Source organism: Mobula hypostoma, chromosome 13 (genome assembly GCF_963921235.1).
Source record: "Mobula hypostoma chromosome 13, sMobHyp1.1, whole genome shotgun sequence".
Taxonomy (NCBI): Eukaryota; Metazoa; Chordata; class Chondrichthyes; order Myliobatiformes; family Myliobatidae; genus Mobula; species Mobula hypostoma.
In genome coordinates this window covers 14,268,714-14,382,301 of record NC_086109.1, presented here as the reverse complement: position 1 = coordinate 14,382,301, position 113,588 = coordinate 14,268,714, and the positions used below count along the sequence as shown (strand labels likewise).

Below are 113,588 nucleotides of genomic sequence, written 5' to 3'. Positions count from 1 at the left end.
TAAGGCCATCATATCCCTCTAGTCCCAGAGCATTACTTGAGAAAGAATAAGGGGATTATCCCAAGTCCTGCTTAGTATTTATCCATAAATCGATCATTCTAAAGTGATGTCTTCTGATTATTGTTATCTGTCAGAGCTTGTTGGGCATAATTGCCATTACAACATTGCCTTTGTCAAATTTCTTAATTGATGGTAAAGCACTTTGTAATCTTGGAAGGATATGAAAGTTTCAAATCCGTTGCTCTTTTTGGAATAATACAGTCCTAAATGTTTACTCTCCTCCCATCCGGTAGGTGTTACAGGAGCCTCCGCTCCCGCACCAGCAGGCACAGTAAGAGCTTCTTCCCTGAGGCTGTGACCCTGCTAACCTCACATCACAGCGCTAAGCAGTATTGCACCCATATTGTACTGTCTCAGTACTTTTATATTTGTGTGCTGTAGCACTTGCTTTTTATTCGCAGTTATTTTGTAAATAACACTATTCTTTGCATTTCTGGTCAGATGCTAACTGCATTTCATTGGCTTTGTATCTGTGCTCGACACAATGACAATAAAGTTGAATCTAATCTAATCAAAATGAAAACAAATCCTGCATGCATTTGTTACTTTCCCCAAATGTACAATGACTTCCATGTGATATTTGTTATTTTAGGACATCCCCTTTAATGTACCAATCTCTGTCTCCTACATCGACAATTCTAGCCAATCTGCGCTTGGTATTTCTGCGTCAGATGCAATCTTCACTGAAGGAAGTTTCTGAGGAACTTCTGAATTAGCTTGGTAGGTTCTGTCCATTTCCTTCACAAGGTAGAAGACTGTATTGGCCAGGACTTGAAGATCCCGAGTAAAAGTTAGTAAGTCACAAGGATGGAAGTACCTGACAATGAACATCTAAAACCAAACCTTCTAATTTAATGCGACAAGCTTCCTGATGTTTGTATGACCAAGTGTACCTAAAGCATTGGACCTGCGGGATTAAAGTATTATTTCCTCTCACCGTGTTGTACTATCAACAGTGACAAAACACAGTGTGTGCTTAGTCAGATTAATTCTCCAGGCTATTCCCATAGTGATTTCAAAACTAGTCCTAAATCTTGAAAAATTTATATCTACTCTTCGAATATTTATACTTAATCTTCTAGTACTCCAACTCATCTTTTAGCGATTGACAACATCTTTAATATACCACATGATTATAGGGATTACTAAGAGAGTTCAAAAGATCCTCCTGTTCTAGGTCTGTAAAACAGGAAACTTGAAAGCCAAATGCTGAATCTCTGAATGAAAATGATCATCTCTTTTGAAGCACTGAGCAATTGTAACTCTTTCATATCTTTGTAGCTTATCAGGTCTCTGCAATGAGGACCTTCCATCTGCTTCTGCTGATTCTCTTCTTTGATGGACAACTTGGGATTCCCTTGGACAGAGTGCAGGATGAGGACATGAGAATCCGTGGCCTACTGTCTGCAGGTACATCAGTTTTGGACGTGACTTTTGAGGTCGAGTACACTGTGCAGAAGTGAGGTGGACAGATTAACTTGATAGGCACAATTTTCACTGTAACAAGCACAAAATGTAGCCACCCAGCTCTGAGGAGGCATCGGTTTTGTATTAGGTGTCTGATGTTGGCCCCAAAGCAGTGGGCAGTTTGGAGTGGCAGATCACATCAACCAGGCAGATTGAGGTATTGATATTGGTTTATTATTGTCAAATGCACAAACGTACGTTGAAAAGTTTGTCTTGCATACTGTTCATACAGTCAAAAGATTACACAGTGCAATGGGGAAGAACAAGGCAAAACAATAATAATGCAGAGCAACACTTTCAGTACGCTGGATGAACTCAGTAAGTCAGGCAGCATCAGTTAGAAACAATGATTCAACGTTTCGGGCTGGAACCCTTCGTCAGGACTCTTTCATTTTTCAGTCCTGACGAAGAGGTCCGGCCCAAAACGTCGAATCATCGCTTCTAACTGATGCTGCCCAACCTACTGAGTTCATCCAGCGTACTGAAAGTGTTGCTTTGATCACAGCATCTGCAGATTATCTTGTGTTAATAATAGAGCAGAATTAAGTGCAAAAGCTACCGGAAAAGTGAAGTGCAGGAAAATAGTGAAGTGCAAAGTCATAATGAGGTAGATTGTGAGGTCAAGACTCTGTTGTTAGGACCTGGATGAACATTTCAGGCTGTGAACGTGAACCAAACCATGTGCATTAGATCTATGGAAACCAAGTCACTGCAAGCTTGATATTTGATGCTATAAATCAAGAATTCTCCTCTAGGCATCCAGCTGTAATCAGGAACACAATTACCACACCTTATCCCTGCAATCCTGATCTTCTTTAATTGGCTCTGACAACTGAGGGGGCCATATGTTGGTCACTATTCAACTCATTGGACTCAACAGTGTGCTCTGAGTAGTGCCCTGCAGTTGGATACCTCCTCATCAGTGGGCTCCTCAAAATCATGGCCACCTCTATATTGGAATGGGTCACCTGCCTTCTCTGGAAAGGATTGTGTACGTGTATAACACAACTGATGTGACAAGGGACTATGGCTTAAGTCACACCTCTGTACTGTTTGCCTATGACAGTGTAGTGATTATGTGTCAAACCTGTGCTGTCCTACCTCTGGTACTATGTGTTGGGGACACATTAAAAGAACATGCCTACATATATGAACTTAACATGTATACTTTCTCATTATTGTACACTGCAATAATGGTGAAAATCCAAATACCTTCGTAAAAGTATGCTGTGTTACGTGCTATTCTCTTTTCCAGAAATCTCCTTCACGCTCTCTTCATCAGTCTTTTCTCCCTTCTATACGTGTGTATCAGAGTTTAGAGAAGGTGGATGGTGTCTAAATGTTAACAGGTTTATGGGCACAGGGGAAGTGACTGCACAAATTTGGTAACAGACAGATAGCTGTGGTGTTAGCTCAGCCTCAACCCCAGGCCATGAATTAGATGGAACAGTATAGCAGAGTGCAGGCCCTTTGGCCCACAATGTTGTGCCAACATTTTAACCTACTCCAAGATCAATCTAACCCTTTCCTCCCGCATAACCCCTCCATTTTCTTTCACCCATGTGTCTTAGAGTCTCTTAAATGTCCCTACTTTATCTGACTCTGCCACCACACCCAGCAGTGCATTCCACGCACTTACCAGTCTCTGTAAAAAATACCTACAGTACCTGTGACATCCACCCTATTCTTTTCTCCAATCACCTTAAAATTATGCCCTCTCCTATTAGCCATTGCCATCCTGGGAAAAATGCGCTGGCTGTCCACTTGTTCTATGCCTCTTATCATCTTAAACACCTCTCATCCTCCTTTGCCCTAGTTTGTTCAGTCTTTCTTCATAAGACATATTCTCTAATCCAAGCAGTATCCTGATAAAGCAACACACATCAAAGTTGCTGGTGAACGCAGCAGGCCAGGCAGCATCTCTAGGAAGAGGTACAGTCGATGTACAGTTCACCAGCAACTTTGATGTGTGTTGCTTGAATTTCCAGCATCTGCAGAATTCCTCCTGTTTAAGTATCCTGATAAATCTCCTTTGCACCTTTCCTGAAACTTCTACATCCTTCCTATACTGAGGCAACCAGAACTGAACACAAGTTGTCCTTATGGTGGCTGACATGTATTGTCCTACCCAGCTGCTGTTGAGATAGGTCTTTCCCTTTCTAGATTGACTAGCCATTCCAGATGATTTAATATCATTTCCAGTATACAAGTATAAAGGAGAACAAAATAATCGTTAGTCCAGACATTTAAAGCAGGCTGTTGCAAACTGACCAGAACTGTTCTTTTATTAAAGATTGCATCCCACTGCAGATCTCAAAGGCAAGAGACAGGTAAAGAATGAATCTACTTGAAAAATTGAATTTTAATAACATGGTGGGAGGCGAGGGAGGAGATTGCTGTGCCTCCGACAATGAACTTTGCATCATCAATGGGGACAGGAGAGGTTCCGGAGGACTGGAGGGTTGCAGATGTTGTTCCCTTATTGAAGAAAGGGAGTAGAGATAGCCCAGGAAATTATAGACCAGTGAGTCTTACTTCAGTGATTGGTAAGTTGATGGAAAAGATCCTGAGAGGCAGGATTTATGAACATTTGGAGAGGCATAATATGATTAGGAATAGTCAGCATGGCTTTGTCAAAGGCAGGTCCTGCCTTACGAGCCTGATTGAATTTTTTGAGGATGTGACTAAACACACTGATGAAGGTAGAGCAGTAGATGTAGTGTATATGGATTTCAGCAAGGCATTTGATAAGGTACCCCATGTAAGGCTTATTGAGAAAATTAGGAGGCATGGGATCCAAGGGGACCTTGCTTTGTGGATCCAGAATTGACTTGCACACAGAAGGCAAAGAGTGGCTGTAGACGGGTCATATTCTGCATGGAGGTTGGTGATCAGTGGTGTGCCTCAGGGATCTGTCTGTTTGTGATTTTTATAAATGACCTGGATGAGGAAGTGGAGGGATGGGTTAGTAAATTTACTGATGACAAAAAGGTTGTGGATGTTGTGGATAGTGTGGAGGGCTGTCAGAGGTTACAGTGGGGCATCAATAGGATGCAAAACTGGGCTGAGAAGTGGCTGTTCAATCGAAATAAGTGTGAGGTGGTTCATTTTGGTAGGTCAAGTATGATGGCAGAATATAGTATTAATGGTAAGACTCTTGGCAGTGTGGAGGATCAGAGGGATCTTGGGGTCCGAGTCCATAGGACACTCAATGCTGCTGCGCAGGTTGACTCTGTGGTTAAGAAGGCATACGGTGCATTGGCCTTCATCAACTGTGGAATTGAGTTTAAGAGCTGAGAGGTAATGTTACAGCTATATAGGACCCTGGTCAGACCCCACTTAGAGTACTACGCTCATTTCTGATCACCTCACTACAGGAAGGATGTGGAAACTATAGAAAAGGTGCAGAGGAGACTTACAAGGATGTTGCCTAGATTGGGGAGCATGCCTTATGAGAATACGTTGAGTGAACTTGGCCTTTTCTCCTTGGAGCGACAGAGGATGACGGGTGACCTGTTAAGGTGTGTAAGATGATGACAGACATTGATCGTGTGGATAGTCAGAGGCTCTTTCACAGGGTTGAAATGGCTAACATGAGAGGACACAGTTTTAAGGTGCGTGGAAGAGAGTACAGAGAAGATGTCAAGGGTAAGTTTTTTATGCAGAGAGTGGAGAGTGTGTGAAATAAGCTGCCGGTGACGGTGGTGGAGGCAGATACAACAGGGTCTTCTAAGGGACTCCTGGATAGGTACATGGAGCTTAGAAAAATTGAGAGCTATGAGTGACCCTAGGTAATCTCTAAAGTAAGTACATGTTCAGCACAGCATTATGGGCCGGACAGCCTGTATTGTGTTGTAGGTTTTCTATGTTTCTATGTTTACTAATGGATGTTTGTAGGATTTAGTTTTGAATTTAGCTCACCAATGATCCTGAATTTTTGTTTATTATTAATTGCAGAAGAATCTGGATAGGCTGGGATTATTTCCCTGGAGTGAAGGAGGCTGATATATGACCAAATCAATTTATAAAATCATGAGGGGCATAGGTAAGGTGGATAGTCACAGACTCCTTCCAAAAACAGAGAAGTCTAAAACCAGAAGCTATGGGTTTAAGGTGAGTGGGAAAGGTTTAAAGGGGACCTGAGGGGCAACATTTTCTCACAGGTCATGAGTATATGGAATGAGCTGCCGGGGAGTGGTAGAGGCATGGTATAATGGGGTTGAGAGGGATAATAAATCAGCCATGATGGAATGGTGGAGCAGACTTAATGGGCTGAATGGCCTAATTTCCCCTATGCCTATGGTCTTATAATTAAAACATTAAGGGGACATTTAGACAGGTGCATGGATAGGAAAGGTTTTGAGGGATATGGGCCAAACACAGACAAATGGGACTAACTTGGAAAGGTGGCCTTGTCTCCATTGGCAAGTTCAGCTGAAGGGCCTAATTCTGTACTGTGTAACTCTAGAAACCTGTGGCTCTATTTTAACAGGGCTTTGTGAAGTAAGTACACACTTATAATTTCACACAGTAGGAACCCACAGTGAGATAAGACCCAGATAACTATGTGGCCGAGGCAGTGGTGTAGGTAGACCTTCCTAGCAGACATCTCCCTCCAGCCCATCCACGCTCACTGACCCTCTTCCTTATGAGTTAATGGATATAGATTGGCCAAGACACAGGTGAGAACGCCCTGGTTTGCTCAGCAAGTAGATGGATTGTGTTTAACCATCAAAGCGGCAGGGTTTGACTAGATTTAGAGACGCATTTAAACTAGCATCGAGGACATCTTCAAAGGGCGACGTTTTAAAAGGTGACATCTATCATTAAAGACCCACATCATCCAGGATGTGCTCTTTTCTTATTACTACTATCTGAGGGGAGGTACAGAGCCAAAAGACACACACTTAATGTTATAGGAACAGATTTCCCTCTGCCATCACACTTCCGAACAGGCAATAAACCAACCCAAGAATACTACCTCGTTACTTTTGCTCTACTTAATTAATTTAATTATATATATATTTCATATGGTAATTTAGAGTAGTTTTGTTTATGGCACTGTACTGCTGCTGCAAATCAACAAATTTCATGGACCTACTGTGGTAAACCATGTATATAGGTTGTAACTGGGTTACCTGCCTGGACAGGCCCCTCTGCTGACTGCCCCTGTGGCTCCTCCCACAGACCCCCGAATAAAGGTGATTGTGCCACTGCTCCTCTCTCAGTCTGGGACAGATACTCAGCATGGACGAGGACCCATTTTACTGTTAATAAAAGCCTTTCAGTATTTACTCTACTTCCAGTCTTTTGGAGTAATTGATAGTGCATCTCCTATAGTCCTAGCCACCTAAGACTTTTGCACAGTACTGTAGAAATGTTATGCATTACACTGCACTATTGTCACAAAAAAAATCTAATTTCGTGACATATGTGAGTGATGATATATCTGATTCTGATATGAGTCTCTATTGTGGACTGAGAGTGAGAAGGGGGGAGGGAGAGAGGAGGGAGCGGGAAACACCAGAGAGACATTCTGTAATGATCAATAAACTTGTTTGGAATCAAGTGACCTTGCCTGGTGTCCCAGGGCTGAGTGTGTCTCCCAGCCCTGGCGCTCCTTCTCTGTTATCTGTCCCACACCCCTCCCACGGCGCTCTGTCTTTGCTATTCTCAGCATCCTTTGCTCCTGCCGGATTTATAAACTTGCTGTCCGCTTATGCACTGGGACTGTGCTTGGAGTGGGTCTAAACCCAGAACCACCAGACTGGAAACCATTCAAATTGACCAGTGGCTTATATCTGGAGGAAGTGACTTTAAGATCCTCTCTGAATATTAAAACAACCTTCACAAGATCTACTCCATGTGTAAAAAGAGCATGAGTGTGTTATATAGGAGCACATTAAACTCTATTCCACTTAAGCAGAGGGCGGAAGAAGTTTGAGACATCTGAGTTAAGCTATGAACATCTCACACATACACACATCTGAGTTTAACTGTCTGATTGAAACTGATTTTAAGTTGTGGCTCCTTTCTTATATATTCACAGCTGGCATCTTCAAAGACTTGAACTCTGAGCCGTTTGTCGAGGAGCCCGGGTCTCCATGTCATAGTCAGTCTAGGAGTTTCAAATGGATGCAGATTCTCAAGAAACCTCTTTACCATCTCTTCAGAAAACACTCGGAGCTCAGTAGAGAGCCGTGTAAAATGTGGTTCGTTCCACATAAGCTGCCATTGCAGCTAGCGATGCTGGAGAAGAGAGAGAAGGATGTCTCCACGTACAACTGGAATTCCTTCGGATTAAGATATGGCAAGAGGGAAGTGGAGGGTGGGAAGAAATGAGGAGCCACCTGTCCAACATCTCTCCATTAATAGATCTCATTTTCACCTCCCTTGCTTAACAGATTCCAGCACTGGTAGCCCTTTGTGTTCTTGCTTATCACCCAACTAACCATCTTCACCCTCCCCTCCCCTCCTCCGAATTGAATCCGTCTGCATCCATCTATCGTCCACCTGTTTCCCAAATCCACTCCTCCCCTTCTCCCTTCCAGCTCAATCTGCCCATCACCCTCGATTTTTCCTCTGTCCTCCCATAACGTCTGGCTCTTGTCTCCCAACTCCTCTTTGTGTCTTCTCTCACCACTCTCAGTCCTGATGTAAGGATTAGTTGTTCCCATCCTCCCTCTTTCCCCCCACGGAGGCTGCTCGGCCTGTTGAGTCCCTCCAACACATTGTTTGTTGTAGCGGGAATTATTACCGTGGGGCAGTAATCTTTCTTATTAGATGTAGTTTAAATGGATCTTACCTGCATTGTTAACATTAGAAAGCACGCTCATTATTTCCTCTGTCTCTTACTAAATTTAACTTGAAATAAAATATTAAACAAAGCTTGGATCCTGAGCAATTTTGTCAAGGTCTCTTAACTTCTGCGCAACAGCGAAAAGGTACCCAAATTACTGTCCTCCATCAAAGAGCCAATAAAGTGAAAAAAATCGATTAAAGTAATAATCAAGCAAATTATTATACAGCATTACAGCACAGTATGGGCTGTTCAGCCCACAATGTTGTGCCAACCTTTTAACCTACTCTAAGATCAATCTAACCCTTCCCACCTGCACAGCCCTCCAGTTTTCTGTCATCTATGTGCCTACTTAACAGATTCTTAAATGTCACTAATGTATCTGCCTCTACCAGCATCCCTGGCAGTGCGTTCCGTGCACTCATCACTCTGTGTAAAGAACTTGCTTTCTTCCAATCATCCTAAAATTATACCCTCTTTTCTCATTTAATAAATTCAGCAGCTTTCATGATCTTTGGAAGTCCTCAGACTCTTTAATAGTCCAGTGGCTGCTTTAGTAGCCACTGCAACAGTTAATAATCTGGAGGTCAGTGTAATTCCCATTTATTGAGATTCAGATTCAGTTACTTGTCTTATGTACTTTGAAACATACATTGAAATGAGTTGTTTGCGTTAACAACCAACATGATCTAATGATGCAAACACGAGGCAATCTGCAGATGCTGGAATTTCAAGCAACACACATAAAAGTTGCTGGTGAACGCAGCAGGCCAGGCAGCATCTCTAGGAAGAGGTGCAGTCGACGTTTCAGGCCGAGACCCTTCGTCAGGACTAACTGAAGGAAGAGTTAGTAAGAGATTTGAAAGTGGGAGGGGGAGGGGGAGATCCAAAATGATAGGAGAAGACAGGAGGGGGAGGATGGAGCCAAGAGCTGGACAGGTGATTGGCAAAAGGGATATGAGAGGATCATGGGACAGGAGGCATAGGGAGAACGAAAAGGGAAGGGGTGAGGCCCAGAGGGTGGGCAAGGAGTATAGTGAGAGGGACAGAAGGAGAAAAAGGAGAGAGAGAAAAAGAAGATATGTACAGTATATATATATATATAAAAAAATATAAAATAAATAAATAAATAAATAACGGATGGGGTACGAGGGGGAGGAGGGGCATTAGTAGATCTAATGACACACTGGGGATATCCAGCAAATTTCATCACACATTCCGGTGCCAACACAGCATGTCCACGATGTTCAGCAGAACAACATGAGCAACAAAATGAAACAATAACACTGAAGCAAGCTTCCTTTTCTTCCTCCCACACACCCACCCCAGGATAGACCTCCTCCTGGCCTCCAACCTCTAGCCCTGGCCTGGACTCGCAGGCATTGACTTCACTACGGTACGAGGGGATTTAAATTAAAGCAGTGTAGTGGTTAGCACAACGCCTTACAGTGCTGGCAACCTGGGACTGCCTTTAAGGAATTTGTACGTTCTCCCCGTGACCATATGGGTTTCCTCCGGGTGCTCTGATTTCCTCCCACAGTCCAAAGACGTACTGGTTGGTGGGTTAATTGGTCATTGTAAATTGGTCCCATGAATGGCCAAGGATTAAATCCAGGTGTTGCTGGGTGGCACAGCTCGAAGGGCCGGAAGGTCCTCGATAACATTTACATCACAGAACAAAGATGCTTGGCCGATTATGCCCATTCCATCAAAATGGATCTTATTTGTATATGATTTTGCTTTTGATTTTTTTGTTGTTTTAAAATACCGATCAATACAAGATCATTTCTTTGTCAGAAACTGGACTAATTTCTTATTTCATGTGCGTTTATGCATATTAAATATCCCCAGGTCAGCTTCAGCTTTAATTAGTTGGAGAGTGAAAGCTGCCAGGACAAAGTTATGGCTTAATGCGGATAAGATTCCAGTGGGTGCAAAATCACATTGACTGTTGTTGGTACGAGGGTGTATTCATAACTTTCTGAGTTAATAGCCTCATTAAATGAACACATAGAATAATTCAGCAAAGAGCAATTGACATGTCCATGCTCTGATAGGGGAAAATGGCCTTTATTGATCTGCTATTATCTCACTTTGTTTGAAAAGCCCTCATAATAACAATAAATGAGAGAAAATATTATAACCAGAGTCTTAGGCAGAAAAGTGTACAAAAATAGGCATTTCTTAATCAGTCTCCAGTTGAACTCAATGCAAGGGAGCCCCAAGGGATAAGATTGGAGATACTGATGGCATTAAGACAGAAATAATTCAAGATTTTTTCTGGAGACACTTTACAACTCCAGCTTTTCCCTCATCTCTGCCCCTAAATAATTAATTTCTTGTTCATCTTCAGTCCTTCAGTTTCCTGTAGCTATTACTGGAAGCCCACTGGGCTTAATTGAAGTGCAGGGTGTAAATAGGCAATTTGATAAACAGCTGAGCAAACAGAAAACTCTTCTGTCTGAGGTGACCCACAGTTGTTCCCGAATAGCAGCTGCATGTTTTAAATTAACACTGCACACGCCATCAAGTGAAAAAAAGACCATGGAAGGAGACCGAATGGTTCGCGAGCTGCAGGTAACAGAAAAAGAAGCTGTACTGCTAATTCAGTGGGAACTCCAAGGTAGAGTACAAAGTAAATAGTAGGATACTTGGTAGTGTGCAGGAGCAGAAGGATCACGGGGTACATGTCCACAGATCCCTGAAAGTTGCCTCACAGGTAGATAGGGTAGTTAAGAAAGCTTATGGGGTGTTAGCCTTCATAAGTCGAAGGACAGAGTTTAAGAGTTGCGAGGTAATGATGCAGCTCTATAAAACTGTGGTTAGGCCACACTTGGAGTACTGCGTCCAGTTCTAGTTGCCTCACAATAGGAAGGATGTGGAAACATTGGAAAGGATACAGAGGAGATTTACCAGGATGTTGCTTGGTTTAGAGAGTATGCATTATGATCAGAGATTAAGGGAGCTAGGGCTTTACTCTTTGGAGAGAAGGAGGATGAGAGGAGACATGATAGAGGTATACAAGATATTAAGAGGAATAAATAGAGTGGACGGCCAGCACCTCTTCCCCAGGGCACCACTGCTCAGTGCAAGAGGACATGACTTAAAGGTAAGGGGTGGGAAGTTCAAGGGGGATATTAGAGGAAGGTTTTTTACTCAGAGAGTGGTTGGTGCATGGAATACACTGCCTGAGTCAGTGGTGGAGGCAGGTACACCAGAGAAATTTAAGAGACGACTAGACAGGTATATGGAGGAATTTAAGGTGGAGGGGTATATGGGAGGCAGGGTTTAAGGGTCGGCACAACATTGTGGGCCGAAGGGCCTGTACTGTGCTGTACTATTCTATGTTCTATGTTCTATTGGTGGTAGGTGGGAGGCCTGGCGTGTTCACTGGTTAAAAAATAACTTGAAATCAAGAATAAAAGGGAGATTGGAGCCGGCGAAAAGGAAGTAAAGTTCAAAGTAAATTTATTATCAAAGTACATATATGTCACTCTGAGATTCATTTTTTTGCAGGCATACTCAGTAAATCCAAAAACCAATGAAAGACCACACCCACGGGGGCAGACAACCAGTGTGCAAAAGACAGCAAACTGTGCAAATACAGGAGAAAAAATAATAATAAATAAATAAGCAAGAAGCATTGAGAACATGAGATGAAGAGGCCTTGATCCCCAGCGTGGTGTTAGTGAGTTCATAGGTTGTGGGAACAGTTCAGTGATGGAGTGAGTGAAGTTATCCCCTCTGGTTCAGCAGCCGGATGGTTGAGGGGCATCGACTGTTTCCGAACCTGGTGAAGTGAGTCCTGGGGCTCCTGCTCCTTCTTCCTGAAGGCAGCAGCGAGAAGAGAGCATGGCCTGGGTGGTCATTCACTTAAATTAACCATTGACAATATCTAAGTTCATGTCATTTAAGCCAGTGATAATCTGATTCTGATTCTAACCGATTAAGTTTGGGAGGGATTTCTTTACAACATAGGAAGCTCGCTTGGAATTTTCAGGATATGACTTGGCTCCTTGGATCTTGTGTCAAAGTCATGGTCACCTGACCCTCTACCACCTTTGCCAGACTAAATGTTCCTCCTTAGTTTGGCAAACTTGACATCAGGAACTGTGCACACCTGCACGTGTATTGATAATGACCTTGAACTAAAATATCATAGTACTAACTCAGGTGGCTCACTACCATGGGGAGAGGTTAAAGCAGAGTGTATTAATGGAGAATGTTGGAGGAACTCAGCAGGCCATGTAGAATCTACAGCAAGGAATAAAGAGTTGGCGTTTCAGGCTGAGACGCCTCATCGAGATTTCTAGCATCTGCAGAATCTCTTGTGAGAATTCATACATTAAAGGAAATCCTGCAGAGAAATAGGAGGATGAGACGGCAGAGTGAAGAACAGCTCAAGTGGCCTGGAAACACTTACACAGACCTCTTGGGTTCATGGTCTGTGTCTGTAATCACTACTCTCTGTGTGGGCTGGGGAGGTGGGAGTGGGTACATAGTGGAAGATAACCTTATGAAGGCCCTGGCCCAATACCCAATTTATACTCTGTAGCCACGTTATTAGGTCTCTAGAGTTTACAGAGAATGGTGCGAAGTAAGAAACATCCAGTGATCAGCAGTTCTGTGGGTGAAAACATCTTGTTAATGAGAGAGGACAGAGGAGAATAGCCAGATTGGTTTAAGCTCTCAGTAGCCACTTTATTAGCTACCTCTTACCTAATAAGTTGGCCACTGAATGTACATTTATCGTCTTCTGTTGGTTTAGCCCATCCGCTTCAAGGTTCCATGTGATCTGCAATTCAGAAATACTCTTCTGCATGCCACTGTTGTAATGCGTGGTTATCTGAGTCACTGTCACTTTCCTGTCAGCTGGATCCATTCTCCTCTGTCCTCTGTGCAAAAACCGAGGCCGTGTGTGGTAAACCATATATATATCTTGTAACTGGGTTACCTGTCTGGACACGCCCCTCTGCTGACTGCTCCTGTGGCTCCTCCCACAGAACCCTGAATAAAGGCGATTGCGCCATTGCTCCTCCCTCAGTCCACGGGCAGATACTCAGCATGGAGGTCACATTTTACTGCGAATAAAAGCCTTTCAGTATTTACCCTACTTCAGTCTTTTGGAGTAACTGAAGGTGTATCACCATGCAGCTACCCATCGTCAGTCTCACCAATGAACCAGTGAACCAGACTTGCAGTACTCTACATTACCAATGTCCAACAGGGTCTTGCGATCACACGAAGAACATCTAAGACAATCCTTTGCGCCGTTGGTCGGTTTGCACGTTGCCTCCGCACACAGCCTCTGATATTTTCCTCCTTGGATAGCTGTAGCAGGCTGCAACGTGGCACACAACAAGTCCAGCTCCAACGTTATCAAGCAGCTCACCAGCGGGGTAGAACTGCAGTACTCAATGCTCTTAATATCCAGAAGTGCCTGGCGATCATAAAAAAAGACAGAAAGGACGAAAAATTACAACTTTGTTTGAGACCAGAGAAGCCACTGTGACTGATAGTACCACCATCTTACCAGAATTTTTAATTGAAAAATCTATTCAATTAAACGGCGGGAGGAGAGAGAACAGCGCGTCGCGCACGCGCAGCCCTCCCATGAAAAATGATATCGTATCTGTTAAATAGGGGCCGTGGACAACTCTGATTTGATGGAGATGGACATGAAAGCACAGAGGAACATCTGGAAAAATTCCTGAAACGCTCATTCGCTGCTGTCGTTACTGTGTTGTCGGGAATCTTTCGGAGGGAAGGCCTCAAAATCCCCAGCTTTGCCTGCTTTTGGCGACTGAGAAGGAGGTCGAATTGTTTGGATAGAGATGGCACTCAGTACTCGGTGTCGGAGAGCTGATCAGAGCTCGAAGTTTTCGGGTGACTCAGAGTCGGACCGTGGTTGGGTATGGCAGGGAGAGTTTTTCTTCCTTCTCTCGTCTGCGTGAGATGTGGGACATTTGAGAGACTGAACTTTTACTGTGCTCGGACTTCTTCAGCAAGTTATTGTATTGTTGCACTGTTGTAACTATATGTTATAATTATGTGGTTTTGTTAGTTTTTTCAGTTTTGGTCTGTCCTGTGTTTTGTGATATCACACCGGAGAAAATATTGTATCACTTCTTAATGCATGCATTACTAAATGACAATAAAAGAGGACTGCGTGTCTTCATAATCTAAATCTAATTTGGTTGTGAATAAATCAATGCCAACTTCCTCTTGTGTCACCATAGTGATGTTATTCCTTAGACTGGCTATCATTCTCTAAATCTTTTCCCCATTTTGATTCTGACTTTTTGCATTCCTGACTTTCAAGTAGTGTTTTCCTACGTTTCCTCCAGTAATGGCCTTCCATACATGAAACCAAATGTCCCCACTTGAGTTAAGTTTTTGAGCCAAGTCTCCTGCATTCAATTAGTCCTTCTATTTTAAAGGGAAAAAAAACAACAAACTGCATGAGGAACCCAGTGGGTCAAGCAGCATTTGTGGAGGGAAATGAACCGTCAATGTGACCGTTTCCTTCCATTCTAAAGCCATTGATTTGAAGCCCCTCCATAGATTATTTTCTCCCCTCCCCAGCCTCACCCTATTCCTTTGACCTTCTCAAGCCTACGAGCCTTCAACATCTCTTTGCTATAACAGTACTAGCCTAGTGGGCTCTGCTGACTATAATCACTATCGCAATCATGTCTTCTACCGGTTATTCACTGAGTTCTGATATTCCATCCCTAAACCCCTCCAATATTCTTTCCTCCATTGAGATGCTCCCTAACAGCTACCTCTTTAATCAAGTCTTTGTCCATGTCCCATAACGTCTCTCTACAGCTTGGTGTCAGACTTCAGTTTGAGAATAGAATCATAGAGGCATACAACACTGAAATAGCAACACACATAAAAGTTGCTGGTGAAGGCAGCAGGCCAGGCAGCATCTCTAGGAAGAGGTACAGTCGATGTTTCGGGCCGAGACCCTTCGTCAGGAGTAACTGAAAGAAGAGCTAGTAAGAGATTTGAAAGTGGGAGGGGGAGGGGGAGATCCAAAATGATAGGAGAAGACAGGAGGGAGAGGGATAGAGCCAAGAGCTGGACAGTTGATTGGCAAAAGGGATATGCTATTCAACTGTCCCTCTCATATCCCTTTGTTGCCAATTTCACCCTTTCCTCCTCAATCTGCCTATCACCTTCTTTACCTGGATCCACCAATCTCTTGCTCTATCCCTTCCCCTCACCTTTTTATACTAGTATCTTCCTTCTACCTTTCAGTCCAGAGCCCAAAACATCAACTATCCATTTCCCTTCAAGAAAAGCTGCCTGGCCACTGAGTTTCTCCAGCAATTTAGAACATAGAAGATAGAATATAGAACTGTACAGTACAGAAACAGGCCCTTTGGCCCACAATATTCTGCTGAACCAATTTGTTTATTTCTTTGGCTCCAGATTCCAGTATCTGTTGTCTCTTGTGTCTCCCTCTGTTTCCTATTCTGGCTTTCCCTTAGTCACATCATTGATAGAAAGTTCCCTATTCTTAACTCTGACAAATTAAAGAAATTTCTCCCCAACTTGCAGAGTCATTAAAGTGGATGACATTGAAACCTGCCCATTGGCCTATTTCATCTGTACCAAACTTTAACCGCTCACTCCCACACACCCTAGCCCCAGATTCTACGTTACCCCACAGACGATGGTCAAGTTACAGTAGCCATTGATCTACCGACCTGCACATCTTTGGGACGCAGGAGGAAATCTGAGCATCCAGAGGAAAGCTGTATCGTCACGGGAAGACCATGCAAACTCCACACAGACAGAGGTTTGGATTGAACCTGAGTCTGTGGTGCAGTGAGCAGCAGTTCGACTAAATATGCCCTGTCTACAACCCTGGTAAGATGACTATTTATTGCCCTTTGATGCAATTGTCTAGCCAAGCAGTTAGATTATCAATTCCTCCCTCATCCCCCCACAGATGCTGCATGATCCCTACAGTTGCAGTCTCTTGTGTCAACCGCATTGCATCCAAAGTCACAGATGGGCCTGACTAGGTGAGGAGAGCTGATTTCCTCTCCTGAATAGCATCAGTGAACCCAATGGAAGCTCCTCTGCTCCATCCGCCAAAAGCAGGACCTCCCAGTGGCCAAATGTTTTCATTCCAATTCCCATTCTCCTTCCGACATTTGGGTCCATTGTCTCCTCTTGTGGTAAGATGAGGCCACTCTCAGGATGGAGGAGCAACGCCTTGTATTCCAGCTGGGTAGCCTCCAACCTCATGGCATGAATATAGATTTCTCCTTCCGGTTAAAAAAAAATCCCTCCCCCCTTCCCTCTTCTTCTATTCCACACTCCGGCCTCTTATCTCTTCTCACCTGCCTATCACCTCCCCCGGATCCCGTTCTCCTTTGGTCCTCTCTCCTCTCCTATCAGATTCCTTCCTCTCCAGTCTTTCACCTTTCCCACTCACCTGGCTTCAACTATCATCTTCTAGCCATCCTCCTTCCCCTCCCCCCCCCCACCTTTTTACACTAGCATCTTCCCCCTTCCTTTTCAGTCCTGAAGAAGGGTCTCGGCCTGAAACGTCGACTCTTAGTTCATCTCCATGGGCTCTGCCTGAGCTGCTGAGTTCCTCCAGCATTTTGTGTGTGTTGCAATAAACATGTCCTGATAACATTTGGGATGTGATTTTTTTTTTCTTCAACTTTCAGAGTATTCCATTTACTAAGTGTAAATACTTCATTTGCCATGGCGATATTGGAACTTAGTCAATTCCGCCCCCCCCCCCGCACCCCGTCTCATATTGGCTAGGTACTGATAAGGTACGTTACAGTCTCAGGAGCTACCAGCTGTCCCTGATAATGTTTTGATAAGTGGTTATAATGAAAGAAAGTCCTTTTTTCCCTGAATGTTATTGGGCATGAAAGCCTGCATAGCTGGCTCTTTGGTCAAGTCTCAAGTCTCTTTGGTTTATCATCAGGATCGCAAGAACTAAGACCAACATTCAAAATACCTCTGTGGGAAACAAAACTACAGTATCCAAATATGATAAGTTATTACAGTAAAATGATATTATGTCTTGGCAGAGAAATGTAGGGTAAAAATTCTCAAACTCTTGGACTCAGTTTTTAAACATTATAGGATTATGGAATTTTTCAACTTCACAAAAAATCTCCTGCCAAATCTACTTGCTGTACTTGGTCTAATGTAAAGAGACCTTTCTTTTCCTTCCACTCCTTGCTCAGTACCATAGCTTCTCATCATTGCTGTTATCTAGTGATGATCTAAAGCAGCCTTTGGCGCTAAGGTTTGTATTGGGCTCACGTTTCTTCCCTCTCTTCAGTTTAATGAGGGCATTAGACCAAATGGTTCAAATAACAGAGGGGTGAAATTGCCAGCATGTTAATTATTGCATGAAATGTTATTTCAACTTCAACATAAAGTCATCTAATCAAATTATAAAGCTGATTTTTTTAAACTTCTTCTATGTCACAAATGTTTAATATTGAACCAACAATTAATGTCATCTTCACCAATCTGACAAGCATTTAGTGTTAAATAAAATGGCCTGTATGGTCTCTGCTCACAGTATCGAAATACTCCGAGCCTTTTTTTTTGCTATTAAATTGTTTCTGCAAGTGTTTTCTTTTTATTTAAAAAGTCTATCTAAATTTTTACATAACAATTTTTTAACGATTTTCAATTTTGAAGCATTACAATTGCTCATTTGGATAATTGAGCAGATGGAGCTATTTATTTGAAGTGTCATTCACTGTTTGCCAGGATATTCATTTATTTATTCATTTCTAATAGATTTACTGAAGAGGCTACTGTGATTTTAGGTTAGCGTGGTGATAATTATTCAATAATACATTCACAGGACATGTATTTACTTACTATCTGTTACACCGCCGGCATTTAGGGCAGCAATGAAGATCCTCCATCTCCAGCAGTATTCAGGGCTTGCCTCATTGTATAAAACCATAAGACCATAGGGTATAGGAGCAGAATTAGGCCATTTGGCCCATCGAGTCTGCTCCACTATTCAATCATGGCTGATCCTTTCTTTTACCCTCCTCAACCCCACTCTCCAGCCTTCTCCCTGTAACCACTGATGCCATGGCCGATCAAGGGCCTATCAATCTCTGCCCTAAATACATCCAACGACCTGGCCTCCACAGCTGCCTGTGGTAACAAATTCCACAAATTCACCACCCTCTGGCTGAAGAAGTTTCTCTGCATCTCTGATTTAAATGGATGCCCCTCTATCCTGAGGCTGTGCCCTCTGGTCCTAGACTGGCCCATCAGGGGAAACATCCTTTCCACATCTACTCTGTCTAGGCCTTTCAACATTCGAAAGGTTTCAATGAGATTCCCCCTCATCCTTCTAAATTCCAGTGAGCACAGGGCCAGAGCCATCAAATGTTCCTTATATGATAACACTTTCATTCCCGGAGTCATCCTTGTGAACCCTCTCCAAGCCAGCACATCTTTTCTGAGATAAGGAGCCCAAAACTGCTCACAATAGTCAAGGTGATGCCTCTCCAGTGGCTTATAAAGCCTCTGCATCACATGACTGTTCATATATTCTGGATCTTTTGAAATGAATGCTAACATTGCCTTTGCCTTCCTCACAACTGACTCAAACTGCAAATTGACCTTCAGGGTGTTCTGCACAAAGATTCTCAAGTTCCTTTGTATCTCAGATTTTTGGATTTTCTCCCTGTGTAGAAAATAGCCTTCACATTTATTTCCTTTATCCAATGGAGCTCCAGTGATTCAGAGTCAGAATCAGGTTTATTGCCAATGACATGACTTTATGTTGTGAAATTTATTGTTTTGTGGCAGCAGTACAGCTCAACACATAAATGTTAAAATAAGAAATAGAGATATAAAAATTAAGTAACTGACCCTGACTCTGGCTGAGCACCCAGCCCATAGTCATTGCCCAGACCTCAGCTTTGATCACATACACTCTTCCTGGGACATTTACAAGAGAGGATATCTCATAGCTTCGTGATCTATTGTTTGACCTTCAAACCACTGATGTTATAAGCAAAGTTGTGTTGACATAGGCCAGATAAAATTCAATCTGGTTACCTCTGTGGTTGGACGAAAGAGGAGAAACAAGATGTGGAATTATAAGAGGCTTACAGCCATTCAGCCCACTATGTTTCATGCTGAATTGTGGCTCATCTACCCTTATTCCACATTGTTGTTATTTTACCCTGTTTGGTTAGCGTAACGCTATTACAGGGCCAGCAATTGGAATTCAGTCCCACCACTCTCTGTAAGGAATTTATACATTCTCCCCTTGACTGTGTGGGTTTCCCCAGTTTCCTTCCAGATTCCAAAGACATACAGTATGGGTTAAGGTTGGCAAATTGTGGGCACGGGAAGTGTGGCGACACCTGCTGGCTGCCCCCAGTACATCCTCAGAATGTGTCGGTTGTTAACGCAAACAACACATTTCACTGTATGCTTAGATGTTTCAACATACACGCGAGAAATAAACCTAATCTTTAACCTTAACCTCAGTGCACTGTGGCAATGATCTGTTCTATACGAGCAGTATGCAAGATAATCTTTGATTGTACCCATGACAATAATAAACCAATTCCAACAGAGTTATTGGGTACAAATGTGAGCACAATGTTTTAGGGAAGAAAACATGAAGCCTTTGTGCACTGACAGATAACACAGTATCTATAAAAAGTATTCACCTTCTCCCCCCCGCCCCCCCCCAACACCCGGAAGATTTCATGTGTTATTGTTTTACCACATTGAATCACAGTGGATTTTATTTGTTTCATTTTGATACTGTGACAGAAAAATACGCTTTTGTGTCAAAGTGAAAACAGATCTCTACAAAGTGATCTAAATTAATTACAAATATAAAACACAAAGTAACAGATTGCATAAGTATTTACCGCCTTCAAGTCAGTATTTAACAGATGCACCTTTGGCAGCAATTACAGCCTTGAGTCTGTGTTGATAGGTCTATCAGCTTTGCACAGTTGAACACTGCAGTTTTCCCAATTCTTCTTTTCAAAACTGCTCAAACACTGTCAGATTGCACGAGGATCGTGAGTGAACAGCCCTTTTCAAGTCCAGCTACACCAATTCTCAATTTCATTGCGGTCTGGACTCTGACTTGGCCACTCCAGGACATTAACTTTGTTGTTAAGCCATTCTTATGTAATTTTGGCTTTATGCTTTGGGTCATTGTCTTGCTGGAAAACAAATCTTATCCCAAGTTCCAGTTCCCTTGCAGAATGCATCAGGTTTTTCTCCAGGATTTTATTATATTTTGCTGCATTCATTTTACCTTCTACCTTCACAAGCCTTTCAGGTCCTGCTGTAGTGACACAGCATGATGTAGCCCCCACCATGCTTCACAGTAGGGATGGTGTGTTCTTGATGACATGCGGTGTTTGGCTTACACCAAATGTAATGTTTAGTCTAGTAGCCAATTTTGGCTTCATCAGACCATAGAACCTTCTTCCAACTGACTTCAAAGTCTCCCAGATACCTTCTGGCCAACCGCAGCTGAGATTTCATGTGAGTTTTTTGCAACGGTGTCTTTCTCTTTGCCACTATCCTATAAGGCTGCGACTGGTGAAGCACCCAGGCAACAGCAGGTGTATGCGCAGTCACTCCCATCTCAGTCACTGAAGCTCGTAACTCCTCTAGGGTTGTCATAGGTCTCTTGGTGGCCTCTCTCACTAGTCCTCTTCTTGCATGGACATACAGTTTTTGGGAACAGCCAGCTTTCGGCAGATTTGCAGCTGTGCCATATTCTTTCCATTTCTTGATGATTGACCTAACTGTACTTCAATGGCTATCCAGTCACTTGAACATTTTTGTGGATCCATCTCCTGACTTATAATTTTTGATAACCTTTTTGTGGAGTTGCTTGGAATGTTCTTTTGTCTTCATGGTGTAGCTTTTACCAGGATACTGACTCACCAGCAGTTGGACCTTCCAGACACAGTCAATTGAAACACCTTGACTGTCTGCAGGTCTCCAAAAACAGATCTCCATTTAACTAATTACGTGCCTTCTAAAACCAATTGGCTGCACCAGTAATAATTTTGCGTCATATGAAAGGATGTGAATTCTTATGCAATCATTTATTTTCTGTTTTATATTTGTAATTAATTTAGGCCATTTTGTATAGATCTGTTTTCACTTTGACACGAAAGAGTTTTTTTCCCGTTGATCAGTGTCAAAAAAAGCCAAATTAAATCCACTGTGATCCAATGTTGTAAAATGATAAAACATGAAAACTTCCAAGGGGGAGTGAATACTTTTTATAGGCACTGTATTTTCCAGGAAAGAGGGATTACGTTTATGCATTTAGTTTGGGGAGGGCTAATGGAGAATTTAACAGAAATGTTCAAAGTCATGCAGGAAAGTATTTGACATCAACTAAAGGAAAATAGGTTTAAGGTAACTGAAAACAGCAAGAGAGGTAATCTTGAGAAAAGCATTTTGAAGCTTCAAATCAGGGTTCAGAACACCTTGCTTGACAAGACAGTGAATATATAGTACACTCAGTGGCCACTTTATTAGATGCACCTTGACACCTACTTGTTAATGCACATATCTAATCAGCCAATCATGTGGCAGCAACTCAATATATAAAAGCATGCAGACATGGTCAAGAGGTTCAGCTATTGCTCAAACCAAACATCAGAATGGGGAAGAAATATGATCTAAGTGACTTTGAGAGTGGAATATTATTGGTGCCAGATGGGGTAGTTTGAGTATCTCAGACATTGCTGATCTCCTGGGGTTTTTACACATAACGTTCTCTAGGGCAAGGGTTCCCAATCTTTTTTATGCCATGGAACTCCTGTTCTGGAGTTTACAGAGAATGATGAAAATAAAATCCAGTGAGCAGTGATCGAGGTAAGATGAGAATGGCCAGACTGGTTTGAGCTGACAGGAAGGTGACAGTGGAGTGCAGAGAGCAAGAGGTACCTAATAAAGTGGCACTGAGTCTAAATTTTAACAGCAGCTTTCAGAATGACTTGAGAGAAAATGTAGGTAAATGAGACAAGAGCTAAGAAAATAGAGCCAAGTACATTGCTGTTCAACATCTGGCGTACAGAATCAAGGGACTGAGGAGCCTTCTGTTTGTGAGGATCTGTTGCAGATTTATCACGAGAATGAATTATGCTTTTCCTTTCTTTCACATGCATCCATTGTGCATCCACAACCAGTTTCCTTCAGAATGACTGCACCAGCCTATCTGCCTTTGTTCCCAGCTACCGTAAGTACATGCTTGGAAAATTAGTCAAAATGCATGAACTATTACAGGGCTTCTGTGCCAAAATCTTCCTTTCCTTTTAAGGAAACCAGTTCTTCATCTGGTTCGGTATCCATGGGCTTTCATCATGTTTGTTGTGTAATGGTTCACGCATTTCATCACTGTAACTTTAAACTCCCTGTGCCCTGGTCATCTGAAAACGTGGGAAAATAAACGTTCCAGTGGGTATGAACATACCACTGTTGTGTTGGCAAAGAACGCAAATCTATTAAACCTTCTTCACTCTAGTCTCTGCCAAAATCCACTCTCTGGTCTCAGTGCAGTTCATGGGTCAATGAAAACAAATTCTGAGATGTTTCTCCAGACAGACACTGATGGGAGAAATGATGGGACGCAGGCAGATTGATGAGTGGGTTGTTCACAAGGAATTGGAATCAGAGTCATACACCCAGTGACAATTTTATCAGCTACATCCTGTACCTAATAAAGTGGCCAGTAAGTGTATGTTCGTGATCTTCTGCTGCTGCAGCCCATCCACTTCAAGGTTCGACATGTTCTGTAATCAGAGATGTTCTTCTGAACATCACTGTGGTAACGTGTAGTTCTTTGAGTTACTGTTGCCTTCCTGTCAGTTTGAACCAGTCTGGCCATTCTCCTCTGACCTCTCCCATTAACAAGGTGCTTTCCCCCACAGAACTGCCACTCACTGGATTTTTTCCATACCACTATCTGTAAGTCTTAGAGACTGCTGTGCATGAAAATCCCAGGAGATCAGCAGTTTCTGAGATACTCAAACCACCCCATCTGGCACCAACAATCATTCCACGGTCAAAGTCACTCAGGTCACATTTTTTCCCATTCTGATGTTTGGTCTGATCAGCAACTGAACCTCCTGACCATGTCTACATGCTTTCATGCATTGAGTTGCTGCCACATGATTGGCTGATTAGATATTTACATTAACGAGCAAGTCCATAAGTGTACCTAATAAAGTGGCCACTGAGTGTAGCATTATATGGCACAGAAACAGATCCTTCAGCCCAGCTTACCCACACCAATCAGACTCCTTACTTGAGCTAGTTCCATATGCATGTGTCTGACTCTTATACTGTAAACCTTTCCTATCCACGTACCTGTCTAAATAAATTTTAAATGTTGTCATTATACCTCCTCTACCACTCCCTCTGGCATTTCCATGTGCCTACCATTCTTGATCTGAGAAAGCTGTCCCTCAGGACCCCATTAGATATTTCCCCCCTCACATTAAGTTGAGTTTGAGACTCCCCTCATTCATTCATTATGCGCTGTGTCGTATGATGTGGGCTTCACCATGATTGTTTTTGGAAAATTTTTCTACAGAATTGCCTTCTTCAGGAAGGTGGCAGGGCGGACTCCACCACCCTGGGAAAAAGTGACCATTCATATTGTCTATGTCCTTTATCATTTTATGTAAGTTCACCTCTCATTCTCCCAGACTCCTGGGAAAACATCCCCAGCCTATCCATTCTCCCATTATAACCCAAGCCTTCCAGCCTCAGTAACATCCACCTTAATGTTGCCTATCCTATAACTAAGTGAACAGAAGTGTACACAATACGCCACGTGTGGGCTGCTTAACGTCTCGAACTCCTGGAGCAGATGCCCCAACTTCTGTGTTTGATGTCCTAACTGATGAAGGTAGGTATGCCAGATATTTTCTTCACCACGTTGTCTGTCTGTGTCACCAACTTCAGGGAACTACATGTCTGTTCCCCTGCGTCGCTCTCTGTTCAACAACACTCTCAAGGTCCCTGCCATTTGCCGTGGGATTCTTGGCAAGTTCAAGATTTTTTGTGATTCAACAGTACACATGTATACAGCTGAATGAAGCAACATTCCCTAGGACTAAGGTGCAAAACACAGCACATATATCATGTACAGCACAAAAAATAATTTAACAGAATAGTATTAACAGATTGAAAAAATCTGTAGATGTACAAGTTGACATGTACTGCATATACAACGTATAGTTAAATGTACAATGACAAACGTTATGGGTGCTGTCATAAATAATGTGTAGTAGCAGAGTGTTCAGAAGTCTCACAGCCTGAGGGGAACAATCCTTGTTCTTATACTGTGGTACCTTCTGTCTGACGTTAGGAGGTCAGAGAGATTGTGGGACAGAAGTCCTCGTTTAACTTCCAAAAGCACAACACCTTGCACACATCTGTGTTAGGTTCCATCTGCTATTTCTTGGTCCACTATCCCAAATGATCTTGAAACCACAGTAACTTTGGACAATCTTCTTCATCAATTTTTGCGTCAGCCGCCAAGTTACTAACCATATCAACTGAGTTCACATTATAAATTATCAATATAAGTGACAAACAACAGCATCTCTGTGGCACACCACTGGCCATAGGCTTCCAACCTGAAAAACTATTGTCCACTGTAACCCTCTAGCTTCACCCACTAAGAAAATTTTGTATTCAAACAGTGAACTCATGGTGGGTATGATATAACCTGCCTACCATTTGGGGCCTCACCAAAAGCCTTGCTGAAGTCCATTTAGACAATGTCTCCTACGCTGTCCTTGTCTGTCCTCTTGGTCACCTCTTCAATTATTTAAAAAACAATTGCAGATTTACCATTTAAAAGTGCACATGTTTGTGAAGGTGTTGCATTTAAGGATAGATTGCATAGACAAAGAGTAGGTTCACTTCAGTATAAAGGCTGAGGGGGCGATGTACTAAATATGTTGGAGGTGGAGGAGGAATTATGTGGGCACGTAGCCAAGTGTGTTAAGGCATTCGACTAGCGACCTGAAGGTCGTGAGTTCGAGCCCCAGCTGAGGCAGCATGTTATGTCCTTGAGCAAGGCACTTAACCACACTCTGCAACGACACTGGTGCCAAGCTGTATTGGCCCTTGCCCTTCCCTTGGACAACATCGGTGTCGTTGAGAGGGGAGACATGCAGCATGGGCAACTGCGGGTCTTCCATACAACCTTGCCCAGGCCTGCGCCCTGGAGAGTGAAGACTTTCTAGGTGCAGATCCGTGGTCTTGCAAGACTAACAGAGGAGGAATTTCTACTCGACAATCCCAGCAATCAAGTTCCATGTCCAATCTCTGGACAAGAATCACTTCCCATACCTGGGAGGGGTCTCTGGTGAGGGCAGACATTGATAGCATATGAGCTGTAAATAGAACTAACCTCCTGAGCCTTCTCTGCCTTTCAATAAGTGAGTGGCTGATCTGATTATCAATTCAACTCCACATCACCGTCTACTCTCAGTAACCTTTCATCCTTTGCTTATCAAGAGTGTATCGCTACCTTTAAAATGTTCAAAGACTCTTTTCCACCATCATTGAGGAAGAGAGTTCCAAAGGTTTATGGCCTAGATGTATTATGGCTGTGCGGCTAAGCACAGCTCCAGTCCTATTTTCAAGTCTGATGTCACCACAGTCGCAGGCTAAATCAAAGGTGGTGATGAATCAGCATGTAGGAGGGAGATTGAAAATCTGTCTGAGTGGTGCCACAACAACCTCTTACTCAATGTCAGCAAGACCAAGGAGCTGATTATTGACTTCAGGAGGAAGAAACTGGAGGTCCAGGAGCCAGTTCTCATTGGGTGACCAGATCTAAGAGGATCAACAACCTTAAATTCCGCAGTGTTATCATTTCAGAGGATCTGTCTTAGGCCCAACACATAAATGGTGCCGGTGATCACATGACTAATGGTGACTTCCCGCAGACACTTCACGAAACTACTCCTTATAGACAATAGACAATAGGTGCAGGAGTAGGCCATTCGGCCCTTCAAGCCAGCACCACCATTCACTGTGATCATCCACAATCAGTACCCAGTTCCTGCCTTATCCCCATAACCTTTGATTCCGCTATCTTTACGAGCTCTATCCATCTCTTTCTTGAAAGCATCCAGAGACTTGGGCTCCGCAGTCTTCTGGGGCAGAACATTCCATATATCCACCTCTCTCTGGGTTTCTTCTTTTAAATGTACTTCTGCTACTAATCTGTGCGCGCTTGGAACCTGCAATTTACATTTTGATAATGTGTTTTTCGGTGACTGAGCTATCAGGTGCTTTTGTTACCTTCAGGGGAATTCGGAGTGGTTGAGATTGAGGTTGAGAACGGAGTGCCTAATGATGGAGTGTGAACCCATGATTGACTCCATTTCTCGACTAACTCATTGACTAAAGCATCAAGTAAGGTTGAAATCAACGTGGATGAGAGCTCAAGGTGAGCAGGCATCAGAGCCATCTGAACCTTTGAAACTCTGTCTGCCTGTGTTTGACAGGTCTCCCTCTCCCTCTCGCTCACTGCTGCCGGAGGAAGGTGCAAGAGTCTTGGGGCTTGGGCAAGGTTTGATCGGCAATGTTTGTGGATGGGACTCATTTTTAAAGGACTCTGCAGTTCAAGCTATATGTGCTTCTAGTTTCTGGTTACTCATTTTCTGATTGCTATTTTACGCGATTTTAATCGGGCGAACTGACCCCGCAGCCTGCAGTCAACTAACAACACAGCACTAAGTTGAGCTGAACTGAACTAAACTGAGCATTCCTAGACTGTTTCAAGGACTCTGTGGTTTGATGTTTAATGTTCTGTGTGCTATTCGCTTGTTTCTTTGCCGTTGTGTGATTTGTTCTTTTTTTGCACATTGGGTGTTTGATATTTTCTTCGAATGGGTTCCATGGTGTGCTTTGTTTTGTGGCTGACAAATCTTAGGGTTGTGGGACATGTACACTTTGATAATAAATGTACCATGAATCTTTGAATCTTTTAAGTGCAAATATAGAGAAAGCACAGCAGCACCTTTACTTCCTTAACGAAGATTTAGCATGACATCTCCAAGTTTGCGGATGACACGAAGCTGGGCGGCAGTGTTAGCTGTGAGGAGGATGCTAAGAGGATGCAGGGTGACTTGGATAGGTTGGGTGAGTGGGCAAACTCATGGCAGATGCAATTTAATGATAAATGTGAAGTTATCCACTTTGGTGGCAAAAATAGGAAAACAGATTATTATCTGAATGGTGGCCGATTAGGAAAAGGGGAGGTGCAACGAGACCTGGGTGTCATTATACACCAGTCATTGAAAGTGGGCATGCAGGTACAGCAGGCGGTGAAAAAGGCGAATGGTATGCTGGCATTTATAGCGAGAGGATTCAAGTACAGGTGCAGAGAGGTACTACTGCAGTTGTACAAGGCCTTGGTGAGACCACACCTGGAGTATTGTGTGCAGTTTTGGTCCCCTAATCTGAGGAAAGACATCTTTGCCATAGAGGGAGTACAAAGAAGGTTCACCAGATTGATTCCTGGGATGGCAGGACTTTCATATGAAGAAAGACTGGATGAACTGGGCTTGTACTCATTGGAATTTAGAAGATTGAGGGGGGATCTGATTGAAACGTATAAGATCCTAAAGGGATTGGACAGGCTAGATGCAGGAAGATTGTTCCCGATGTTGGGGAAGTCCAGAACGAGGGGTCACAGTTTGAGGATAGAGGGGAAGCCTTTTAGGACCGAGATTAGGAAAAACTTCTTCATACAGGGAGTGGTGAATCTGTGGAATTCTCTGCCACAGGAAACTGTTGAGGCCAGTTCATTGGCTATGTTTAAGAGGGAGTTAGATATGGCCCTTGTGGCTACAGGGGTCAGGGGGTATGGAGGGAAGGCTGGGGCGGGGTTCTGAGTTGGATGATCAGCCATGATCATAATAAATGGCGGTGCAGGCTCGAAGGGCCGAATGGCCTACTCCTGCACCTATTTTCTATGTTTCTATGTTTCTATCTAAAACCTTGACAAGCTTCTGTAGATGGGTGGTGGGGAGAATATTGACTGGTTGCATCATAGCCTGGCATGGAAACACCAATACCCTTGAATGAAAAATCCTACACAAAGTACTGGATATGGCCCAGTCCATCATGGGTAAAGTCCTCCCCACTACTGAGCACATCCACACAGAGCACTGTCACAGGAAAGCAGCATCCGTTATCAGGGACCCCCGCCATCCAGGTCATGCTCTCTTCTCACTGGTGTCATCACGAAGGAGATAGAGGAGCCTCAAGAATCACATGACCAGGTTCAGGGACAGTTATTACCCTTCATCCATTAGGCTCTTGAACTAAAGAGGTTAACTTCACTTGCTCCATCATTGAAATGTTCCCACAACCTATGGGCTTACTTTCAATGACTTTTCACTTCGTGTTCTCGATAGTTATTTCTTACTTATTTATTACCATTTATTATCATTTCTTTCTCATAGAAATATTTCGAATGTTGAAAGGCATAGACAGAGTGAATGTGGCAAAGTTGTTTCCCATGATGGGGGAGTCTAGTACGAGAGGGCATGACTTAAGGATTGAAGGACGCCCATTCAGAACAGAGATGCAAAGAAATTTTTTTAGTCAGAGGGTGGTGAATCTATGGAATTTGTTGCCACGGGCGGCAGTGGAGGCCAAGTCATTGGGTGTACTTAAGGCAGAGATTGATAGGTATCTGAGTAGCCAGGGCATCAAAGGTTCTGGTGAGAAGGCGGGGGCGTGGGACTAAATGGGAGAATGGATCAGCTCATGATAAAATAGCAGAGCTGACTCGATGGGCCAAATGGCCATCTTCTCCTCCTTTGTCTTATGGTCTTATGGTCTTTCTTTTTGGATTAGCACAGTTTGTTGTCTTTTGCACCCTGTTTGAATGCTCAAGTTGGTGCAGACTTTCATTTGTTCTATCATGGATTTATTGAGCATGCTTGCAGGAAAACTAACCTCAGGGTTGTACATAGTCAAAGACATGCACTTTTATAATAAATTGACTTTGAGCTTTGAATCTGGATATGGAAGTGAGATGGATTGCAATCAGGGATGCCTTCTTGGGAATTGTCTTTACTAGCTGTAATAACGGCACCTAAAGCTCAACAATTTATCAACTTGGTGGTGTGACGTTGTTCAGTCCCTGTGGATATAAACAGTGATTGAATGTGGGTTTGTGGGAAATAGGTCAGATGGCATGAAAAGGAATGTACTCCATACCCTCTGTATCACTGAAAGCCAGCTCTCTGCGTAATAGGAGCTGATCCGGTCTCCAGATGTTTATAGATCACCTGGAGGAATTCCAACTTTCCTTTTTATTGGGATTTCACAGGACCCTGCGCACAGATGAACTGATGTAAAGACTGCATCGTGTTCCAGGAGTTGAGGGATTCGAGAGAAGAGTCTAGACCCTCCCAAACCTATCATGGAAAACCTTCTCATCCAGATATAAAATGAAGGCTGTAGATTCTGGAGATCACAGAATGTTGAAAATACCCAGAACATCAGACATGGAAACACGTCCACGTCCTCGTCAGAACTGGGAAAGTGTGAAAATAGTGTTAGTTAGTTAGTTAGTTTTTAATTATAGAGAGGATTGGCGGGGATTGATAGCTGTGACGAAGCATAAACACAAGAGATTCTGCAGATACAGGAAATCCAGAGCAACACACACAAAATGCTGGGAAAACTCAGCAGGTCAGGCAGCATCTATGGAGGGGAATAAACAATAAATGACATGGGTTGAGTACCTTCATCAGGACTGGAAAGAAAGGGTGCAGAAGCTGGAATAAAAAGGTGAGGGAGGGGAACGAGTACAATCTGGTAGGTGATGGGTGAGTGGCTGGGGGAGTGTGGGGAGTGCAGTCAGAAGTTGGGAGGTGGGAGGTTGAATAAATAGCAATCTAATCAGAGAGGACAGTGGACTATAGAAGAAAGAGAAGCAGAAGGGGCACCAGAGGGAGGTGATGGGGAGGTGAGGAGAAGCGGTGATAGGGGAACCAGAGTGGGAAACATAGAACATAGAATAGTACAGCACAGTACAGGCCCTTCGGCCCACAATGTTGTGCCGACCCTCAAACCCTGCCTCCCATATAACCCCCCCACCTTAAATTCCTCCATATACCTGTCTAGTAGTCTCTTAAACTTCACAAGTGTATCTACCTCCACCACGGACTCAGGCAGTGCATTCCACGCACCAACCACTCTCTGAGTAAAAAACCTTCCTCTAATATCCCCCTTGAACTTCCCACCCTTTACCTTAAAGCCATGTCCTCTTGTATTGAGCAGTGGTGCCCTGGGGAAGAGGCGCTGGCTATCCACTCTATCTATTCCTCTTATTATCTTGTACATCTCTATCATGTCTTCTCTCATCCTCCTTCTCTCCAAAGAGTAAAGCCCTAGCTCCCTTAATCTCTGATCATAATGCATACTTTCTAAACCAGGCAGCATCCTGGTAAATCTCCTCTGTACCCTTTCCAATGCTTCCACATCCTTCCTATAGTGAGGTGACCAGAATTGGACACAGTACTCCAAGTGTGGCCTAATCAGAGTTTTACAGAGCTGCATCATTACATCGCGACTCTTAAACTCTATCCCTCGACTTATGAAAGCTAACACCCCATAAGCTTTCTTAACTACGCTATCTACCTGTGAGGCAACTTTCAGGGATCTGTGGACATGCACCCCCAGATCCCTCTGCTCCTCCACACTATCAAGTATCCTGCCATTTACTTTGTACTCTACCTTGGAGTTTGTCCTTCCAAAGTGTACCACCACACATATCTCCGGGTTGAACTCCATCTGCCACTTCTCAGCCCACTTCTGCATCCTATCAATGTCTCTCTGCAATCTTTGACAATCCTCTACACTATCTACAACACCACCAACCTTTGTGTTGTCTGCAAACTTACCAACCCACCCTTCTACCCCCACATCCAGGTTGTTAATAAAAATCACAAAAAGTAGAGGTCCCAGAACCGATCCTTGTGGGACACCACTAGTCACAATCCTCCAATCTGAATGTACTCCCTCCACCACCGCCCTCTGCCTTCTGCAGGCAAGCCAATTCTGAATCCACCTGGCCAAACTTCCCTGGATCCCATGCCTTCTAACTTTCTGAATAAGCCTAATGTGTGGAACCTTGTCAAGTGCCTTACTAAAATCAATATAGATCACATCCACTGCACTACCCTCATCTATATGCCTGGTCACCTCCTCAAAGAACTCTATCAGGCTTGTTAGACACGATCTGTCCTTCACAAAGCCATGCTGACTGTCCCTGATCAGACCATGATTCTCTAAATACCTAGAGATCCTATCTCTAAGAATCTTTTCCAACAGCTTTCCCACCACAGACGTAAGGCTCACTGGTCTATAATTACCCGGACTATCCCTACTACCTTTTTTGAACAAGGGGACAACATTCGCCTCCCTCCAATCCTCCGGTACCATTCCTGTGGACAACGAGGACATAAAGATCCTAGCCAGAGGCTCAGCAATCTCTTCCCTCGCCTCGTGGAGCAGCCTGGGGAATATTCTGTCAGGCCCTGGGGACTTATCTGTCCTAATGTATTTTAACAACTTCAAAACCTCCTCTCCCTTAATATCAACATGCTCCAGAACATCAACCTCACTCATATTGTCCTCACCATCATCGTTCCCTCTTATTGGTGAATACCGAAGAGAAGTATTCATTGAGGACCTCACTCACTTCCACAGCCTCCAGGCACATCTTCCCACCTTTATCTCTAATCGGTCCTACCTTCACTCCTGTCATCCTATTTTTCTTCATATAATTGAAGAATTCCTTGGGGTTTTCCTTTACCCTACTTGCCAAGGCCTTCTCATGCCCCATTCTTGCTCTTCTCAGCCCCTTCTTAAGCTCCTTTCTTGCTTCCCTATATTCCTCAATAGACCCATCTGATCCTTGCTTCCTAAACCTCATGTATGCTGCCTTCTTCCACCTGACTAGATTTTCCACCTCACTTGTCACCCATGGTTCCTTCACCCTACCATTCTTTATCTTCCTCACCGGGACAAATTTATCCCTAACATCCTGCAAAAGATCTCTAAACATCGACCACATGTCCATAGTACATTTCTCTGCAAAAACATCATCCCAATTCACACCCGCAAGTTCTAGCCTTATAGCCTCATAATTTGCAGTTCCCCAATTAAAAATTTTCCTGTCCTCTCTGATTCTATCCTTTTCCATGATAATTATAAAGGCCAGGGAGCGGTGGTCACTGTCTCCCAGATGCTCACCCACTGTGAGATCTGTGACCTGACCCAGTTCATTACCTAGTACTAGATCTAGTATGGCATTCCCCCTGGTCGGCCTGTCCACATACTGTGACAGGAATCCGTCCTGGACACACTTAACAAACTCTGCCCCATCTAAACCCTTGGAACTAATCAGGTGCCAATCAATATTAGGGAAGTTAAAGTCACCCATGATAACAACCCTGTTATTTTTGCACCTTTCCAAAATCTGCCTCCCAATCTGCTCCTCTGTATCTCTGCTGCTACCAGGGGGCCTATAGAATACCCCCAGTAGAGTAACTGCTCCCTTCCTGTTCCTGACTTCCACCCATATTAACTCAAAAGAGGATCCTGCTACATTACCCACCCTTTCTGTAGCTGTAATAGTATCCGTGACCAGTAATGCCACCCCTCCTCCCCTTTTTCCTCCCTCTCTATCCCTTCTAAAGCACTGAAATACAGGAATATTGAGAATCCATTCCTGCCCTGGTGCCAGCCAAGTCTCTGTAATGGCCACTACATCATAATTCCATGTATGTATCCAAGCTCTCAGTTCATCACCTTTGTTCCTGATGCGTCTTGCATTGAGGTACACACACTTCAGCTCTTCTACCTTACTGTCTTTACACTGTTTATTCTGCTTCTCTTTCCTCAAAGCCTCTCTGTATGTTAGATCTGGCTTTACTCCATGCACTTCTTTCACTGCTCTATTGCTCTGGGTCACATCCCCCTCACAAATTAGTTTAAACCCTCCCGAACCATGCTAGCAAACCTACCTGCAAGGATATTGCTCCCCCTTGAGTTCAGGTGCAACCCATCCAATCTGTATAGGTCCCACCTTCCCCAGAAGAGATCCCAATGATCTAAAAATCTAAAACCCTGCTCCCTGCACCAACTCCTCAGCCACGCATTCAACTGCCATCTCCTCCAATTCTTACCGTCTCTGTCACGTAGCACTGGCAGCAATCCTGAGAACGCCACCCTTGAGGTCCTGTTCTTCAGCCTTCTGCCTAGTTCCCGAAACTCACACTTCAGGACCTCATCCCCCTTTCTGCCTATGTCGTTGGTCCCAACATGTCTCACGACTTCTGGTTGCTTTCCCTCTCGTACCAGGATGTCGTGCACCCAGTCAGAGACATCCCGGACCCTGGCACCCGGGAGGCAACAAACCATACGGGTGTCCTTCTCACGTCCACAAAATCTCCTGTCTGCTCCCCTGACTATAGAGTCTCCAATGACGACAGCTCTCCTCTTCTCCGTCCCACCCTTCTGCACCACAGGGTCAGACTCAGTGCCGGAGGCCCTGCCACCGTGGCTCACACCTGGTCGGTCGTCCCCGCCAACAGTATCCAGGACGGTAAACTTATTATTCAGGGGAATGGCTACAGGGGTGCCTGCACTACCTGTCTGTTCACCTTCGCTTTCCCCCCTCTGACTGTCACCCAACGACCTGCTCCGACAGTCTAGGTGTGACTACCTCCCTGTTGCTCTCATCTATGAGTACAGGATTTTCAATGCTTCCCACTGTTTCACTGTAGTTTTAAGATGATGCAGAAAATAACTCTTTGTATTGCAGAACTGTTAGTCCCAGGCCATACCAATGCTGAAGTGGGGTTCAGTTTCATCAGGTGATTCAAGAATTTTGTTCACGTCTGTCAAACTGAAACTTTGTATAGAGACTTAAGATTCATATTTCTTATTGGTGACAATGGTTTATGGGGAATACCCTGCTTAAATTCAGTTTTATAACTGTACATTTTTTTTGAAAGAAATGGAAAAAGGTAGAGGGGGAGGGGTAGAAATTACCAGAAGTTAGCGAAATCAATGTTCACGCCAGGACATAGATAGGACAAAGGGATCATTTCTGAAAAGGTGAAGCCAGGGTTGCCATGGTGAGAAGCTGCTGATAAAAGCTCTGTATTGATAGTTTTGAACATACCCAGCCAAATCTTTCTTACCCATGCACCCATCTAAATGTCTTTTTGGTGTTTTTGCGGTACCTGCCTCAGCCGGGAAGGTGACATCCATCATTAAGGGCACCCCCTGCCCCCAGCTGGCCCATGCCTTCTTCTCATTGCTGCCATTAACAGGAGACACAGGATAAACACAAGAAAATCTGCAGATGCTGGAAATCCAAACCAACACACACAACATGCTGGAGGAACTCAGCTGGTCAGGCAGGACCTATGGAGATGAATGAACAGCCAACACTTCAGGCTGGAAAGGAAAGGGGAAGATGCCAGAATAAGAAGGTGGGGGAGGGGAAAGAGGCTAGCTGAAAAGTGACAGGTAAAGCCAGGTGGGTAGGCCAGATAGAGGGCTGGAGAGGAAGGAATCTGTTAGGAGGGAAGAGTGGACTACAGGAGAAAAGGGAAGAGGAGGGAACCCGGGGCAAGTGATAGGCAGGTGAGAAGAGGTAAAAGGTCAGAGTGGGGAATAGATGAGGAGGGGAGTGGGGGGGAAATTTTTTGACTGGAAGGAGAAATCGATATTCATGCCATCAGGCTGGAGGCTACCCAGACGGATAGAAGGCACAGGAGCATGAAGACTCACACCTCAAGGTCCAACAACAGACACTGCCATCAGAACCCTGAATTGATCTGTAAAGTTCTAATTCAACGGCAGACTATATTTCCCTCACCTTACACTGATGTTATATTTGTTTTTGCATATTCGATTGTTTAGGTCATATATGATTTACATTAATACAAGTTTATATCATGATTGTGGTGTACTGTGCTGTTGCTGCAAAAAGCCAAATTTCATGTCATTGATAACCCTGGGTATGGATGACTATGGCAAGTAACTTAAGCCTGAATAATTATGTTTAAAGTGAAATATTAGGGTTATCACAAAACTCGGTAACTTATAAAAATTACTCAGTACTACTGTCGCATAACAACACATTTCATGACATATGCCAGTGACATTAAACCTGATTCTGATTCTGAAATGCATTTTCCTGCTTTTCCCAAGCTTAAGATCAGTAGAAGTATTTCAGAACAGATTTGTAATTCTGCCGATGCTTGTGTTATTTTAGTGAGACTTCATACCATTTGAGTTAAAAACCTAGACAGTATTTAACCTTAACATTGCAAAGATGATTTTAATTATCTGGGTGTACAACACATTCATCTTTGTGGCGGCCTGCAATATTTCTAATGTTCTACTAGTAACTGCAGTTCAGAAAACTACTTTGACTGTTGATGACTTTGGAACCTCTCAAGTCCCTCTTTCCCTGGCTCTCTCCTGCTTCCACTATTTTTTGAGAAGTGGGCTCCTGGCCAGTAACTCGCAAGGCATTCTTTGGCAAGGTAATAAGCGTGGAGCAGTAAAATTGGAAATAAGTCTGATCCTTGTATATTCACGTCCATCATTTTTGTTTTCCATACTGACAGTGAGAAGGGTCAGGAGAGCCAGCTGTGAGCTCATCTGGTTCTGGGGCTGACGTAAGGGGAACTATTCCCCCATCTGCTGGTTGTTGAAAGGCCTGCATCGTACGGCATCACCACCCTTTTTTCAATCCTGGCAAGATTCAGACTGAGATTCATTTATTTATTACATTCACACTGAAACGTTGCGAAATGCTTGTGTTAACAACCAACACAACCTAAGGATGCGCTGGGGGCAGCCCGCAAATGTTCTCATACATTCTGGCGCCAACTTATCATGCCTACCATGTTCAACAGAACAATGCAAGCAACAACAACAACAACAACAGAACAACAGCAACAAAACAACAGCAAAACAAGCCCCTTCCTCCCGCTCACCCACGCACACATACAAACAGTCACCTAGCACCAGGGCAGGCCGCCTCTGGGCCTTCAACCTTCAGTGGACTCGCAGACTATCAGACATGGGGCCTTTGGCTTCCCCAGTAGAATTACGACCCAGGGCTTTGGCCATTGGGCCTTGACTTCCAGGATTTGGATTGACCTTTGAGCTTCGATCTTTGGTAACGATCCCTGGACTCACTAATAACAGGACTCTGAACCCTAGGCCTCGAACTCTGGATCTGCTGACTCGGAAGAACTCACTGCCCTGTGCGGGGGTGGGGCGGGGGGAGTCCACCAACTCCTGATATTTACCTGTTTAAATAAAGTAGATCTGAGGCTTAGAAACATGGTTTTACCAAACATGGAAGTCCCAAATTAATGACAAGCTTAGAAGCCCAACAGTGAGGCTGCATCATTTAGTGGGCAATCTTCTCTCAGGTCCTCTAACAGTTCTAATTCTGCCTCAAAATCATTTTTTACTTCAATAATTTCCATGGCTCCAGTATGGAGATGAAGCAATTAGAGAGGCAAGCCTTATTAGTAATAAGACCATAAGATATTGGAGTAGAATTAGGTTATTTGGTCCATTGAGTCTAATCTGCCGTTCAATCATGCTTGATCAGTTTTTTAACCCCTTTCTCCCAGTTTCTCTCATAAACATTAACCCCCTTACCAAGCAAGAATCTTTCAATCTCTGAACCCATTGATTGGCCTCCACAAATGTCTGTGGCAATGAACTCCACACACTCACCACCCTTTAGTTAAAGAAGTTCCTCCTCATCTTAGTTTTAGAAGGATGTCCCTTTAATCTGAGGCTGTGCTGCCAGACCTTTATTTAACCTATTGCTGTTTCAATTTTTTAATGATGTTTAAGCCATGGAGTGATACCGCACAGAAACAGGTCCTTTGGCCCATCTCCTCCATGCTGACCAAGGCACCCACAAATGCTAGTTCCATTTGTCAGTGTGTCATATTATTTAATCTATCCTGGACCTAACATATCGATGCAGATACAAAGAAAGCACAACAGCAGCTATATTTCATTAGGAGTTTAAGGAGATTTGGCATGTCACCAAGACCTACAGATGTACAGTGGAGGGCATTCTAACTGGCTGCATCACCATCCTTATTTATTGGGCAGTAGGAATTTTTAGCAAGTGAACATTTATTGTCTGCCCCTTAATTTTCTAGAGAAGGTGCAGGTGAGGTGCCTCCCTGAACCACTGCAGTCCATCTGATGAAGTTGCTGTTGGGAAGAGAGTTCCAGACAGAGATCTGGTTGTGGATGACAATTGAAATCGGAGAGGAAGTTAAAGTTGAGTTTGCTGGCATATGTACAGGTGCAACGAAAAACTTACTTGCAGCAGCACCATATGCACATAGTATCATATAGGCAGCGTTCACAAAAAAAAATCTTTAATTAAATGCATACACAACTATGACAAGGAAGAACATAATTAGAACGAAGCTGAACAAGGTCCAATTGAGAACAAGTGACTAAAGTGGTCGTAGTCTTGCTAAACTGTGGTGGTTCAGATTTTGCGGATTGATTCACGAGCAGAATGGTTGAAGGGAAGCAACAGTTCTTGAACCTGGTGACATGGGACTTCTGGCTGCTATACCTCCTGCCCAATGGTAGCTGAAAAAAGATGGCATGGTCCAGATGGTAAGGATCATAAATGATGCCCCCAATGTCCAGGAACTTGTGATACATTAGAAAAATTTCAGAGGCTGTTAGATAGGCACATACATGAAAGAAAAATGGAAAATTATGGGCTATGTAAGAGGGAAGGGTTAGATTGATTGTGAAGGAGGTTAAAAGTTGGCACAACATTGTGAAGGGCCCGTACTGTGCTGTATTGTTCTAAGTTCTGAATATGTTCCTTTGACAGCTGTCCAGCAAGCACGGGCAGGAAGAAAGATGGATGTTGCCTTCTTAAACAACATCCATCTAGTGGTGGTATTCTATGTAGCTGCTAACCTCATCCTCCCTCACTCCTCCTTGTGCTTTTGCAAGGTGTTGCTGGAGAAGCCTCAGTGAGCAGTTACTATGTGTTTTATAGATCTTACATACTGCGACCACGATATCCTGGTGGAAACAGTTTGAAATTTTAAGGCATTGTTAGGTAGCTAGTTGATAAGCAAGGGGGTGTAATGTTACCACGGAGGGAAGAGAATGAGAAGTTGAGGTAACAAAACAGATCAGATTAAGTAGTAGAGCCAAGTGGAAGGCTTGAGTAAGACCTACCTCTTTCTTCAACTTGTATGTTCCTCTGAAAGAATTAATATTTTGGATGTCAGATGGGATGCTAAGCATGGAGTCACCTTTTCCTGGATGGGAATGTGTTTCCTGAGTGTTGTTGGAGCTACACACATGCAGAGAAGTGAAAAATATTCAACCACACTTCTGTGTTGTGTAGATAGTGGAACAAAAAGAGGTGGATACCCTACTTCTGTGTCCATGATTTAATATGGCTGGGCAAGCACAATTTCTAGAGAATGGCAATACTTTATACTTTATTGTCGCCAAACAATTGGTACTAGAACGTACAATCATCACAGCGATATTTGATTCTGCGCTTCACACTCCCTGGATTACAAATATTAAATATTAAAAATAGTTAAAATTAGTAAATATTAAAATTTAAATTATAAATCATAAATAGAAAATAGAAAAATGGGAAGTAAGGTAGTGCAAAAAAACCGAGAGGCAGGTCTGGCTATTTGGAGGGTGCGGCCCAGATCCAGGTCAGGATCCGTTCAGCAGTCTTATCACAGTTGGAAAGAAGCTGTTCCCAAATCTGGCCGTACGAGTCTTCAAGCTCCTGAACCTTTTCCCGGAGGGAAGAGGGATGAAAAGTCTGTTGGCTGGGTGGGTCGTGTCCTTGATTATCCTGGCAGCACTGCTCCGACAGCGTGCGGTGTAAAGTGAGTCCACGGACGGAAGATTGGTTTGTGTGATGTGCTGCGCCATGTTCACGATCTTCTGCAGCTTCTTTCGGTCTTGGACAGGACAACTTCCATACCAGGTTGTGATGCACCCTAGAAGAATGCTTTCTACGGTGCATCTATAAAAATTAGTGAGGGTTTTAGGGGACAGGCCAAATTTCTTTAGTTTTCTCAGGAAGTAAAGGCGCTGGTGGGCCTTCTTGGCAGTGAACTCTGCTTGGTTGGACCAAGTCAGGTCATTTGTGATATTGACCCCGAGGAACTTAAAGCTTTTGACCTTGGGTTGTTGAGAGAGGGGCACTCAATTATAGCAAAGCTATTATATAATCAAAGGTAGATGATCCGTCTCTCTCTTGTTGGAAGAAATCATTATTTGGCATACTCATAGTGGGAATGTTACATGCCTGAATGATGTCAAGCCTTTCTATGTACTTGGTCTACTGAAGAATTGCAAAAGGATTTGAAAATTATGTAGTCATCCATGAACTTCATAACCTTAAGATAGAAGAAGGAACTGAAGATAGTTGGACTTGAGAAGCTTCTACAGTACCATTCTTGGTTGTCATGATTAACCTACAACCATAAGACCATAAGACATAGGAGCAGATTTAGGCATTTGACCCATCACATCTGCTCCACCATTCGATCATAGCTGATTTATTTTCCCTCTTAACCTCATTCTCATGCCTTCTTCTCATAATCTTTGACACCCTTACTTATCAAGAACCTATCAACCTCTGCGTTAAATATACCCAAATGCTTGGCATCCATAGCTGTCCGTGGCAATGAATTCCACATATTCACAGCCCTTGGGCTAAAGAAATTCCTCCTCATATCTATTCTAAAATGACGTCCTTCTTTAGTGTAAGGCCCCATCGTTTGAGTGTTTTTCCCATTCACTTCAGTCTTACCAAGCTCCTTGATCTGAGGTTCGAGGTTCAACTTTTAAGCCATGCTTATTATCAAAGTATGTATGCATGCTTTGTAAGTATGACTCTGAGATTCGTCTTCTCCAGATAGACATGAAACAAATAAAACATCTAACACCCCCGCAGAGAAAAAAATCAAATCTTGCAAACGACAGTAAGAACATCCACACCTACTCACGCAAAAAATACAACAACTTGCACAAAAAGGCAACAAGTACGTCCAACTCCACCCATGCAAAAAAAAACAAAAAGACATGCAAACAGCAACAAGAACTAACAGGCAAAAACATAGAACATAAAAACATAAAACCAAAAGACTCCAACTTGAACTAAAGCCACAGCTTCAGTCAAATTCTGCCTTAAAGTTAAACACCTTTAGGTTTGGATCAAGGTTATTAAGACATCTGGAGTTGGGTGTTTCAGGGGAAAATGGGCAACAGTGAGCATCTTATTGAAGTGTAAATACTTCATAATTTTGCTGTCCACCCAACTTCCATCACTTGACTGAGAGTGGACATTTTGGTGTTAATTAGCAGATTGGATTTGTCCAACTTTATTTAGAACAGAAATTCTCAGGCAGTTTTCCACGATGTTGGGAAGAAACCAGATCTGTACTATCCTGGAACTGCTTGTTTAAAGGTATTTAGTTCTGCAGCATAAGTCTTCTCTGACCCTATTGCCTTTGCTGTGTTCGGTTTTGCCAGTATTACTTCAAGTTTAATAGTTTAAAATGCTTTTGAATTACAATGATAGTTCTGCTAAATGTCAGAGACACAGGAAACTGCAGGTGCTGTCATTTGGAGCAAAAAACAAATGCTGGAGGAACTTCATGGGTCAAGCACCATCTTGTGGAAGAAAATGGACACTCAACGTTTACGGTCAAGAACCTTCATCTGGACTGAAAGACAGAGGGGAGATGTTGTTGATCTGAAATGTCAGCTGTCCATTTCACTCCACAGATGCTGCCTGACCTGCTGAGTTCTCCCACACTCTGTTTTAGCTCTGTTAATGCCTCCCTCTCTATTATTTGTCCCTCAGACAGAATAACAACGGAATTGTTTGTCGATTACTACTTCACTCTTGTGACGGCTTGCTATGTGTAGTGTGAACTGTGCAAAGTGCTGCTGTGTTTCCTGAGATGATACCCACACTCCAAAGTATTTTGTTAATGAGGTGTTGTACCATGCCCTGCTGTGATGAGAGATGCATTCGGAGATCAACTCAACCCTTTCTTTACTCCCTTCCTGTTACCAGTTCCTGCTCTGTTACTGCTCCTTCACTGTGAATCCCTGATCCTAGTCACCAAGTGCAGCCCTCCCTTCTCCATTCTTGGCCCCTGATCCTCATCCTTCAACCTTTGACCCTGGAGCCTCTGCCCCCTCTCTGTAACTCCCTGTGTCGACGATTCCCCAGCCTCTTAGTAAAAACCTCCAAACCTGCCCTTCCAATTGTATTAATTTTCTAAATTTCAGTCCCTCATTGTAAACTCCACCTGTTTCTCACTCTGCTTTTCTTCTTCCCACCCATACGAGGGGTGATTGATAAGTTCATGGCCTAAGGTAGAAGGAGTCAATTTTAGAAAACCGAGCACATTTATTTTTCAACACAGTCCTCTCCTACATTTACACACTTCGTCCAGTGGTCGTGGAGCATACGGATCTTGGACCTCCAGACAGTGCCCACAGCAGGGGTGATTGATAAGTTCGTGGCCTAAGGTAGAAGATGAATTCTACAGCTCTCATTACATGCACGTTATGAATTATACAACTCTCGTTACATGCACATGCAGATCAACTCTTTGATTGATTATGCAGAAGGTTTCAGGTTAATAGCTCATCAGTTAATAACTCATCAGGGGTGATTGATAAGTTCGTGGCCTAAGGTAGAAGGAGATGAGTTATTTACTTCAAACTTTCTGCATAATCACTCAAAGAGTTGAACTGCATGTGCATGTAACGAGAGCTGTACATCTCCCAGTGGCCACACATTTTAATTCCATGTCCCATTCTCATTCTGATATGTCTATTCACGGCCTCCTCTACTGTAAAGATGAAGCCACACTCAAGTTGGAGGAACAACACTTTATATTCCGTCTGGGTAGCCTCCAACCTGATGGCATGAACATTGACTTCTCAAACTTACACTAATGCCCCACCTCCCTCTTGTACCCCATCTGTTATTTATTTATATACACACACATTCTTTTTCTCTCTCTCCTTTTTCTCCATCTGCCTCTCTCACTACACCCCTTGCCCATCCTCTGGGTTTTCCTCCCCTCTCCCTTTTCTTTCTCCCTAGGCCTCCTGTACCATGATCCTCTCATATCCCTTTTGCCAATTAACTGTCCAGCTCTTGGCTCCATCCCTCCCCCTCTTGTCTTCTCCTATCATTTTGGATCTCCCCCTCCCCCTCCCACTTTCAAATCTCTTACTAGCTCTTCTTTCAGTTAGTCCTGACGAAGGGTCTCGGCCCGAAACATCGACTGTACCTCTTCCTAGTGATGCTGCCTGGCCTGCTGTGTTCACCAGCAACTTTGATGTGTGTTGTTTGAACTTCCAGCATCTGCAGATTTCCTCGTGTTTGCTGTATAACTCAACTCCTTTTACCTTAGGCCACAAACTTATCAATCACCCTTGCTGTGGGCACTTTCTAGAGGTCCAAGATCCGTATGCTCCATGGCCGCTGGACTAAGTGTGTAAATGTAGGAGGGGACTGTGTTGAAAAATAAATGTGCTAGGTTTTCTAAAATTGACTCCTTCTACCTTAGGCCACGAACTTATCAATCGCCCCTCATAGAACATACAAGAGTACCGCACAGTTCAGGCGCTCCAGCCCAAATGTTATGTCAACCAAATAAGCCCTTCCCTCCCACAAAGCTCTCCTTTTTTTCTCATCCATGGGCCTATCTAAGTTCTACTGTATCTGCCTTCACCACCATCCCTGGCAGGGCATTCCCCACACTCACCACTCTCTGTGTAAAAGAAAATCTAACCCTGACATTCCTCCTCTACTTTCCTCCAATCACCTTAACATTATGACCCCTGATAGTAGCTATTTCCACCTTGGGGATAAAGTCTTTGGCTGTCCACATGATCTGTCCCTCTTATAATCTTTTACATCTTTATCCAATCATCCCTCGTTCTCCTTCACTCCAAAGAGAAAAGGCCTAGCTTGCTCAACCTGTCCTCAAAAGATTTGCTCTCTCATGCTGGCAGCATCCTGGTGAATCTCTTCTGCGCCCTCTCTAAAGCTTCCACATCCTTCCAGTAATGAGGTGATCAGGACTGAACGCAATACTCCAAAGTGTGGTGAACTTGCATGAAGTAAGCTGGTAAACCTAGTTTGGAAGTCCTGATGCAGGGTTTTGACCCAAAACACCGACTATTCCTTCCACCCTGCAGATGCTGCTCGACCCACTGAATTCCTCCAGGAGGCTGTTCTTGCTCCAGAATCCAGCACCCGCAGTCCGTTGTGTCTCTAATCTGGTAAGCTTTCTGTTTTTAACAATTCTCTTTAATGCGAGTCTATATCATTTTACAGCCCTACTGGATTTGTTGGAGAGTGTTTAAATTAGATGCAGTTTGAGTGGAATAAACAGGGAAAGGCTTTTGGGATCAGTCTCAGTAATATGGAACAGATATAATCAATCTCACATGACCACTTGGCCCTTTCCTTGTTCCCAGAAGGGCCCTAATCAACCTCGGTACATTAATTTTAAATAGATTCCCTCGTTAAAAAATTGTGACCCGATATTTAAAGGTAGCTTAAACTTCAGCAGATAACTTGCAATATTTAATGTCCTTTGCCATTCAGTTCAGTTGCTTTACACACAGTATTCATGACTGTCCTCTGAAGTCCAAATTGACAGGGGCAGGGCAGCAAGCAGCAGGGATGAGCGAGAGCCAATTGGAAGATGGATGGTGAAACTACAGGCATAGGCGAGGGATTATAAAAGTAGCCGGATACAGAAATTTTACCCAGAGGGAAGTTTGCAAAGTGGAACAAGGAGACGGCAGCTTGCAGTGTGAACTTTGCAATGAAGTCACTGTTGGTTCTCTGTGGCCTTTACATGTCGGTAACATTTGCGTTGATAAGGTAGGAGGCTGTGCCAATGACCATGACTGACAGTTCTAGCTTATCGGTGACATTAAATAAGACAGTCGAACACAGCAGTTAATATTGTTCCAGCTATTTAATAAGTCAGTATTTTGTTTATCACTGTGAATGTACTGAACAGATTCTGTGTGTATACAGAATCAGAAAACTTAAAGAAGGGATGTTTAGTGAAAACTTTCAAAAAGTTAATGAAGTTTCTGGGAACTGGTTGAAGGGTGAATAAGTCAGGGGAGTTAGGAATCCAAGTTCTCCTGCATCTCCTTCAGTCCAGGATTGGAGTTGATCCCTGGACATAGCCTGCTGCCTCTGTATATTCCACAATGGGCAGCCCATGCATCTATTGAGCTGATGTGTGCTGGGTTGGTGAGGATGCCAATTTCTGTCTTTGATGAGGGATTGATACTTTAATTAGTAACACCTCCTCACTAACTGGATGAGTGACCTCTCTCAGAACCACCGGACTCTTGTTTCCCACTCCCACCAACCTGTGGCTGAAAAAAATCATGAGACAGTCAAGACCTACACACACTCATTCGGATGCGTGGGAGAACTTGAAGTGGTTTTCTTTGCTGTTGGTTATTTTTGGAAGACTATGTAAAGCTGGGAGCTGTAAGCATTATTTTTGTTTATAACGGTTCTCTTCGCCATCCAGCTGATGATACTGCTCTTTATTGATCCATGCCATCCCTGGAGTCCTCTGTCAGACAAGGAGTGCATCAAGGCTAACGTTAATGATGTGTGAAGCCTCAGTGCCCTATCTTCAAGCATAAATGCTGTTTGACTGTACAGTCCTTCACAGTCAAAGCAATTCACAGCACTAGATCAATTTCTGAAAACGTAATCTGACAATTGCATCCTCAAACAGCAACGATAGTATGCAGCGATTTGTGTTTACGTATATACTTGGTGGCCAGTTTATTAGGTGCCTCTTCGACCTAATAAAGTGGCCACTGAGTGCATGTTCATCGTCTTCTGCTGCTGTAGCCCATCAATGTCAAGGTTCAGAGTGCTGTGCATTCAGAAATACTCTTCTGCACACGTAGTTATTTGAGTTCCTGTCAGCTTGAACCAGTCTGGCCACTCTCCTCTGACCCCTCTCATTAACAAGGCATTATTGCCCACAGAGCTGCCACTCACTGGATGTTTTCGTTTTGCACCATTCTCTGAAAACTCTGAGACACTCAAATCACCCCATCTGGCACCATCAATCATTCCATGGTCAAGGTCACTTAGATCACTATTCTTCCCCATTCTGATGTTTGTTCAGAACAACAACTGAACCTCCTGACCACCTCTGCATGCCTTTGTGCATTGAGTTGACTGGCTGATTAGATATTTGCAATAACAAGCCGGTGTACAGGTGTACCTAATAAAGTGGCCACTCAGGTTCATTGTCATAGGCCTACATACACCAGGTAATAATGCCATGAAGATTAGCTCTTGGAAGCTGCAGCACAATATACTACACACATGAAACATTAAAATAACGTAGATTGTACATAACTTACACGTGTGTAACAAAAACTATGAAATAAACATAACAACTCTAGGGGAGGCTGAGAGAGAGGGACAAAGAATTATTGCCCAAGGTAGTGTTACGGTTTCTCAAGTCATTTCAAGAACCTGATGGCAGCTGTGTTGAACCTTGAGGTGAGGATCTTCAGGCTCCTGTACCCCATGCCTGGCGGCAGCACTGAATAGACTGATAGGGTCCCTGATGATGAATGTCACCTTCCTGAGATACTGCATCTAGACAATGTCTTCGATGGTGGGGAGGGCGGTACCAATTTTGGATCTGTCTGAATCCACCAGTCTCTGTAGCCTCTTGCGGGGCTGTGCATTTCCATATGTGCCTTAGGGTGCCTTATAAGGGTGTGCCCAAAAATAAATATTTGCCAGCGGTCCCAGGAGATGTTGGGAACTGCACATTACCTTCCATCTGGGCACGTTTCATTTTTTCAGACTACTGAATGACCCAACTTTAAGGTAACCTGCTCTTTCTTTCTGAAAGCTGGTAGCCAATTATCAGCTTATAGAATGGGATTGAGAGGGAACTGGATCAGCCATGAGGAAATGCCGGGGCAGACACAATAGGCCGAATGGCCTAATTTTGCTCCTATCTCTATTTGAACACACAGGACCAAAGAGCAGTATGACTTTCTTGGTGCTGGTCTGTTCTAATGAAATTGACTGCCCTACAGCTGGTACCTTATGAGTGACAACCTCTAGAATAATCCGACTCTTTTTAATCCACAGATATTCATTAACCAGCTCATCATATTAGCATTTAAATTGATCTTGGTGTCTTTACAATCTGAATCGCATAGCTTAACGTATAACCCTTAGATGTTCATTAACTGCCAAAGCACATTTGCATTTAAATTGGCTTTGAATTAATGTAACTAACTTATAAATATATCCCTCAGGGTAATAGTATTTTGAAAATAATAAATGACTTTGCATTTTGCATTCGTTGTGGACAAGTAATATTGCTGACTAGTTATTACTCTCATCTAACTGGGCAATCCAACCCCTGATGCACTAATCTGTACCTCCCTGATGTACTGTACCTCCCTGATGTACTAACACACCCCATGTTATTCCTGGGCATTTCTGATCTTTGAACAATTCCTGTGAATGTTTTAAACCTTTTCAAATGCATTGCATGTTTTCTTCATGTTTATTTGGATACTCGGTCTGTAATTGGCGTCGTTGCTGTAATGCTATTCCATCTTCAGATCAATGAGCAACATTTGGGGATCAACCAAGTACAGCGTCCACACCAGGGTGAATCTGTTCCCCCAGAGCTGTGTTCCGTCCACTCTCTTGTACGGGTCAGAATGCTGGCACAAGACAGAGATCGACTTGGTCAAGCTGTCATCATTCCACACCATGAGCTTCTTGGCCGTATTTTCTGGCCAAGAAAGATCTCCAACCACACCCTACTCCTTCAGCGTCACCAAGCGGACACAGTCACAATTATCGTGAGGAAACATTGGAGATGGATTGGTTACGTGATGAGTAGAGAGCCCAACTCCATCATCGTTGGACCCCTGAAGGGCGGAGGAAACACGGGAGACTAAAGACAACTTGGCGCCGTGCGTAGAGGCAGAAATGAGGACCCTGAACCACACCTGGGGCACTATAGAGAAGATGGCTAAGGAGAGACAGAGATGGAGGACTTCCATTGTTGCCCTAAATACCAACAGTGTAACAGGCATTTGATGATGATGATATTTTAGTTCAGGGCATTTAGAGTTCCGGGTTCAATTCCTGTGCCAGCTGTAAGGAATTTGTATGTTCTCCCCATGACTTCTTGTGTTTCCTCCGGGCGCTCCAGTTTCCTCCCACAGTCCAAAGACGTACCGGTTAATAGGTTAATTGGTCATTGTTAATTGTCCTGTGATTAGGCTGGGTTAAATAGGTGGGGCGCTGCAGCTTGGTGGGCTGGTAGGGCCTGTTCTGTGCTGTATCTCTAAGTAAATAAAGTTAAGAACTAGTCTTAATAATAAAAGTAAGAAGAATCTCTGCTAATGTTTTAAAACACTTGCTGTGTTTAAAACACTTGCTAAATATTTTACATGCTTTCTTCATGTTTATTTGAGTAATTGTTCTATGAATCAGTTAAAAATGGAAGGATCACTTATCATTTTATCTATCTTGTTTCTTCGCTCCCAGTATCATTATTTTACAGTCAAGCCTCTGTGTAAATTGGAGTTACTTTCATATCCAGAGCAACACACAAAAAATGCTGGAGGAACTCAGCAGGTCAGGCAGCCTCTGTGGAGGGGAATGGACAGTCGACATTTTGGAGGGATTTTCTTAATCAGGACTGGAAAGGAAGTGGGGAGAAGCCAGAATAAGAAGGTGGGGGAGGGGAAGGCGTACAAGCTGGCAGGTGAGGTGAAGTCAGGTGAGAGGAAGGTAGGTGGGTACGGCTGGGGTTGGGGTTGACGTTCAAAGCTGGGAGGTAATAGGTGGAAAATAGCAGAAGAAGAAGGAATCTGATAGGAGAGTGGGCTATGGGGGAAACAGATTTAGGAGGGGCACAAGGGGAGGTGACAGGCAAGTGAGGAAAGGGGAGCTGGATGGGGAATGAAAAATGAGAGAAGGGAGCTGGAGGGAGAGGAATTACCAAAAGTTAGAGAAATCAGTGTTCATGCCACCAGGTCAAAGGCTACCCAGACGGAATAGGAGGTTTTGCTCCTCCACTCTGAGAGTGGTCTCAGCACGACAATTGGAAAGGCAATGGGGAGTGGAATTAAAATGGATGATCTCTGGGAAATTCTGCCTGTTGTGGACAGAGCAGTATGCTTTTGTGTTGTCTATCACAGGGCCTGGGTATGGAAATAAAGTGGTTATAGTACTGCAGTTATTGATCAGAGACATGAGATCAAATCCCACCAGGAAAGCTGAGAATTTAAATACAATTTTCAGGGGGAAAAAAGTCTAAAAATTAAGCAAGCTATATTGAATGTGAAAACTGCCGAATGTTATAAGAACTCTTAAGGTTAACTTTAATTGATGGTGTCCAATCCTGCCTATTTGTGACTCTGGACCCAGCAATGGAGAGAGGGGGAAGACAATCTCATGATGGGTTTAAGCATTGTTGGCAGTCCTGCCAGGATTGTGGATTAGTGAGGAATTTGGCAGCTGGGTAACATGGAGGACAGTGTCCAGGATTTCAGCAAAGACACCTTTCCACCTGGTGAATGTACAACTGGAGAGAGTGGTGGATACAGGGTCACTGACAGCATTTAAGAGGTGTGTAGACAATTACTTGAATCACCCAGGCAGAGAAGGCTGTGGGCCAAGTGCTGTGAAATGGGATTAAAGTGGATGGGTACCCACCGGTCAGCACGGGGGTAATGGGACAAATCCCCCGTTCCTATACTGCATGGCTCCATAACACCTGGCACCTGAGTGTAAGAAAAGGTCAAACAGTCCTGTGCAAAAGTCTTAGGCACCTATATATAGCAAGTGTGCCCGAGACGTTTGCACAGTACTGTATTAGTCAACGGGAGCGGAGAGCGAGTTTGTAAATCTGGCAGGAGCAAAGGATGTTGGGAATGGCGAGGGTGGAGCGCCGTGGGAGGGGTGTGGGACAGGTGGCAGGGAAGAAATGCCAGGAATGGGGGTGGCACGGGTGCAGACACACCCAGCCCTGAGACACCAGACAGGGTCATTTAATTCTAAACAATTGGCTTATTAATCATTACAGAATGTCTCTGTGGTGCTTCCTGCTCCCTCCCCTCTCCCTTCCCCTTTCCCCAACCATGATTCCCCTCTCCCTGCCCCCTTCCCACTCTCAGTCCACAATGGAGACCCATATCAGAATCAGATTTATCATCACTCACATATGTAATGAAATTTGTTTTTTTTTGTGGCAGCAGTAGAGAAAAATAAATAAAACTAATCCAGTACTGTGCAAAAGTCTTAGGCGTTTAGGGCAGCGATGAAGGTATGCCATCTCTGGCCGTGTTCAAGGCTTCCATCGTTGTGCCAATTGCTTCCTCTTTGTTTTCGCTACTGTCAGTCATGCAAAGTCCCAAGTGAAGACTCAGAAATACCGTCACACTCAGAGGTAGAAGGATTCTTCATTGCTGTTTGGGTAAAAGTTTTGTTTTACTAGTCAGGGTTGTTAGCCCTGAGCTGAACCCCCAAACCTGGAGGACCGGTGACCACTCAGTCTGGCCTCCATGACCTGTCTGGCATGGGTGACCCTACCAAGAGCCAAAGCATAAAACCCTGACTCCAGTCAACATAGCTGTCCAGGTCACTGAGGTACACAAGCCTCCAAGCCCTACAACAAGGGTGGGGCCCTCTTGGAGGATATATCAAATATATTATTTATATATTTCCATATGATATGAAAGTAGGCCATTTGACCCTTCAAGTCATGTTGGCTCACGTCACAATCAATTCTCACATCCATGTAGTCAGTTTCCCCCATATTCCCATTTACTCTACCCCTACCCACACTGAGAGGTGATTTACAGATGCCAATTAACCTGCCAGCTTACCCATTTTGGCATGTATAAGGAAATGCGAGCCCATTGGTCGCAGGGAGAACATGCGAACTCCACATGGACAGTGCTGGAGGTCATACTGTGTGTAGTCGCTGGAGATGGGAGGCAAGCACTTTAATTTTTAGAGGTGACAACGTTTCACCCATCAGATTGTCCATGGAGGACATCCATCTAGAGCAGGGGTTCCCAACCTTTTTATGCCACGGACCAATATCATTAAGCTGTGGGAACCCCTGATCTATGGGAAATTGGAACTGCCAGCGTAAGGTGCAGACTTTGTTGGTCGAGCCATTTGGAGTAGGTTGTGGAACTGTTAACCTTGCTGTAAATGGGGCTCTTTGAACTCTGTATTCCACAGGAATTACAAAAGGGATGAGAAGAACATGCCATATTGTGGATTCCTCATAAAACTTGTGCGTGTCCATTAATCTACTGCCTGTACCCTTGCACACAACAAGACCCCTTCACCTTCCGCAGTGGTGAATCAGAATCCGGTTTATTATCACTGACAGAAATCAAGAAATTTGCTGTTTTGTGGCAGCAACACAGTGCACGACATTAAATTATTACATGTTACAATGATAAATAAAGAGTGTGGAAGACAAATAATGAGGTCATGTTCACAGACCATTCAGAAATCTGATGGCAGAGGGGAGGAAGCTGTTCTTAAAATGTTGAGTGTGGGTCTTCAGGCTCCTGTCCCTCCTCCCTGATGGAGGTAAGGCAAATGAGGCTTGTCCCAGATGGCGAGAGTCTTTAATGATGGAGGTAAGGCAAACGGGACTTGGCCCAGATGGTGAGGGTCTTTAATGGATGCCAGTTTCTTGAGGCTCTGCCCTTTGAAGATATCCTCATACTCACTGAACTCAGCTGGTTCGTGGACCAAAGTTTCATATTGTTAAAATCATCAATTTCACTTTGAACTCCCTCCATTACTGCACAAAACAAATAAACTTAAATCTTCACCTATAAACTTCTCCCATCACCTTCTACATTGTACTCCTTCCTCTGCCCCATCTTCTTATTCTGTCTTCTTCCCCTTTCCTTTCCAGTCCTGATGAAGGCTCTTGGCCCGAAATGTCAACTCTTTATTCCTTTCCGTAGACCCTGCCTGACCTGCTGAGCTCCTCCACCATTTTGTGCCTGTTAGACTTGAACCTTGAAATTGGGTTGCTGCATCCACCAGCTCTGAGATCTCCCTGCTCCTCTAATTGTGTCTTTGTCAGCATCCCTGTTTCCTTTCATTCATCCTGCACCGGGATCTTCAGCTGTCAGCGTCCTTAAAGTGTGAAAATCCCTCCTTAAACCCTGAAGCCTCTCCAACACTAAGACCTTTTTTGAGTCACTCCCTAACAACCCTGTTGACCAAGCATTTTGCTGGTCCTGTCACACAGTTTCCGTTATACTCTGATAACAAAATATTAAAGCGATCAGCTTAACTTGTCACCTGTGCATCGAAACATATGATGAAAAGTGCCACTTGCGCCAATGACCTGCACAGTCCGAGGATGCGCTGGCGGCAGCCCGCAAGTGTCACAGTGCTTCTGACAACAACATAGAATGCCCACAACCTACTAACCCGAAACTTAACTTGTACCTCTTTAGAATACGGGAGGAAACCAGGGCTCCCAGTGGAAACTAGCAGTGGAGAACGTAGAAACTCCATAAAGACATCAGCAGCAACTGAATCCCGATTTCTGGCACTGTAAAGCATTGCGATAACCGTAACATTACTGAGTCGCCTGGTATAAAGAGCCCTGTAGTGGTTCGCTACATTAAAAATGTGACATAAATACAAGGTGCTGCAGCAGTCAGACTGTTTCCCTTGACTGCAGGTTTATCTTGCTGTTCATTCCTCTGAAGCCTACTTCTTCCCACAGGATTCCTCTCCATAAAATGCCATCTATCCGCCAATCACTGCGCCAGCTGGGACTGAAACCATCTGCCATCTTGAGGGAAGCCAATAAGACCTTTGAACGTATTCAGAATGGCACAGCGCCAACGATCCTCACCAACTATATGGATGTAAGTACAGTCCTGCTTAAACCCTGTCCCTAAGATCTTGTTGATTTACCTGCTCCATCACTGTCAAGGCCATCATTTCATAATGGTGAAGGTCCTGATGAAGAGTCTCAGCCCAAAATGTCGACGGTTTATTCCTCTCCACAGATAATGCCTGACCTACTGAGTTCCTCCAGCATTTTGTGTGTGTTCCTCAGCATTTATTGCCCACCGTCAACTGCCCATGAACCTTAGATTGTCTGTGATTGTCTGTGCATGTGTATGTGTGTGTATACTGAAGATCCAATTGTGGAGTTATTATTGACAATAACTGAGGTCTTTTGGTCCCTTGCTAGCTCCTAGTAGAGTATTTTCATCAGTACCATCTCATGCTCCTTCTCCATAATCTTCTAAACTAGGGGTTCCTTGGTTAATAAGAGCATATGAACATAGGAAATGGGAGCAGGAGTAGGACATCTGGCCCGTTGAACCTACTCCACCATTCAACAAAATCATGGCTGATCTAACCATGGACTCATCTCCACCTACCTGCCGTTTCCCCATAACCCTTAATTTCCGTACAATGCAAAAAATCCATCTAACCTTGTCTTAGATATATTTACTGAGGTATCCTCCACTACTACATTGGGCAGAGAATTCCACAGATTCACCACTCTCTGGGAAAAGCAATTCCTCCTCATCTCCACCCTAAATCTAGCCACCTCCCCCCACTGAATCTTGAGGCAATGTCCCCTCGTTCTAGTCTCAGCTACATGGAAACATCTTTCCAGCCTCTATCTTATCTATCTTTTCATATTTTTATATGTTTCTATGAGGTCTCCATAATGGTAGGGGTTCATGCCATTAAAAAGAGGTTGAAAAGCCCTGCTCTAAAGTATTGTCTCTCAAGGGTTCATCCAATTCCCATTTATTGACCACTGATTGCAAATTACAATTATTCTCTGATTAAACACTGCTTCTTCTTCATCCCCTCCGACCTTCAACTGTTGGAGGCAGAACGCTCTGTTCTCAGTAAGGGCCTCACCTTTGTCCCCCTTCGCCCACACCTCAGTGAGTTCCGTGTTCGCCATGATGCGGAACTTTTCTTCCGCCGTCTCCGTCTCCGAGCCTACTTCTTCGGCAAGGACTCTTCCACCCCCACCGATGACCCCTTATCCTGTCTTCAACCCTCCTCTTCTTCATGGACACCCCGCTCTGGTCTTCTGCCTGCTCTGGATCTCTTTATTGCCAACTGCCGACGGGACATCAACCGTCTCGACTTCACCGCACCTTGTTCCCATTCCAACCTCACTCCTTCGGAACGCTCTGCTCTCCACTCCCTCCGCACTAATCCTAACCTTATTATTAAACCCGCTGATAAAGGGAGTGCTGTTGTAGTCTGGCGTACTGACCTCTACCTTGCCGAGGCACAGCGACAACTCGCGGATACCTCCTCTTATTTACCCCTCGATCGTGACCCCACTAAGGAGCACCAGGCCATTGTCTCCCACACTTTCACCGACTTTATCCGCTCAGGGGATCTCCCATCCACTGCTACCAACCTTATAGTTCCCACACCCCGCACTTCCCGTTTCTACCTCCTACCCAAGATCCACAAACCTGCCTGTCCTGGCCAACCTATTGTCTCAGCTTGCTCCTGCCCCACCGAACTTGTTTCTGCATACCTCGACACTGTTTTATCACCCTTGTTCAATCCCTTCCGACCTATGTTCGTGACACTTCTCACGCTCTTAAACTTTTCGATGATTTTAAGTTCCCTGGCCCCCACCGCTTTATTTTCACCGTGGATGTCCAGTCCCTATATACTTCCATCCCCCATCAGGAAGGTCTCAAAGCTCTACGCTTCTTTTTGGATTCCAGACCTAATCAGTTCCCCTCTACCACCACTCCGCTCCGTCTAGCGGAATTAGTCCTTACTCTTAATAATTTCTCCTTTTGCTCCTCCCATTTCCTCCAAACTAAAGGTGTAGCTATGGGCACCTGTACGGGTCCTAGCTATGCCTGCCTTTTTGTTGGGTTTGTGGAACAATCTATGTTCCGTGCCTATTCTGGTATCTGTCCCCCACTTTTCCTTCGCTACATCGACGACTGCATTGGCACTGCTTCCTGCACGCATGCAGAACTCGTTGACTTTATTAGCTTTGCCTCCAACTTTCACCCTGCCCTCAAGTTTACCTGGTCCATTTCCGACACCTCCCTCCCCTTTCTAGATCTTTCTGTCTCTGTCTCTGGAGACAGCTTATCCACTGATGTCTACTATAAGCCTACTGACTCTCACAGCTATCTGGACTATTCCTCTTCTCACCCTGTCTCTTGCAAAAACGCCATCCCCTTCTCGCAATTCCTCCGTCTCCGCCGCATCTGCTCTCAGGATGAGACTTTTCATTCTAGGACGAGGGAGATGTCTTCATTTTTTAAAGAAAGGGGCTTCCCTTCCTCCACTATCAACTCTGCTCTTAAACGCATCTCCCCCATTTCACGTACATCTGCTCTCACTCCATCCTCCCACCACCCCACTAGGAATAGGGTTCCCCTGGTCCTCACCTACCACCCCACCAGCCTCCGGGTCCAACATATTATTCTCCGTAACTTCCGCCACCTCCAACGGGATCCCACCACTAAGCACATCTTTCCCTCCCCCCCTCTCTCTGCATTCCACAGGGATCGCTCCCTACACAACTCCCTTATCCATTCGTCCCCCCCATCCCTCCCCACTGATCTCCCTCCTGGCACTTATCCGTGCAAGCGGAACAAGTGCTACACATGCCCTTACACTTCCTCCCTTACCACCATTCAGGGCCCCAAACAGTCCTTCCAGGTGAGGCATCACTTCACCTGTGAGTCGACTGGGGTGATATACTGCGTCCGGTGCTCCCGATGTGGCCTTTTATATATTGGCGAGACCCGACGCAGACTGGGAGACCGCTTTGCTGAACATCTACGCTCTGTCCGCCAGAGAAAGCAGGATCTCCCAGTGGCCACACATTTTAATTCCACATCCCATTCCCATTCTGACATGTCTATCCACGGCCTCCTCTGCTGTAAAGATGAAGCCACACTCAGGTTGGAGGAACAACACCTTATATTCCGTCTGGGTAGCCTCCAACCTGATGGCATGAACATTGACTTCTCTAACTTCCGCTAGGCCCCACCTCCCCCTCGTACCCCATCTGTTACTCATTTTTATACACACATTCTTTCTCTCACTCTCCTTTTTCTCCCTCTGTCCCTCTGAATATACCTCTTGCCCATCCTCTGGGTCACACCCCCCCCCCTTGTCCTTCTTCCCGGACCTCCTGTCCCATGATCCTCTCGTATCCCTTTTGCCTATCACCTGTCCAGCTCTCGGCTCTATCCCTCCCCCTCCTGTCTTCTCCTATCATTTTGCATCTCCCCCTCCCCCTCCAGCTTTCAAATCCCTTACTCACTCTTCCTTCAGTTAGTCCTGACGAAGGGTCTCGGCCTGAAACGTCGACTGCGCCTCTTCCTATAGATGCTGCTTGGCCTGCTGCGTTCACCAGCAACTTTGATGTATGTTGTTTCTTCTTCACCACTACCCCAACCCCATAAAGAGCCCATTATTTTATAAGATCCTTTAACTGACAGGGCTCCTGATCACTCAATCTACCTCATCATAGTCCTTGGACTTTATTGTCTACCTGCACTTCACTTTCCCTGCAACTGTAACATGATATGCTACAATTTTGTTGTTGGTTTTCCTTTCATACTACCTTGATGTATTTGTGTGTGGAATGATCTCTCTGGATGACATGCAGGCTTTTCACTATGTCTCTCTACGTGGGCGACATGGTAGTGTAATATTATTACAGCACCAGAGAGTAGGGTTCAATTCCACCTGTCAGTAAGATTAGATTAGATTAGATTAGATTCAACTTTATTGTCATTGTGCCAAGTACAGATACAAAGCCAATGAAATGCTGTTAGCATCTGACCAGAAAGGCAAAGAATAGTGTTATTTACAAAATAGCCGTGAATAAAAAGTGCTACAGCATACAAATATAAAAGCACCGAGACAGTACAATATGGGTGCAATACTGCTTAGCGCTGTGATGTGAGGTTCAGCAGGGTCACAGCCTCAGGGAAGAAGCTCTTCCTGTGCCTGCTGGTGTGGGAGCGGAGGCTCCTGTAGTGCCTACCGGATGGGAGGAGAGTAAAAAGCCCATGGTTAGGGTGAGATGCATCCTTGATAATGCTTTTCGCCCTGCCCAGGCAGCGTTTGTGGTGGATGTTCTCAATGGTGGGAAATTGGGTGCTGATAATCCGCTGGGCAGTTTTCACCACATGCTGGAGTGCTTTGCGATCCGATACGGGACAATTACCATACCACACTGAGATGCAGTTGGTGAGTATGCTCTCAATGGTACAGCAGTAAAAGTCCGTCAGTATCCTGGGACAGAGGTAAGCTTTCTTGATGCTCCACAGGAAATAAAGGTGCTGTTGTGCCCTTTCGATCAGGATGGAGGAGTTCAGGGACCAGGTGAGATCCTCGGAAATAGGGACACCAAGGAATTTGAAGCTTGATACACGCTCCACTACAGCTCCGTTGATGTAGATGGGCACGTGAGTGTGGCTCCTAGCATGCCTGAAGTCTACAATGATCTCCTTGGTCTTCTGGGTATTAAGGGCCAGATTGCTGTCAACACACCACGCGACTAGGTGCTGGACCTTGTCCCTGTAGGCCGTCTCGTCATCCCTGATCAGGCCATAAACCATGGTGTCGTCTGTGAACTTAATTATGGAGTTAGAACCATGTACAGGAACGCAGTCATAGGTGAAAAGGGAGTACAGAAGAGGGCTCAGCACACAGCCTTGAGGCACGCCGGTGTTCAGGGTGAGAGTGGAGGAGGAGAGGTTGTCTAACTTAACTGATTGGGGTCTGTTAGTCAGAAAGTCCAAAGTCCAATTGCAGAGGGATGAGCTGATACCAGGCTGGCGAAGTTTGGCGATCAGTTTGGAGGGGATCACAGTATTGAATGCTGAACTAAAGTCATCGAACAGCATTTTGACGTGAGAGTTGGGGCTGTCCAGGTGGGTCAGGGCAGAGTGAAGTGCTGTGGAGATGGCATCCTCTGTTGACCTGTTGGTGCGGTAGGCAAATTGATGGGGGTCCAGGGTAGAGGGCAGACAGGATTTCAGATGTGATAGAACCAGTCTCTCAAAGCACTTTGCAATGATGGGAGTGAGTGCAACTGGACGGAAGTCATTCAGGCCCGTGGCAGTGCAACGCTTCGGCACTGGCATAGTGGTAGCGATCTTGAAGCTTGTGGGGACAACTGCCTGGGCCAGGGACAGATTAAAAATGTCAGTGAAGACCCCAGCCAACTGCCCTGCCCAGACTCTGACGAAGGTGGTTGTATATTCTGCCTGTGAGGGCAGTGTTTCCTCAAGGTGCTCCAGTCTCCTCCCATGTCCCAAATACCTACTGGTTAGTAGGTTAATTGGTGACATGGGTGTAATTGAGTACCATGGGCTCATTGGGCTGAAGAGCCTGTTACTGTGCTGTATCTCTGTGAAAATGTAACTGAACCCTGGTTCTTAAGTGATCTGGTAACGGGAAAAGCCCCTTTCACATGTTGGAATCGGTTGTTTTTTATGCTTTTAATAAAGCATTGGTTGAACTAATGATTTTTAGCAATTGTTTTATTACATATTCTTTGCCTACATTTTTCACAGTACATGGTGTTTGTCTCCACCTACTGGTGGCAAAGCAGTATAACCGCTACAGAATGGTTTACAATATCACCTTTTCATTTTTCAGTGGCTAAGTGTTAGCACATTGCACACTTGCTGTGACTGTGCGTCTTTTAACTGGCTCTTTGCTTATCTCAGGAATGCGGCCCTATCTCAGTATAGAAGTGTCAATCTCTGCAAAAACTGCCATCTAGTCTTTGTCTTTGCCTTAGATCTTTTCTTTTGTTTCATATCCTCTGTATCTGTTCTTTGTTTAAGCATTAAAATAAGCCATCGTGACGCAAGAATTTTTCTCTCATTCTTGGACTCCTAAAAGAACCTGTGGATCGGAAAATCAATAGATCCCACTCGCATTTACACGAGATGGAGTGTGACTTGGAGGGGTAGTTATATCTAGTGCTATTTCGTTGTACGATATTTTTCATTGTTGGGAGATGCTGTCAGAGTAGCCTGAGAGAGTAATTACGAAGTATTTTGTAGATGCTACGCACTGCCAGCAGTGGAGAGAATGATTTCTTTAGGCTGGTGGGTGGGGTTGGCTATTTTGTCCCGGCTTGCATCAAGCTTCATGAGTGTTGTTGGAGCTGGCTGCGTCCGGGCAAGGAGAGAGTACTTCATCTCACTCTGGAGTTGAGACAGAAATGGTTACTCTTTGGGGATGGATTGTTACAGAATGCCAACCTCCTTGGTTTTAGGCCGGGGTGTTTACGTTCTGTGGTGTGGTGAGGGGCAGTTTTTATTTGTTTACAGTGTGAAGGTTGTTGAGGTTGCATGTCAAGGAAGGAAGCGCTCCTTCCTGCCTTACGGAAAAAGCAGAATAAACATGTTAGCTACACACTCTCGTAGACCGGTGGCCAATGGGTGTTGATGGGAGAGAGAATGTAGATAGTGGTTCATAAACATGAGTAAGTCCAGAGGTGCTGTAAATCCAAAGCACACACACAAAATGCTGGAGAACTCATTGTCTGGTATCTACTTCCACGTCTCATCCCAAATGATTCTTGGCTCTTCATAGTCATACAATCATAGAAAAATAACATGGAGAAAGATCGTGCTATGCAGCCCAAGGACCAAAAGGCCTCTTTCAGTGCCAATAATAACTCCACAGTTGGATCGTCACTACATACCGAGAGACAATTCAAGGTTAATGGGCAGTTAATGCTGTGGAACATAGACACAAAGTGCTGGAGAAACTCAGCAAGTCAGGCAGTATTTATAGAGAGGAATAGATTTTTCATCCCCTCCACATTGTCATCTTGCACTACCACTCGTCTACATTCTGGGCGGTTTACAGTAACCAAATAATCCAGCATACACTGTCTTTGGAATGTGGGAGGAAACCAGGGCACCCAGAGAAAACCCACGAGGTCACAGGTCAATGTGCAAACATATCTCTGACCACGCCTAAGGTCAGAGTCAAACCCAAGTCTCAGGCACCGTGAGGTAACTGCACCGCGATATCATCTGGCTTATGCTTGAATCATAGGTCACTCTGCACCACCCTCTACCCCCTGGCTTTGGTCTTGCCTTGCCTCCTCTCCTTGTTACTGTTTGCTCTGTCTTCAAAGTAAGGGCCCTCCCACAGCCTGAACACTTAGCATCTGTTAGTGGCCTGAAACTACACCATCCTCCCTCAAAACTTCGCCAAAATCTGAACCCCCTCCCAAAATAACAGCAGCAGTAAACACAAAAGCTGAAAATTCTGACACAAGAGACTGCAGGTGCTGGAACCTAGAACAACAAACCATTCTGATGCAAGGTTTACACCGCAGCTTCTCAACGTCCTAAAGAGGCTAAAGAAATTTGACACGTGCCCTTTGGCTGTCACCAATTTTTATCCATGCATCATGGAAAGCATCCTATCCAGATGCATCATGAGTCGGTATGGCAACTGCTCTGCCCCAGCCCTCAAGAAACTACAGAGATTTGCGGACATAACTCATCATGGACTCTGTCTATACTTCTCGCTACCTCAACAAAGCTTTCGACCTAATCAAAGACTCCTCCCACCCCGAACATTCCCGTTTCTCTCCAGATCGTCTTCTTTTGCACATTGGTTGTTTGTCAGTCTTTGTTTAGGGGTATTTTTGCCATTGATCCAAATCGTCTTTGATCTCCTGTGAATGCCCGAAAGACAATGGATCTCAGGGTAGTATTTGGTGACACATACGTACTTTGATAATAAATTTACTTCAAGGTAGTTTCTTCCTGTTTAATCTTCTCTATAGATTCTGCCTAAACTGCTGAGTTCCTCCAGCATTTTATATCTGTTACTCTGAATTTCCAGCATCTGCAGAATCTCTTCTGTTTAGACTTTAATTTGAACTTTGGCTTTGACAGATTATACATAAATGGCAGACTTTTGTTATTGTGTCTCGTGTTTCTCAGACCCAGTACTTTGGGGAGATCAGCATCGGGACCCCACCACAGACTTTCAAAGTCATCTTCGACACAGGATCGGCCAACCTCTGGATACCTTCCTCAAACTGCTCACCCCTCTTCGCGGCCTGTTGTAAGTGCATTGCAAAGGGCAAACGCCATGACATCACTGCGGTTCAGTAAAAGGGACCAAAGTCAGCCAAGTCAAGGGAAGGGTAAAGAGGATGACTAAAGAGATTTAAAAATTAACTTTATTTGTTACATGTATATTGAAACATCAAAACATGCAGGAAAATCAGTAGGGATTGTGCCCACAAGTGTTGCCACACTTCCAACACCAGCAAAGCATAACCACAACTCAGTAACCCTAACCCATAAGATCATAAGATTATCGGAGCAGAATTAGGCCATTCGGCCCATTGAGTCTCCTCTGCCATTTTGTCATGACTGATCCAATTTTCCTCTCAGCCCCAATCTCCTGCCTTCTCCCTGTATCCCTTCATGCCCCGACCAATCAAGAATCTATCAACCTCAGCCTTAAATATACTTAAAGACCTGGCCTCCGCAGCTGCCTGTGGCAAAGAATTCCACAGATTCACCACTCTCTGGCTAAAGAAATTCCTCCTCATCTCTGCTCTAAAAGAATGCTGCTTTATTCTGAGGCTGTGTCCTCCGGTCTTAGACTCTCCCACCATGGGAAACATCCTCTCAACATTCCCTCTATCAAGGGCTTTCTCCATTACACATTGGAATCCAGCACCAGCCTGATTTTCCCAATGTACCTGCATATTGAAGTCCCCCAGGACTATCATTACATTGCTGTTTTGGTATGCATTTTCATTCTCCCGTTGTAATTTGTAGACCACATCCTTATGTTGGGGGTCTGTTTACATGCCCATCAGGGTCTTTTTATCCTTTCAGTTCCTTTGTTTTATCCACAATGGTTCAACACCTTCTGACCCTCTGTCTCCTCTTTCTAATGATCTGATTTCATTTTTTACCAATAGAGCAATGATGCTCCCTCTGCCTTCCTGCCCATCCTTTCAATACGATGTGTATCCTTGGACATTAAGCTCCCAGCTATAATCTTTCAGCCTGATTCAGTGATGCCTACAACATCATTCCTGCCAATCTGCAACTGTGCTGCAAATTCATCTACCTTATTCGATATACTGTTCACATTCAGATACAACACATTCAGTCTTGTATTCACCCTTTTCATTATTGTCCTCCTTTTACTTTGTAACTCATCCTTTTGACTGCAATTTTGCCCTATCAGCAGCCTCTCCTCACTACGCACTGCCTCTGTAAGTAAACTAGTTACATTATCTTTCGCCCTATTATCCAACTTTCCTAAGATATTTATTCCATTGAAATGTAGGCAGCTCAGGACAATAGCTGCACCATGCTCAACCTTTTGATTCCTAACTTTGTCTGAGGTCCTACCAGCATCTGCCCCCACAACCTCTCCACGAACTGTTCTAGCACTCTGGTTCCCATCCTCCTGCAATTCCAGTTTAAACCCCACAACGCAGCATTAACAAACCTTCCCGCTGGGATATTAGACTCCCTCCAGTTTAGGCGCAAAACGTACCTTCTGTACAGGTCCCAATTTCCCTGGAAAAGAGCCCGATGATCCAAAAATCTTATGCCCTTCCTCCTACACCAACTCCTTAGCCACATATTAAACTGTATAATCTTCCTAGTTCTGGCCTCAGTAGCACATGGCAAGGCTGGCAATCCTGAGATCACAACCCTGGAGGTCCTGCCCTTTAACTTAGCACCTAACTCCCTGAACTTGCAATGCAGAACCTAGTCACTCATCCTACCCAGATCATTGATACCTACGTGGACCACGACTTCTGGCTCTTCACCTCCCACTTAAGAATGCTGAGAACTCGATCTGAGATATCCCGGACTCCTGCACCCAAGAGGCAACAGACCATCCAGGAGTCTCGTTCTTGCCCACAGAACCTCCTGTCTATTCTCCTAACTAAAGAATCCCCTATTATCACAGCGTGCCTCTTTTCCCCTCTTCTCTTCTGAGTCACAGAGGAAGACTCAGTGCCAGAGACCCGACCACTGTGACTCTTCTCTGTTAGGTCATACCCCCCCCAAACGGTTTCCAAACTGATATACCTGTTGTCGAGGGGGATGGCCACAGGGGTACTCTGCACAGGTGTGTAATCCCTTTGCCCTTCCTATCACCCAGTTTCCTGTGTCCTGCACCTTGGGTGTAACTACATACCTCTCTATATATCCTCCCAAATGACCCGGAGTTCATCCAGTTCCAGCTCCAGCTCCTTAATGCAGAGTGTTAGAAGCTGGATGCACTACTCACAGTTGTAGTCGTCAGGGACACTGGAGGTCTCCCTGCCTTCCCACATCCTACAAGAGAAGCATTCCACTATCCTGCCTGGCATCTCCACTGTCCTGGCTAAGTAGATATAAAGATGAGAAGAAGACAAACGAGCTTGTCTTTTCTTTGCTTTCTGTGACTGAAGCCTCGAAGAGCTAAAGCCTCAAGATCACCTCTCTGACTCTATCCAATCAGACAACAGCCACTGTGCTTTTCCTCCCCTTCCTTTAATTTTCTCTTACTAATCAGTCAATCCCAGATGCCGATGGGTCACTGGTCAAAGCTCTGTTACGCTGCCATGATCTGCTGTCGCCTTTTATCCTCGGTCAGCGGACCTGATTGAAGTCCCCTCCTCTCCAAACTTCCAAAGTCTGGATTGGCCACTGGTCAAAGCTCAAACCTGTACATCTTTGCAACGTGGGAGGAAACCAGAGCACCCAGAGGAAATCTACGCGTTCACAGGGAGAACGTACAAACTCTCAACAGACAACGGTGGGAATTCAACTCCAATCGGTGATAGCTGGCAGCTTAAAGCTAATGTGCTGCTATATTACCATACACCCCCACAATTAGCTTACAATTAATTGTCTTTTAATTTCCTTAGCTCTGTTATGTCTTGTGAAACACCTGAATCTGACTGAACCAATCCACCCCAGCAATAACGGAGCAGGAAAGAAATCAGTCTTAGCAAGATAGATTCAGAGCTTGACGACTCATTGCAAGCAGCTCCCCGCAAAGCCACTCATTATTTCTACTTTAATCACTCAATCTAACTTTTAAATCTAAATTCTCTGTCTCGAAGGGTAGCATAGTAGAAAAGCGGTTTGCCTAACACTAGTACAGTGAGGGGGATCCAGGTTCAACTCTGTTGCTGCTTGTAAGGAGTTTGTACGTTCTCCCCGTAATTGTGTGGGTTTCCTCTGAGTGCACCAGTTTCCTCCCACATTCCAAAGATCTACAGGTTAGTATGTTAATTGGTCACTTGGCGGGTGCGGCCGATAGACCCTGTTACCGTGCTGTATCTCCAAATAAAAAGACTGCAGTTCACTGTGTAATGATCTGATCCGTACAAACAGCACGCAAAACAAGCTTTTCACTGTATCTCACTCACAGTAATAAACCAATTCCAATTCCAACATCAAGGACAAAGTGCAATACATTTAAAGTAAAACAATTCTAAAATTAGATGAAACAGAAAAAAATGTAAAACAACAAAATATGATGCTCAGAAAAAAAAATACAAAATTAAAACTAGTGCAAGAAATAGGGGGAAAAAGACATGAACTAGTGGAATGATTTAGCCTTAGTGGATAAGAGGCAATTAACAGCAGCATAGATACTGTATAGTTAAATGTCTTTTTTTGTGTGCTAATAAAAATGTCCGCAAAATATTTCATAAATTCATTTTACTTTAAGAATGTGACTTTCAAAAGTGCAGATACTGTGCACAGGTTTTTGGATCAATGGTAATTGTTTGCTAGTATGTTATAGAAAACCTTAGTGGGTATGGTGACTGAGATGGGAAGGATGGGGGACAACCTCAGTTTAATAATGAAATGGGTCTTTGAATGGATGGGTATCGTTTATTGTTGAACTTTACTAAGGAAGTCAAAACCTGACACATTTGCTTCAGCTTTTTTTTAATAACTGAAAATAACTTCTTTTGCTAAACACAATTGTTATCACAAATCACTAAAGTGAACTAGAATGCTAAAAAAAAATCAAAAATGTTCAGGTAATCTCAGCAGGTCAGGTGGCATCTATGGAGGGGAATAAACAGGCAATGTTTTGAAGGGTCATGGCTCAAAATGTCATCTGTTTATTCATTTTCATAGATTCTAACTGGCCTGATGAGTTCCTTCAGCATTTTGTATGTGTTACTCTGGATTTCCAGCGTCTCAAGTAATCTGACTTTCTAAAGGATTATCACATCTTATCCACTAGATGGTGATATAGACCAATCACAAACCAGAGAAAATCTGCAGATGCAGGAAATCCAAGCAACACACACCAAATGTTCATTAAAGTTTAACAATCCTCTGCCAGGGAACCACTGTCATAATTCTGCAGAACCTCCGCTATCTCCAACGGGATCCCACCACCAAACACATCTTTCCCTCCCCCCCCCCAACACTTTCTGCTTTCCGCAGGGATCGCTCCCTACGTGACTCTCTTGTCCATTCATCTCTCCCCACTCAACCCCCTCCTGGCACTTATCCTTGCAAGCAGGCCAAGTACTCCACCTGCCCCTAAGCCTCCTCCCTCACCAACATTCAGGGCCCCAAATAGTCCCTCCAGGTGAGGCAACACTTCACCTGTGAATCTTTTGGGGTCATGTACTGTCTCTGGTGCTCCTGGTGTGGCCTCCTGTATATCAGTGAGACCCGACATAGATTGGGAGACTGCTTCACCGAGCACCTAGGTGTGTGATCTCCCAGTCGCCTTTCATTTTAATTCCACCTCCCATTTTGACACGTCAGTCCATGGTCTCCTCTGCTGTCACTATGAGGCCACAATCAGGTTGGAGGAACAACACCTCATATTCCATCTGGGTAGCCTCCAACCTGGTGACATGAACATCGATTTCTCAAACTTCCAGTAATGCCCCCACCCCTTCACCACTCCCCATCCCCTTTTCCCTCTCTCACTTTATCTCCTTGCCTGTCCGTCACCTCCCTCTGGTGCTCCTCCCCTTTTTCTTTCCTCCATGGCCTTCTGTCCTCTCCGATCAGATTCCCCCTTCTCCAGCCCCATATCTCTTTCACCAATCAACTTCCCAGCTCTTTACTTTATCCCTTCCCCTCCCGGTTTCATCTATCACTTTGAGTTTCCCTCTCCTCTCCCCAACCTTTTATATCTACTCCTCATCTTCTTTTCTCCAGTCCTGCCGAAGGGTCTCGGTCTGAAGCATCAACTGTACTTTTTTCCATAGATGCTGAGTTTCTCCAGCATTTTGTGTGAGTTGTTACAGACCAATAGTGGGTTCACATGAAGCTAGCATATAAATTTTCCTTGGTTCTGTTCAAGAGCTTTGTTTCTATTTTTATGAATATTTTTGAAGTACTTTTGGGTGTTGTAAAAGAGAAATGTCAAGAGATGCATCCATTGCTTTTTTTCTATAAAACAGAATAACATTTAAATCTTCACTAATAATAAAATTGTGTGCAAACTCAATACGTTTAAAATTTGCCAGTTTCTCTCTTCCACTTCTGCTGAAAGGTTCCAGACCCGAAATGTCGACTGTTTCAGTTTTCACAGACGCTGCCTGATCTGCTGACTGTTTGAAACTTTTCCTGTTTTGGTTTCAGATATACATCATTTGGAATTTTTTGATGCTCATTGAAGTTTAACAATTCTTTGCCAGGGAGCCTCTGTCACTGCCCAGCATATTGCACACACTTGTGATTTGCTTGTGTTCTGAAAGTCACGTGCAGCATTCTCAAAGCAAAATGAACAGCAAATTCTTAACATTGAAGATTTATCTCTGGCAGAGGGTTTTATTGATTGGGATAAGCAGCATTTTCTTTATTGAGATATTTTTGGATCGATTCATTTTTATTGTTTTTATTGGTTACAACAAAGAAAAAGGCAAACTCCTGATTGCAATACATTTTAAATTAGAACAAAGAGAAAATAATTAAATTGCTTGAAAGTAACCAGCTTGCACCTTGTTCGTTCCTTTGTAGTTTCCCATAACAGATATGACTCATCTAGATCAACAACATACGAAGCCAATGGAAAAGTATTTGCTATTCATTATGGGTCTGGTAATGTCAAAGGAGTCCTCAGTCAAGATATTGTAATGGTGAGAAACATTCATCTTTAAAAGTAAAGGTTAAATTTATCATTAACAAATGCTCTTAATTCAGGATTGCTCACTGTGTGGCCAGGGACCACTGAGGTAGAGGGTTATAGAGAACACGGCCCAGAAACAGGCCCTTCGGCCCATCTAGTCCATGTTGACCTAATCTTCTGCCTAATCCCATCCACCCGCACTTGGACCATGTTTCTCCAAACCCCTCTCATTTATGTAACTATTCAAATTTCTCTTAAATATTACAATTGAACCTGCATCTACAGGTTCTACTGGCAGCTTGTTCCACACTTGCACCACTGTCTGAGGGAAGGTGTTGGTCAGTAGGATCTGTCCTTCAGTGAAAAGAACTGCCCTATTAATGTGCAAAGGGATCTGAATTGTAATATTGAACATGAGCAGAACAATAATTTATAGTGAGGATCTTGAGTTATAGGGAAAGGTTGGCATATTTTTCCCTGGAGCATAGGAGAATGAGAGAAGATTTGATAGATGTATACAAATTTGTGAGGAGTATAGATGGGGTCAATGCAAGCAGGCTTTTTCTATTGAACTTGAGTAAGACTGCAACTAGAGGTCATGGATTAAGGGTGAAAGCTGAAATATTTAAGGGGAAGCTGAGGGGAATTTCTTCACTCAGAGAGTGGTGCGAGTGTGGGACGAGTTGCCGGTGGAAGTGATGGATTCAGTTTCAAATGCAACATCCAAGAGAGGTTTGGATAAGTGTATGGAGAGCTACGGTCCACATGTGGGTCAATGGGACTTGGCAGAATAACAGTCTGGCATGGACTTGATGGGCCGAAGGGCTTGTTTCTTCTGTGCTGTAGTGTTCTATGACCCTATGAAGTCTCCTTGTCACTCTATTTCCTGATAACCAGAATAATTGTCCATCTTTACTTGTGTGTAGTTTGTCATTAATTCGATTGTGTTTCTTTGTATCTACTGTGAATGACTGCAAGAAAATGAATCCCAGGGTAGTACCCTATATGGTGGCACATAGGTACTTTAAGAATAAACTTACTTTGAACTTTGATCATTTTGACACATTAACACAAAGAATAGGCTGGAAAGAGTGAAAAGAATATTTAAGTTGGACAGGGTACACAGAATATTTACGAGAATGCCTCCAGGACTTGAGGGCTGGAGTTACTGGGGGAGGCTGCGGAGACTTGGACATCAGTTTAGGAGACCCAAGGGTGGACTTACAGGAGCTTTGACACGATAAATACACTGTCTTTTTCCCTGGGAAAAGGAGTCAAAAAGTAAAGGCTATAGAACTCTGAGCGGAGAGGAGCAAATTTAAAAGGGACTTGAGGGGTAATTCCTTTGTAGGGAGTGTGGTGTGTATATGGAATGAGGACGTGGTTGATGGGAGTACAACAGCATTTAAAAGATAATCGGATATGAAACTTTTAGAGGGATGTGAGCCAAACGCAGGCAAAATGGACCAGACTAGATGTGCAGCTTTGACCAGTCCATGGCTCCATTGTCCACAACAGGATTTGAGGAGCTTTGAACAGCTTGGGACAGGAGGGATATTAATGCAGACATTGGAGACAAAACAGTTTCCTCATCCAGAACCCACCAGTGTTCATGTATCTCTGCTCCTGTCCCTACTCTAGCCTCTGGGGCTTGGCTGAAGTACCACCAACCCTTGCTCAAAAAATTACAACGTAGAAGCAAAAGGCGTAGGCTTCTCTGCTCTTTGATCCTATTCCATCGGTTAAATGATAATTTGCCGTCTTCATCAATAACTTCCTGCCCAGTCACCATATCCTTGATTCAAAAGTTCAAACTACAAAGTAATTATCAGAGTACATATGTGGGCATACTCAATAAGTTCAATAGCCATAATAGAGTCAATGAAAGACCACACCCAGTAGGGCAGACAACAAGCTGTGCAGATACAAAATAATAATAATAATAATAATAATAATAAATAAATAAGCAATAAATGTTGAGAACCTGAGATGAAGAGTCCTTGAAAGTGAATCCACAAGTTGTGGGAACACTTCGGTGACGGGACAAATGAGTTGAGTGAAGTTATCCCCCTTGGTTCAAGAGGCTGATGGTTGAGGGGTAATAATGGTTCCTGAACCTGGTGGTGTGAGTCCTGAGGCTCCCGTACCTCCTTCCTGAAAAGAACATGTCCTGGGAGATGGGGATCCCTGATGATGGATGCAGCTTTCCTGCAACACCGCTCCATATGGATGTGCTCAATGGCGGGGAGGACTTTACTCGTGATGGACAGGGCTGTATCCACTAATTTTTCTAGGATTTTCTCTTCAAGGGCAAATCCTCAGTGGACACAAAACAACCTAACCTCCATCTTACAAAAGCAGAAAACAGAGTCATTTAAAGACTGAGGTTAAGGCATCTCCTACAGGAAATACTAAGCAGGTTGGCTGGCCCTTGTGTAGAGAGAGAAATATAACAAGCATTTCAGATGAATGACCTACAGTACATTGATTTTCTGTTTAGATTTTGATTTTCAATCTGACTCCACCCCCACAGAAACTGAGGTAGAAAATTCCTGAGATCTACTGTTCCATAAGACCATCAGTTATGCTCCACCATTTCATTATGGCTGAACTATTTTCCCTCTCAGCCCCAGTCTCCTCCCTTCTCCCCATATCCCTTCATGCCCTGACAAAATAAGGATCCCTGAGGGATGAACTTTCTTCCCAGCTCCATTTCGTGCTGAGATTATGATTAGAATCTCCAGCCAGTGTAAGTGGGAACTGTGTACTACACATGGAAACATATATGGGTTAACATATGAGGAGATTTTAATGGCTCTTGGCCTGTACTCGCTGGAGTTTAGAAGAATGGGCGGGGGGAGATCTCATTGAAACCTATTGAACATTGAAAAGTCTGGATGGAGTGGGACATTGGAAGGATGTTTCCTATAGTGGGGGAGTTTAAGACCAGAGGGAACAGCCTCAAAATTGAATGCTGTCCATTTAAAACAGAGATGGACAAAATTTCTTTAGCCAGAAAGTGGTGAATCCGTGCAATTCATCGTCACAGTTGGCTGTGCAGGCCAAGTATTTGGGTATATTTAAGGTGCATGTTGATAGGTTCTTGATTAATCAGGGTGGCAGAGGTTATGGGGAGAAGCCAGGGGAGTGTGGTTGAGAGGGACAACAAATCAGCCATGATGAAATGGCGGGGGAAATACTGTGGGCCATACGGCCTAATTCTGCTCCTATACCTTATATAAGGCATCCGTTAGTCTTGCGAGACCATGGATCTGCACCTGGAAAGTCTTCACTCTCCAGGGCGCAGGCCTGGGCAAGGTTGTATGGAAGACCAGCAGTTGCCCATGCTGCAAGTCTCCCCTCTCCACGACACCAATGTTGTCCAAGGGAAAGGCATTAGGACCCATACAGCTTGGCACCACAGAGCAATGTGTCATCGCAGAGCAATGTGTGATTAAGTACCTTGCTCAAGGACACAACACATTCCCTTGGCTGGGGCTCGAACTCATGGCCTTCAGGTCGCTAGTCCAATGCCTTAACCACTTGGCCACGTGCCCACCTATGCCTTATAGTCTTATGAAATTATATAGAAACTATATACTAGAGCAGCAGTTAGTGTGATGTTATGACAGTGTCAGTGACCTGGGTTCAATTCCCACCACTGTCTGTAAGGACTTCATACGTTCTCCCCATTACCACCTGGGTATCTTCCAGTTGTTCTGGTTTCCTCACAGATTCCAAAGACGTAGAATTATTAGGTTAATTGGTCACATGGCTGTAACTGGGTGGTGTGAACTTGTTGGTCCAGAAGGGCCTGGTACCATGCTGTATCTCTAAATAAATAAAACACCCACCTACAATTTGCCTACCGGCACAACAGGTCCACAGCAGGTGCCATCTTATTAGCTCTTCATTCAAGGCTGGAACACTTGGAGAGCAAAGGTGCATATATCAATTGCTCTTTATCGACTACGGCTCAGCATTCAATTCTATCATCCCCTCAAAACAAATCAATAAGCTTCAAGACCTTGGCCTCAATACCTTCATATGCAATTGGATCCTTGATTTCCTCACTTGTAGATCTGAATCAGTTCAGATTAGCAACAACATCTCCTCTACGGTCTCCATCAGCATAGGTGCACCACAAGGCTGTGTGCTTAGCCCCCTGCTCTACTCACTTTGTATTAATGATTGTGTGGCTAAACATAGCTCCAATGCCATATTCAAGTTTGCTGATGACAACCACTTTTGCTGGCTGAATGAAAGGTGGTGATGAAGTAGCATACAGGAGGGAGATTGAAATCTGTCTGACTGCTACCACACAATAGCCTCTCAATCAATGTCAGCAAGACTAAGGAGCTGATTATTGACTTCAAGAGGAAGAAACTGGAGGTCAATGAGCTTGCCCTCACTGGAGTACCAGAGGTGAAGATGGTCAGCAACTTTCAATTCCTCATCTCAGAGGACCTGTCCTGGGCCCAACACGTAAGTGCAATTACAAAGAAAACATGGCTGTGTCTTCACTTCCTTAGGAGTTTGCAAACATACAACATGACATCGAAAACTTTGACAAACTTCCACAGATGTGTTGTGGACAGTATATTGACTGGCTGCATCTCAGCCTACTATGGAAACACCGATGCTCTTGAACAGAAAATCCTACAAAAAGTAATGGATACAGCCTAGTCCATCATGGGTACAGCCCTCTTCAACGTCAAGCACATCTACATGGAGCATTGTCACAGGAAATTAGAAATCCTCACCATCCATGTCATGCTCTCTTCTCACTGCTGCCATCAGGAAGAAGGTACAGGAGCCTCAGGACTCACACCACCAGTTTTAGGAACAGTTACTACCCGTCAGCCATCAGGATCTTCATTCAACTTTACTAGCCCCATCACAACCTATTGTTGGATCTCTGATCCTTAGGATTCTTCCAGGAGTCAAAAGTGGTGAGCAGTCTTAATGATGAAAAATAATTTAGAGTAGAAACAAACATACAAATATTTAGCAAACTAAATGAAGAACTGAGAAACTATGCCAAGAGGGGAATGACAAAGGAATAAAGATGGCGCTTCTGAAAAATCTGAAACTTTTATAGATAAGACAAAGGAAATTCCTTAGTTAGTGATAAATTAGTTAATAGGCTACATAATTAAAACAATTACATTATATAGGTAATGTGCTAATACTTAGCCAATGAAAAACGAGAAAAATGAGAAATAAAATTGAGAAAGCTAAATCGTTAGTTTAGCTACTATACTGCTTTCTGCCAGTGAGTGCAAAAACTACACGAGTTTGTTAAAAAATACAAATCCTATAAGAAGGTATTATAGGGTTTCCAACACTATGGACTCATTTTTAAGGATTCTTCATCTTCATCTCTTGTTCTCGGTATCTATCTATCTATCTGACTGTTTGTTTGTTTATTTATTATTTATTTTGTATTTGCGCAGTTTGTTGTCTTTTGCACGCTGGTTGTCCTCCTTGTTGGGTGCTGCCTTTCATCATTGTATTATGGTTATTGGATTTATTAAATATGCCCACAAGAAAATGAATCTCAGGATTGAATGTGGTAACATATATGTACTTTGATAATAAACTTACTTTGAACTTTGAATCCCTTTAATAATCATAGCTGTTTCAATAAGGTCACCTCTCATTCTTCTAAACCCTGCCATCCAGGCCATGCCAGGTTCTCAGGGTTCTCACAGTTACCTTTGGGCAGGAGTTACAGAAACTCAAAGTCCCACTCCACCAGGCTGAAGACCAGCTAACTGCCTTCTTGAACCAACTGGCACCACCCTAATCACTGCAGTTTAACCGCTCTATGACCACTTTGATCACTTTGTACTATTACGTATTTTTTTGTTCTAATTGTGTTCTTTCTTGTACAAAATGTGTGCATTTATGTTTAATTTATGCTTTTCTTGTGAACGCAGCTAATCTGATGCCATTTACCTGTGATGCTGTTGCAGGGAAGCTTTTCACTGTGCCTGTGTGTGCATTCACTTGGGCATCTGCCAAAAAAACCCGACTTGGCCTTTGACCTCAAAAGATCGCTTTCTTTTGTTTGGTAGGTGGCCAATATCCCAGTTATCCAGCTTTTTGCCGAGGCCACCTCGTTGCCTGCGATACCTTTCATCTTCGCCAAGTTTGATGGTGTCCTGGGGCTGGGATTCAGGACCATTGCCATCGATGACATCAAACCAGTGTTTGAAAGAATCCTGGACCAACATGTCCTCAGTGAAGACGTCTTCTCTGTTTATTACAACAGGTGGGACCACCCACTTCCTGATCAGCTTAACAGGGAGGTGGGGACGAATAACAGGATCTGGTGTGGTGTGTAATGTGAAGAAGGGAGACGTTGAGAGAAATTTCATAGCGGGAGGATAAAGTGACATCATTTTGAGATATGGCAAGTTGCAGTAAGTCTTGGCAGGATAGTGTCTTGGTAGGTGGGGTCTTCTATTCTTTGGCAACAGGGTCTTAACTGAGTAGATTTTTAGGGGAAGGATAACGTGTCAGGGCATTTGGGGTTAAAGAGATCAGGAAATGAAGGGTAGCGTTCAGGGGTATCTTTGGGGAAAGTTCAATGTTACAGTATGTATATCTAATAGGAGAGGTCCTTTCTCCTCTCCTATCAGATTCCTTCTTTTTCAACCCTTTACCTCTTCTAGCTATGATCTTCCAGCTTGAACCTTTCCACACCTCCCCATCCACACACCTTCCCCTTCACCTGGTCTCACCTATCACATTCCAGCTCATGATTCTTCCCCTCCCCCCACCTTCTTATTTTGGCTTCTTCCCCCTTCATTTTCAGTCCTGGCAAAGGGTCTCAGCCCAAAACTTCAACTGTTTATTCCCCTCCATAGATGCCACCTGACCTACCAAGTTCCTCCAGCATTTTATGTGTGTGTATTGTCCAAGATTCGAAGCATCTGCAGAATCTCTTGTGTTTTTGACATGGTCTGTCTGGGTGGTTTGCAAAACAAAAACTTTTCACTGTGGCTGGGTACATGTGACGATACCACAGCAAACCCATCTCCAATACCAACCTGTTGTATGAAAGGGAAGTGAAAATGCAATGTTAAACAAACAGCTGAGCTCATGGAGAAATAGGCAATCTGCAAATGAGTGATCCGGGATGATGGGCACAATCGATTTCCCAGGATTGGGAAATCAACGAATTAGACACCATAGTTTAGGGTGAGAGGGGACAGATTTAATTGGAACCTGAGGGACAACGCTTTCATCCAGAGAGTGGTCTGAACATAAAACGAGCTGCCAGAGGAAATGGTTGAAGCAGGAACATTAACCACCTGTAAGCAGTTGGAGGAATACACTACTGCCATCTTACAGCTGTAAGATCGTGGCTCAAACCCCGCCACTGCGGTTGAGGAGTTTATACATTCTCCCCATGACCATGTGGGTTTCCTCCGGGGGCTCCAGTGCCTTCCCACATTCCAAAGATGTACGTTTCGGATTAATGAGTCATGGGCACGCTGTGTTGGTGCTGCAAGGGAGACGATGTTGCCCAGAACAATCCTCGCTGATTTGATTTGACGGAAACAGTGCATATCGCTGAATGTTTCAATGTGACTAATTAAACTAATCTTTAAACATTATGATCTTTAAAAGGCACTTGGACAGATACACAGATAGGAAAGGTGTAGAGGGAAATGGGCCAAACGTAGGCAAGCGGGACTAGTTTAGATGGGCATCTTGGTTGGCATGGACCAAATGGGCGGAAGAGTCCAGTTCTGTGATGTAAGACTCCATAAGTTTATACTGGAATTATGGTAAAAATAGGATTAAGAAAAAGGGGAGGGGATATCACTGAAATGGAGCAATGAGGAGATGGAATTGAGAGATAATGTGAAAGATGAGTGGGGGAGGAGCTTGTCACAAGCATTAGGGTAACGGAGGGGTTCATTGTAACAGGATGAGGCTTGATGAGCGGTCTCTGCCCGAAACATTGATCCCCTATTCCTTTCCACAGATGCAGCCTGGCCTGCTGAGCTCCCCCGGCATTTTGTGGTGTGTTGCTCTGGACTTCCAGCATCTCTTTGTGTTTGGGACAGTGTAGAGAGGAGGCAGGTTGATAGACCAACGTGAGCATTGGACGGCACGTCCGGGAGGCTAGCGTGTGAGATGCAAAGGCATGCAAGCTGAGGGTGAAGTCATGCAAGAAGCAGAAGCAAGGAATGAGCTTCATTGCTTTTAGATCAGAGATGCGCTTATTCAACCATAAATCGATTAGTGTGAGTTTCAGTGCTGTGAACAAGAAGATTCCCATGTTGAAACTAATAAAAAGCAATTCTCTATTTTCCCTACCTGTTGCCCAGCATCAGTAACCAAATCTCCGTGATCACTACTATGATTATGAGGACACGCAGTCCTCTTTTATTGTCATTTAGTAATGCATGCATTAAGAAATGATACATTATTTCCTCCAGTGTGATATCACAAAACACAGGACAGACCAAGACTGAAAAAACTGACAAAACCACATAATTATAACATATGGTTACAAACAGTGTAACAATACCATAACTTGATGAAGAAGTCCGTGAACACAGTAAAGTTCAAAGTTTCTCAAATGTCCCACATCTCATGCAGATGGGAGAGGAAAGAAAAACTCTCCCTGCCATGCTGACCACAATCCGACTCTGAGTCATCTGAAAACTTCGAGCTCTGATCAGCTCTCCGACACCGAGTACTGAGCACCATCTCTGTCCGAACGATTCAACCTCCTTCTCGGTCGCCAAAAGCAGGCAAGGCCGGGGGTTTAGAGGCCTACCTCCAAAAGATTCATGACCACACAGTAACGACAGCAGCGAATGGGCGTTTCAGAAATTTCTCCAGATGTTCCTCTGTGCTTTCGCGTCTGTCTCCATCAAATCAGAATTGTCCACGGCCCCTATTTAACAGATACAATATCATTTTCACCGGAGAGCTGCCATCTTCTCCTCCCGCCGAACACATAAAAGTCCATTGTTTACTGTTATAATTATAAAAAGAGATAATAGAAAAATTAGGATGCTTGAATGATTTTTAATTTTTATCACCCAAGAATGAGTTTTTCATTGATTCTATTGTATTTTCTTACTCGACTGTGAAAGACCACAAGAAAATGAATCTTAGGGTTGCATATGGTGAGGTATATTTACTTTGATATTAAATTTACTTTGAAGTTTGAACCTGGTCGGTACCCATTCAGCATTTGAAGTCAGCAGCCATGAGGGCGGTGTCCATTATCGTCTTTGGGAAAGGGGTGACTGGAGGTCATATAAGACTGAAAGAGTACAGAGAAATCTTACGAGGATCTTGTCCGAATTTGAGGACCTGAATTATCAGGAAAGTTTGAATAGGTGAGGGCTTTATTCTCTGGAGAATGAGCAGAGATTTGATAGACGCATACTAAAATTAAGGGGCATACATAAGATAAATGCAAGGAGGATTTTTCCACTGAGGTTGTGTAAGATTAGAACTGAAGGTTGTAGGTTAAGGGTGAGAGGTGAAATATTTAAAGGGAACCCGAAAGGAAACTTATTTACTCAGAGGGTTGTGTTGGTGTGCCAGTGGAAGCGGGGGAATACGAGTTCAATTGCAACGTTTAAGAGAAGTTTGGTTAAGTACATAAACACAAGAGATCCTGCAGATGCTGAAATTCCAGAGCATCACTCACACAAAATGCTGAGAATTCAACAGGTCAGGCAGCATCTATGGAGAGGAATAAACAATCATCGTTTTGGGCCAGAACCCTTCATCAGGACCCCAGTGTAAAGTAAATGGATGGGAGGGGTATGGAGGGCGACTCTCCAAGTGTGAGTTCTTTGTATGAGACAGAATAACAGTCTAGCATGGACTAGATGGGCCAAAGGGCTGGTTTCTGTACTCTATCATTCTATGACTGTGCTAAAACCTTTAGGGTTATGTCTAAGAGTTACACCTGTATTACCTAAATCAGATATTATTCTGTGTATTTTGGTCAACTTAATGGCTCGCCCTGGACAGTCACAGAATGATTGACCAGATGCCATCCTAAGTGAAGAGGTTGATTTTGTGGGATACGTTGATACAGATGTTAAGAGGCATAGATCGGCTGGGTAACCAGAGACTTTTTCCCAGAGCAGAATTGACTAGTGAAGGAGGCATCATCTTAAGGTGGCTGAAGAAAGCACTGGAGGGATAGCGGAGGCAAGTTTTTTTACACAGAGACTGGTAGGTGCGTGGAACTTATGTGAGGGCTGGTGGTAGAGGCAGATACATTAGGGGTATTTTAGAAACTCTTAAGTAGGCACTTAGATAACCGAAAAATGGAGGGCCATATCGGAGGGAAGGGTTAGATTAATCTGTGGGCCGAAAGGTCTGTTGTGTGATGTATGTTCTATGTTCTAAGATTTCCTTCACCCCTCTCCACCTTTTCCTTGGTTCCTTCTTTCCTGTTACCTCGCGGGTTTTTATTAACTTTGTCTGTGCTCTTGATTCACGCAGAGATTCCCACGAGACTCCAGGCGGCGAGGTTATCCTGGGGGGCACTGACCCTTCCTATTACACTGGAGAGTTCCACTATCAGGAGCTGATCAAGGCAGGTCACTGGCAAATCAGGATTAAAGGGTGAGCCACACACCAGGAGTCTGTACTCACATCTTTCTGTGTAGTTAACAATCAAACGACGCAATTTCTCAAAGGAAAGAAGGTTTATATTTACAAGTCTCTAACTTTGACTTTTAACTTTGTAACTCTTTTGTTTAACCGACCGCGTAACTTAGTCAGAATGGATCATGTGCCTCAGACGGCATTGGTTATTTTCATTTAGAGATGCAGCACGATAATAGGCCCTTCCAGCCCAGACAGCCTGCATCACCCAGTTACGCCCATAGGACCAATTAGCCCACTAACCAGAATGTCTTTGGAATGTGGGAGGAAAATGGAGCACCCAGAGGAAACCCACTCAGACACGGGTAGAATGTACTAACTCCTTACAGACAGCGTCAGAAGTTGAATCTGGGTCCCTGGCATGTAATAGCATTATGCTAACCCGCTACACTACAGTGACATTCCAATTATGCTAAAATTATGTTTTTCTCTAGTTATAAAGGCATTTATGGAGGAAGGAAATAACTGTAGACGATATGCCTTTCCCTTTTTAAACCTGTATAATATAATAAAATCCTTGAAGCTCTCACCCATTCAATCCATTGAACCAATTGATAATCCTTCATCAGATAATGGCTTTTGTCCTTACAGTCTCTGTAAGTGTCTCCCTGCTTCAGACCTTAGTGAGCCTTTCCAGCAATACGGAACAGATCTGTAGATCTTTTATAGCATAGACCCATCAATAAAGTCTCTTACCAGAGCAAACCAGTCATCCTCATCCACCCCATTCTCAATACGTAGCCCTGATAATTATTTTACCCCTGGAGTCTACCCCATGCCCTCTTGAAAACCATCGCTGACTGTGCTGTCACTGTGAGTACTAGATCACAGGTACTTCCTGCGCTAATAACACACACAAAAAGATTCTGTAGATGCTGGAAGCCTTGAGTCCTGACGAAGGCTGTTGGCCCGAGACGTTGACTGTTTATTCCTCTCCTGCTGCTGAGTTCCCCTGGCATTTTGTGTGTGTTGTTTCCTGCATGACAAAGCTTTTCTTCACATCCCGCTTTTCGAACTGGAATCAGGTTTATTATCACTGACATATGTGATGCACTATCAATTACTCCAAAAGACTGGAAGTAGAGTAAATACTGAAAGGCTTTTATTAACAGTAAATGGACCAACGTCCATGCTGAGTATCTGCCCCGGACTGAGGGAGGAGCAGTGGCACGATCGCCTTTATTTGGGGGTCTGTGGGAGGAGCCACAGGGGCAGTCAGCAGAGGGGTGTGTCCAGACAGGTAACCCAGTTACAACCTATATATATATGGTTTACCACAATATTTCATGAAGTTTGTTGTTTTGCAGCAGCAGTACAGTGCAATACTTAAAAAAATACTATGTTACAATAAGAAATATTTAAAAAATAATTAAGTAGTGCAAAAAGGGAGCACGATGGTGAGGTAATGTTCGTGGCTTCATGGACTGTTCAGAAATCTGATGGCAGAGAGGAAGAGGCTGTTCATAAAACAGTCAGTGTGTGTCTTCAGGCTCCTGTACCTCCTCCCTGATGGTAGCAATGAGAAGAGGGCATGTCCTGGCTGGTGAGGGTCGTTAATAATAGATGCCACCTTTTTGAGACATAGATACAATAGATAGCCAGAATCTCTTTTTCCCAGGTTTGAAATCTCATAGTTTAAAGGGCATAACTTTAGGTGAGAAGAGTAAATTACAAAGGAGTTGTGCAGGATAAGTTTTTTAACGCAAAGAATGGTAGATGGCATTGTCAGAATAGTGGTGGAAGCAGATATGATACTAGCATTCAAGGGGAGGGCCATGGTAGCATAGCAGTCAGTATTACGCTTTACGGCACCAGTAATCGTAAGATCAGGGTTCTATTCTTGCCACTCTCTGTATGGTGGGTTTTGGCATGAGCCCCCAAGTCCTCAATACCTTCTACAAGGGCATCATTGACAGCATCCTGACTGGCTGTATCACCACCTGGTACTGGAACTGCACCAACCTTAATCGCTGGGCGCTGCAGAGAGTGGTACGGACAGCCCAGCACATCTGGGATGTGAACTTCCCTCCATCGAGGACATTCACCGCAGCAGGTGCAGAAAGGAGGGCTGGAAGATCATCAGGGACACCAGTCACCCCAAACATAGACTGTTTCAGCTGCTTCCGTCTGGCAAACGGTACTACCGCGTTAAAGCCAGGTCCCCCAGGCTACGGGACAGCTTCTTTCTACAAGCCTTTAAACTTGTAAGTTCACATGTCTGTAGATTGCAACGGAGTCATGACACAAAAATTTTTAGTCCCCCACATTGTGGGACAGATGTAAGATCTAAATAAATTCAAATTCAAACTCAAATGCAAATACAAATTTTTACGGGTGCTCTGGTTTTGCCCCACATTCCAAAAACGTTTGGGCTGCCACTGGAAGTGTGTTCTGCCCCCAGCATATCCTCAGACTGTGTTGGTTGTCAATGCAAATGATGGACTTCATTGAATTGTATGTTTTGATGTTTTGATGCACGTGTAACAAGTAAAACTGATCATTAGATAGGCACATGAATATACAGGGAGCGGAGGGATGTGGACCATGCACAGACTGAAGGGATTGTTTCTGCAACTTCTGCCCGATGAAGGCATCAACTTAATGTCCAAATCTTCTCACCTACTTGGAGAGCAGAGATGGGCATATGTCCCACTATTCATCCAGATCGACTTTGCAGATTTGAAAGAATCCATGTGGAATCTGCAATCTGGAGTTCAAGTATGATCTTTCCCACTAATTTTCAAACTGTAGCTGGCAAAGCTAACATATACAGGACTGTGCAAAAGTCTTAGGGACGTATGTCTAGCTAGGGTTCCTAAGACTTTTGCACTGTGCTGTAGTAGTTTTATATATTGCACTGTACTGCTGCCGGAAAGAAAAAACAATTTCCATAACATATGTGAGTGATGATAAACCTGGTTCCGATATGGGTCTCTATTGTGGACTGAGAGTGGGAAGAGGACAAGGAGAGGGGAGTCATGTGTGGGAAAAGGGGGAGGGAGTGGGAAGCAGCAAAGAGTATTCTGTGATGATCAATAAACCCATTGTTTGGAATCAGACCTTGCCTGGTGTCTCTGGGCTGGGTGTGTCTGTACCCCGTACAACCCCCCCACTCCGCTCCTGGCACTCCTCCTCTGCCACCTGTCCCTTGCCCCTCCCCTGGCGCTCCACCCTCACCATTCCCACCACATTGTTGCCCGCTTCTATGTTTGCATGATTTGTGTTTTTTTTCCCTTTCTCTGCACAATGGGAGTGGGTCTTTAATGTTTTTAAATTGTGTTTGTTCGGGTTTCTTGCTTTGAGGCTGCCTGTAAGCAGGCAAATCTGAATGTTGTATAATTTATACATACTTCAATAATAATGTACTGTGAATCTTGAATCTTTTCTCCTGCCCGATTTACATACTCACTCTCCACTCCATGTTGGCGAATACAGGACTGTGCAAAAGTCTTAGGCACCCTAGCCCTATATATATATGTATATACCTAAGACCTTTGCGCAATACTGTATTATTTATCTTAACACTCATGAACTAAAATGCAGGCTGGGCCTTTTCAGTGGCCACCAGAAGGTACATCCACATGGCTGCATCGGTTAGGAATCACGTAAAGACGAGCAAGTAAGGATAGGAGATCATCATCATCATTAGGTGCCATGCCCAGTTTGAGCTTTGACTGCCATGGCCCACACACTCCTGTTTCGGGTCAAGTGGATCAATTCATTGGTATACATTTCCAGTTCTCTGGCTGCTGTCTCCATCATCATTTGTCTTTGTCTTCCTCTTGCTTTCTTCCCGTCAATCTTTCCCATAATTACCATGCATTCTAACTCCTCTTTCCTCATCACATGTCCAATGAAGTTACGTTGCCTTTTCATGATCTCATACATTATTTCTCTTTTTGTATTTGCTCTGTTCATGACATCCTCTTTAGATATACATTTCGTCCATGATATTCTTTGCATCCTCCTCAAAAACCACATCTCTGCTGCTACAATTCATTTCCTCATGTTACTAGGTATTGTCCAACATTCTGAGCCATATAATATAACTGGATAAACGTAACATTTCAGTACTCTGAGGCGGGTTGTCATGCCTAGTTTAGTATTGGTCAGTATACTCTTCATTCTCGTAAAGGTGTCTTTTGCCATCCCTATTCTTCTTTTGATGTCCAAGTCGCACCTGCCACCTGATGTCACCCAGCTTCCTAAGTAGCAAAAGTTCTGTACTTGTTTTATGTCTTCCCCATTTATTCTCAGCCTGCAGATAGGATTCTCCTTCTTTTCAGATATCACCAGACATTGTCTTTTTCCACTTGATAGATAGACCCATTTTTGCACTTTCTTCAACAATTATATCAATTAAGTTTTGTAGTTCTTCTTCTGTACTTGCAATTAACACAGTGTCATCTGCATATCTGAAATTATTGATATTTTCACTGCCAACTTTGGTTCCCAAGATTTCTCTTATTTTTTGTACTATTGTTTCACTGTACACATTAAATAAATCAGGGGAGAAAACACACCCTTGTCTAATGCTTCTCTTGATTTTCATAAACTGACTCACTTCTCCATCTATTCTTACAGCGGTAGTTTGTTCCCAGTACAGGTTTCTGATTAGGCAGAGGTCTTTCAAATCTAGATCTAGAGTTTTCTGTAATATTTCAAATAACTTATTGTGCTTCACTTTATCAAATACTTTTGTGTAGTCAATAAAACAAACGAATCTTTTTGCATTTGAATAGCTTATTCTGATAGCATCCTTAACATCAATATTGTGTTTCTTGTACCTTTGTCTTTCACAAAACCACATTGTTCTTTATCTATTTCAGCTTGTATCTTCAGCTCTTGTCATCAAAATTCTTAGAAGTATCTTGGTGATATGACTCATTAAACTTATGGCCCTATGTAATTCACATTCTATTGCTCCAGCTTTCTTAGGAAGAGTGAATAATGCTGATTTTTTCATCTCTTCTGGTATTATTCCAGTCTCATAAATGTCTTTGATTAAATCAGTAAGTTTTTCAATTCCAGAATCTTCATGGGCGATAATTTGTTCTATTACTAATTCATCAGGACCTGCTGCCTTTCCTTTCTTCATCTTATTTATTGCATTACAAACTTCAGATTTTAAAATACTTGGACCTTCAATGTTTTTCTTAATTTCTGGTTTTTCACCTCAATCGTCTTCAAACAATTCCTGAATATACTCAGTCCATCTATTCATAATCTCATCTTTTTCCATGATAATGGTACCATCCTTTGTTTTCAAACATCCACCTGAAGAACAGAGGAGCTTTTTACCAGTGATATTCTGGTTCTGTTGATGAAACCTTTTTGGATCAGTAATAGGGATTCTTTCTATTTGCTCACATTCCTGGTTTAACCATTCTTCTTTGGCTTTTTGACATGAGCTTTTAACTTTCTTATCTAAGGACTTCTATTCTATAGGATTTGCTTTCTTCTATCTCCTTTCTTCCATTAGATTTTTGATTTCATCTGTCATCCATTTATTCTTTGTGATTTTTTCTTTTTTAGGAATCACTGACTTTGCTGATTCTATCAAGGCATCCTTTAGAGAGTTAAATTTCATTTCTACATGATTGCTATCATCTTCCACAGATTCTATTTCTAGACTTTGAAATCTATTCCTTACTTCAATTGTAAATTTTTGTCCGAAGTTTTCTTTTTTAATTAATTGCAAGTAATCAAGGGATTGTTCAGGTTTTTGCTTCTGTAGTTTTTTAAGTTTTATTTCTACATGACATATACTGGGTTATGGTCACTATTACAGTCTGCACCTGGATATGTTTTGCATTGAGTCACTGAATTTCTAAATCTTTGGTTTATAGTAATAAAGTCAATTTGATTTCTAGTGTTATCACCTGGACTTTTCCAGGTCCACAAGCGTCTTGGATGGGTTTTAAAGTAGGTATTCATAATGACCTGATTATTCATCTTGCACCATTCTACCCATTTCTCACCCCTTTCATTTCTTTACCCTAGTCCAAATTTTCCTACGGTATTTCCATCAGCATCTTGTCCTACTTTAGCATTTAGATCTCCCATGACAATAACAATATCTTGAGATTTGCATCCATTCTTTGCTTGTTCAAGCTCTTCATAGAATTTATCTCTATCTTCATTTGTTCCATCTGTTGTTGGTGCATATACCTGTATAATTGCTAAATCAAATGGTTGTCCTCTGAATTTACCATGGAGCACTCTTTCTGATATTGCCCAATGTCCTAAAACACTTTTTGCCATGTTTTCATCCGTAAGAATTCCTACTCCATTAGTAAGGGATGTTCCACAAGAATAAACTAGTGTTTTAGTTCTAATCTGACATGTTCCAGCACCTGTCCAACAAACTTCGCTGATTCCCATGATGTTAATCTTTAAGGATAGGAGATAAATTTCCTAAAGTATGTGAGCAAACTGACAGGTTTTTATGACAATGCAGTGGATTTGTCGTTGCCATATTTTAAAATTGGAACTAGTAAGTTCACATATTTCACTGGACATGGCGAGATTTGAACTCATTGCTCTCAGTCATTTGTCCAGGATGGCTAAACCAATAGCTAACTAGAACACAATATATGACAGGGTTGAGTAGTACACTGAATGTGGATAATTGCATTGAACAGAGAGAATGGCATTGCAGTGTTGGTCATTCTTAGCTTGATTGCCGCTACCTCCCCCCTCCCCCACTAATTACTTATATGTACAGCACATAGCAACTATCTCATTTACCTTGTCAGCCAAATCCAACAAGCATAGTGTTAACCACATTAAATCTTTCAACCCTCTCTTTGCTCTTGTTAGTAATTATAGGGACATTGTAGTGAAGAAATGTTTTCAGACTGCACATTCAAAGATTCGAAGTACATTCAAAGCATGTATGCAGTATACAACCCTGAGAGTCATCTTTCTGCAGGCAAAAACAAAACAAAGAAACACCATTGAACCCGTTCAAAGAAAACATCGAACACACTACGTGTTTAAAAAAAGAACAAATCGTGCAAAAGGCAAAAAAAAATAAGCAAACACACAGAATATTAAACATCAAACTGCAGAATCCTTGAAACAGGAATGTTCAATTTAGCGCTGCTGTACATTGACTGCAGGCCGTGGAACCATCCTGCCCCAGTCAAAATCTCACAAAATAGCAATAAAAGAGGGAGTAACCAGAAGCACAAATAAATGAATGGCAGAGTCCTCCATAAACCACCGATCCACCTTCTGAATTCCTTAATTGCTGACAGTATTAAAAGTATGTGGACTTTCACTGTATCATCTTTAGTAGACGGGAAGTTGCACGGCATCCATCTCTGTTTTCCTTTTGTCCTCCAGAATTTCCATCGATGGGGAGCTAACACTGTGCAGTGAAGGGTGTGTGGCCGTTGTCGACACTGGTTCCTCCTACATCACTGGGCCGGCAGCTTCTGTCTCAACCCTAATCAATGCCATTGGGGCCACGTCATTGGCAGAGGGAGAGGTAAGGATTGCATTGGTCATTGTTAGTTTGTGAGCTGCTTTCTGTATCTTTGCTTCAGAAGACATTGGATTTGAATCCCAGTCCGGACATGAGTGATTAATACTGGGGAGTATACATGTAATGGTAAGCACAAATTGAGCAGCTATTGGAGGACTGGCTCTTTGAGGCTTTCGGGGGAGAGGGAAACCAAGTGAGACCCTTAATCTTTAAACTACTCAAATGGATTAATTGTTTAGTGAGCTTGTAGTTGAGACTTAAACAAGGTTACTGACAACATAAAGATTAAACTTAAGGATAAAAAATTAGCTTTTATTTGTCACATCAAAGTTCACAGTTCAAAGTAAATTACCAAAGTACATACATGTCACCATATACAACCCACAGATACATTTTCTTGCAGGCATACCATATAAATCCAATAACCATAATAGAATCAGTGAAAGACTGCACCAACAGGGCAGACAGCCAAGGTGCAGAAAACAACAAACTATGCAAATACAAAAGAAAGAAAAATAACAATATTAAAAAATAAATAAGCAATAAATATCGAGAACATGAGATGAAGAGTCTTTGAAAGCGAGTCCATAGGAGAAACATGCAGTAAAAGGCATCATTTGCGTCAAAGACGAACACCATCCAACTATATTCTGGGGGCAGCCCACAAATGTTGGTATGTTTCCAATGGCAACAGAGCATGAATACAACTTACTAACCATAACTCTTACATTTATGGAGTGTGAGAGGAAAACTTGAACACCTGGAGGAAACCTATGTGGCTATGGTTGAGAACAAAGAAACTCCTCAAAGACAGCGTTGGGGAATTGAATCCCAGTCACTGATTGCTGGTGGTGTAACACCATTACACTAACTGCTATGTTACCGTGCCAACCTTTTATTTAATAGGAATAATATAAAAAGACACCAATTACAGCTAATTAAATCAAGTAGGGTAGGATCAGGTGATGTGCTGAAGTTATATGATGTGGGAGCTGGTGGACCCTATTGTGGTCCCTGGTGACCACTTCTGCAGCAAGTGATGTAAGGCACTGGATGTGCTTTATTGTATCTCAATGTTGCTGCTTCATCCAGTTCAGTTCTAGCCTTCAGGCCTTTGAGTTTGCCAATCCCTTTCTCAAACTTCTTCTCATTAGCATTAATCAGCTGTTCCAGTCTCTGGTTAGTGCTACCACTGGGCTGCCATTGCCTGGTGATGCCACACTGAGAGCTTAGACTGAGCACTAGTCTAGTTGGATTTTTCTCAACCATTCACATCTGAAAAGTGCTGGACCTCCACTTTTCAATACATAAAACTCTAAACGTTGTGTTTGGTCTCCATACATCACTTTTACTTGCAGTTTGCCTTTGGGGGACACATTTTCACCTGTGTAAGTCCTTAGCATCACTGAAGTCTCTAATGGCATCTCAGAAAACAGTCATCCTCTGAAATTATAGACAAAGTTGACCCTGCTTCCAGTTCCATTTTCAGTTTGGCACCAAAGACATCTATTGTGATCCATATGATTTTGTGATCTGCTTTAGTAATACTATGCAATTCTAGACATAACAGCTCACCTTTGCCAGACTCTATATTGTCTGATTCTGTTTCACATTCAGTCACTTTATGCTTTTGCTTAGTTTTGTGTTTGAGACTTTCCACTCGGCTGTTATTTTTGTCTGCCTTACACACTCTCTCTATGTAACCTTGTCTGTGACACTTTCTGCAGATATTTCTTTGAGCCAATAGTCATTTGCATCATGGGAGGATTTGCCACATTGACAACGTCTTTGGCTTTTTGCGCCATTCAGGGACATTTTGTGCATTTCACATTCTAACCTCCTTTTCTGTAATTCTGCTGCATCCTTTGCTGCAGTCTCTAACGATATTGAAATAGTCAATGCCCGTTCTAGTGTTAGGTCTCTTTCAGACAGTTACCTCTTTTGAGTGCTTTGACCAAGCATGCCACATACCAGCCTGTCCCTTAATGCTTCAGTAAGTCCATCTCTAAAGTCACAGTGCTGGAAAAGTTTGCACAGTTCTGCAATGTATTCAGAAAGGCTTTTATCTTTTGACTAGTTCCTTTTGTAAAATCTAAATCTCTCAGCTATTGCCAGCAGTTTAGGGCTCAAGTGATTTTGTAAAACTTTAACAATTTCATTAGATGTCTTGCTTGCTGTCTTTTCAGGGGTTACTAGGTTGCGTAACAGACTGGACACCCTTGCACCCAATAAGCTAAGGAATGTAGGGGCTTTCTTTTGCTCCTCCATGTTGTTTGTGTTACAATATTCTTCAGCTTTCTAGAGATACGACTCCCAGCCTTCAATATCGCTATCAAATTCGTCAACTTTCCCAACTGAAACCATCGCCGCATTTCTTCGCTTTAAATTCAGCGTGTCTTTCACTGTTATTCATGGGTCCCCCAGCTTTCTTGTGCTGTTTAACTCTTACTGTTTCGTCCCGTAGCTGTCGGTGCAGTTCAATATATTTTCTGACATTCAGGTTTGCACTCATCGCCAACTTGTTGTGTCCGTGCACACCTACTTATATATTAAATAAAGGCACGCATGCAAGAGATGGCTTTAACTGGTGTATTCCCATTGCAGTGAGAGAGAGAGAGAATACACATGTGTAGACAACAGCACATACACAGACACAGATCGACACCTAGTGCTAAAGGGGGTCATTGCTCTAAAATAAATAGATCCATATATTACAGAATCCATTAACGTTATTTCATTATTCTGTTTTTATGCACTACGTTTATTCTGGAAATGATAGTAATTTTATATTTTTGTACTGTACTGCTGCCACAAAAAAATCATATAAGATGGTAATAATAAACCCAAAGCAAGACAGACAAAATGCTGGAGGAACTCAGCAGGCCAGGCCAGATCTATGGAAAAGAGTAAACAGTCGACATTCCGGGTGGAAAGCCTTCTTCTCGGCCCAAAATGTCAATTGTTTCCTCTTTTCTGTAGATGCCACCTGACCTGCTGAGCTCCTCTAGCACTTTGTGAGCATGGCTTTGGATTTCCAGCATCTGCAGATTTCTAATGTTTGAGATAATAAGCCCAATGCTGATTCTGAATCTGTGGTTTGAACACTGTGGCACATCTGGGAGGGGGAGGGTTACCCGGAGACTGTGTATCTGGCAGCAGGCACAGCCATTAGATTAGCTGCCTCAAATTCAGTCTGCGTTCAGGACAAGAGGGTATGAGTGTGAGTAAGGAGAGGAGGGGGATCCAAGAGATAGTACTGGAGGAGCCTCAGCCTTCGAACTCTTCCAACAGATCTGAGATTCTTGCCCCCTGTGTGGGTGAGAGTGGGGGCTATAGGAAGGATGAGCAACCAGACTGTGGTACAATGAAACCATTCACGACGGGGGAGAGACAAGGGAAATGTAATTGTAATTAGGGATAGTATAGAAAGGGGAATAGACACATTTCTCTACCACAAATATCAAGAGTCCCAAAGGTTGTGTTGTCTGTCAGGTGCTTGGGTTCGGGACATCTCATCTGAACTGCAGAGGAATTAGAAGTGGGAGGGGTAAGATGCAATAACTTTGATCCAAGTGGGTACCAACAACGTAGGTAGAAAAGGAAAGAAGTTCTGCTGAGGGAAATTGAGCAGCTAGGGACTAAATTAAAACACAGAAACAAAAAGGTAATAGTCTCCGGTTTGTAACCTGAGCCACAAGCAAACTGGCACAGGGTCGATACGCCTAGGGAGTTAAATGTGTGGCGGAAAGCATGGTTTGGGAGAAGTGGGTTTGTATCTTTGGGTCATTGGCACCAGTATTAGGGAAGGATGGAACTGTTCCAATGGGGCGGTCTTCATCTGAACTACACTGGAACCAGTGGCAAATCGTGTAACTAGGGTAGTGGATAAGGCTTTAAACTAAATGGTAGAGGGTGGCGCAAAGGGACTTAGGAGTCTTAGTGCAGGATTCCTGAAAGGATAAAGCAGGTTGCATCGGTAGTAAGGAAGGCAATGCAATGTTAGCATTCATTTCAAGAGGACTAGAATATAAAAGAAAGGATGCTTTTATCTAAAAGCTGAGGCTTTATACAGCATTGGTCAAACCGCACTTGGAGTACTGTGAGCAGTTTTGGGCATCTTATCTAGGAAAGAATACTTTGTACGTTAAATGATGTACAAGTATAGTTACTGTTATAGTAATCACAAAATAATCTGCAGGTGCTGGGATCAAAGCAACACTCACAACACGCTGGAGGATGCTGCCTGACCTGCTGAGTTCCTCCAGTGTGTTGTGAGTGGTGCTAATATTTTTATAAGATGTTTGAGATTGAAAAGAAGGCCTTCATTTATTTATGTATTTAGAGATATAGCATGGGACAGGCCCTCCTGCCCAACAAGTCCACACCACCCAAATACACCCATGTGACCAATTAATCTACGAACCCGTCCATTTTTGGAATGTGGGAGGAAACTGGAGCACCTGGAGGAAACCCATGTCGCCACGGGGAGAGCGTACAGACTCCTTACAGACAGCGGCGGAATTGAACCCAAGCACTAGGCTAACCACTACGCTACTGCGCTGCCTCACATTTATTGTTACATTCCCCAACCCCTACTTGGGCTTTAATATCTTGCTGAGCCATTTCAGGTGTAGTTAAGATACGCCGAAATTACAATGATAGATGTGACATCATGAGTAAGCTTATCCAGATTGGGTTAGGGTGAGCAGACTCCTTTCCTGAGGGACATCAGTAAACCAGGGCTTTTTGTTATGATGATCCAGAAGTTTCACATTCACCATTTCAGACTCTAGTGTTTCAAGTAAAATGCTACGTCTTCTTATGGTGGTTGTCCATCATGTCTGACGAGAGTTTTTAAAATGGAAAAGCCATTGTGCTGGAGCCGTTCCACTCTCTCAACATCAGAAGTCTGGGTCCAGCGATATTAATAAGCGTCATGGACTCGGATCCTCGGTTGCAGTGGTTCACCGTGATGCACTCTGTTCCTTGTCATACCCTTCGCTCTCCGTGCAGCCTTGCAGATCTGCCTTCACGGCCATTGGATCTCACCCGCCTAGACCGCCGGAGCTGAGTTAAACTAGGACAGGCATGCCCCTATCTCACATGGGTATGAGGCCGCCGGCTGCCCTCCTATACTACAGGAAAAATTACAGTTCTAAATGCATTTAATTGGGCATGAATCATCTTGGGATGTCTTGAGTCAGGAATAGGTGTTCCATCTCAGTTTAATCATGACTGCAATAGCATTAAGGAAACCTTGCGTTAGAAAGCAACTTGCAGAGTAGGTGATGTTCATGGGTGTAAGCTTAAATATATCTACCTAAGCAGAAAAGTGCTTATTTCAACCAAGATAGACGAAGGCTCTTTTGTTTTCATCTTGTCAATAAATATGCAAAAAATAGTTAACATTTGCAAACATTAGCTATCCTAAACAGATGTATGAGATCATATGCTCAGCGACTGTGTCTGTGACAGATTATTAGTTATGTATCAGAAATGTGGTTCCTTTCATCTGGATTCCTAATTTGGCATGTTTGAATGTATCTGACAATGAAGTTTTGTATTTTACAGAGAATCAAGACCAATGAGTATATTTTTGTAGTAATCATGCATGAAATCACTCAATTTGTCTACTTATTTCTTTGTTTAGGTCACGGTTAGGAGGGGGAAGGGGAAGAGTCAGGTAATAGGGAGTACCCCGGTGGCTGTGTCCCTTAACAATAGGTACTCCTGTTTGAGTACTGTTGTGGGGGACAGCTTACCTGGGGGAAGCGACAGTGGCCGTGCCTCCGGCACAGAGTCTGGCCCTGTAGCTCAGAAGGGTAGGGCAAGGAAGAGGAGGGCAGTTGTGATACGGGACTCAATAGTAAGGGGGTCAGATAGGTGATTCTGTGGACGCAGTCCAGAGACCCGGATGGTAGTTTGCCTCCCTGGTGCCAGGGTCCGGGATATTTCTGATCGTGTCCAAGATATCCTGAAGTGGGAGGGTGAGGAGCCAGAGGTCGTGGTACATATTGGTACCAATGACATAGGTAGGAAAAGGGATGAGGTCCTGAAAGGAGAATATAGGGAGCTAGGAAGGGAGTTGAGAAAAAGGACCGCAAAGGTAGTAATCTCGGGATTACTGCCTGTGCCACGCGACAGTGAGAGTAGGAATGCGATGAGGTGGAGGATAAATGCGTGGCTGAGAGATTGGAGCAGGGGGCAGGGATTCAAGTTTTTGGATCATTGGGACCTCTTTTGGCGCAGGTGTGACCTGTACAAAAAGGACGGGTTACACTTGAATCCTAGGGGAACCAATATCCTGGCAGGGAGATTAGCGAGGGCTACTGAGGTGACTTTAAACTAGAATGGTTGGGGGGTGGGAATCAAATTAAAGAGGCTAGGCGTGAGGAGGTTAGTTCACAACAGGGGGATGGGAACCAGTGCAGAGAGACAGAGGGGTGTAAAGTGAGGGTAGAAGCAAAAAGTAGTAAGGAGAAAAGTAAAAGTGGCAGGCCGACAAATCCAGGGCAAGCATTAAAAAGGGCCACTTTTCAACATAATTGTATAAGGGCTAAGAGAGTTGTAAAAGAGTGCCTGAAGGCTTTGTGTGTCAATGCAAGGAGCATTCGTAATAAGGTGGATGAATTGAAAGTGCAGATTGTTATTAATGATTATGATATAGTTGGGATCACAGAGACATGGCTCCAGGGTGACCAAGGATGGGAGCTCAACGTTCAGGGATATTCAATATTCAGGAGGGATAGACATGAAGGAAGGGGAGGTGGGGTGGCATTGCTGGTTAAAGAAGAGATTAACGCAATAGGAAGGAAGGACATAAGCCGGGAAGATGTGGAATCGATATGGGTAGAGCTGCGTAACACTAAGGGGCAGAAGACGCTGGTGGGAGTTGTGTACAGGCCACCTAACTGTAGTAGTGAGGTCAGAGATGGTATTAAAATGGAAATTAGAAATGTGTGCAATAAAGGAACAGCAGTTATAATGGGTGACTTCAATCTACATGTAGATTGGGTGAACCAAATTGGTAAAGGTGCTGAGGAAGAGGATTTCTTGGAATGTATGAGGGATGGTTTTTTGAACCAACATGTCGAGGAACCAACTAGCGAGCAGGCTATTCTGGACTGGGTTTTGAGCAATGAGGAAGGGTTAATTAGCAATCTTGTCGTGAGAGGCCCCTTGGGTAAGAGTGACCATAATATGGTGGAATTCTTCATTAAGATGGAGAGTGACATAGTTAATTCAGAAACAAAGGTTCTGAACTTAAAGAGGGGTAACTTTGAAGGTATGAGACGTGAATTAGCTAAGATAGACTGGCAAATGACACTTAAAGGATTGACGGTGGATATGCAATGGCAAGCATTTAAAGGTTGCATGGATGAACTACAACAATTGTTCATCCCAGTTTGGCAAAAGAATAAATCAAGGAAGGTAGTGCACCCGTGGCTGACAAGGGAAATTAGGGATAGTATCAATTCCAAAGAAGAAGCATACAAATTAGCCAGAGAAAGTGGCTCACCTGAGGACTGGGAGAAATTCAGAGTTCAGCAGAGGAGGACAAAGGGCTTAATTAGGAAGGGGAAGAAGATTATGAGAGAAAACTGGCATGGAACATAAAAACTGACTGTAAAAGCTTTTATAGATATGTAAAAAGGAAAAGACTGGTAAAGACAAATGTAAGTCCCCTACAGACAGAAACAGGTGAATTGATTATGGGGAGCAAGGACATGGCAGACCTATTGAATAATTACTTTGGTTCTGTCTTCACTAAGGAGGACATAAATAATCTTCCAGAAATAGTAAGGGACAGAGGGTCCAGTGAGATGGAGGAACTGAGCGAAATACATGTTAGTAGGGAAGTGGTGTTAGGTAAATTGAAGGGATTGAAGGCAGATAAATCCCCAGGGCCAGATGGTCTGCATCCTAGAGTGCTTAAGGAAGTAGCCCAAGAAATAGTGGATGCATTAGTGATAATTTTTCAAAACTCGTTACATTCTGGACAAGTTCCTGAGGATTGGAGGGTGGCTAATGTAACCACGCTTTTTAAAAAAGGAGGGAGAGAGAAACCGGGGAATTATAGACCGGTTAGCCTAACGTCGGTGGTGGGGAAACTGCTGGAGTCAGTTATCAAAGATGTGGTAACAGTACATTTGGAAAGTGGTGAAATCATTGGACAAAGTCAGCATGGATTTGTGAAAGGAAAATCATGTCTGACGAATCTCATAGAATTTTTTGAGGATGTAATTAGTAGAGTGGATAGGGGAGAACCAGTGGATGTTGTATATTTGGATTTTCAAAAGGCTTTTGACAAGGTCCCACATAGGAGATTAGTGTGCAAACTTAAAGCACGCGGTATTGGGGGTAAGGTATTGATGTGGATGGAGAACTGGTTAGCAGACAGGAAGCAAAGAGTGGGAATAAACGGGACCTTTTCAGAATGGCAGGCGGTGACTAGTGGGGTACCGCAAGGCTCAGTGCTGGGACCCCAGTTGTTTACAATATATATTAATGACTTGGATGAGGGAATTAAATGCAGCATCTCCAAGTTTGCGGATGACACGAAGCTGGGTGGCAGTGTTAACTGTGAGGAGGATGCTAAGAGGATGCAGAGTGACTTGGATAGGTTGAGTGAGTGTTCAAATTCATGGCAGATGCAATTTAATGTGGATAAATGTGAAGTTATCCACTTTGGTGGCAAAAATAGAAAAACAGATTATTATCTGAATGGTGGCCGATTAGGAAAGGGGGAGGTGCAATGAGACCTGGGTGTCATTATACACCAGTCATTGAAAGTGGGCATGCAGGTACAGCAGGCGGTGAAAAAGGCGAATGGTATGCTGGCATTTATAGCGAGAGGATTCGAGTACAGGAGCAGGGAGGTACTACTGCAGTTGTACAAGGCCTTGGTGAGACCACACCTGGAGTATTGTGTGCAGTGTTGGTCCCCTAATCTGAGGAAAGACATCCTTGCCATAGAGGGAGTACAAAGAAGGTTCACCAGATTGATTCCTGGGATGGCAGGACTTTCATATGAAGAAAGACTGGATGAACTGGGCTTGTACTCGTTGGAATTTAGAAGATTGAGGGGGGATCTGATTGAAACGTATAAAATCCTAAAGGGATTGGACAGACTAGATGCAGGAAGATTGTTTCCGATGTTGGGGAAGTCCAGAACAAGGGGTCACAGTTTGAGGATAAAGGGGAAGCGTTTTAGGACCGAGATTAGGAAAAACGTCTTCATACAGAGAGTGGTGAATCTGTGGAATTCTCTGCCACAGGAAACAGTTGAGGCCAGTTCATTGGCTATATTTAAGAGGGAGTTAGATATGGCCCTTGTGGCTACAGGGGTCAGGGGGTATGGAGGGAAGGCTGGGGCGGGGTTCTGAGTTGGATGATCAGCCATGATCATAATAAATGGCGGTGCAGGTTCGAAGGGCCGAATGGCCTACTCCTGCACCTACTTTTCTATGTTTTCTATTTTTCTATGTTTCTATGTTTTAATTAATGGAGTTTGGACGTCCTGGTAAGGCCAGTAGCCATTGCCAGTTCTCAGTGGCTTTGGTGGTGGGTCTTGTACTGCTACAGTCCTTCAGGTGAAGAAACTTCCACTCGCCGGAGTGTGGTAAATCTGTGGAACTCATTGCCACTTATGCCTGAGGAGGACAAGTCATTGGGTATACCTAAAGAGGGGGTTAATATGTTCTTGATTAGTCAGTGTCAAAATGTTATGGAGAGAAAGCAGTAGAATAGGGCTGTGAGGGAAAATAAATCGGTCATGATGGAATGGCGGGGTGGACTCAATGGGCCCTAATTCTGCTCCTATACCCTATGGTTTACTCAGGGAAGGTTCGGTGTTTAGATTGAGCAACAATACGGGAATGGTGATATATCTCCAACTCAAAGTACTGTGTGATTAGAGGAGGAATCCGCTGGTGCTGGTGTTCCAATGCTCCTAAATTCCTGGTGGCAGAGGCTGTGTGTGTTTGGAAGATGTTGTCGGGGCATCTTGGCCAAGTTACTGAACTGTAGCTAATGTCCACAGAAGTGGAGGTGCTGAACGTGTTGAGTGGTACATGCTACATCGATCAAGCAGGTTGCTTTGTCCTGGCTCGTTCAGAACTTCTTGAATATTGGAGCTGAACCACTGGCAGCAGGGTGGCGTAGCAGTTAGCGCAATTGCGTAACGGTGCCAGCGATCACCGACTGGGGTTCAATTCCTGCCGTTGTCCGTAAAGAGTTTGTATGTTGTCCCTGACCATGTGGGCTTCCTCCGGGTTCTCCTTTTTCTTCTCACATTCCAAGGACCTATCGTTAGGGTTGCTGAGTTATGGACGAGCTATGGTTAGGGTTACCGAGTTATGGACGAGCTATGGTTAGGGTTACTAAGTTATAGACGAGCTATGGTTGGGGTTATTGAGTTATGGTGAGCTGTGGTTAGGGTTACTAAGTTATGGACGAGCTATGGTTAGGGTTACTAAGTTATAGACGAGCTATGGTTGGGGTTATTGAGTTATGGTGAGCTATGGTTAGGGTTACCAAGTTATGGACGAGCTATGGTTAGGGTTACTAAGTTATGGATGAGCTATGGTTAGGGTTGCTGAGTTATGGATGAGTTATGGTTAGGGTTACCGAGTTATGGACGAGCTATGGTTGGGGTTATTGAGTTATGGATGAGCTATGGTTAGGGTTACCGAGTTATGGACGAGCTATGGTTAGGGTTACTGAGTTATGGACGAGCTATGGTTAAGGTTGCTGAGTTATGGACGAGCTATGGTTAGGGTTGCTGAGTTATGGACGAGCTATGGTTGGGGTTATTGAGTTATGGACGAGCTATGGTTGGGGTTGCTGAGTTATGGACGAGCTATAGTTAGGGTTGCTGAGTTATGGACGAGCTATGGTTAGGGTTGCTGAGTTATGGATGAGCTATGTTGGCTCTGGAAGCAGGTGATACATGTGAATTGCCTCCAGCACAATCTTCACCGAGTTAATTTGACATGAACGACATGTTTCACTATATGTTTCAATGTACATGTGACAAATAAAGTTAATCTGATCTAACCTCTTATCTGAATCTAACACTTTCCTGTTTGTCCAACTTTGTTTCTGTTTTTTTTTTGCTACGTTCACCCTCTGTAACATGTCTCTGACCACAGAGAGCCTTGTTTCATCTACTGAATCTCCAGGTCTGGATGGTATAAACTATTATCATCCCTGATTTGAAATGCAATGATCACTGATGATGCATCCCAGCACACACCAGGTCCATAATGGCAAGTAGTGTTGGACCAGGTTAATGAAGGTGTGGGCCACATCAAAGCAGCTGGAACTCTGACCCTCACCCTAGCTCACACATCCCCACACCTTACAACAACTCCCCAACATCAGAAATAAGTAATAACCCCATCACCTTAGCATATTCATAACATTAAACTGTAAAATGGCTGCAAGGAAGAGGAAGCTCCCTGAAAAGGCAAGTGTTAATGAAGGCTTGGGACAGATCAAAGTGGCAGGGTCATGTGATACTGAATCTCCAGCAGCGAGATCAAGAAGCACAAGAGGGATAATTTTCCCACTACTCACATAATTACACCCAATTTAGAGCTTTAGTTTGGTCCTACAATTGGTACAATTTGTAGAAGGTTTCTGTTTAAAAAACCTAGCACTGATTCTACTGAAGGTCTGCAAACTTCAGCTTAAGTTTCTGCTCATGATGGGGTCTGTCCGGAACAAAGGAGGGGAAGAGTTTACACGATCAGCCAGCTCCATTCTGAAAAGATTTGCCAGACCAGTGCCAATACAATGCCACAGCTTATCCAAAGAGCAGGATTACTATAGCAGAAATCAGTTCTGCATTAAAATATCAAACACTGCCTTGCTTTTATTTTATTTGGAGTAACATTGTAAACAGGGCTGCAAAGGGTAATGACACTTTGATGCAGATAATAAAATGTTTCCCAGTAGCAAGACAACATGAAAGAAGCCTTGGTTTGTGTTTAACCTGTGCTATCCCTGCCCTGGGAGTATCTCCCTTGTGCTTTCTTTGCCTAGGAAGCACATCATTGACAGCAGAAGGGGACATGTAGATTTATAGAGTCATACAGCAGGGAAACAGGCCTTTCGGCCCAACTTATCCATGCTGACCCCAAGATGCCTATCTACTCATTTGTCCAGAAACACAAAAGATTCTGCGCGTGCTGAAAGCATGAGCAACATAAAAAGTTCAAGTTCAAAGTTCAAAGAAGATTTATGATCAAAGTATGTATATGGCACTGTATACAACCCTAGATTCATTTCCTTGTAAACCTTCACAGTAAATGCAAACAACAAAAACAACAAACAAAATAATAATAACAAGTAAATAAGCAATAAATATCGAGAACATGAGATGAAGAGTCCTTGAAAGAGGCTTCATAGGTTGTGGGAATAGTTCAGTGCTAGGGTGAGTGAAGTTGAATGGCATTGTCCCCTCTGATGGTTGAGGGGTAATAACTGTTCCTGAACCTGGTGGTGTGGGTCCTGAGGCTCCTTCCTGATGGCAGAAGTGAAAAGAGAGCATGGACGATGGAGGTCTCTGATGACAGATCACACAAAATGCTGGAGGAACTCAACAAGTCAAGCAGCATCTATGGAGAGGAATAAACAGTCAACACTTTAGGTTGAGACTTCTCATCAGGTTTGCACCCTTCAGCCCATTTGTCCATGTTTGGCCCATATCTTTTTAAACTTTCCAATCCAGGGAAAAGACGCTTAACTTTTGAGTCAATGGATTTTTGTAAGTGCTGAAAATCCACCAATTTCTTTTTCCACTGATGCAGCCTTTCCAACTGAATGTTTCCAGCATTTTCTATTTGTATTTAAATCCTTTCAAAGAGCTAGCACAAAGCACAACAGGGCCCAAAGACCTCCTTTGCTGTCTCCTGCTCTCATTCTAACCAGTGAGTACATAAAATACAGTCATAGAAAAGCAGCACCCATCATCAGAGATCCCCCAACACCCAGGCCATGCTGTTTTCCCACAGCCGCCATCAGGTAGAAGGTACAAGAGCCTCAGGACTCACACCACCAGGTTCAAGAACAGTTACTATCCCACAACCATCAGACTCTCGAACAAAGGGGATAAGTACACTCACAAGCCCATCAATTGAGATGTTCCCGCAGCCACTAACCTCACTTCAAGGGTGCTTTATCTTGTTATCTCATGTTCTAGTTATTTATCGCTATTCATTTATATTTGCATTTGCACAGTTTGTTGTCTCCTGCACTCTAGTTGACCTTTTATTGATCCTGTTATAGTTTCTATTCTATAGATTTGTTCAGTATGCCCACAAGAAAATGAATCTCAGGGTCGTATATGGTGACATATATATACTTTGATAATAAAATTTACTTTGAACTTCATACTGACACCCAAAAAACAGCTGAGAATATTCTGAGAAGTGTATCTGGAGAGTTAAGATGCATACGTTAGGATACTCCTCATTGACTACAGCTCTACTTTCAACACTGTCATCCTCTCAAAGCTAATCAACATGCTCCAAGGCCTAAGCCTCAATACCTCCTTGTGCAATTTGATCCCCAATGTCCTCACTTGCAGACCACAATCAGTTTGGACTGGCAACAACATCTCCTCCACAATCTCCATCAGCACAGATGCACCACAAAGCCACGTGCTCAGCCCCCTGTTCTACTCGCTCTAGACTGTGAGGCCAAGTCCAGCTTCAATGCCTTATTTAAGTTTGCTAACGACACCACTGGCATTGGGCAAATCAAAGGTGGTGGCAAATCAGCATATAGGAGGGAGATAGAGAATCTGGCTGACTGGTGGCTCCAACAACAACCTCTCAGTATCAGCAACGCCAAAGAGCTGATTATCGACAATAAAAGGAGGATACCCGTGAACAATCCTCATTAGGGAATCAGAAGTGGAGAGAGTCAGTAACTTTAAATTCCTCGGCATTATTATTTCAGAAGACTTGTCCTACCTCCAGCATGTAACTACCATTACAAAGAAAGCACAGCAGTGCCTTTACTTTCTTGGAAGTTTATGGAGATTGGGCATACCACCTAAAACTTTGACAAACTTCTATGACCGTGCAGTGAAGTGTACATATATTGGTTGCACCATGACCTGGTATGGAAACACCGATGCCCTTGAATGGAAAATCCGACAAAAAAGTAGCAGATACACCTCAGTCCATTATGAGTAAAGCCCTCCCCTCCTTCTCCTTTAACCACATCTACCCAGAGCACTGTCACAGAAAAGCAGCATCCTTCATCAAGGTCCCCCATCATCCAGGCCACGCTCCCTTCTCACTGCTGCAATTGGGAAGAAGATACAAAAGTCTCAAGTCCCACACCACCAGGTTCAGGAGCAGTTACTACCCCTCAGCCATCTGGCTCTTGAACCGGAGGGGATAACTTCACTCGCCCCAAACTGAACCGACTCCACAACCTATGGACTCAATTGTAAGGACTCGAAAGCTCATGTTCTTGATAATATTGCTTGTTTATTTATCTACTTATCTTATTTTCTTTTTGTATTTGCGCAGCTTGTTGTCTTTTGCACACTGGTTGTTTGTCCATCTCTATCACATGTGCTTTTCATTGATTCTACTGTATTTCTTTTTGTTTACTATGAATACTCGCCAGATAATAAAACTCAGGGTAGGATATGGTGACATTTAAGTTCTTTAATAATAAAACTACTTTGAACTTTATAGTTAGCCAGGTATACAACCTGTACGACGTTCAGATTGATGGCTGGCTGCTTAGGTAACAGCTTGAGTGATAGCCACAGAACAATATGACCTTCTGTTTGGTTGTTCAGAGATGATCCCGCAATACAAACTAGAACTGCACTAGAATGCCATCATTAAATGAATATATCCCCTGATTAATGTTCCCTCTAGTTTGTAATGATCAGCGTGTGCAAAAATATTTTACTGTGCAATTTTCTACCCAGTGACAACAACACGTGCGCACTGAATTTTATAAATAGGGGTATTCATTTTATTGGCTAGCAAAACACTGTCAAGAGATCGGCTACGCTTGTTTGAAAAAAGGAGACTTTCGCAGGCGCTTAGTCTCATTCCGGCAGCCCAGTCAGCGGTGGGAGCAGGCCACAGCGACAAGGTTTCTCACAGGTCAGCAAAACTTGTTTAAAAGTACAGAAGGAACAAGCAGGGCGGCCTTTGTTGGGAGTGGGCCACTGGTGAGAGTGGGAGTGTCAGGCTTTGGTTCAGAAGAGGTGTTAGCTCCGGGTAGTTTCCGTTGAGGTTCCCTTTTTGTTTCTCTTACTGCACTAAGTGTAGTAAATGGCCATTGTGTGCTCTTCACGCTGGATGTTGGAGTCCTGGGAGACGCAGAGTCTCCCAGGGAACTACATTTGCATGAAGGGCATCCAGCTCCTTGAAGACTGGGTTAGGGATCTGGAACCGCAGCAGGATGACCTTCGGTTTTATGGGAGAGTGAGGAGATAATCAATCAGAGTTACAGGGAAGTAGTCACCCCTAAGCTGCAGGAGGTGAGTAGCTGGGTGACTGTCAGGAGAAATAGAAATGTGAATAGGCAGTTAGTGCAGAGCTCCCCTGCAGTCATTCCCCTCAATAATAAGTATACCACGTTGGATACCGTTGTGGGGGATGACCTCCCCAGGGAATTCCACAGAGACTGAGTTACTGACACTGAGCATGGGTCTGTGGTTCAGAAGGAAAAGAGGGAGAAGAGGAGAGCAGTAGTGATAGGGGACTCAATAGTCAGGGGAACAGACAGGAGATTCTGTGGATGTGAACGGGACACCCGAATGGTATGTTGCCTCCCATTTCCAGGGTTGGGGATGTCTCGGATCGCATCCACAGCATTTTGGAGAGAGAGGGGGAGCAGCCAGATGTCTTGGTACATATTGGTAACGATAACATAACATAGGAAGGAAAAGCAAAGAGGTCCTGAAAAGAGAATTTAGAGAGCCAGGTTGAAAGCTGAGAAGCAGGACCTCCAGGGTAGTAATTTCAGGATTGCTGTCTGTACCACACACTAATGAGGATAGAAATAGGATGATAGGCAGATTAATGCGTGCTGAGAAGCTGGCGCAAAGGGCAGGACCTCAGATTCTTGGTTCATTGGAATCTCTTCTGGGGGAGGTATGACCTACGCAAAAGTGTCGGGTTGCACCTGAACCCTAAGGGTACCAATATTCTTGTGGGCAGGTTTGTTCGAGCTGTTGGGGAAAGTTTAAACTAATTTGGCAGGGGAGTGGGAACCGGAGTGAAGGGACTCAAGATAGGACGGATGGCAAAAAAAGCAAAGATAGTGTGCGGTTAGACTGTCAGGAAGGGCAGGCAGATGATAGGACAAAATTGTAGCCAGCAGGGTGAGTATCAGTGCATTAGGGATGCAGAATCAAAAAAGGTAGCAAATACAGTACTCAAAGAGTTATATTTCAATGCACAGAGTATAAGAAATAAGTTGAATGATGTTGCACTGTTACAGATAGCCAGATACAATGTTGTGGACATCACTGAATTGTGGCTGAAGGATGGTTGTAGTTGGGAGCTGAATGTCCAAGATTACACGTTGTACCGGAGGGATAGGAAGGTAGGCAGAGAGGTTGGCATGGCTCTGCTGATAAAGAATGGCATCAAATTAGTAGAAAGATGTGATATAGGATTGGAAAATGTTAAATCCTTGTGGGGTGAATGAAGAAACTGCAAGAGTAACTCTCTGATGGCAGCTATATACAAGCCTCCCAACAGTAGCTGGGATGTGGACCACAGATTGCAACAGGAAATAGAAAAGGTGTGTCAAAAGGGCAATGTTATGATAGTCATGGGAGATTTTAACATGCAGGTCGATTGGGAAAATCAGGTTTGTAATAGATCTCAAGAGTGTGTTTGTTGAATGCCTACAAGATATCTTTTTAGAGCAGTTGTCGTTAAGCCTATTAGGGGATCAGCTATACTGGACTGGGTGTTATGTAATGAACTGGAGGCAATTTGGTAGCTTAAGGTAAAAGAATCCTTAGGAGGAGGTGATCACAATATGATTGAATTCAACTTGAAATTTGATAGAAAGTAAAGTCTGACATAGCAGTATTTCAGTGAAGTAAAAGGAAGTTATGGTCATATGAGAGAGGAGTTGGCCAAAGTAAATTGGAAGGAGCTGCTGGAAGGGATGACTTCAGACCAGCAATCGCAAAAGTTTCTGGGGAAAATGAGGAAGGTGCAGGATAGATGTATTCCAAAAAAGAAGAAATACTCAAATGGCAAAATAGTTCGATCGTGGCTGACAAGGGAAGTCAAAGCTAATGTAAAAGCAAAAGAGAGGGCATGCAACAAAGCAAAAATGGGCAGGAAGGTGGAGAATTGGGAAGCTTTTAAAAAAATACAGAGAGCAACTAAAAGAACCATGAGGAGGGAAGGGATGAAATATGAAACCAAGCTGGCAAACATTATCCAAGTAGATAGTAAAAGCTTTTTCAAGTATATAAAAATAAAAGAGAGATGAGAATGGATATAGGAACACTAGAAAATGAGGCTGGAGAAATAATAATGGGGGACAAGGAGATAGCAGATGGACAAAATAAGTATTTTGCATCATTCTTCCTGTGGAAGACACTAGCCATGTGCCAGATGTTGAAGGGTGTGAGGGAACAGAAGTGAGTTTTTTTTTATTTATTCATTTGCGGGATGTGTTCTTTGCCAGCTAAACTGGCATTTATTGCCCATCCCTAGTTGCCCTTGAGAAGGTTACTATTGTTAAGGGTGAGGTTATGGAGTACTTGGCGACACAGGACAAGATAAGACAAAGTTAGCATGGTTTTCTTAAATGAAAATCTTACCTGACAAACCTGTTGGAATTCTTTGAGGAGATTACACCTAGGATAGATAAAGGGGATGCCGTGAATGTTGTATATTTGGACTTTCAGAAGGCCTTTGACAAGATGCCGCAGATGAGGCTGCTTACCAAGTTAAGTGCCCATGGTATTACAGGATAGTTACTGGCACGGTTAGAGCATTGGCTGATTGGTAAGAGGCAGCGAGTGGGAATAAAAGGATCCTTTTCTGGTTGGCTGCCAGTGTCCTGCAGGGGTCGATGTTGGGACCGCTTGTTTTTATGCTGTATATCAATGATTTCAATGATGGAATAGATGGCTTTGTTGTCAAGTTTGCAGATAATACAAAGATTGTTGGAGGGGCAGGTAGTGTTGAGGAAATAGGTAGGCTGCAGAAGGACTTAGACAGATTAGGAGAATGGGCAAGAAAGTGGTTGAAATACAATGTTGGAAAATGCATAGTCATGCACTTTGGTAGTAGAAATAAATGTGCAGACTATTTTCTTAACAGGGAGAAGATCCAAAAACCTGAAATGCAAAGGGACTTGGGAGTCCTTCTGCGTAACACCCTAAAAGTTAACTTGCAGGTGGAATCAGTGGTGAGGAAGGCAAATGCCATGTTAGAATTCATTTCAAGAGGGCTAGAACACAAGAGCAGGGATGTGATGCTGAAACTTCATAATGCATTGGTGAGGCCTCACCTTGAGTATTGTGAACAGTTTTGGACTCGTTTTCTAAGAAAAGATTTGCTGATATTGGAAAGGGTTCAGAGGAGGCTCAAAAGGATGATTCAGGGAATGAAAGAGTTATCACACGAAGAACGTTTGATAGCTCTCAGTCCGTACTCACTGGAATTTAGAAGAATGAGTGGGGATCTCATTGAAACCTTCTAAATGTTGAAAGGCCCAGTTAGAGTAGGTGTGGAAAGGATGTTTCACACAGTGGGGGAGTCTAGGACAAGAGAGCACAGCCTCAGGATAGAAGGGTGTCCATTTAAAACAGAGATGCGGACAAATTTCTTTCACCAGAGGGTGGTGAATTTGTGGAATTTGTTACCACAGGCAGCTGTGGAGGCCAGGTTGGTGGGTGTATTTAAGGCAAAGCTTAATATGTTCTTGATTGGACATGACATCAAAGCTTACGGGGAGAAGGCTGGGGAGTGGGGCTGAAGAGAGCAAAAAGGATCAGCCATGATTGAATGGCAGAGCAGACTCGATGGGCCAAATGGCCTAATTCTGCTCCAGTGTCTTATGGTCTGATAAGAACTTTGTGCTCTTCTGGATTTGATCATTTCTGCTCTCGTTCATCTGCACTCTCATAGAGCACACATAGGAGGCCTGTCGTGGGGAATGAAGGATTTTCTCACTGGAGCTTTTGCATGCCGTCCATGTGTGATTTGCTTGCTTAAAAATAAGCAATATAAATAAGCCAGTTCTAAAATCTGCAGTGAAATCATCACAAACTCCACGTTATCAACACTGCCCCCATCAGAAACCAGAAAAGGAAATGTGATTGTGTACGATCATGAAATGTACTTAATGAGGTAGAGGGTGACAACCTTTTGTGCGCAGTTTAAATTCTTTTGTGCACTAGTAGCAGAAGATGTGTGTGCACACATACCTTAGAGGGAACACTGCTCCTGACTCTCCAACCCACCCCATGTCCTGAAAGTTAAGATCCAGGTGCATCTCTCCGTGAGTGTTTAGACCATCAGATCCAATCCCTCCTTAAATGCCTCATCCAGTTATCAACATTCCTTCCTCCTTCCAATGATTTCTCCTGCATCCTCCATTCCTCACAAGGGGCTATTTTGTATTGAACAGCAGTCCAAGAAATGCTGCAGATTCTGGCCATGATGTGTCCAGATGAGATCCCACCATTGTCTGTAAGGAGTTTGTACGTTCTCCTTGTGACTGCCTGGATCTCTTCTGGGATGCTATGTTTTCCTCTCACATTCCAAAAGCGTACAGGTTCGCTGGTTAATTGGTCACATAGACGTAATTAGACAGCAAAGGCTGTCGGAACGGCCCGTCACTGTGCTGTATCTCCAAATAAAGATAAATAGAATAAAATACTTTCAATGTGCATGCAGTTTGTCAAAGTTAATCCGAGTGCTTGGTTGCACAAGGTGAACTTAATGCACTGAATTTGATCTGGACTAGCTGCATATAGTAGGTTAACAAAGGAATGGAAACATTGAGACAGTGAGCTGTTGGGAAGAGGTTTATGGGTTGATTTTGTACTGTTAAGTGTTTGTCAAAGATCTCGTGTGGTGAGCTTTACAAACTCTCTACTGTGAATGAATAAAGAAATAAAGGCTAATCCACACTGTGAGAGTGTAGGCTGTTCTAATGGTTCAGAAGCTGGTGTAATTCAAACTAAGGGGCTGCACAGTTGCATGGTGGTTAGCACAATCAATCACATACAAAAATAGAGGGAGCTAATGAGGAAAGAAACCCAGCGACTTAGAAGAGAATCACCAGGACATCTTGAAAACGTTTTTGAGTGTGTGTGATTTGAAATAAATGAAAACTCAGAGAGCCATCAACATTTTAGGGAATAAGAACTAGATTTAGATTTGCAAATTTATGAATCCTATTTCATTTTGCTGTAATGAAATGGAGCATTCAGAATTGGGAAATAACAATTTCTGTAATTGATGGAGAGGAACAGAAGCCTGGGTTGACTAGAGCAGGAAGGAAGTGGGAAGAATGTTATACTAAAGCTTTCTAATTCTAACCTAGTTACCTCCCTCTCTTTCCTTCACATGCAGTACATTGTGAACTGTGACCAGATCCAAATCTTGCCTCATATTTCTTTTAACCTGGGAGGAAAGAATTTCCTGATGAAGGGTGAAGACTATATTGTGAAGGTGAGCTCACATTATGAAGATATGGGGAGAAGGCAAGAGATTGGGGCTGAGAGGGAAAATGGATCAGCCATGATGAAATGGTGGAGCAGACTGGATGGATTCAAAATTCAAGATTCGAAAAACTTTATTGTCATTCTAACCGTACATCAGCTCTGCAGGGCAGAATGAGACAGCGTTTGCCAGAAGCAGTGCAATCATAACATAACAAATGCAACACTAAATAATAAACATAACAATAAAGAGTAAAACACAACAGCCAGATGTCAGTTAAAATCAAGTTATAAGTGTCCAGTGCAAGTTAAAAGTGTCCAAAGCAGAGTCAGGTAGAGCAGCTAGTTAGCAGTCTGACTGCCTGTGGGAGGAAGCTGTTTAGTAGCCTTGTGGTTTTAGTTTTGATGCTCCTGTAATGTTTGCCTGATGGCAGAGACCTAATTCTGCTCCTACATCTTACAGTCTTAGGGTCTGAAATTACGCTTGGATGTGACGTTAAACCAGGTGAATATAAAAGATCCCATGGCACTCGCTTTGAGGAAAAGCAAGGCGGTTGTTCATGGGGCATGGGTCAACGTGAACACCACAATTTAACCCCTAGTAATTGAAGATTACAAGATCATTATCGCATTGTTGTATGTGTGGGAGCTCACTGTGAGAGAACTGGCTGTTATGTTTCCTGCATTAAGTGCTGACTAAGATTCAGAAGTACTTTGGATGCACACACTGAAGGAATTAAGATTGAGGTACTTAGCAAGAATTTGGTTGGTGTCATTAAAGCAGCAGATGCTGGAACAGAATACCAAAAATAGAGCACTACATCTTTCCTTCCTCTCCAGTCTTTTACCTTTTCCTTCCACCTGGCTTCACCTATCACGTTCTAGCTATCATTCTTCCTCTGCCCCCACCTTTTTATTCTGGCATCTTCCCCCTCCCTTTCCGGTCCTGATGAAAGGTCTTGGCCCAAAATGTCAACCGTTTGTTAATTTCCATAGATGATGCCTGGCCTGCTGAGTTCCTCCAGCATTTGTGTTATGTTGCTCTGGATTTCCAACATCTGCCAAATATAGAGCATTACAGCACAGTATGGGTCCCTTGACCAACAATGTAATGCTAACCCTTTAAACTACTCTAAGATTAATCAAACCCTTCCCTCCTGCATTGCCCTCGATCTTTCTATCATCCACGTGTATAAGAGTTTCTTAAATTCTCCTAATGTATCTGCCTCTACCACAACCTCTGGTGCAATCACCACTCTCTGTATGAAAAATCTACCTTTGATACCCACTGACACTTTCCTCTAATCACTGTAAAATTATACCCCTTGGTATTAGCCATTTCTGCCATAGGAAAACAATCTCTGGCTGTCCACTCAATCTGTGCCTCTTATCATCTTGTACACCTCTAGCAAGTCACCTCTCATCCTCCTTCACTCCAAAGAGAGAAGCCCTAGCTCACTCAACCTATCCTCATAAGACATGCTCCCTAATCTAAACAGCATCCTCTCAAAAGATTCTAAATCCTTCCTATAATGAGGTGACCAGAAATGAACACAATACTCCAAGTGTAGTCTAATCAGGGTTTTATAGACCCTGTGACATTACCTCACGGCCCGTGAACTCAATTCCCCAAATAGTGAAGGCCAACGCACCATATGCTGCATATTCCATTTTACTGTTTACCACCTCGATGCATTTGGGTATGGCATGATCCTTCTGGACTGCACACACACAAATCCAATTCGGATTCTGATCTATTTATCACACATACGTGTAAACACACAGTGAAGAGCATCACTCACGTTCACAACCAACCAAGGGTGTGCTGGGGGCAGCCCGCAAGTGTCGCCACTCTTTCTGGTGCCAACAGTGCGTATCCACAATGTTCGGCAGAACAACACTTAACACAGCCAGCAATGAGAAAGCAACAGCAGAACAAGCCCCTTTCCTACCTCCCAACCACCCACACGCACAAACAGACAGTCCTCCAGCCGGCAGGCTTCTTTTCACTGTATCTCAGTACATGTGACAATAATAAACAAATAACAATGCGGCCACTAGCCAGCAGGTGGCGCAGTGGCATCTGCACTGGAGCTTAAAGCGAATGGTCCAGGGTTCGAATCTGGCTGTCTCCCTTCCCACTTTCCATCCGTGCTGGGTTGAGCGTCGAGCTAGCAACTCAGTCTCATAAAAAAATAATAGCAAACGGTTAAAGAAAGGGCAAAGTTGTCGCCCGTTGCGAAACAAGGTGCAGAAAGGAGCAACAACAACTAGTACAGCAATAAGGATCACCCCGACGTACTCTTGTCAAAGCACACTACTTGCTTAGATTTAAGTAATAATTGCCCTTATTTTGGTGTAAAAGGTGCTAAACCTGACACACAAAATGCTTGACGAACTCAGCAGGCCAGGCAGCATCCGTCCTGCTGAAGGGTCTCGGCCCGAAACATCGACTTAACTCTTTTCCATAGATGCTGCCTGGCCTGCCGAGTTCCTCCAGCATTTTGTGTACGTTGACTGGATTTCCAGCATCTGCAGATTTTCTCTTGTTTGAAAACTGACGGATTCAGGTGGTATGGATTTTAGACACAAGAGGATCTGCAGATGCTGAAAGTCCGCAGTAGAACTCACAAAATGCTGGTCCTGATGAAGGGTCCTGGCCTGAAATGGCGACTACTTATTCCTCTCCATAGAGGTTGCCTGGCCTGCTGAGTTCCTCTGGCATTCTGTGCGTGTGGATTTTAGTATTTTTTTTCTCATGATTCTTCAGTGATGCTTGTATAGATTTTACATGCATATTAGAGCCAGGGAATGTGGAAGAGTACTAGCAGCAGACAAAATAGCTGAATAGAATTTGGATTAAATTCTTGTGCAGCACATTATGCTGCTGCACTACATGGTACAAATTCAAGGTCATTGTCCTTTTATGCCAAGTGCATCTGGTTCATTTTTGCCTGACCACCCTTCAGAAGGCCGTATATAAAAGGAATTTGCGTTGGATGTTTGAGATGCTTTGGGCATTTTCCAGTCACTGTTATTGTGATCTCAGTGCATGGGCTTGGGGTATATGTTGAGCCTCCTTCTAAACATGGGTATGTCATGTCCACCTTCCTCCCCACAGGGCAGAATATTGACAACTAATTAGAAAGTTATCACAAGAACCAGGTATTCTGCAGATGCTGGATATCCGGAGCGACACACACACACACACACACACACAAAATGCTGGAGAAAATCCTCATTTCCATTCTGACATGTCGGTCCATGGCCTCCTCTACTGTATGATGAAACCACTTTCAGGTCAGAGGAGCAACACCTCATATTCTGCATCTGGGCAGCCTCCAACCTGGCATCAGCACTGATTTCTCCAACTTCTATTAATTGTACCTCATCTCCCTTCCGTCTTATTCAATTACCAACTCCCCCCCACCCCTTTTACCTTTTCTCCTCACCTGCATATCATCTTCCCAGTGCCCCTCCTCCTTCCTGTTCTCCCATGGTTCCGTCTCCTCTCCTATCAGATTCCTTCTCCTGCCCTTTACCTTTTCACTAATCAATAGACAATAGGTGCAGGAGTAGGCCATTCAGCCCTTTAATCCAGCACTGCCATTCACTGTGATCATGGCTGATCATCCACAATCTGTACCCTGTTCCTGCCTTCTTCCCATATCCCTTGACTCCGCTATCTTTAAGAGCTCTATCTAACTCTTTCTTGAAAGCATCCAGAGAATTGGCCACCACTGCCTTCTGAGGCAGAGCATTCCACAGATCCACAACTCTCTGGGTGAAAAAGTTTTTCCTCAGCTCCGTTCTAAATGGTCTACCCCTTATTCTCAAATTGCAGCCTCTGGTTCTGGACTCACCCAGCATCAGGAACATGTTTCCCACCTCTAGCGTGTCCAATCCCTTAGTAATCTTACATATTTCAATCAGATCCCCTCTCATCCTTCTAAATTCCAGTGTATACAAGCCCAGTCGCTCCAATCTTTCAACAGTCCCGCCATCCCGGGAATTAACCTTGTGAACTTCCGCTGCACTCCCTCAACAGCAAGAATGTCCTTCCTCAAATTTGGAGACTAAAACTGTATACAACACTCCAGGTGTGGTCTCACCAGGGCCCTGTACAACTGCAGAAGGACCTCTTTGCTCCTATACTCAACTCCCCTTGTTATAAAGGCCAACATGCCATTAGCTTTCTTCACTGCCTGCTGTACCTGCATGCTTACTTTCAGTGACTGATGAACAAGGACACCTAGATCTTGTTGTACTTCCCCTTTTCCTAACTTGACACCATTCAAATAGTAATGACCTTCTTACTTCATCACAACCCCCCCCACCTGGTTTCACTTATCACCTTCTAGCTTGCATTCCATCTGCACCCTCCTCCTCTTCCTTATTCTGGCTTCTCTCCCTTCCTTTCCAGTCCCGATGAAGGGTATTGGCACGAAACGTTGACTGTTTATTCGTTCTCATGGATGTTACCTGACTGCCTCGCTTCCTCCAGAACGTTGTGTGTGTGTGTGTTGCTCTAGAAAGTTTTCACTTCGTTTACAGAAAAGAAGGGGTGTTTTTAAAAATGTTCAAAACCTCATGGGCTGTGAAACAACAGGACTAATCTGAGGTGCTCTCGTTTACAGGAATCAGAGTTTGGAGAGGAGGTGTGCACCGTTACCTTCAGTGGCCTTGACCTTCCCCCGCCCAGGGGCCCGCTGTGGATCCTGGGTGCCAGTTTCATCGGACGATATTACACTGAGTTTGATTACAAGAACAATAGGATAGGCTTCGCCAGAGCGATTTAAACCAGTCTAGAATGGGATTGCTTGGGCTAGACTTTCCTTGGGAAAACTTGGCGCATACTCCAAGGACAGTGAGAAATAATTATTTTCTTCCATTTTGGGCCAGCTTTCATATCCAGTGTTGCCAACACCATTTAGAATTGGGGGGGGGGGAGCAGGCACTTTTCAAAGCTTCGTTCCTTCCGCTCTCCATGCACAACCTTCCCCATTCACTCAGGCTCCGTAGGAATAAGAAGAGCCAGCTCCCGAATACAATCTGCTCATGGATGATCACTAATCTAACCCCACGAGTCCATTTATTGCCACAGACATGGCCTCTGTGACATTACTGAGGCCAGGCGCAATCTAGGTGACCGGTTTGCCAACCAGTTAGGCTCCATCTGCCATGGCCTTATGGAGATCCCAGTTTATATCAGTTTCTTTCTCCTTGCTATTCCCACATGGACCAGTATGTCCTTGGCCTCCTCTGCTGCCAGGGTGGGGCTAAGGGCAAACTGGATCAACCGAACCTCATATTCCACTTGAGTAGTCTACAATACCATGGCATGAAGATTGAATTTTTCAACTTCAGCCAAATTGCTTCTCTTCTGTCCCCTTTCTCTCTCCTTCTGATCCACCCAGTTCTTACTGAAGATACAGATTAACTCTACTTATCACATGTGCACCAAAGCATCGAAACACAGTGAAATGTGGCGTTTTACATCAATGACCAAAACAGTCTGAAGATTTGCTTGGAGCAGCCTGCAAGTGTCACTACGCTTGCATCGCCAACAGAGCATGTTCACAATTTACTAACCCCGACCCTAACCCCTACGTTCTTTGGAATGTGGGAGGGAGCTGGAGCACCCACAGGAAACCCAGGTGGTTTTTGGAAGAACGTACAAACTCCTTACAGACAGTGTCAGGGAATTGAACCCTGAACTATGGTCGTTGGCGCTGTAAAGTGTTATGCTGCCATGCCACCCCAACCCCTGTCACTACTAGGCACTACCTTCACCCAGGCTCCTATCACCCTATCTCTTTCCCCTCCTCCACCCATTCCATCGAAGTATCACCCCGAACCTCTTCCATTCATTCCTGCCACCAATCTTCCCACCTCTCTTATTTAATTCCACCTTCCTCCACTATCAGATGCCATGATCTGCAACCCCATGGCATCTCCCAATATGACCTCCCAGCCTCCGTCCAATATGACCAACCCTTCCTCCAGCTAGCCACCAGCCTTCTTCACTTGGATCCCTCTATCACTTAGTCACTGTGGCCTTTCCCCTTCCCCTCAACTCTCTGCACTGTCTTTCTCCCCCCTATCCTTCCAGGTGAGAAGTCCTGACCTGAAACTTGGATTGTCCTTTTCCTAGACGTTGCTTGAATCGCACAGACCCCCCCCCCCCCCAGCATCTTGTTTATCACTGCAGATTCCAGCATCTGCACACTCCTGTGTCCCCAGTTATATGTCGTGGATCTGGAGGTAAACAGTTGAACTTGGTTACCTGTGCCAAATGCACACTGGGTGGCTACTGAGTCGTGCTGCTTCTATGAGATTCGGCTTCATGGAAGAATGAGTCACAGAAACAGGGTACAATCTACAGACACTAAAGGCTCATCCATTTAACATGGGCAATAAAGGACTCATTCCACTGAATATTCCTTGCTGGAAATAACTAACAGTCTCAAGTTGCAAGACTAGTTGAGTGAGCGCTATTGTTCTGGCGGGAGAAGTGTTCCATACCATCATGGAGCAGCACAGTGGAGTAGTTAATGTAACACTATTACAGCGCCAGTCCGCTGCTGTCTGTAAGGAGTTTGTACTTTCTCCCTGTAACCTTGTGGACTTCCTCTGGGTGCTCTGGTTTCCTCCCATGTTCCAAAGATGCATGAATTAGCAGGTTAACGGTCACATGGGTGTAAGTGGCCCCTGCGGGCCTGTTGGGCAAGAAGTGCCTGTAACCATGCTGTATCTCTAAATAAAAAATAAATAATGTACTGCACAGGAGTACTACATTATGGATGGAGGCCACTCTGCCCATCAAATCCATTCTAGCTCTATGCAAGAGCAATCCAGTTAGTTCCTTTCCCCTGCCACAGTACATCGAACAATACAGCACAGGAATAGGCCTCTTTAAACCATGATATCTGCACTGAACACAATGTCAAATTAAACAATATCTCTTCCATCTGCATAGGCACCTCCTTGCCTCCTTACCAATTCCTTATTGAAATTCATGATTGAATCTGCCCGTTATTCCCCTCCTCTTTGCATTCACATTCTAACTATGACTGCATATAAAATATCTCACATTTGTTCTTTAGTTCTTCACATTTATCTTATGTTGTCCATCCCTTGATGTTCTGCCAAAGGCACCGTTTCTATCAATCTGCTAGTCTGAAACCTCCCTTCATGATTTCAAATGCCTCCATCAGATATCTTCACAAACTCCCCAGACTGAAGAGAAATATTAATAAAGAGGATTATATTAGAAAACTTAGCTCTAGGTCAGCCATCTAATTTATCCCACAAGGTTGCTAAGGGAAGAGAGGATAGAAACCGTCCATTCTCTTCCGGTTGTTTATAAACATGGTGGGGTGCCTGACAACAGGAAAATTTCAAAGAGTATCTCCTCACTTCTCTCCTGAATAACTTGGTGCTGATTTTATCAAGAACTCCTGTTGTGGTCTCCTCCAACAACAGGGAACACTGTCAATTCCTTTTAAAATCTTTTTGATAAAATTCTACAGAAAAAGAAGTCTCTGTAGATGTCCGCGAGGAAAGCAAACTAATTTTCAAGACATCATTGTTCAATCTGAGTCTATTGTACCCGAAACAATTCCTTGATTTCTGTGCTGCAGAAACCATTGGATCTCATTCATAATTTGTTAAGCTCACTATGCAGAAAGTCATATGAGCAAATGAATTTGATAAGCAAGGAAACGGTTCTAATTCTACCCAACAGCACAGTTGTTGTAGGTGTTTATATGATGCTTATTTTAATTTCTCGAAATGCAGAGAGTTTCAAAGGTTTCAAAGTACTCTGAATATCAGAGTATACATTTCTACAAACAATTCAATTATTTGGGGCATATCAAAATATATGAAGGAGGTGAGAAATGGGTAGAATGGTGCAAGATGAATAATCAGGTCATTATGAATACCTACTTTAAAACCCATCCAATACGCTTGTGGACCTGGAAAAGTCCAGGTGATAACACTAGAATCAAATTGACTT

The 113,588-nt window shown here is 43.7% G+C and overlaps 1 protein-coding gene across 1 annotated transcript; it reads left to right on the top strand.

Moving 5' to 3' along the window:
* The first annotated feature begins 44,314 nt into the window (after nucleotides 1-44,314).
* Nucleotides 44,315-112,823, top strand: ren (renin). Its single transcript, XM_063066442.1, has 9 exons — nucleotides 44,315-44,402; nucleotides 52,333-52,477; nucleotides 60,575-60,698; nucleotides 66,611-66,729; nucleotides 72,800-72,996; nucleotides 77,220-77,342; nucleotides 84,735-84,879; nucleotides 105,480-105,578; nucleotides 110,206-112,823. The coding sequence occupies exons 1-9, from the start codon at nucleotides 44,344-44,346 to the stop codon at nucleotides 110,365-110,367; spliced, it is 1,173 nt and encodes a 390-aa protein (XP_062922512.1). The 5' UTR covers nucleotides 44,315-44,343; the 3' UTR covers nucleotides 110,368-112,823.
* The last annotated feature ends 765 nt before the right edge of the window (nucleotides 112,824-113,588 follow it).

What these genes read in the sequence shown, in the direction of transcription:
- ren (XM_063066442.1), top strand. Translation starts at nt 44,344, where the DNA reads ATGAAGTCACTGTTGGTTCTCTGTGGCCTTTACATGTCGGTAACATTT. An exon ending in GTAACATTTGCGTTGATAAG is followed by an intron (nt 44,403 to 52,332) that starts GTAGGAGGCTGT and finishes TTCTTCCCACAG; the next exon opens with GATTCCTCTCCATAAAATGC. An exon ending in TCAGTCAAGATATTGTAATG is followed by an intron (nt 66,730 to 72,799) that starts GTGAGAAACATT and finishes TTTGTTTGGTAG; the next exon opens with GTGGCCAATATCCCAGTTAT.